Genomic DNA, 144179 nt, shown 5'->3' with positions numbered 1-144179 from the left:
TATTTAGGGGGGTGCCCTGAACCAAGAAGACAGACTCCAGCAACCTACGAAGGACAAAAGACGACGCCCAGCAGGGGAGACTGCAGAGTAGAACTGACTTGGCCACAACCCTACTGGCCCATCTGCAGTTTCCAGCGATCCAGTGCCTAAAGTCGCCTTGTCCTGCAGCCAGCGACCTACAGAATCCCTGGGAGGACTGACTGCCTTCAACAAAGACGGGATCTCCTGTGAACAGCAGCTCTGTTCAAAAGAAACTCCCAAGACAGACTATAAGCCTGCTGAGGACAAAGAAACCAGACGCTTGGAGCCACCACTGCACTAGTCACCTACGGACCATGTTCAAGTGGCCCACCGGTCCTAGCGAGGTCCCCCAGTACACCAGAGTACGAGTCTCTGCACGGAGATTCCACCCAACCATGAGTCGCCCAGTAGGGTGAAATCTGACCTCAAAAGACACCCCTGCATCCATCATTCCTGCGCCCTGGAGAAGAGAACCTGAGGTGCACCTATGTCCTGAGCCCTCCAACTTACCTGCCCAGCCGTAGATTTCTCCCAGAAGTCTTCCTGGACCGAGCCTGCAGCCAAAATCCCAAACCTGCAACTCCAATTGAAAACAGGGCACCTGATGCCAAAACAGCATCCTGCACCCAGCTGCTCCTGCGCCGCTGCGTGTGTACCTTGTGTGCTAACTCAGATCCCACTTTGCCCTGAGCCCTAACACCAGGAGCTTTGCACCTATAACCTTGTGGCCTGTTCGTGAGCAGCCACCAACCAGAGGCCCCCTTTCCCCATTGGATAATATTGGGCCTCAGCACTCTGAAGCCAGCCGCCCTAGTGCCGCTGAGGGTGTTCTGAGAGTGCATCCTCAACCCTGGGGGAACTCTGGTTCTAACCCCAGAACACCAACTCCAAAACCCAAGTACTTACCTGCAAACCGTTAACTTCATTTCCTTCCATAGGATTGCATTGACTGCTTTTCCTTGAAAATTCTTCCAAGTGTGGAGTTGGTTTGTACAAAACACTGAAAAACTGCCAATGTACAAAAACTGATTTACTTACCTTTTCCGTAGGAAATGTCCCAGTGTGATATCTAGGCATATCACACTGAGTAGAAAAAGTATTCTAAAAAGTAAGGTACAAAGTAATCTGTAAATTAACAGAAAAGTAACTTTGAAATATTGACTTACGTGTAATTCCATCAACTGCATTTGAACCCGCATTAAACTGTAAAGCATCGCATAAGATTTTGCAAAGCATTTATTTCACTTACCTGCACCAGGCTTGGCTCTAGAAATAAAATAGCAAAATAATATTTTAGACAAATGAATTTGTCTGAGTTCAGTCTGAGTGTGTGATATAATTTGCTGCATGAGTGTGTTCAACAAATGTTTAACTACTTTCGGAGGGCGTGGCCAAGATGGCTGCCCTGGCGGATGCGCTCTGCTGAGGCTCTGCGAACCGGCTGTCACCTCGCCCATTCACGCTGTGCCCAATGATACCTACACGCAGTAGCTGGCTCCGGACTGTGCGGGGTACCCGGTGCTGACCTTGACTGGGAAATCGAGGGCTTGCGGAGCCAGAAAGCAGCCCTGCAAAGTCGCGGAGCGGTAGGGGGGACAAGATGGCACCCATCCCCCTTGCTTGATCCCAGAGCAACCTTACAGCCCCCGTATTCGGACGCTCTGCGCCCTGAGGCTCCCCAGAGTGAGTGACTAGTGCATGAGTGTGTACAACAAATGCTTAACACTACCCTCTGATAAAGCCTTACTGCTCACCCACACTACCACAAATAGAGAGTAAGGTGCTATCTACTTTGACCTCTGCCTATCTTTAGGGTTCCACTGGGCTCTATGAACACTATACCTCACTTTGGTATAGTATATACAGAGCCAGCTTCCTACAAATAGAACTAACTGGAATTCGTATTGTCAATTTCATCTGGAAAACAATTAGCATTTCTGTCTTGGTTAAATATGACAAACCACAGGCAGCAGGTCCCCTGAGTACACTGGGGCCACCACTGCACATCCCCAGGGCAAACAGTGACAAAAACTTTGTCACCACCATTTTGGCAGCGTTGGCCCAGGCCGCAGCAGAATTGCCACCACCAATTAGAGAACTCTGATCGTGACATACAACTGCAACTCTTCTTCATGAACAAAGCCCAGATGAAGTCTTGTTCTAAGATCATCAATTACTGTACCTCATACTTCTCTCCCTTGGTTTCCGGTGGAATCCTGTCATACACGTGTCGGTGCCGATGGACCCTCTAGCTCCTGACCTCCTTCATGTCCAGTGCCTCTTCCAAAAAACAAACAGGAGAGCTTCTGCTGGTCAATGGTGGTTAAACATGTACTCCAACCTCAACATGTTCTTCTAAATGGACAGGGAGAGGTCTCTCAAGAACATACTGCCAGCGCTGTCACTCCCATACAACTGCTTGAGTATGGGAGTGTTGATGAGGAACAACTTTTGCTATTTGTAGACCGGTTTGCTTCTCCTTCCCACTAGTGTCTACTGGATCCCCCATTTCCTGTATTGCTTTATTACGGTTTGGTAATGACATACGCATGTTACATGTCAACGTCACATAGACTGTCACCCCAAAACATCTCACATCCTGCATCTTTTTCTGCAGCGTCAGCCTGGGCCATGCGTTTCCTTCTAGTGAGGACTATTGGTATCTACCTTCTCTTAAGAGGTGTCAGCCTCAATATCCTTGGCTGTGTCCACTTCACATAAGCCACCACAAACAGCATCTTCTCAGGAAGTACCTAGTCTGCTGATGTGAAGTCAGTTTTCGTAAAGCGCGAGCTTACGGGTCTCAAGGCGCTGGGGGCCGTCGTGGAAATTAAGTGAGCTATTGCCCAGTCACATGGTGCTGAGCTGCCGCCGGAGCCGTGGATCGAACCGTGAACCCTGTGCTCCGAAGTCAGCTGCCCTGGCTGCTGCACCACACCTCTCAACCTGGGGTTACCTTACCATGCTGGGGTCACCTTACCATCCTGGGATCACCTTACCATCCTGGGATCACCTTACCATCCTGGGGTCACCTTACCATCCTGGGGTCACCTTACCTACTGGTGTGAAAGCTGGTAGACAGGCATATGTTCCTGGGTGCTTCCCCAACTTACTCCAACAAGGTCAGGAACCAAGAAGTTATCTTTGATCTGGATTTCATCCCACAATTGAAAAGTGGGAGTGACCTATGACCCTTAGGCATTCAAGGAAGATCTCTGCATTCTCAAGTCTCTAACCTCAGGCTCGCCATTACCCGGCCTCATCCTCTTCACAGACTACAGAAGAAACTGCAAATGATGCAAGATCCAAGTCTTTCGCCTAGCATGCGTTCCGAATTACGATTTGTCCCTCGGGTTTTTGTACCCTCTTCCTTTGACAATACCTTGAGTGCACAGAAGCTAGTGTCCAGTGATGCCAGCACTACACACACAAAACAGATCTCAAGTAAGTGTAGTCTTGGGCTGAGTAACAGTTCTATAGCTTCTTGGACACACCTTACAAGAGTCACACAATGAGCAACACTCAACATACACACTTTCCTTTCATGCACACTGCCAGAGTAGCTATGGGCCCCACTACACCCAACGCTGTCATCACTGGCGTTGCTATCCTCAAGAGGTGCGGGGGCGCCGCCGCTGCTCTGCACATAATCTATAATGTACAGTACTCCTCTGCCTTGCTGCCTTCAATGGAAGGTTGTGCTTCCATAGGACCCACGGTTTGAATAAAGGGCAGGTCTAAAGCTGAAGACAAGTTTCAAAATGCAACTGGGATATACAGAATAAAAGGGACACCACTTTAATTACAAGAGCTGTATTGATGTAGGCTCGTTTTCTGGTGCATGCAACAATATGTGTATGTTTTACACACACTGGTTTACTCTAGGAGGTGGAAAGGATTAACAGTTGCCGGCAGGGAAGGAATTCACAAGACGCAATAGTGCACAAACGTCACTGAGCGGCTCTGGAAATAAATACAGTGCAGTTTAAAGGGGCTGCTCTTCAACACATCCAACCAAAACGAAATATTTTGATTGAGACACGTTGCATAATTTAATGGGGAAAAGTGTCAGATCATATGGACCCTAGGCCCTATTCCATAATTATTTTCTGTACATCAACACAAATCATGTTCATTTAGATTATATTTGATTGCAACATTTACACAGTGCGTAATTCTCCAGTCCCACATTGTAAGATGCCAAACTTTGGGATCCTAAGGGAGTCGGGGTGGTAGGATGGAGGTAGAAGAAACCCAATAGAAAGCCCGCTAGATGCCCTAAGCAAACTGGAAAGCTCACTCCCTCCCTGCTGCCTTGGAGGGAATTAGGAATATCACCAAACTGTTACTGCCAAATTAAGAAATTGTGGCAAGGGCTAATCTGCTGTAAGGGTTTCAATCCAGATAAATGTCAAGTAAGAGCTGAGCAAAACTTCTTGTAGCGCACACCTCTCAGGGAGGATTTTGGCACATTCTAGCCTGAACCCCTATTCCCACCACAGGGTTTCCATTCTATGGGTTTGTGTACTGAGTGAGAGGAGACCACCATACCAGGGTCACAGGGACATCCGGTTCCAGCAGATCGGAGATGCTGTGAAGGTGGGTCAAGGGACAAACATCTTAGGACATCTGTGAGCTCTCCATCACCTCTTGGCCTGAGACAAGTGCATTAGTGAAAACTTCACATACAACTGCTGCAAAAAATCGTAAAGTTTCATATTGGCATGAGCTTCTGTTCAGAACTCACCTGCACCTTCCGCCTCCCACCTTCTGAAAGCTGCGAAACAAATGACAGTCTGGGGTTGGGGGGATGCAGTGAGAGCTATTCAAGAGAGAAGGGATTCGTGCATTCAGGTCTTGTGCTTTAGAAACAGATCTGCTTTTGTTAATTTTTCTGCTGCCTTGTGCATGGATGAGATACTCCCACGTGAAATGCCCCCTTCCAGTTGCGAATAATAAGTTCAAATTCATGAAAAATAAACGAAAAGGCCTTGAAAAAAAAGGACAGCTTTAGTTCTGAACTAAAAATCTGTGTGGGTACACGAGACCATGACCCCCTGTCTTCAATAATGTATGCAGCGGTAACCATGGAGATGTCACCATGGAAACATAACAGAGAATACTTTGCAACTACAACAGGTTTACCTCACCAGTGTCAAGGTCTCCCGTCTGAGAATGGTGATGGGTTGCGATAGGATACTGAAAGACACCCAAGGTTTGCCCTTAATAGGAAAGGCGCAATATCTTGACAATGTCTTTGATTGGGGAGGGGGGGGGGAGACCCCAAAATTGAAGAGAGAGAGAGTATGATGTAGAAACTAGGGTTTCTGCAGTGGCAAGCTTACCATCCAAAAAATATGAAAGGTAATAAAATTATAACAAAGGGAACCAACCAACCAGAGGTTTGCACTCCTCACACTTCTGGGGAAGACAGTTGGGCTATTCGCCAGGTGACCCCCAATGTTTTCCGGACATTTAAGATAATTCTGTTTAACAGCGTTTTTGTCCGGTTGTCGATGACCGGTTCTACTCTCAACTCCCAGAGTCGTTGCATGAAAGAGAGATGCTACGCGATTGTGGTAATAGCCTGGGAGTGGGACATACGTGTAGTTCAATTTCTAACACTTTCTAGACTCTTACCCACTCTACCCCTCCTTGCATCGTCTCATACCTCTTTTATTATACCGATTCCCCAAAACAAGCCTCTCTAAACCCTTCCCTCTGACTCTTCCCCTGCACATCCCTTTTACTCATCCCATGCCTCCTCCTACTGATGTGACCTCCCACAAAAAAAAAATAATCCTATATTTATCCTTTATAGGTTTCAGATTAGCGTGCTACTTACAGAAAAAGCGCTTCAACCCCTCATCAGGAGGTAACAAGCGCTATATCAATCAATCAGGGGTTTATAAAGCTTGGTACTCACCCAGGAGGGTCTCAAGGCGCGGGGGGGGGGGGTGAAGCTCCAGATCAGTCGAAGTGCCAGGTCGAGGCTCTTCCTGAAGGTGTGCAGAGTAGGGGAGCATCTGATGTTGACTAGGAGCTCGTTCCAGATCTTTGCTGCAACGTAGAAGGCTCTTCCGCCTGCTCTGGTTCTGCGGATGCGCGGGGTCTCTGCCAGGGTGAGGTCGGCGGAGCGGTGGTTCCTTTTGGGTACGTGGAAGGAGACTCTCTTTCATTGAGGTATTGGAGTCCGATATTGTGGAGGGATTTGTACGTGTGGGCGAGTAGCTTGAAGGTTACTCTCTTCTCGATGGGGAGCTAGTGGAGGTCTTGTAGGTGCTGGGTCATGTGCTCGTGCTGTGGGGTTCAGAGGAAGAGTCTGGCTGCGGTGTTCTGGATGGTTTGGAGCTTGTATAGCAGGGTTTTGTTGATTCTGGTGTACAGGGCGTTACCGTAGCCCAGTCTGCTGGTTATGAGTGCGTGGGTGACGGTATTTCTGCATTCGGAGGGGATCCACTTGAAGGTCTTTCGGAGGGAGTTGAAGCAGGTGGAGGCAACGGCGTTGAACTGGCGGGTCATGAGAGAGGGAGGAGTCTACAATAATCCTTTATGCCAAAAAAGCGCTGCAACACCCCATAGGGGTAACAAGCGCTATATAAATGCAAACCTTTTTCCCCTCTTCTATCCCTCCGCTATCCTTCTGAATGCAAATAACTGACGGTATAACCTATCCACCACTCAAATTACTTTCATATTTCACCATACTAATTCCACACTAATCCTTTATGGGTTCCGGGGAGGCATGCTACTCCCCGAAAAAGCACTTCAACGCCTCATAAGTAGTAAGCACTATATAATTACAATACAATCTTTAATTACTTACTCTCTGTAGGAAGACTAGAAGAAAAATCAATACAGTCAGTGGTTGAGAAGGCAAACCATTCAATGTGGAAGGCATTTAATCAGTCCTTGTACCTTAGAATTTCTCAAAAAATAAGCCCTCTCCTCCAGAGAGAAACCTCAGATTTTTTTTTAACGTAAGGAGAGGACTATGAGGTTGCCACTTAAAGCTACATTTTGCCTGCTTAAGTTACCGCAGTGATCAATAGGTCTGAAAAAGAGGAAGCTGTTTTGAGGGGGCCTTAAAAAGAATACTTCCATGCATCATAAGCGCAGATAGCTACAGGGTTCTTCCTTTGCGGACAGCGTACCAAAGACCGACACAGAACTGAAGTCAGGGGCCTGGTCAACAGCCTCAGACATTTATTTTTGGCATTTGGTAATACCCAACATCAATCAAGATGAGGAGCACATCATAGTCAATCTGCGCAATCTACGGTAACAGGGAGCGATTTACGATATCCCAGTCAACTGCAATCTCTTTGAGGCTCAAAACGTCACTAACACAAGGGGCTTTTAGGGCATGAAATATAACCTAAAGCACAGCATGGCGGTGACCACCTCAAAGTGCTGTCCTTGTTTACCTCTCACTTATGGTTCCACTACCACAGAGCAGAGGTATGTTGCAGTTTGTGTGGGATCACCAAACTTGCAGGCCAGTGGATGGGCACACTGCTAATGTTACATCCGTTACCACATGGCTCGAGCCGTATAATGGAGGCAGGGGCTCAGTAGAATCTTAAAGTCAAGAAATCCTTAAGAAGCTCTGCTTCCCCGTGTCTGAGGGAGCATCGCGGCTGCTGTCATAGTTCTACCTGAATCACCAATGTGCAGCATGGACTTGCTGTTTTTTCACAGTTTTTAATCTTGTTCTTTGTGGCGCTTTGTCAGTTAGCGATGACGGGACCCTGTTGGTTCCTGATGGACTCTGTAGAACTGTGACGTAAGTGTTGTGGTGCACAGAGCTCATGTTTAGAATGCTGAGCTTGCAGTTACATGCAGAGCAATAAAGATGTGTAAGATCAACCTCCATGTGGGGCGTATTCATTTATGAGTACCCAGGCTGCGGAGGATGCTATAACTGGTGACAAGATAGACAGTGCTCTCCCAGAGATTGCAGTGGCACCCAAACCTCTCGTGTGTGCCACATGTGCCTCAGTCGAAGTGAAGATCGACGTTTGGCATATGTCAAAGCGGCACTCCAGTCAGCGTGAAGCTTTTGAAGGTAACAAAAGCCAGGCTGAGAAGTTCACTCATCGTTGGCCTAAAAGCCTGCTAGTAAGGTTGTGAAAGAGGTATTGAGCCACTACATAACACAGCAATATAAATCCTATGGTACGATAATATTAAAGTCAGAGATAAACAGGTACAGAAAAGCGCCTAAGGCAGTGATCACTAAGTGCAAGGAAGTGCTAAAAGCTGAAATGACACAAAGAAACACTAAAGGCAGAAGAAAACAAATACACTGCAAAGAAGCGAGCAGGGCGAAGAACCCTTGCAATAAACAAAGCTGCTACTCGCCGCCAAAGAAGAAGACAGCCCCATCCAGCCAGAGAGCGAGCACGACAACCTGAATGGCAACACCCGGCTAGTACTCGACAAAGGTGCCAGTACAAGCAGGGAAATGATGGAGCGTAGTAATAAACAGTGAAGATGCCCATGTGTGCTGTATCTAAATAAGATAAACTGGAACAGATAAAGGTACCCGGGGAGGCGGGTGGGTGTGTGTAGATCTGCAGCTCTACATGCCAAGAACAGATGCATACTGGTAAGTAGCATATTCCGTTCGAGGCATATGAGCTGCAGATTACACACTTGTGCATAGATTATATAGCAGTACCCACCGTTAGCGGCGACCACTCGTATCTGTTGCAGTAGTTTGAAATAATGTTTTGAGTACAGCCTGGCCCACACTAGCTTGTCGCTTAGTTTGCACATCTACACGATAGTGTTTCGTGAAAGTGTGCGGTGTTGACCATGTAGCTGCTTTGCAGATATCATCTATTGGGATGTTTCCTAGAAAAGCCATTGAAGCCCCTATTTTACGTGTAGAATGGGCTTTAGGGGGAACTGATAGCGTTCGTTTTGCTTTGTGGTAGCAAATCTGAATGCATTTGACAATCCACCTAGCTATCCCCGACTTGGAGATGGGGTTGCCCTTGTGTGGTGGAGAGAAAGAGACAAACAGTTGTTTGGTCTTACGGAAAGGTTGTGTTCTCTCGATGTAGTAGAGAAAGGCTTGTTTGACATCTAGCGTGTGTAGAGCTCTTTCTGCAACAGTTTGTGGTTGCGAGAAGAATACTGGTAGTTCTACAGATTGGTTTAGGTGAAAAGGAGAAATGACTTTAGGGAGGAATTTTGGGTTGGTACGGAGAACAACTTTGTTATGGTGCATTTGTAGAAAAGGTTTTTGAATGGTAAATGCTTGTATTTCACTGACCCTTCTGAGGGAAGTGATGGCTACGAGAAAAGCGGTTTTCCAGGTTAAAAATTGGAGGTCACATTTGTGCAATGGTTCGATGATCGGCCCCATTAGTCTGGTGAGAACGATATTTAGGTTCCACACAGGTGAGGGTGGCACTCTGGGGGGAATTATTCTTTTAAGGCCTTCCATGAAGGCTTTAATGGCAGGTACTCTAAAGAGTGATAGATGTTGCCCGTTTTGTAGGTAAGCTGCTATATCTGCAAGGTGCAGGCGAATGGACGTATAGGCTAGATTACACCTTTGTAGGTGGAGTAAGTAGCCTATGATGTGTTGAATGGAGACGTCTAGGGGATTGATGGTGTTGTTGTGACAATAGACAACAAAACGTTCCCACTTGGCGGCGTAGCACGCTCTAGTGGTGGGTCGCCTAGCTTCCTTGATGACGTTCATACAGTCAGGGGGAAGATTTAGATAACCGAATTCTAGGACTTCAGGAGCCAGATCGCAAGGTTGAGCTGAGCTGGGTCCGGGTGTCTGATCTCTCCATGGTTCTGGGTTAAGAGGTGTGTAGAGAGGTGTAATTTTTGGTGCGGCACTACAGATAGTTACAGCAGTGTGGTGTACCACGGTTGTCTGGCCCAAGTTGGAGCTACTAGGATGTGCCAGCTGAGAGAGCTGTGGAGAGTGTGTGCCGCCTTGTTTTTGAATATAGTACATGGCTGTCATGTTGTCTGTGCGGATTAGGACTGCCTGCCCTGAAATCTGTGTTTGAAAAGATTTTAGGGCTAAGAAGATCGCTAGTAACTCCAGATGGTTGATGTGGAGTAACTTTTGTTGAGGTGTCCATGTGTCCTGCACGGTGAGATGTAATAGATGAGCTCCCCAGTCGGAGAGCGATGTGTCTGTGGTTAATACTATCTGGGGAACCGGGTCCAGGAACGGTCGACCTGTGGAAAGGTTTGTGGTGGTCCACCACTGCAGAGAGCGATGGGTGCGACAGACTACCAACACCAGATCTGTTAATTGACCCTGGGCCTGGTTCCATTGGCGCGCTAAGCACTCTTGGAGAGGACGCATCTGGAGTCTTGCGTGAGGTACTATGAAGATGCAAGAGGCCATCATCCCTATTAGTTGCATAAACACCCGAGCTGGAAGGGAGTGTTGTGCTATGAATTTTGCGCGTAGAGCCTGAAGGCTTGCAATCCTGTCAGGATTGGGGTAGGCGAGCGCTTTTGAGGTGTCTATAGTGGCCCCTAGATATTGTTTTATGTGGGATGGTTGTAGATGGGACTTTGTGGTTTACCGTGAAGCCTAGCTGGTGAAGTAGCTGGATCGTGGTGTGTGTGTGTGTTGTACACACTGATTGTATGAACTGGCTTTCATCAACCAGTCGTCTAGGTATGGGAAGACATGAATGTGCGGTCTTCGCAGATGTGCTGCCACCACTGCTGGGCACTTGGTGAAGACTCGTGGTGCGGTTGTGACTCCTAACGGGAGCACTTTGAATTGGTAGTGTTGGCCGTCCACTACAAATCTGAGGTACTTCCTGTGAGCGTTGTGCACTGGAATGTGGAAATAAGCATCTTTTAGGTCCAAAGTGGTGAGGAAGTCGTTTTGGGAAAGCAGCGGAAGTACCTGCTGAAGCGTCACCATATGAAAATGGTCTGAGTATGTATTTGTTCAGGGGCCGAAGGTCTAGGATGGGCTGTAGAGTCTCGTCACTTTTTGGTACGAGAAAATATAGGGAGTAGACCCCCATATTTTGTTGGTTGGTAGGAACGTGTTCTATTGCCTTTTTGTCTAGGTGGGAGATTACCTCCTGCTTGAGTAGCAGTAGATGTTCTAGTGACATTGGGCGTTGTCTGGGTGGAATGTTTGGGGGGGTAGATATTAGTTCTAGGCAGTAGCCTGACCGAATTATTTGTGTTACCCATTTGTCTGAGGTGATGGTAGTCCAGACCGGAAGGCAATGTTGGGGAGTCTGCCCCTGACCGGAGTGGGATGGTCTGGGGGAAGTGGAGGGAAGTCATTGGGTAGGCTTGGTGGCAGAGCGGGCGGTATTTGTTTTGCCTCTGCCTTTGTTATTGTTGCCCCTGTAGCCGCCTCTTTGGTAACCCCTTGTAAAGGTGGAATGAGTAGGGGATTTGTATGAAGTGGAAGCGGTGTCTGAGGAGTAGCCTCTGGATGTGCTCCGAAAGGAAGAGCGGCGAAAGGAGCGTCTGGGAGGGTGAGATTGTAAGGCTCCCATGGATGTGTTGTGGTGCACAGAGCTCATGTTTAGAATGTTGAGCTCGCAGTTACATGCAGAGCAATAAAGATGTGTTAGATCAACCTCCATGTGTGGCATATTCATTAACGAGTACCCAGGCTGCGGAGGACGCTATAACTGGTGACAAGATAGGGGATACGTAATTCGAAGATAGACAGTGCTCTCCCAGAGTTTGCAGTGGCACCCAAACCTCTTGTGTGTGCCACATGTGCCTCAGTCTAAGTGAAGATCGACGTTTGGCATATGTCAAAGTGGCACTCCAGTCAGCGTGAAGCTTTTGAAGGTAACAAAAGCCAGGCTGAGAAGTTTACTCATCGTTGGCCAAAAAACCTGCTAGTAAGGTTGTGAAAGAGGTATTGAGCCACTACGTAACACAGCGATATAAATCCTATGGTACGATAATATTAAAGTCAGAGATAACCAGGTACAGAAAAGCTCCTAAGGCAGTGATCACTAAGTGCAAGGAAGTGCTAAAAGCTGAAATGATTTCTAACACAAAGAAACACTAAAGTCAGAAGAAAACAAATACACTGCAAATAAGCGAGCAGGGCGAAGAACCCTTGCAATAAACAAAGCTGCTACTCGCCGCCAAAGAAGAAGACAGCCCCATCCAGCCAGAGAGCGAGCACGACAACCTGAATGGAAACACCCGGCTAGTACTTGACAAAGGTGCCAGTACATGCGGGCAGCAGACACTGCCGAAGTGAGTTTCGCTCCAGACAGTAGAAAGTGCCACAGGTTATAATGCCACCACATTCCTAAAACCACTGCTTCCCTTTGACACAGCCAAAAAACAAACACATTGGCGGCAGATGGACTGCCTGGAAGAAAACCTTCAATGATTTTATCAATGCACTGGAAGAAACAGATAACAAAGACTGTCAAATACCACAAAAAATTTGCCAGTGAAGGAGTACAAGTAGAATTAAAGAAACGGCAGTAAACTGAGGAAGTCACATACTGTCAAATCAAAGAAGCATGAAATCTCAAGTTCAGTCCAATGTCGATTACGAAAGATATATTTTCAGTCAGGAGCGACACAGTGAAACAAATGACACATTTGTTGAGAGACTGGATATGCTTATGAAACACGGAGTTCAATTAATTTAATGATGAAGAAGCTATATGTCCGAGTTATCAACAGATGTCTGTCAGATTAATTCAGATGACTAATGCGAAAAGATACCCTTAGTCTAGAGTGAGTTCTCATGGCTGCCAGAGAAAGGTGCTGATCGATAAGTTGCTGACATGGTGGCCGGAAGTGACAAGAGTGAGTCAATCATGAACACGAAACGTACGCAGAAACACAGCTGTAGGACACAACTTAATGTTTCCAAAGAAATGAGATGTAGATTTCCGTTTCCACATGTGTCCTGCCATTGGACAAGTATGCAAAGGCAGTGGGAAGGAGCACCATCGTGTAAAGGTTTGCAAGGCAAAGAAAAAGCTAAGTGCGTCACGACGAGAAAGCTAAATGGACAACCGAATAATCCAGAAGAGACATTCTACACACACCCACAAGGCCAACATGAGCCGAGGCAAATCCACACTAAACAAAGTCAAATGACCTCTAAATCTTCGTCCAAGAGCTCTTTCAGCTTCATTTTCAAGTGACAGCGAGGAAGACAGATGTGCGATGTCAACGGTTACTACAGACAAACATGCACATGTTGAACTAGTCACATGCAAAGTAGAATACGAGTCAAAGAAAAGTCAACAAGTAAAATCACAAAAGTCATTCAAGCATCGTCCGAAAATTACACTAAATGTAAACGGTTGCTCTATAACTTTTAATATTGATAGTGGTGCGTCCAACATTAGGCCTGAGGAGTAATACAATGAACGGTCTCCATTGCCCTGTCTCACACCGCCAAAGACTAAAGCGTATACCTGGGCTGCATAGATGCCATTAAAAAGAGTCGAAGTTAATTTGTAGCAACCATGAAACACAAAAAGACAAAATTAGAAGCACCCATTCATGTACTTCAAGGTACTGCATCAAGTGCCTATTTACTCAGTTTCAATACTGCTATTGATATGGGACAGATATCTGAACTGCAACATGAATGCTAATCTCACTATAGTAAATCAGTTCCCGTTGTCGTTTCATGGATTAGGAAAAGTTAAGACCATGAAAGTGAAAATCCATTTCAATGAGGACGTTTGTCCTGTTGCTCAAAGACAGACAAATTGCATTTAATCTACAAGAAGCTGTTGAGAAAGAACTGGAGACATTACTAAAGAGCAAAATCATTAAGCGAACTACTGGTCCAACTCTGAGGGTTTTGCCCATAGTGGTAGCGCCCAAAAATGACACTGAAGGCGCTGTATGCATCTGTGCTGATAGGAGTCAAGCTTACAAGGCAATTGAAAAAGAACATCGTACAAGTTACTTACCTTCGGTAACGATGTATCTGGTAGAGACGATTCTAGACGCAGATTCCTTAACATAGAATTATCCCCAGGCGTGACACTGGAACCGGAATTTTTTTTTTTACCTTCCACAGCTTCTCTGCGCGCCGGGGGCTGTACCACGCGACCGCACCCTGATGTCATCCGCTGACGTGACGCCAGCGAGGTCACATAAGTCCCACCCTGATGTCAGTTTTCTTCGGAGAACTTTTCCGAGCCACAACGCGGAGCCATCACAAACAAAACTGTAAGAGTATGGGAACAGTGTGCAAAAAAGAGTGAATGGTGAGGAACAGCACCATTAGGGACAGTACCAAGCACTGGGTTACAGAAAGTCATGGAAAGGAAATAACAGAGCACCGCTCTGAGAAGCAATCCTGCACAGTGAAGGCAATATCCCCCCTAGAGACAGAAAACATATGAAAAATTATGAGCAGACGACAGGAGTCTGCAACCCCAATCTATAACAGTGAAGGGCAACAAGTCCAGAACAGAAGAGTAACAACTAATTATCCCAAGACCACACAATCAAGGAGTGTCGTATCCCCCGTGAAGAACGAAAGGCCGAGGCACAGCCAAGAGACCCCAACCTAGAGGACTGCAGAGGAGTCAGAAAACCCAAGCAATAAAAAAGGTGGAAGACTATAAGGAGGCCCCACACTGGAAAACCAGGGTGAAGTGATGCAGAATTACACATGAACCTACCGTCCAATCACCAGAAAGGAAGGAGTGGAAGAAATAAACCGAACGAAGCATCCTGCCAGGGAGGAAGTGAAAGGGCACCCGCAAAAGACAAGGCCACCTGGAGGTGGGCGAGTGCCGAAGACCAGCTGAAAGGTCCTCGCAGAACGGGGAGGAAGGGTGGGTCGTGAAGGAATTTGCGGCTAGAATCGTCTCTACCAGATACATCATTACCGAAGGTAAGTAACTTGTACATCTGATGGAGACTACTAGCCGCAGATTCCTTAACGTAGAATATACCCTAGCCATACCCAGAGGAGAGGAGGGTCTGCGAGAGAACCTCACCAGCTTGGAAGAACACAGGGCCCCAACAGGGGATGTGTCATGGGGACAGGAAGGACAGCCCAGCCCCACCAAGCAGAAGTAAGCAAGAACAAGGAGAAGGGAAGGCCAGGGTACCACACGCCTACCCGAGGGGCAAAGGGCGTCCGCCAGAAAACCAGGAAGGACAGACGGCACCAAGCAAGTACCAAAGGAAGATAGGACCCACCCGCAAAATACAAGGAGAAGAGGTGGAACGGAGGCATATCCCGCCTCAGGAGAACACACACACCGAAGGGGACGGCGGAAGAGGTAGCAGCCCCGAGGCAGGGGACAAGGCAGGAACGGCCCCCACATGCAATAAACGCAGACGGAAGAAGGGACAGGAGCGGGCGGCTGGAAATACCAAGAAGCAGTGTGCCCAAAACAAGCCGAGCGCAAGACGAAGACAGAGGCAAGGGAACCCCAGAAAAAGCTCCAGAGAAGGACCGTCCCTACGGCACAGCCCAGCCCACGAAGAGAAGTGGGACCAACTAGAAGATAAACCAGAAGAGGAGAAGAACCAGAACACAGGAAAACACTAGGAAACAAAACCTATCTCCTGGAACACAAGACAGAGGACCAGGCCAAAACGTCGGAAAATAAGGTAGAAACACCAAGACACGACGCCGTAGACGGCACGACAAAAGTCAGGCTGTCAACCAGCAGCTGAAGAGGAAAGGCACAACGCACAGAAGCAGACATCCCTCAGGAACAAGACAAAATGTACGACAGGCAATCCCTGCAGAAGAAGGGTAGAAACACCACCGGATACTGAGCAGGACAGAACCCGAAACCGCCAAGCTGCGCCAAGGCGGAGGAGAACCAGACCACACCAAGCGGCATACAGTGACGCCAGGAAATGCGAGGAACCCGAGAGGGTATCCACAGCCGCCCAGCGGAGGATAGAGCTATACAATAGCCAACAAGTACCCCACCTAGGGTATGACACGTCCCAAAACCAACCAGAGAGCACCTCTTAGGGAAACCTGCAACAGAGGCCAAGAACAGAAAAGACCTGTAGGTTACACCACAGGTGGCTTACCAATCAGCCAAAAATACACAGATGGTCCAACCTGAGGACCTATACGAGTTCTCTAACAGTCAAAAACCACACAAAAGTTTAAGGGCTGTACCAGCAGCCAAAAGTACAGAGGGGCCAACGTAAGGACCCCGAAGTCATTCCAAGCCACACACAGCACACTGGCAGGCCAACCAAAACATTAGGCCCACTGAGAAAGGTGGGAGAAATTCCTCCCAGAAGACACCTGAGGACCGAGAAGCTGAAGCTTACGACCTCCGACGAGGCAGCCGCCTGCACAGAGGACCGAGAGGGACTCAGGGAGTTGCCCAGAGTCCCGGCCTCCAACCATTGCGCTGCCAGGGCCAGAGAGGAAAGCCGTCAGTGCCGGAAGGGCATCAGCTCGGCCTCTGGTAAGACAGCTGCCTGCCCAGAGGACCGAGGGTGACTCTGGGACGAGCCGTACATCCCGGCGACCTCCTGCGACACCACAGGGAACCCCGCAGGGTTTTGCGTCGAGGCGGGGGCGCCGTGGATGGAAGAGGGGAACCCCGGAGGGCCGCATCTAGACGACACCACACCTCCAAAACCGGAAGCCAAACTAGTCTGTGCCGGAGGCGAAGCCGCTGGAGAGTCCGCAGACGGCCCGCGTTTGGCGAGGGATCCGCGGACATCCCAGGGAGAGGAGGGGAGCCCAAAGAAGCCTGCAGAGCCGTAGCGTAGGCCTTCATTTGGGCCCGTGTCACCCTGATGCCAGGAACCGGCAGGTAAGGTGGCGACAGACGAGGGCGCACGTCCCGAGAGGAACCCGCACCCTCTGCCGATTGAGGACAGGGCCTCGGCGGCAAGCTGCCGGACTTACTGACGGGCGAGCAACGCCCATGGGGCCTCGGCGAAAGATTACACCGCAGCCGAATTCTCTCGCCTTGATCTGAACAAAGGATATCATCATTTGGAACTCAAACAAAATTGCAGGTGCATTACCATCTTTTCTACCCATATTGTTTTTTTTAGATATAACAATTAAGTTTTGGTATGTCATCAACTGCAGAACCTTTTCAAGACGTACCCACACTTCTGTTTGCGGATGACACCCTTTTGTTGTTAAAATCACCAATGGGTATACAGCGCATACTTGATGGCGTCGCAAACTTTTGTAAATTGCAGGGTTTGGAAATCAATCTAACCAAGACTAAATTTATGATTTTCAACCCACCCCGGATGACACGCCCTAATCCCGCCTTAAATGGCATACCCCTTGAAAGGGTGAGGACTTTTGATTATTTGGGTGTCACTCTCTGAGAACTGGGGGTTTCAGCTGGCCAAGGCAAGCCTTAAGCTCACACAGACCGTGGGTGGTATTTTGAAAATGCACAGAGCCTCAGTATTTAAGCCAGCAGCCCCGGTTGTGGAAATCTATAAAGTTCAAGCGAGGGGGACCACCCTTTATGGGGCAGAACTGTGGGGTTATTGCTCAACTCCTGATCTAATGAAGGTTGAGAATAATTTTATGAGGCAGCTTTTAGGTCTCCCCCGCAGCACGCCTCTAATTCCTCTTCGCTTGGATTTCAGTACGAGGCCTATTGAGGAAGAGATAGAACTTGGACCTTTTACATTTTGGCGGCGGGTCTGGGTGACCCCGGAGTTGTCTTCTTACAAAGCTGAGCTCAAGGAGATTTTGACACTCACTGTCTCCAAGAAAATATCCTGGCTTTGTCATATCAGGGATCTTGTGCTGAGGATGGGCAGGTCTGATCTTTGGCAATCTCCTGAGGTCTCCTGCCCAACCCTAGCCAGGATGGAACTGGTGAGACTTTATAGGTACGCTAACATCATGGCCATTCAGGGAAGCTCACGGGGAGTTGGCCGGATGACTGTTGAGTCCCTCCAGATAAAAGATGTATACAGAGGGGAACCCTTCTTGGATCTGATCCATTGCCCTATGGCCCGAAAACTGTATGTGCATTTTAGATTAGGGAATCTCCCATTAGCCACACATACAAGCAAATGGGCTAAAGAGTCCAAGGCTGAGTGTCCCATCTGTAATTACAAGCGTGAGTCTGAGGTACACGTTTTGTTTTTCTGCCCTGCATACCAACTCCCCCGCAAATGCTGGTTAATCCAAATTTGCAGAAATTTGGGTTTTGTGAGACATGCCATGGCATACCGAGTCTTAAAATATGACACGCACTCCCCAATCGTGTTCGCGGTGTCTCGTTTTTTTAACCATATGTGGCACATACGTCGGGGACTGATTAAGACTCAATCTGGACAGATAAAGTTGTGGGAAGTTTCAAGGTTTTTTCTATGGTTATACGATAGTGGCTCCATGCCTGGCCAATACCCCCCGGTATTTGTCATTTTTTTGGCATGCTTTTAATTATTTTCAGTTGATATTAGCAGTGTATGAAGACAGCTGTGTGTTTAATTGTGCTATTTGGTAACAGTGGGAGAACTTTGCTATTGAAAGGTATTTGTAACAAGTGGATTTACAACTGAAAGCGTCTACTCTTTTAAGTGTATTTTATCCTTTTGTGATTTTATATTTCTGTACATTTATGGTTCCAGCGGCTGAAATAAAGTTAAACCGAACTTTTCAAGATGTCATTCGATGCATCATACAACCTCTCATTAATGCATTCAATTACAGTGATGACATTAATTTTCAAAGTTACACAAAAGGAACATGATCATTACTGCAACAGGCAAGATAGAGGCCCTTTGATACTAAAAGACATTATCGCACACCAGTCCTGGAAACAGCACACTCTACCTTTCACTTGACAATGATTATCAGAAGTTCATAAATATGAAAGATGAACTGTCTGTTACTAAAGAAGGTATGGTCTTACGAGGTTCGAGAATTGTCATACTGGAGAGTCTGCAACAATTGAAGTGGCCTAAGAAAGACATTGTGGAATTGTTGCCAATAAAAGAGCTCTCCGAGACATAATTTGGTTTCCTCATCTTGACGAGAGTTGAAGGCCTGTAATTTGTGCAATCGCTTATCTCCCAAACTCCCTCAACATACCTTGAACATGACTGATTTACCAAAACACGTATGGGAGAGAATCGCTGTTGATTTCTTTGGTCCTTGACAATGGACATCACCTGATGGTGGTCAAAGAATACTTCAGTTTTCCATTAGTAAATTTCTCATCAATCACTCAAGAAAGAGTTACAAGAGATCAGCAGTTCCCAAACAGTGGTCCGCAGATTCCAGGGGGTCTGCAGGCAGCAGGTCCGCAGATTCCAGGGGGTCTGCAGGCAGCAGTTTTAAAAACACTGCAAAGTTCACTGTATAATCAGCAGGTTTTGGGCAACAATAAAAGTGTCAAGATAACTCCAGTGATTAATGTACCTGCTGGAGAAAGATGGGAATTTTGTCCAGTGGCAGCTTTGGCTCATCTACGGTAGCGCAGATGGCAAATATGCCTGCTGCAAAGACCATGTACCATGCATTTAAAAAAACTATATTTTATGTGCATAGCTCACTGGGTTATTGCTTTTGTCACAGATTATTTTGTTACTGTGCAGTTCATAAATTACAATCATAATCTAGCACAGTGAGCTGCGAACTGCCATCAAAGAACTGCATGCAAACTGCATGGTACAAGTTAGTAAATTATGTTTTTTCCCAGTCTTTCATTATACTGATACTGCTAAAAAGGTTTGTTTGGGTATAAATACATTCTTATAATTAAAGTAAACGTTAACCATTGTGTTATGTTCTGCATCCTGAGTTTGTGCTTCTCCAGACCAAACGTTCTCAAAAAATGCCTACCAGTATTGGTGGCATATAAATCCTACACCTTGTAGTCCCCTTTGCCCTATGTAACATGTTCTATACACTGATTTACACGTATATGCTGCATTATCTCTGTGTGGGATGTAAAGTGCTCCGACACCCTAAACTGGTATGAGGTGCTATAAAACAAAATACATGTGACAGAGGGGCTATGAAGAGATGCGAGGCACCGGTGGAGGGTGATAGGGTGGGAATCATTGAAGGGCCTCAACAAAGATTGTCATATCCTGGTGCATAGTAAGGCCATCATTTACTTTGCTTTGAAAGCAAATACAATTCAATACATAATGACAAATGTGTTGTAGAATGCACCTTTTTCTTTCAAATTTTCTTAGGGGGAAGCACCCCGCAAAACCCACTTTGTAGTAGTCAGGCTCACTCACTGCACTTGGTATGCATGGTACGGGGGTTGGTCTGAGAACATTTGCCAGGGCTGCTTTGGGTTGCCAGTCCGGCCCAGACGGGAGCAGGAGCCGGAGCCTCATAATGCCAAATAAAACCAAACATTGAATAGTTAGTCGCTGAGATGCAGCACCAATCTTTCCATGAAAATGTTTCGATTTTGCACATTTTTTTTCTGTATAAAGTACTAAAATCTTTAGTAATTGGAGTGTTTGTTTGGTGTGCATACGTTTTCCGAATTACTGTTTTAAGGTTGGAAATTGAAATTGTACAAACTGCATGGGGTGGTCCGCAGCTTCCAGTAGTGCCTCTATGGGGGTCCTTAGGAGTCCAAAAAAGGTTCGGGAACCACTGGGTTGGATAGCATTTTTACAATATGGGGTGTTCCTTCAATTCTGAAGTGTGACAATGGCCCACCTTTCAACAGTCGAGAATTCAGAGACTTTCTTAATCATCTCAATGTGAAGCATCAGAAAAGCAAACCTCTTTGGCCACAAGCACATGTTGTTGTCGAACGCTTTATGAGCACACTCAAAAAGACTGTCCAGTGTGCTAAATTGGAGAAGCTTGATCTGAAGTCAGCTCTCCATGCTGCCCCCTCGAGCTTACCGGTTGACTCCTCATTCAATGACAGGTGAAAGTCCTGCCACCCTGATGTTCGGGTGGACCATGATGACCAAGTTATCAAAATGGACCAACAGAAAATCTACAACAGATGGTGAACTTCGTCAAACAGAAGTGTGTCGTAAACAAAAGATGAAAGTATATAACAAGTATCAAATGTGCCAAGAACATCACTTTCAATTAAGGAAATCAAGTATTGATGCGACAACTGAGAAAACGCCAATCTGATGCTCCGTTTGAAGCTGAACCCTTCAAACCTGTAACTAGTAAAGGACACAGGGTGACTGCTCACCGTCCTGGGAAGTCCATTAAGCGAGATTCTATGCACTTCCAGCCTCTGCCTCATCATTCTCCAAATCCTGATATCAGACACGAGGCTGCAGAGGCCCCAGACAGCATCTGTCCCTACATCACCAGTGCCAGTCATGGAGGCATCTCTCCTCACAGCCACAGAGGACACAATCTGAACGTTTGTTCAGAGCTTCATGATGACTTATAGGGTTTGTAACGTATAAATACATCTGTAAAAAAAAAAAGAGGGGGGGAGAGATAGTGTCTTGTGAGTTGGTAAGGACGGGACCCTTTTGGTTCCCAATGGACTCCGCTGAACTGTGACGCAAGTATTGGGGTGTGGTGCATAGAGTTCATGTTAAAATGTTGAGTTCACAGTTACACGCAGAGCAATAAAGATGTGTAAGACCAAGTTACGTGTGTCGCGTATTCATTTACGAGTACTCAGGCTGGGGAGGATGCTACACTCATAAGTTTCCTGCCCCTATGCAACACTTCACCACCTGCTCTCCAGCTTCCCCGAAACTTTGTCGAGGAATGGGATGGTTAGTTATGGCTTGTGCTCTTCTGGGGGTGTATATCGGTTCATCAGCTCTGAGCTACAGCCTGCAGCTACCTTGCCTTGCTTATTTTATTTATTGAATGTTCACTAGGTACTAAGCCAATTCAGAGGTTAGTTCACAGATGTCCTCAAGACGGTGAGTTCTGACATAGTGACTTTAGCTTGGACACAGTACGTTTTTACTGATTCCTTGAAGCCGATAAGATTGTGTTTGCTTCTTTTCTGGATGAAGAGTACATTCAAATCCTGGGACCAACTACCGTAGCAGTAGCATCCATCTGACAAGTCCGTATGAAAACAGAAATAATAAACATCATCAAATTCAATCTTTGAATGGATTTGGAGATCACGGAATGTGAAAGCCTGGTAGGATGGAAGCTATTGCCAGTCAGAAGAATGTGCCTCAGTGTCCACCTGTTGCTTCTAGGACAAGTAGGCCGTGTTGGCTTATCTACAGTGGAAGAGCAGCAGGCTTTGGACGAGGCACTGCCCAACTAAGAGCAGAAGTAGGGGAAGAAATTGGCACTTACACATGGTCTTTCTTCCAAATGAGCAGGCTGGTCATCCAGAGCCTGGTCAGAAAGGATTGATGGCTTCACTACCATTCTTATGTTCAAGGTTAAAACAACCACATCAGACTTTACTAGTATTTCTTACAATGACTTTGGATCTGCAGTAACTTCCTTACAATCTGTATGCGCTAACAAAGGTAATGAATTGGATGACAGATCTATACGAACGGTACTTTGATAAACGATCAATGGTTTGGTACATGTAGGTTTTTAGAAAAGCAGATGGCTTCTGATCAAAGAAGCATGATGAGGTTCAAATTTGGAAATTAAACTACTGTGGTCCAAATGTGGGGTGCTTATATTGAACAGTAGAGGAGACATATACAAAGCTCTTCTTGAAGTCCCTCAAACATGACATAAGCAGCAGAAGACCATATCAAAACCACTAAAAGCAATCATCAGCGTAGTCATTAGGTCTTACCTACAAGAGCGCTAATGACTTTGTCAATGTCTTTTAGAGATTTTGTGCAGCAGCAACACTGCTGTAATGCATGGCTCAAATAAAAAAATAAAAAACGGTATGATGTTGTCAGCGCACAGGAGGGAGGGAATGCAGAGGGTGGGGCAACACGGTCAATGGAAGGTGTGTGTTCTTTTCTAATATTGCCTGTTCAGTAAACTTGGGATACCACGAGGGCACTTCCATATTATAATGATTGAAATGGCAGTCAGTTGCTTTGCTTTCAAACTTTAACCTGAAAGAAGCAATATCACTAAGCAATACTCCGTGAAACGAATGGTCGCTGGTGAAAGATTCCACAGAAGTAAGTCGAAGTTTACTCTTCTATGCTTTGTAACAGCCCAATCCAAGAAAAGAAAAAAACATTCCGCTGTGGCAATGGTCACGAATAAAGATGCGCAAAGCAGCCCTTCGGAGGTCAGTCTCTTTATCTCTTCACTTTATGAAATGACTCAAGAGACCAAGGAATATTGTGCGACCCTCTCCAATTTGTTACCACTAATCTTTACAGCTCGAGACGAGTCGAGGGGAGATTCTTCGGTACGCAAGCACCACCACCAGTGCCCCTTGTGCAAAATAAATTGACATCACCATTTTCATCTCTAGAACATGCTGAAGTTAATTTTGCAAACTACTGCTCTTTAGGATTTCAATTCTGTGGAAAGCCTGAGAGACCCTGATGAGGTGGTTTACAACAGTGTCTCCAGCAATCTGTATAACAGTCAGGACATCTGCTTGGTAGGTATTGTCTGCCCAGCCAATCACTTGAAATTCCGGTCACCCATCATCTACCCTTACTAAATTCTCTTGTAAATAAAGCAGAGACCCTTTTTAAGCTCAACAGGCAGTCTCAATAAGGATAAAATTAACCAAAAACCCTAATAAAGCGTAAAAACGACTACATTTTTCACAATGAAAGATCCTCACTTAGATTCCAATGGAGTGACCTCATTGCAGGTAAATAACGTTGCAGTGTATTGTTAGCATCAATGACAACCCTTCTCATTTGATTTACACATTTTTATTTTTTCCATACGGTCTGGATACAGCTTGGATGACAGCTTCACATTTATAAAATAATCTACTTTTAACATATTTTCTGAAGAAACATTAATGGTTTGATCTAAAGTTTTGACAGGATCCAAACAGCAAACAAGTTTGTGAAAGGACCACTCGTGGCAGGCAAGTGCTGTTTTAGTTGAGTAATTGAATGTAAGTCTGCTCTGATAAAGTGTACTCCAAGAAAGGAATCATATGAACTATGAAACAGTAGTATTAACATTAACCGATTAAACGGCATATATATATATCTCCCGTAAGAGAGGATTTATGTATGCAAGAATTCAATAGGCTGACAGCAACAAAATAAAGCTTAAAAGCTTAGATTTTATTTTTCTAACATTACACAAACTGAAGACAAGACACATTAAATAAAATAATTAAAATAAAACCCGTTATCCAGTTGAAAGACAATTATTAGTGACATGCAGTAGTTGTTGCTTATAAATATCTACAGTAGGAACTGGTGCTAGACTTTAAATCCTGCACTTTCCTTCAATGAAATTCTTCACAATGAAATTACCAAATGTGCATGCAGAACGGTCCAGAACTCAGCATGCTTGTGCAAACACACACATAAGACACTGTCATACAATAACATTAAGCGATACGGATTTCGACAAAATAAGTTAATGCACAGTAAATTAACTACAACTAAATTAGTGCAGAGTCCTGCATTTAGACAAGTTCCTGCATTTTCATCATGCTAAGCTCCGTAGGATCAGCCTCAAGTCTAGTCTTGAGCAGTGTCTCTGCTTATTTACAAAACTGAGGCCGGCAACAAAATAGGATTCGAGGACCTTAGTCATCTTTTGACAAAACATTTACATAAACCACCCATTGAAATTATGTCCTATGAACGTTTTCAGTTCTAGTAAATTAAAGAATCTGTAGTTTACTCATCTTTAAAAACAGCACACAAAGTATTCTGGTTTCTAAAAAGGGTACTGCCGGTTATCAGACAAACCCATTTTCAAGAAATCTAGCATTTATTTACAACACAATACATTTCTATGAAAAATGTGCTTCCAAATGAACATTAGTAACAAAAACACCAAAAACATTGAAACTCAAAAAATAGCTTCATAAGAAGCTACCTAATTCTGCAATTATTACAATGTTGAGTCAAAACACAATATTTTCTTCAGTGTTTGATAGCAGTAGTCACGGAAACTTGAAAAAACCATTGAACTGCTGCATCTCTGACCTACCACACACCTACAAATGCCATCATCTAGCTGTCAATGTAGGATTTCATAATACAGGAAGGACCACTAGACAACACAATGGCTCAATGTCTTTTAAAACTGTTGTATTTTCAATCCCCCCCTTGCCACTTGCGACAACTATTACTGACTTGCCATTTCAGAAAGAGTGACACTGTAATTTGAAACATCGAAATTTAACACTTCCAACCAGATGACTGGCACGCCTGAAAAATCAAACAATACCTCTTTTCATATAAAGAAAGACATGCGGCTGAATTTGTGTGGCAGGTTGAATTAATCACAAAGGGAGATCTACAAGGAATTCAACCTTTGCTCACCATTTTGCATGAGCTGAAAACATGCAATAAGGCAAAAATATTTGTGTACAATTTTGCATACGAACACTGCAAAAATGATGGTGATCGTATTAACTCAAAGCAACATCACTTATATACTTTGCAAAGATAAAAGTCTTGGTTGATCAAGTTGTATTCTATGAACGCACTAATAAGAAGTGTTTGTATTCTTACAGTTTGTTGCCTCATATGCCCCTCTGTTTACTTAGCTTCAAAAATCAGAAAAAGGAGGAAGAGAAAGGGGAAACTTTGCAAACCTCTATTCCCGGTTTCCAATAATGTGCTTGCATGTTTTCACTTACAATTCAAACTAGAAAGTTTCAGGAGAAAACTGAAAACAAATAGAAACACGTCCTCACTAAGAAGCTGTGTTCCAAGTCTGTTACCCCATCAGTAAAAGATGTGACACCAGTAGAAAGAAAAACCGGTCTAAGTCAGGTGACTGAGAGCAGCGATGAAAATGTAAGATCACCTGAACTGTGTTCAAGACAGATTTTCCATTTGTCTACATGTGTTTAAATAAAACCTTACCTACAAATTGCATTGAGAAGAAAGTATACTATTAAAATTGCTCATTTACTTAGCTAACCTGTTACTTCCACGACTTTGGTGCTTAAGGACATGGAAAATATGCCATGGTAATTTAAGAATTTAATGTCTTCTAGATTGATTATAAATGGTATAGCTCTAACTAGAAGGTGTATCGTTTTTTGCACACCAGCAATTCATTGATTAATCTGCCTCTTTAGCAACATTCTAACAACTTGCAATCTGTCCTTAAAAAGAAGAGCTCAGAGAGACATTCGATGTGGACCAATGCAACGCTGGCCAACTGATGACTACAGCATTGCAAACAAATTTAGATACCATGCGCACAAAGACTGTGGGAAATGAGTATTAGCAAAGATATTACATAGGAATGATATCACCAAATTACCAATCCAATTCTCAATTAATCATACTGATCACGCAAAATAGACAAAGGAAAATGTTCATGGAAGGAAAACAAGATCAAATTCGCAAGTGTGTGCACAGCTGAGGAATAGCTCGCCAGGTACTGTGGAATACTACAGAACAGTGTGTGTCATGGTCTGCCCGAGTCAGTTCACAGTAGTTTAAACACAAACTTTACACAGGTTGGTACCCATGCACTGTTTTAATCAGTCTTAAGAAATAACATGGTTAAAATGACGCTTATTAGCAACGGCTAGCTGCTCAAGTAAAGAGTAGATTACCACCAAAATGAATAGAGGTAAGTGAGCATTTTCGGGTTTTATCTGTGCTGAGGATTTCACATCTTTCTCCAGAAAAAAAATATTATCTGAACAGCTCCAACATCATTGTCAACAAGATCTTATTAACAGATCTCCAAGTGCCTACAACAAACCTGATGGACTCATTAATGGCCAACAAAAGTGCTGTAAATTGAACCCACTGATACAAAACGTATAAACTCTAGAAAGGCTTTTGATGTGCTAGCCTGTGCCCCCAAACAACGTTGATATTTCTCAATTGAAATGTTCTTGTAAAGTGATCAAAACTAGGTTACTTTCTTTGCAACAGCCATATGAACTCTGTAATTTATACATTTAAGACTTCAAAAAAAGTATCAGGACAGGAATTAAATTATCATTCCAGTTATGTATAAATTTACAGTTGCATGTAAGAACATCCAATGGTTACAATTTTGACAGAAAAAAAGTGACACGTTCACGCTGCATTACGGTTTAGTTTGTTCACAACTTTCATAAAATATGTCTCTGCAGAAAAAAAGCATCAGTTTCTTTACAAGAGACTGCTTGCAGAGACTGACCTCATGGACAGGCTTTACTTTTGAGGATGAACTACACACCATTGATGATCAGGTCAACTGTTGCCATTCACGGCACAGAGACAACTTTTTGCAATTAAGACACACTATGACCATGGAGTTAAAGGAACTTCAACGAGACACTGGTGACCTCTATTGGAACCCTGGCAGAGAAATAGAAAACATATATCCTGGTACAAAACAAAACAATACATTTGTGAGTAGTTTGGTTGTTCTACATGTTAGAAACGGTCCGCAAAGACAAAGCAAAATAAGAATGACACACAACCTAGGGGGCAAAGGTCTGAATATGAAATGTCATTTTCTCAGCAATCGTAGATATTGCTTATATGATGGTTTTATCCAGATCCACTTTGACCGGCAGTGGTCCTGCCTCTTCAGTCTCTATTGTGGGGCAGACGGTGACGGCAATAACAGGCTCTAAAGAAAATGGGGCAGACTTCTCCATATCAAGATACTCTTTGTCCCCATTAATGCTCATAGACTAAAAGAAAGGAGACAAAAATGAATCATTTTTGATTAGTAAATCCAGTTCAAAGACAACCACCATTATAATGAGGTAGAGAATCATACTAAAAATTAGCTTTCATACATGCAACTGGCTTCGACTTAAATACTGCAAGTGAATACAAATAATGAAGATCTGTGTATATCAGTTTTTTTTTTTTTTTTTAACTTTGAGGGTTTCAATGGAGCTAGCTTGTGAAAAGAACAAAGGTTTCTGGTGGGAAAAAAATAACTAAGGTGAACAGACATGATGGGGAGGTAAAGTGGTAGCCTGATAAGATCACAAGACCCCAATTTAGCATACAGCATCACACAGTCCAATGACACTTAAGTTTTAGGCCTACTGTCCTAGCAACTTTAGAACAGGGAGGAAAGAAGCGAAAAAAAATACTGGAGTAAGAAAACTTGCAGGACAGCTCCTCCAAGCCTCGCACCAGCCAGAGTCGCTATTTACTAAGTAGCATTTGCTAACTCTGGGTAATAGTAACATGCCTATGAGGTTTTTAGGTCTACTTAGTTAGCACTTTGAAAGGTCTGATTGAGTTCATTAACACAATATAAAAGTGATTAGCCAATAGCCTCCAATATGGCTCCATGTAGAGAGGATTACTATGTTTTCGGAGCTTGAAATAGACTTCTTTGATTTTTGGGCCCATATGGACCAGCTTTGTTTGCGTTTTACTGACTTGACGTTTTGTAGAGGCAACAACAGCAATTAGACCGCTTTAAAGATACAGTGGTAGTGTGCGTTAGAAGAATAGGTTGAAGTTCATGATACATTCTTCCCATCATCTCGGAACCCACCCAAACTCTGAAGTGAATTAACTGGTCTTTACATTCACAGACCTTTGGACTGGATGACATATCTCCCACACTTGAGTGAAAACCCCAAATGCAGGTAGTGGATGAGCATGAGAGGGCATCTTTAAGCAACCCTGGAGGTGAAGGAGCTGAGCTCATAAGAATGAGAGGATGTGGCGCAGTTGCCAGAGCTGGGGATCTGGGTTCGAGTCTTGGCATTGGCTTAACATTCTGTGATTCTTGGCAAATCACATAATCTCCCCGTGCCCATGGACAGCGCCTGGATACTCATGGGTGATAAGCCACGCTACATAAATCTAGAAATGTAATTTAATGTTAGCAGCGTGACCCGTAGTTCTTAGTAACCAAAAGAAAATATGAATCATTAGCGCCCGATACCAGAAGCCTGCTCTTACTATATAATGAGTGTATTTTGAGAGAAAACGTCAGAGATTAACCTTGAACAAGGCCACGCTGCAGGTTTAAAGCCTGGAATTAATTATGTCCCAACAGAAAATGGTGCGGTTTCAGTGGTATGAAAATCCCAATGGCAGATAACCTAGATGAAGTCTCCAGGAATCAAGGGAGCATTGGATTGGGCAGTATACTTGCATTGTTTGGCCTAGAGACATTTGTTCCAGGAGAATCATGCACAGACTATTAGAGTGATCTGGGATAGACACCTGCAAACAAAGAGGGACATGTGCATGGTGCAATTTACTGATTATATATACACACATACACATATATACACACACAAACACACACACACATGTATATATACACATACATTTCACTGAAAAAAACATAGGTTTCAGGGGCGTTCTAGTTAGCTGGACATTTCACTCGTACAAAACCCGTGAAATTCCCCTATTATAGTTAGTTCAGCTATGGTCAGTGACATCACTCATGACATCACTCATGACATCCAGTGAATGTGTGTTTTTCAGAAAAATAAATATGTTTTATATATGTATATCTCAAGCTCGATGGAAGAATAAATGGGTAAATGTGTGTAAATGGATGATTTGTTTTGTAAAATTGATTGTATTACGGACTGATTAAGTATCTTAGTGAATACATGGGTTAGCGAGTAATGTTTAAATATGTAAATATCTGTATCAGTCTCTCACTTTGTGTATAATTGGCTGCATGGGTTGGTGAGTAGCTACATGAGTGTCTATATGGGTTATTAGTTGGTTTTTTGAGTATTAGTATGAGTGTCTGTATGGTTCGGTGGGGGGTATTACTTAGCGCATAGATCCATGAATTAGTGACTCACTGTTTGTATGTGTTTTGAAGAGAGCATGTGTGCAGGACTGTATGGGTGGATGAGTGTGTGTATGGGTGTGTTAGTGAGTGAATGACTGTCTCAACAGAGTCTTTATGAGTAACTACATATATTTAAACTAGTATACGTTAGTATTGGTGTATATAAGTGAGTATATGTGAGAGTGAGAGATTGGAAGAGTTCCTGTATAAATAAGTTTGTGTTTCTATAAGTGATTGTTTAAGAGAGTAAGTATGTGTACGTTTCTGTAGAAGTTAGTGCAGTGGTATGTGTACAAGAACAATTGTTACTTACCTGTAAACAGGTGGTTCTCCAGTATTGGTGTCTTTCATAGATTCACATGCTTGAATACTCCCCGTCGTCGGAGTGGGAGTCCCACGGTAAATAAAATAGCAATATATATATATAGCAAAATATATACATAAGTAATCACATAATTAGCGTATATAGGTGTAAAAACACACAGTGTACCTATAAGAGAAAAACTCCATAGGAATAAAATGGAGAGAGACAAAAGACTTTTGTAGTCTATCTCTGTCATTATGTAAGTCCGAACTCCAGCCAATCAGGCGTCAGCCCCTCTCTAGAACCTTCTCCTCAGAGCTTCTCACCTCAGATTTTCGTAGCACAAGAGTGACTGAAGAGTGCTTGAGGAGAAGAGAGCCTCTGAAGGGAGGAGGGAGGGTCGCATGTGAATCTATGAAAGACACCAATACTGGAGAACCACCTGTTTACAGGTAAGTAACAATTGTTCTTCTCCAGTATTAGGGTGTCTTTCATAGATTCACATGCTTGAATATATAATAGCTAGCAGTAACAATCACCATTGTTTCCATGCCAAAATAGATTCAAAATATAAAGATAATCAATCTTCTTATGCATAAAAACAGTATCGAACAACTGTAACATTGTAAATGCATAATATATAAATGGAAACAATATGGAGGTGGGAGGAAGAGGCTCACCTTACTTAAAAAGATTGCGCAGCACTGCCTGTCCCACTGCAGCATCCTCCTCGCTTAAAGTTGCCAAGCAGTAGTGCTTAGTAAACGTGTGTCTGGTCGACCACGTAGCTGCTCTGCAGATGTGTTGCAAAGATACTCCAGCAAATAAGGCAGTAGATGATGAGACTGCCCTAGTGGAGTGTGCCCTCACTGGAGACTGCAGAGGCTTATTTGCCCTTTGGTGACAGAAGACAATAGCTGCCGAGATCCAGCGTGCAATCGTTGGTTTAGTAACCTGACGTCCTTTATGACAGCGTCCATATGCTATAAAAAGTTGATCGGATTTCCGGAACGAAGCTGTCTTACTGATGTAGAACTTTAGACACCGCTTCACGTCCAAAGAATGTAATCTTTGTTCTGCAGGTGTCTGAGGATTGGCAAAAAAGGTCTTTAATATTACTGGCTCATTAATATGAAAGTCAGTAGGCACCTTGGGTAGAAATGATGGATTGGTGCGTAACACTACAGCATCCGGTTTGAACTGCAGGAACGGAGGTTTGATGGTAAAAGCATGGATGTCACTGACACGACGTGAAGACGTTAGTACCAGAAGTAGGGCTACTTTCCAAGTGAGATATTTTAGGTCGGCCTTGTGAATGGGCTCGAACGGAGGTCTCATCAATTGCGCTAACACAACGTTGAGGTGCCACAAAGGAGGAGGACGCCGAACTGGCGGAAATTTTCGGAATAAGCCTTTAAAGAATTGGCGGATTATTCTTGAGGAACAAAGGGAACTTGATCCATCTTGCCGGAAACGGGAAATAGCTGCTAGAAAAACCCGTAGGGTTGCATGAGACAGTCCAGAACTGGCTAGGTGCAGGAAGAATGGTAGCAATTGCTCTGCCGTGGAATGTATCGGATGGACTCCGTTAGCAGCACACCAGTGGCAGAATCTTTTCCATTTGAACTTGTACGTCCTGATTGTAGAGGGTGCTCTTGCCTGGGCCAAAATATCCCTACAATCCTGCGGGATGTCTAGGTGGGCGAACTCATGGTGTTCAGGTTCCAGGCCGATAAGCTCAGTGAGGAGGGATTTGGATGACAAATTCTCCCTTCGCTCATTGTGAGCAGATCCGTCCGATGTTGCAGGAGGATTGGTTGGCATTGGGACAGCAGGAGCAGTTCTGAGAACCACGCTTGCCGTGGCCAGCGCGGGGCTATTAGGATCAGGTGGCAAGGTGGTCTCCTCATCTTCCAAAGAACCCGAGGTATGAGGGGTATTGGAGGAAAGGCGTACGCAAATAGATTGCACCAGTTTATCAAAAGGGCATTCCCTTGTGATTCCTTGTGGGGATGCCAGATTGCGTAATTTCGGCATTTCCGGTTCTCCGGCGTAGCAAAGAGATCCAGTTGCGGACGACCCCATAGTTGGAATATCCTCTCTAGAGTGGGTTGGTGTAACTCCCACTCGTGGGTCGACGAGGAGGACCTGCTCAGGGAATCCGCTAGGACATTGGATACTCCTGGCAGTTGTACTGCCGTAATCATGATCTGATGACTGAGAGACCAGTCCCAAATTCTTTGAGCTAACCTGGAGAGACTTGGGGATTTTGTTCCGCCCTGTTTGTTCACATAGTGCATACAGGTTGTGTTGTCTGTCTGTATTAGCACTGACTCTCCTTGGAGCAAAGGTAGAAATGATTTTAGAGCCAGAAAAATCGCCATCAGCTCCAACTTGTTGATGTGCCAAGATCTTTGATGTGTTGACCATCTTCCCTTCACAGAGAGATCCTCCAAATGTGCGCCCCATCCCTCCAATGAGGCGTCTGTCGTGAGTGTCCTGTCCGGTGGCAGCGACAGAAAGGACATGCCTTCCGTCAAGTTGGCTGGAATTGTCCACCATGCGAGTGCTGACTTCATTTGATCTGTGACACATCATGTCGTGGAAAGATCCCGTTACCTGACGCCACTGAGCATCCAGAGCTTCCTGGATAGGACGTGTCCTCAGCCGGCAATGAGGGATCAAGGCAATGGATGATGACGCCATTCCCAGAAACGATTTTAACAGTCTCACAGAAACTGACTCTTTTGATCTGATCAGAGACACCAGTCGCAGCATCTTTTGTAGACGCTCCTGGGAGAGAAACGCCTTTGCTGACACAGTTTCCAGAGTTGCTCCCAGAAAATCTCTTTGTTGGTACGGATGAAGTTGGGATTTTTCTGCATTTACGGACAGGCCTAAAGAGCGAAACACGTTCTGGCACAGAAGAGTGTGTTGTCGCAGGTGAGTGCTTGACTGAGATTTCAGGAGAAAATCGTCCAGGTATGGAAATATTTGCACTCCCTGGAGTCGCAAAAACGCTATTACTGGAGCTAGTACCTTCGTGAACACTCGAGGGGCCGAGCGCAGGCCAAATGGTAACACTTTGAATTGGTAATCGTGTTGACCCACTCGAAAACGCAGGAACTTCCGATGCCGCTGTAATATAGGGATATGAAAATAGGCATCCTGGAGATCTATCGTCGCCAGAAAATCTTCCTGCAAGAGTAAGCGCAAGATGTCTACTAGCGTCATCATACGGAAGGATTGGCTCTTTATATATTTGTTTAGTGCCCTTAGATCGAGGATGGGCCTCCACTCTCCGTTTTTCTTTGTGATCAGAAAGAACCGGGAATAAAAACCTTTTCCCTTCTGAGACACTGGCACCAATTCTATAGCTCCTTTTTGCCTTAAAAGTCGAACTTGATGCAACAGTTCTTTCATGTGAGCTGGTGGCGGTCCGGAGGGTGGTGTGGGAGGAGGGAATTTGGTGAATTCTAAGGCGTGTCCCTTTTTTACAATGTCCAAAACCCAACGGTCCCTTGAGATGGAGGACCATTGGGAAAAGAACAGAGAGATTCGACCTCCAACCTTGTCCGTCTGGTAAGAGTCACTGTCTCTTTGACGCGGTTCCTCTGTATGAGGATTTTCCTCTATATGACTTGGAGGTTTGCTGTCGTGATGCTTGCTGTTGCTGGCCATAAGAGTAACGGTTAGATCCTTGATTGTAAGGTTTGTATTGTTTATTGTCCCTTCGAAAACTTGAGGAGGTGCCGCGTCCACCACAAAAATTACTCCTCTGAAATTGAAGGTTTCCTAACGATCTGGCTGTCTCAGTATCCTTCTTTATGGACTGTAGAGCTTCATCGACGTGGCTTCCAAATAACGCCTCGCCGTCATATGCCATGTTAAGGATCATGGACTGTACCTCCTGACGAAAGGATGTCGATCTTAACCATCCTTGCCTACGCAGAACAGCCGCTCCGGCAAGCTGACGGAATCCCATGCAGGCGATGTCTACTGCACAATCGATTATTTCCGCCGATGCCGCTTCTCCCTCTTGGAGCAACTTCATTGCCTCCACCTTAGATGGCTCTGGCAACTCCTGAACCACATCCGAAATATCAGCCCATACTGGTCTGTCATATCGTCCCAAGATGGCCAAGGCATTAGCTGCTCTAACCACAGTAGAGGCCATAGAAGAGAATTTACGCCCAATGGCATCCATCCGACGTCCGTCACGATCCGGAGGTGAGGTGATAGAAGATGCAGGATTTTTCGCCTTACGTTGCGCTGCCTGCGTAACGACTGACTCAGGTTTAGCCTGACCCGTGAGGCATGCTGGGGTTCCTATTGGTGCCTTATATTTCTTTTCTAATCGAGGCACCTGTGCTGGCAAGGTATTCGGTGTCTGCATTAATTTCTTGCCTTCTTCCCAAATAAACTCAACTATGGGAATAGCATGAGTCTGTTTGTAAGGTTGATTCTTGAAATCATAAAGGAAGCAATCTTCCTCCCTGCGCTCCGTTGTTAGTTTAAAACGGTGTGATGCCCTTTCCATCAGTTGGTGAAAATTGGCTATGTCCACTGGAGGTGAATCCCCTGTTACTATCTGTGAGGGGGATGGTGTTTGTGCCTGGTAATTGTCCCACTCCGCCATATCATCGTCATTGTCATCCACATCCCCATCATCATCTGGGATTTCACCCTCTTTTGTGTCCTGAGGGCCTTCTTCTACAGGCTCATAGTGAGGCAACAACCTTTCCGGAACCTGTCTTGGAGGTACAGGCGGCATCTGAGGAGCAGGATTTACAATAGGTACCGGTGGAATAATTGCCGGAATCACCGGGGCTGACGGAACCTCTGAACGTTGAGGGGATAGAGGGAACCGTTGGTTGTAGTCGTCCAACATGCGTTGGAGATTAGTAATGAGCGACAAAGGAAGAGTCGCCGTTTTATGCTTCGGAGGGGCCTGGTGTATGTCCAAGAAACTCCAGTTAAAGATGAAACCGACGCTGAAGTTAGCTGAGGTAGTTGTTCCCTTCCTGTTTTCTGGGTAGACGCAACACTGCTTATTCGTACCCTTACAAATGTCCCTGCCGTCGACTGCTGCATGGTATGTTCTGCAGACGCCTTTGGAGATGCCCTCGTCGACGGAGCCGTCGTCGACGGAATGATGGTCGACGGAATTATCGTCGACAGAGTCTGTGGCAACAAAATCGATGTTGACGGATCCGCCGTCGACGAAGCCGCCGTCGACTTGGCCATCGTCGACGGAGCCACCGTCGACGGGGCCGCTGCCGACGGAGCCGTCGTCGAGGTTTTCGTCGACAAGGCTTTCGTCGACGGAACCACCGTCGACAGTGTCGTCGACGGGATCTTCTTTTTCTTCGTCGACGGAGTGGGCGTCGACGAGCTCGACGACGTCTTCGTCGACGACACAATCTTAGTCGACGGAACCTTTACCTTTTTCGTCGACGTTGAAGTAATGGGCAAAATAGAAGTCACCGCCCTCGAAGAACTGATGGTAATCGTCGACGAGGATAACGTCGACAGAGCGCTCGTCGACGACGAAGCAGCTGACGTCGTCGGAGTCACCGTCGACGAGGTAGAAACAGCAGATCTCGTCGTCGGGAGTATCGTCGACGAGGCGGACAATCTTTTCCCTGAGGAATGGGAAGTAGACGCCTCAGCAGCCTGAGAACAGTGTCCCTTAGGCGACAAAGCAGTAGGTGAGACAGCAGAAGTGGCAGCTGTCAGAGTCAAAGATAGTTTCTTTTTCTTCAGGAAAGGAGATGGTAACTCCTGCACACTACTGCGCTTAGAGGCTGGTTGAGAACGACCAGAAAAGAGACTTTCAACATCAGAGAGTGGGTTATCCTTATCCTTCAGTCTCTGTAGCCATAATAACAGGCGGCCTTCTCTGTCCTTTAGAGTTTTTGTAGAAAAGGTTCTACAAAATTTACATTTTGCCACTTCATGGTCTGGATATAAACAGTAAATACACTTACTGTGTGGGTCCTCAGAAAATAAACGCAGCTTTCCACACGAAGAACATGGTCTAAACAAAGATTTCTTACTAGAAGACATCCTCACTGACAAAAACTGAGCAGAGCTCAGGGAGACTCCCTGTCACACGACGTGCGGTAGAAAATCTGAGGTGAGAAGCTCCGAGGAGAAGGTTCTAGAGAGGGGCTGACGCCTGATTGGCTGGAGTTCGGACTTACATAATGACAGAGATAGACTACAAAAGTCTTTTGTCTCTCTCCATTGTATTCCTATGGAGTTTTTCTCTTATAGGTACACTATGTGTGTTTTTACACCTATATATGCTAATTATGTGATTACTTATGTATATATTTTGCTATATATATATATTGCTATTTTATTTACCGTGGGACTCCCACTCCGACGACGGGGAGTATTCAAGCATGTGAATCTATGAAAGACACCCTAATACTGGAGAACGGTATATGCAAGTAAATGGATGTTTGATTCTTTATTGAGTGACTATGTGTGTGAGTAACTATGAATGAGTGGCAGTGTCTAACAGGATGTATAGGTATACGAGTACATATGAGTGACTATATAGGACTGTTGGTGAATGAATGAATGTGGATGTAGATCTTAGAATTACTGAATAGGTTGTTGTAACTGGTATTGGTATGTCCATTTTTTTGAAAATGTTAGTTTATTTTTGAATGTGTGTATCAAAGGTTATATTAGGGTGAGAGGAGGTCTGCCACTATCACAAGGATGAGGTCATCAGTGCTGTCATTTGAGATGTCATAAGTGATGTCACTGACCATGTAATGAGTGATGTAATATGTGACGTCATCAGCAGTGCACTGCGGGCGCGCGAGTTATAGTTAGCTGAACTAACTAACGGGGGAACTTCAAGGGTTTTGTACGAGTCGAATGTCCAGCTAACTATAACGTGCCTGAAACCTATGGTTTTTTCAGTGAATTTCAAATGTTTTTTAAATGCTAATTTCTAACTTTAACGTAACTGAAACCTATGGTTTTTTCGGTGAATTTCAAAGCTTTTTTAAATGCTAGTTTCTAACTATGCCTACAGAGGTAGGACATGTGAAGAAAGAAGAAAAAAGACAGAAAGAAGAAAAAAATGCAGAAAGAAGCAACAGAAGTCCTCAAAGAAGAAGAAAGACGTGCAGAAAGAACAAACAGAGGAGCAGAAAGAGGCCATTGTTGTAAAATCATCCTTTACCCTCAACTTTTTCCGATGGGTTCTGGTGGTAACGGACTGACTAACTAACCAGCCCTAGAGCCAGTGTTAAGCTAAAAGACACTTAGAATACAGTTAAAACACCTACATACACTAGGGAACACTATGCGTTGGGGTACCCCTGTTATTAGCATGACCTCCTCTGAAAGCCCCAAGTATATAATAGGGCAGGGGGATTAAAACTACCTCTTAAAACGTGCCACAGGGCGCGTTTGCACACTGGTGAAGGTAGGGGGGGAGCTGAGCTGACGTGTGCAAACACGCCCTGTGGCCATTTTAATTTGGAGGATAAAGTCCCCTTGAATCCTGAGTGTCCTTTGGGTACAACTAGCCCATCAGGTATCTCTAATTAGCACCACAGAGCTGCGTTGCATAAAAAACACATGGGCACAGCCTGGACCACCTCTCTTCAACGCAGCGCAGTGGCACTTACTGGAAGCACCTGGTGGGCTAGTTGCCCCCCAGGGTCCCTTAGGATTGAAGAAGAACTATTTCCCCAACCTAAAACGCTCCCCAGGGCGAGTTTGCACACGTCACCTCAGGCCCCGTCCCCTCCCTTCACCATTGTGTAAATGCGCCCTGTGGCCGTTCTAACTTGAGAGATTAAGTCCCTTTTAATCTTAAGGGTCCCTAGGGTCAACCTAGCCCACTAAGTACCTCTAGTAAGCGCCACAGAGCTGTGTTCCAGAAAGGTGTAAAAAGGGGCGTAGCGTCTGAACACCTGTCTGCAACGCAGCTCCCAGGGCGCGTTTACACAGTGGTGAAGGAAGGGGGCGTGGCCTGAGGTGACATGTGTGCAAACACAACCTGTGGCGCGGTTTAAGTTGGGAAATTAATTCCTCCTCAAACCCGAGGGTCCCTGGAGGCCAACTAGCCCACCAGGTACCTCCAGTATGCGCCAGAGAGCTGCGTTGCAGACAGGTGTTCAGAGGCCACGCCCCTTTTTACAACACTCTGCAACGCAGCTTCGTGGCGCTTACTGGAGGTACCTGGTGGGCCAGTTGGCCTCCAGGGACCCTCAGGATTGAGAAGGAATTAAACGGCAGGATGCGCTCAGGGTGCGTGGATCCTGCCGATAAAAAAAATAATTAAAACTAAGTGCGGGCTCCCACGCATCTTTGTAATTAGCCACCGGAGGGGGGGGGGGGGGGGGGCAGCAGGCAAATCCTGGGGGCAATAGATATTATGTATGGGGTTCACCTCTAAACCTTTGATTCATGGTTCGGGCGTTGCATGTGGGGGCTCACACAGAGCTTCAAATTATAAAATTGCAGTAAAGATAGTGCACCATCTATGGTATAAATGAACTCTAACTCCCATAATGCCACAGACATCGTGACCATCGAGGGGCGTGTCATTGCCAGTAACAGCGCTATGGGAGAGAGGCACGCATTCTTTCGTCAAAACCTCTGATGAAGAAGAAAATTTAAACGCGATATAGTAGAAGTGAAGATGGAGTATTGTCTGTGGGAGTTCAGAGGCAAGGGGAGTGGGAAGATGTGTGGAGAAAAATGTGAATGGGGCATCCTCATAAGGAAATCCTTACTCTGTACAATGCTTAAGACTTGGACGGACAAGGGAGGGTGATAGGTGCTGGTGAAATTATGGATCCTAGAGTTGGGGTTGGAGCAATCTATGGCCCCACCACCAGTAAATCCCATTCTGTTGCTCAACTCTCTAAACTCTGGTCCACCGTTGACAGGACTCATACACATTCCTCTCCTGACCACACGGGGGCCAGTTCTGGATCGATTACTTCACAATTCATGGCCAGCTTCTACCTCACATCACCTCTTGCGACATTCTAGAGGCAGGTGTTGCAGACCACAGCCCGGTGCTGCTTGGGCTTGACATCAGACATAATGCACCTCCCTCCCATCGATGGCGCATACAAGCTTTGATTGATCGGCAACGTGAGGGAAAAACCCAATTGAGCAATCGCATACAGTCCTACATCTCGATCAACGAGGGCACTGTGCCCTCCTTCAGAATGCTGTGGGCAACCAGCAAGGTAACACTCCAAGGCTCAATGATATCGGACACTGCGGTCGCCAACCATAAGGAACGTGCAGCCAGGGCCTACTGGAAAGAGGTATACACCCTTACAGTGCAATAAACAACCTTAACCTCCCCCTCCCAGTCTCAGTCTCTTTAAACAGCTGAAACCTGCTAAAATCTGAATGAACTCCTAATTCACGAAAGATCCTGAGAAAGCGCTGGTCAAACTGCAGTGGTAATAATATGGCCATGGAAAACAAGGCAGGTAGGCTTCTAGCTGCCCTACTGAACCAGAAGCAATCCCAACAAGTCAAAGGCAATACAGAATCAACAGGGTCACTCCTTATACATCCATGTGACACTGCTCCTGGTTGTTTTCCTTCTCAGCCTCCCTCCATGCTGCAGAACAAGGAGCCACACTATAACAGTTGACCGCCTTCCCAGCCCCCCTACACATGCCTCTGTTCTCGGATGAGGGTAGTGAATTATTGTCAGGAGCCTTCACTGAAGATAAAGCAGCCAAAGGTCTAGCAGTCCTTCCAATGTGTAAATCCCCTGGGGAAGATGGGTTCCTGGGTGAAGATTAAAAAAGAAGTAAAGACCTAATGGTTCCCCACCCGACAAGGGCATTCCAGGAGGCTAAAAAGGTAGGAACGCTGGAGGCTTTCTAATAAAGCTACTATCACCCTCTTTCACAAGGCAAGTAAGGACGCCTTGAACTGCGTCAGCTCTACCCAGTATCGCTGCTCAACGTCCACACGAAGATTCTGGCCATGGTGTTGGCCACATGCTTGAGCAAGGTAATACCCCTCCTGATCCATGACCCCCAGGTGGGTTTCATCATGGGCCGCAGCTTCTGAGACCACTTCCGATTGCTGTATCACCTGCTTTGGCAGACGATGGACGAACCATCTGAATTCCTAGCGTACTCCCTGACCGCCGAGAAGGCGTCTGATCGCGTAGCCTGGCGATATCTTTTCCATGTCATGTCCCAGGGATAGGTGTTCCAGGAAACGCCCGTCCTTAAGTAGTGAGGATAATCAGCATGTTCAGATGTCCTATATGAATGGGAAGGAGTAGTTTCTTTTCTGTAACTCCAGTTCTGTAGTAGGGGTATCTCTGTTATAGTCATAATCTAGTGAATAGTCCCGCCCATGTGCGTGGACCCCGGAGCAATACAAAATAATCTCTAAAGGTGACAAATCATGCAGACCTGCATACACCTTTAAGAGAGAATTTAATTTAAAGACAGATAATGCAGCCTATACCCACAGGCTACACTGTCCAGTACTTCAACTAGAATTCCACCAACATCCACAAACAGCACTGCCTGTCCAGCTTTTCTCCACATAGGAAAAAACCCTGCCTCTACCAGCAAAAGCCTCTGGAATGATAGAGAGGAAGGAGTGGACAGACAAGCCCCATAGGCTGCCATTATGTGGCTTAGAACAGGATACTGTGCCTTTAAGAAAACTTTCCAGATTTCCAGAACTTTCCCCAGTATCCCAGAATGCCCAGCAGGTCCCATTTACTTTCAGTTCTTTTTGAAGGCGTAGCACGCCAGACCTGTAGCATTCTACATATGAATAAGTATCTCTCCACCGGGGAGGAGGGCGGGCGCTTATGACTATAACAGAGATACCCCTACTACAGAACTGGAGTTACCGAAAAGAAACTACTCCTTCTGTAGTAGGGGATCTCTGTGTATAGTCATAATCTAGTGAATAGAATGGCAAGCCCATCCCCACACAACAACAGCGGTGGAGAACAACAAGACAAAACCACTACTGTGCGAACAAATTTCGCAGCGCAGCCTGCCCAACCTGAGCATCTGCCCTGGCATCCGAGTCCAGACAGTAATGCGCAGCAAAGGTATGGACCGACTTCCAAGTGGCCGCCTTGCAGATTTCCGCAATAGGAAAGCCGTCGTGGCAGCTTTGCCCCTGGTGGAATGAGCCTTAGGTTTACCCCCTAGGGTCTTATTAGCCTTTTGATAACACAATTGTATGCAGGACACAATCCACCGAGAAATGGACTGCTTAGAGGTCGCAAGACCAGTCCTGCCTGATCCATAATTAACAAACAATTGGTCAGACCTACGAATATCCTTGGTCTTATCCAGATAAAATTTCAACACCCTCCGAACATCCAGGGAATGGAGAGACCTTTCCGCTGGCGAAGAGGGATTCTGAAAGAACGTAGGTAAAGTTATGGTCTGGTTGACATGAAAGTCAGAGATAACCTTAGGAAGAAATTTAGGGTGAGTACGCATCACAACCTTAGCAGCATGAAATACAGTATAAGGTTCTTGACAACATAATGCCTGAAGTTCACTCACCCTGCGGGCCGATGTAATGGCCACTAGGAACGCCGCCTTCCAGGATAGGTGCTGCAATGAAGCCTTGTGAATGGGTTCAAAAGGCTCCTTCATCAGTCTGGACAGCACCACATTCAAGTCCCAGGAAGGCGAGGGAAGTCTGACGGGAGGAAACACTTTCTTCAAGCCTTCCAAAAAATCCTTGACCACAGGGATCTGAAAGAAGGAAGTCTGTGAAGGGCATTTCCTGTAAGCAGTCAAAGCAGCCAGATGAACCTTAATAGAATGGAAATTAAGGCCAGACTGCGCCAGATGTAAAAGGTACGGAAGGAGGACATCTTCCTTACATGTCGTCGGATCAAAGTTCTTGGACTTACACCAGATACAGAACCTCTTCCACTTGTAAGCATAGGATGTCCTAGTGGAAGGTCGTTTAGACTCCTTCAGTATGTCCATACAATTGTCTGGTAGATTCAGATGGCCATATTGCACTATTTCAGGAGCCATGCCGCCAAACTCAAAGACGAGAGGTTGGGGTGCACCATCCGCCCCCCGAACTTCGTGAGAAGGTCCGGCCTGCACGGCAACCGCATGTGAGGAAGGAGAGACCGGTGAAGTAGGTCCGTGAACCACCACTGCCTGGGCCACTCCGGGGCGATCAGGATCATCCGCGCCCTGGACTGGGACAGCTTGATGAGCACTGCCGGAATCAGGGGAATGGGTGGAAAAGCGTACAGAAAGCTGTTCGACCAATAGCGCATTCCCCAGCATCCCCCACTGGTAGTACCTGGATGCGAAGTCTCGGCATTTGCTGTTTTCGGCGGTGGCGAACAGATCTACGTCTGGAGTCCCCCACCTTGCGAAGACTTCTCCTAGTACTTCGTCGTTTATGACCCATTCGTGGTTTTCCTGAATCAGCCTGCTCAAGGCGTCCGCCTGAGCATTCTGCACCCCTGGCAGATGCGTGGCCGTAATCCTCAGTCCTCGGGCCAGCAGCCAGTGCCAGATCGCCTGCGCCTCCTGCGACAGAGTGAGCGATCTCGACCCCCTCTGCTTGTTGAGGTAATACATCGTGGTTGTATTGTCAGTCTGTATCAGCAGCGAGTTGGTCTGGAAGGACGGAAGGAAGGCCTTCAGTGCCAGGAAGACAGATCTGAGTTCCAGGAAATTGATGTGGTACGTCGATTCCAAAGGAGACCACTTTCCTTGAATCTGCAAGTCCCCGGAATGCGCTCCCCAGCCCTGGAGAGACGCATCCGTCACGACACTCGTCGTGGGAATGTCCTTGTGAAAGGGAACCCCCTTGAGGAGGTTTTCCGCCGAACACCACCACTTCAGAGACTGAAGAGCATGCAGCGACAGTCGTATCTTGTCGTCCCAAGAGCCTGTCCTCTGATCCCACTGATCCTCCAAGCACTCCTGCAGTGGTCTCATGTGTAGCCGTGCGTGAGGCGTGAGGAAGATACAGGAGGCCATCGATCCCAGTAGAGAAGACACCTTCCTCACTGTCGTCGATGGAGCAGTCCTGAGCCTTCCGAAGGAGTGATAACCGTCTCTCCTCCGAAGGAGACACGCTTGCTGACCGCGTATCGATGGAGGCTCCCAGGTACTGTATGCACTGGACCGGAGTCGGGACCGATTTGGACATGTTGACGTGTAACCCCAGCTTGTGCAAGAGAGCGCACGTCCATCGGAAGTGATCTTGCGCTTCCGAGAAGGATGAAGCCTTGATCAGCCAATCGTCCAGATACGGGTAGACAAACACCTTGTTCCTTCGCAGATGTGCCGCCACCACCGCCATGCACTTCGAGAAGGTCCTGGGCGCAGACTTTAGCCCAAATGGCAGTACTGTGTATTGATAGTGATTGGCGCCGACTTGGAATCGCAGGAACTTCCTGTGGTTCCGTGCTATGGGCACATGGAAGTACGCATCCTGTAGATCTATGGCACAGAGCCAGTCTCCCCGTTGCAGCTGAGGGTAAATCTGGTGCAACGATAGCATGCGAAACTTCTCTCTGCGAATCCATTTGTTTGCCTGTCGCAAATCCAGAATGGGCCTGAACTCGTTCTTGTCCTTCTTGCGAACGAGGAAGAACCGAGAGTACAGACCTCTTCCCCTTTGAGACAGAGGTACCTCTTCTACCGCCTTTTTTCTCAACAAGATGTTTGCCTCCGCCTGGAGCTCTCTCAGCTGGAACTGAGAGCTGACTGGCGGAATCGCTGGAGGCGGGCTGATAAACCGAAGACTGTATCCATTGCAAACAATATTCAGCACCCACTTGTCCAGAGTAATTTTTCTCCACTCTGCCGGAAAAAGTTGACTGCTTCCCCCCACTGGAGTGGGTAACGGTTGAGGGGGAAGTAGCCGCTCAGGGCCGAGACCCGGCCGGGCCCTTGGTAGTGGTAGTCGCCTGCTGGCCTCCTCTACCCCTCTGGCGTTTCTGGAAGGCCTTCCGGAACTGCTGCTGTTGGTGCTGCTGTCCCGAACCCTGCCCACGCCCTCTGCCCGAAGACCCGAACCGCCTCTGGAACGGGCGCTTCTTCTTCTCGGCCTTCTCCAACCCGACGGCCGTCAGGGTTTCCGCCTCCGCCTTCATGCGGGCCATCTCATCATCCGCATGTTTTCAGAACAGGGTTTCCCCCGAGAAGGGCAGGTTGGCCACTCTGTGCTGCGCCTCTGGTTTGAGGGACGTCAGGCGCAGCCACGAATGCCGCCTCTGGTGGACGCCATGACAGTAGGCGTGGGCGGCCAACAAGGAGACATCCGCCGCCGCGCCGATCACCTGATTAGAAACCAGCATGCCTTCGCGCACTGTTTCCAAGAAGTCCTCTTTCCTGTCCCGGGGCAGCAGGTCCGCATACTGCTGCAGGGACTCCCACAGGGCCCGGTCGTAACGGCCCAACAAAGCCCCTGCACTCGCTGCCTTCATGGTGGTGGCGGCGGTCCCACACACCTTCCTGCCCGCAGAATCCAGCCAGCGGCTTTCTTTGTCAGGCGGGACCGTCGATGAAGGGGCGGTCGCATGTTGTTTCCTCGCCGCCGTCACGATGACCAAATCCGGCTTCGGGTCCACCCTCAAAAAGGTAGGGTCCGACTCCGGGGCCCTATACTTTTTCATGAGCCTGGAGGGGGCGGCCTTCGTCACCGCGGGAGTGAGGAACAGCTCCAACGCGGGTTCCACCAGTCCTGGTACAAGGGGCAGTAGAGGGCGAGACAGATGTTTCTTATGAAGTGTCTTGAATATCACGGACGTCGTGGGTGTTGGAACCGTCACCGTGATACCCAACTTTGCTGCCCCTCTCAACAGCACCTCTAGGAAAGAGACCAAATAGTCCACCGGAGACACCCTAGTCCCCGGCGAGTCCGACAGCGTCGGGGAAAAGTCTCTGGTCGAGGATCGCGTGTGCGACCTGGACCTGTGCCTCCTACGGCGTCGTCCTGAGTCCGACGATGACCGTCCATGGCTCCGTGATCTTCTCCTCCTGAGAGAGCGGGAGCGTGACCTCTTCGGCCTCGGTCTGCCCGCCGGTCTAGCCGGTCCCGGCGACCGCGGGCGTCGCGGCTTCGGAGTCCCCTGCGGCGGAGTCGGGTACCTCGGAAGGGAAACCGACCGCGGGGGAACCGCCGGCAGCCCCAATGGAGTGCGTGGTAACGACCGAGGTGGGGGCGGCGGAGGCAGTGGCTGCGGATGTGGAGGCGGTGGTGGCGGTGGAGGTGGTGGTGGCGGTGGTGTTGGCGGTGGAGGCGGAGGCGGAGGAGGCGGTGACGTAGGCATCCGAGGAGGCGTATACACCACAGAGTACACCGATCCCGATGACTCTCTCTTCCTCGACGGCGACCTGCGCCTCGACGGCGATCTGCGCCTCGATGGCGATCTTCTTGACATCGAGCGTCTCTTCGACGGCGACGTCGACCGTCTCCTCTTCACCGACGGCGATCTCCCCTCGACGGCGAGCGCCGACGCCGGGTCCGATCTCGACGCCGACGGCGTCGTCGCCGAAGATGCCGATGTAGTCGACGGCGGCCTGTTCAGGTCCCTCGACGTCGACCGTCGACGCCGCTTCTATCCAGAGCCCTGGGGAGACGGTGAACAGATGGTAGTCATCCTCCTCGACGTCGACGGGGAGTGGGGACACTTACTGGTCTTCCTGCCCCTGGGGAGCCCCCCAGAGGCCTCAGTATGGGCCAAATCAGCCCCTCCAGACCCACCTGGTGCCTTCAGCCTTCTCTCCTCCAGGACTTGAAGCCTGATCTTCATTCTGTCCCTCAGGGTCCTGGCTGAGAACGAGTGGCAGATATCACAGTCTTCAGGCACGTGGGACTGGGGAAGGCAACCTATACACACCTCGTGTGGATCTGTTTTAGCCTTTTTTCTACCACATTCCGGGCACTTGTCGAACAAGCCAGGCATGTTGACAGTACCAGCCACTAAGCACTTGAAAAAGTGACAAAAATTGACAAAAACTACAATAAACCCTTGAAAAGGGGAGAGCTCAATGCTCAAGGGTCCTGCTAGCAGGAGCCGGAAAAAAGAACTGAAAGTAAATGGGACCTGCTGGGCATTCTGGGATACTGGGGAAAGTTCTGGAAATCTGGAAAGTTTTCTTAAAGGCACAGTATCCTGTTCTAAGCCACATAATGGCAGCCTATGGGGCTTGTCTGTCCACTCCTTCCTCTCTATCATTCCAGAGGCTTTTGCTGGTAGAGGCAGGGTTTTTTTCCTATGTGGAGAAAAGCTGGACAGGCAGTGCTGTTTGTGGATGTTGGTGGAATTCTAGTTGAAGTACTGGACAGTGTAGCCTGTGGGTATAGGCTGCATTATCTGTCTTTAAATTAAATTCTCTCTTGAAGATATATGCAGGTCTGCATGATTTGTCACCTTTAGAGATTATTTTTTATTGCTCCGGGGTCCACGCACATGGGCGGGACTATTCACTAGATTATGACTATACACAGAGATCCCCTACTACAGAAACCCCTAACCATTGATTCGTGGTTCACAGGGAGAGTCAAGGACAGATCAGAGTTGTTATCGATTATAAATTCCTAAAAGAAGTCCACGATTCTGGAATAGTGCTTCAGGTTTCTTCATTTTGTTTGCCTGGGTTCTTGATTCAATGAGATTCTTATAGTACGAATCACAAGCTTTGTTTAAACAGCCAACACGTGTTTCGCCCTCTTCTTGGTACACAGGCCTGGGGCTTTCTCAAGGCTGTAACAATGAAGGTGGGGTATTACGGCCTGTTTCGCTATGTTTTAAGTAGTGCTGTAATATGCATGGATATCACGTGACTAGCTGGTGGAGTGTAGGGCGCAGACTTAACATATCATTAAAATATCTGATGCGGTCCAGAGGGTAACAGTCCGGTGCAGCCAGTGTGATGTGAGTTCCCGCAGCTTTTTAAAAAACCTGCTGTAGCAGACGGACGACGTATCTGAATTCTTAACGCTCTTCCTGGATGCCAAGAAGGCGTCTGCCCGCGTCAACTTGCAATATCTTATCCATGCCATATCCCACATGGGCCTGGGAGCGAACTTTATTCTCAAGGTATGCTTTATCTATGGCAGAGGTCTCTTGCTGTAGAGTCCTGTCAGGTCCATTCCCAGTAGAACAGGGAATCCGTCGGGGATGCCTCTAGCCCCTCCTATTCGTCATTGCTCTGGACCCATCAGCGGCTGCGATCCGGCGATTGCCGACAGTGTCATGTTTACCTATTGCTGTTGGAGAAGTCAAGGCACTTCTTTATGCAGATGATTACTGCTCCTTCTGTCCCATCCTCGAACTTCTACAGCAGCCCAAATGTCGCTCATCAATAACTTATCCCACTTTCGGGCTACAAAATTAACTGGACAAAAAGAGAGGCCCTCGCTATGTCACGCTCGACCACCAAAGGGTGCAGTCATAACTATACCATACGCTGGGTACCGGACAGGACTTACCTACCTGGGTGTCAAGACTAACCGGGGCCTCGTTCGTATGATAGAAGATAACTTGCTCCCATTGATGGATTGCACAAAATGGGATTTTCAGAGGTGGTCCCTCCTGCATTTCTCCCATCGGGAAAGAACATCAAGATGGCAGTGGCCCCTCGCTTCAACTACTTATTCGGTATGTTACCCTTACCAGCACCGCAGACCTAACTTGTGAACATCGATAGAGATATCCATGCCTATATATGGAAGGGATGTAAGCTCAGGCTCTGGGCGACCCATCTCTAGGCGGGTTCGAAGTGGGTGGGTTGCTATTGCCCCTCATGAATTCTTATCATTTGGCATTCCAACTCTCCCAAGTAGCAGCACACTTGGTCCCGCCACGGTACGCCCCTTTATGGACAAGGCAAGAAAATCATCTTATTGGTATAATACACCCCCCCCCCCAGCCCCCCTCCGCTGTATCTCTCTCTCATACAAAGCAATGACCACTAATCCAGTCCTGGCGACGATGGCAGTGGCCTGGAAGGAGGTGCACAGATTAATGGGAGTGCACCTGTTGCTACACCTGAAGGAGCTATTATGGCACAACTCCACCCTGCGCATTGGGGGGAAACCAATATTACAGTGAGTCCAAGAACGTGAAAGGACTTAGCTCTGTGGATGAAATGTATGATGGCAATTTACTCAAGACTTTTCCTGTACTCCAAATGGAATTCAGACTAATGTTTCAACTTTGAGAACTGAATCACGACAAGAGCGCATTTATGAAAGGTTCATATTCCTCAAGGATTAGCTGTTTGACTAAGTGCTGAAGCATGCAGTTGTGATTACTGGCTGGGTTAGTGTGTGGCTGAAATGAGAAACTCTAGTAATAAGGCGTGTGATAAACACAAACAGCAGCAATAACAAGAAAGAAAAGTAGAAGACCTATAGTGATCTGCATATTTAGCGTACAGCAGAATGATAATCGGGCTTGATGGGCCTAGTAGACAAGATGCACGTTTAAAATACTTTACAGAACTAGACTGGTATAGAGTGCAATACCTGCATCTTTACATGTTGATCAGGAGCGGTCACCAAGCTTGCACAACCTAGCCATAACATTACCATAATCGAGAGAAAAAGACAGGCTGCCAAAATCCAACGTGGCAGTCCAGATCGCCTGTAATAGGGCACAAAAACAAAACTTACAACTGGTGAAGTCAAACAAAAATTAACATTAATTGCATTATAGTTTTGTACATGGCAAGATATGCATTTTATTATGTTTTATGGTGGGCCAACCTGGACACTTCAAGCATTAGAACACGGAACAGGGTTGGTTAAGGCCTTCTAGACTATGATATTCAGTTCTGACTTCAAAAACACAAAACGTTTTGCAACATTATTGATGTACACAGTAATTAGGGTTGTGCAAATTTGTGGTTTACCAAACATGGTATGCATCAGCAAGAAGGCTATCTGGCTCGGTTAATAAGGAATGAACAACCCATTTGTCTTAAAAAACAAAGAAACAACTTGACTGTACCCTAGGTGCAATAAAAACTCAACACCAACACCATTCCATCTTACTACGACAACTTGACTAATCTTTCAGGAATGGTCTGTGTTAGGAGAAACAATACATAAAATGCCAGTCTGCTAATGTTTGAAATTAATGAGGGATAAATACTTGCTTCAAACTCCATGCTGGTCCTTCCAAGTTAATTCTACATCACATTATATTTGTGATTAACCTACTGGAAAGGGTATTATGAAACCTATAAAACGCTGCTATCGCTCGGATTACCTAGACCGTAAAACAGTAGACTGGCTGCACCCATCTTAAAGACCAGGATCTTAAAAAGCAGTAACGATTATAACTAAAATATCAGCTTTAACCACATATTTAGAAATGCAAGCATTTTATCCTCAATCATCAACTTGACAGTTAATTAAAAAACTGCACATTTTGCTATCAAATAAATGGTCTTCCTTTTGGAAATATTCCACTAACCGTAAGCTTATCATTTTAATAAAAAAAGGAACAACTTTGTCCAGAGGTATCTGCTCATTAAAAAAAAAAAAAAAAAATTGAAAAAGAAATACCCGATTAGCTCCCAAACATCAACGTCCTGCTGAACAATAGAATATACAAACAGGCAACACATGGACAGAACAAACTTTTTAAGTCCATGTATCACCAGTTCATACATGGATAACCACAATATGCCAGGAATGTACCATGATTATGCTTGGCCTAGCAACATTATGAGGGAGCATCGTCAGATCATTGATTCACACCATAGGCCAAGAGTTCAGGGCCAGCATTATACAAGGGGTGGGCATCTTCATGCTGCATAAGTCAACAATATGCCAGGGATTAACACCATTATGCAAGGGTTGCATTATACAAAAAAAGCAGGCAACCCCATGCATGGGGTTCCCACAGTATGCTATGAGCTACTATGATTGTGTTAGATCCAGCAGTAGGCCATGCCACAGATTCTGACAACATGCCAAGAATGACCCCCATTATGTCAACATTATACTCGGGTGGTCACTGTCATGACACAGATGCGCACATATGCCAAGAATTCACAACGTTTTGTCAAGATTGGTATTATGCCAGGAGCAGGCACCATAATGCAATGGTTGCAAGCAATTTGCCAAGAATTACCTTCACAAAGCCAGCTGCACAAGAGTGGTAACTTCATGTTCATGGATGCCCATACCAGGAATTAGTGTTCATTATAGAGCCAGTACTACAGCAGGGTTGGGCACCATTATGCCAGCGATGCCAACTATAAGAATAACCACAATAATTCCAGGTCTGGTATTACACCAAGAATAGGCATCATTATACCACAGATGGCCACGATATGTCAAGAATTACCACTGTTGTGCTAGGTCCAAACGTATACATCGAGGGGGTGTGTGCATACACCAACAGAGGGTCTGCAAATAAGATTTAAAAATAAACGCACCCCACTGAACTTGGGAGCATAGTCTCCAGCCGTCCATTGAAGAGTCACAAATCTGCCACGTTCCGATTGGCTGGCTGTAAGGGACACATTTCTGTTGGTGCATTCATTACCCCACATGGTGCACTGAGCACCATGTTGGAAAATCTATATTTTTAAAAAGAGGGGCAAAACTAACCAGAGTGAACCTAAACTAACCCCCCCCAGCCACGGTGAGGGGACCCTCAAAGAAAACACTACGCCACTAAAACAAATGATTGAAAAATTATTATATAAGCATTTGAGAATCCTATGTTGCATTCACAAATTAATAATCCTTTCAGGGTTCAGAGGACACACTTGGGCCTCAGAATCTACAAATCCAATGTACGACTCATGAATTCTGTATTTAAAAAGAAAAAGAAATAAAAAAGGAAAAGGTTATTCAGTCTGCTACCACTGCGCAGTAGGATGGCAGCAGTCATGTGGACAAGACTCCACTGCGCACACCTGATGTTCATGCACAAATGCGGTTGGCTGTTCACCGCTATTTGGGGACAGGACCTACTCTGTGGCAAACGCCCAAATGCCCAAGGCCCTGTACTATGATTTTTGGCAGGTGCAGCCCATGCAAGTAAGAGGGTTGGGGGAGGGGGGGGGGGGGGGGGGTGCCTTGACAGACGACTAGAGCAACTTAAAGTAAAACAAGCATTTGCAATGCATTAGGTTTCGCATTTAAGAGTTTGAGCTATTGCCATTGTAAATGACAATGCCTTGAATTTATGTGTTTTTAAAACAGATAAATAAAAGGCATTGTCATTTACAATGCCAAGAGTGTAAACTCTCGCAAATACGAGACCTATTGCATTACAAATGAATGCTATACATTTTTTTTTTAAAAGCGTTAGGAGAGAGCTTGTCCTGCCTGCAACAGCAGACAGGACAAAGCTATTTGAGAAAATAGTGCTCGGAGGCTTTAATTAAAGTCTACCGAGCAACAACACACGTAACAGGGGGTGTCGCCATGGGAGGTTACAAAATGAGACAAGGCGGTACTAAGGAGGGACTATCACACCTTTTGACCAACGAACAGCCACAGTTTACCATGTACAATGACAAGCTAGTGAAAAATGTGGGTGGAGCTTTAAGTCCCTACCTCAATCCAGCATTCATTACAAAGTAGCGCATGCGCTTCCCAGGCTAGACCTAAAATCAAAAATCACTTACCTTGCGCTTGCAGAGTCGGCGATGTGGCGAGCGCAATGTAAGTGGTTTTAGTTTTTTTAATGTAAGTTTCCCTCGTCATCGTCTGTTGACTTCCACCCTCCCTGCTCTTACCTGCAAGGGCCATGCCAGATTGCTGGCTGCCACTTAAGAGCTGGGCGGAGGCGCTTGCATAATCAGGGGCCAGGCCCTGCACTCAACATCTCTATACATAGGGGTTAAGCCACCTGTACAGGGATTTTTTTAATGTGGTATACGATCAAAAGAATAACAAAATGTACTGAAGAAAGCAAAGTTTCAAGTCAAGTTATAGGTAACTTTGGTTAGAAAAACCTCAAATGATAATTAAAAACTCAGAAAAAAAGATTTAAAGTGCGGCAATAATTATGAATTACAACCGAAAACAACTGAAATCAACAAGGTATGGTTAGAAGCACATGCCTAAGACCATACTTTGCACACCAAATGCAATGTTTGTCCTAACAATATTTACAGTAAAAACATAACACCTTAAAGTAAAATGTAATTTAACAAAACATAATGAAACCAGTTAATGACACTCTACTCATAGTCGTCAAAGTGTTATGGGTAAAGTGATATGCAATAGCTGTAAGATGATTTAAAATATTTGTAACTGAAATCAGTTTCATGAAGGGTGGTTAGCATTTCATTGGGTGTGCGAGTTATAGTTTGCTTGGAAGGAAGATTAACTATCTGTTATTTTATGGTTTAAGCGGTATCTAGGTGAGATTATAAAGCAAGTGGTTTAGAAAAAAAAAATGACAACTTTTGGGAAAATCAATATTTATGCAAATACTTATGAATCCATTAAAGAGGACAAACAAAATGTATTTAAGACCACCAGTGTAATGTTTTTACTGATTGTGCATAGAAATACAGACAGAAATGGAAGCTAAGCTGCTGGCCAAGGCGATCGCCAATCGCTTGGTTTCCCATATTACGGATTTGGTCCATCCGGATGAGGCTGGCTTCATGTCTAGCCGGGCTACAGGCACAATATCCGGCGTGCACATGATGCTATAGCTGCCGTCGACCGACTTGAGGGACCGTCCGCACTCCTCCTTGCGGACATTGACAAGGACTTCAACTCCCTCAGTTGAACCTACCTTTTCGCTCTGCTTGGCCGCCAAAATATAGGCCCTCACCTACTGATCCTAATAAGTCTGCTATATAAATGATGGACATGTGGGCGGAGCCAGGATCCAACATGGCTACTCGGAGCTTCTGCTCCGTTGAAGCCCTGCTTTTAACAACCAAGCGAGGCGCTTAGTCCCCACTTAAAAAACTTTTTAGACCATCTCCTGACATCAGATCTGGAGCGTCTGCCGCTGTGGCCGCAGTTACAACCGGGCGCTGCAATGCACGATATCGGCAGTGATCTTGCCCAGCGTTATGGCCTCAAGGTGGCGCCTGGGAAGGAACAGACCCGCTTTGAGAATTAATCGGAGCGGATGCATGGGAACCGATGCCTAATTGGCGGCGTGACCAGGGGCTCCACTGCCCGCTTCCCCGATGGACACCCGCAGCTATATTTCGATCAGTTACTCGGTGAACTCAGCCCTGTTCATTTGACCTGCCCACATCTTCTTCCTGACTTGTGGCGATCCTCCATTTGCCAGAGTCGGCTTGTGTGATAAACATCTCTCGGCCGCAGCGGGCGCGCCGGATATTTTGCCCGGAGTGGCTCCTGTTGCTGAAGATTGAGGTGATTGGCGCCCCCCCTTCCCCCACGCGCGAGTCAAAATGGCAGCTCCCACCATAATGGGCAATGTGTTCCTACTCGCTTTCTGGGTCTACGATACGACTGGAGCGCCTAGGGTCTCCGAGGGAGATCTTGTGTCCCTGTTTAGAACTAATCGGAGTCTGACCTTTCCCTCCCCACAAAGCTCTATTGTACTCGGCACTCTCTCGGTTAGGAAAAGGGTCCCAGGATGCCTGACCCCAACATGGCTGACAATGATGACTTCTACCTCCTTGCTTATCTTTTTTACTTTCTCAACCCCTCCAGGACTATGCCTGACCTCAAGAGGACTTCTACAATTCTTTCGGTCCATGGCTCCCCCCCCCCCCCCACCCCCCCACCCGCTCTAATCTGACAATCCCTGTTTACACATGACATCTTTCCTGACAGCGGAGTCTGTGCATTATGTCCGATGCCCGGTGGAGCTGCTCTGTTCAGCTAATGAGGAGATTGGACTGGGCTCATCCCCTGACCGTCACCTGCCCAGCCGGACCTTGGGCACAGATTCTTCCAGTCTCCCCCTCGTCGTATTTCTGCCGTTCTGCTTTTGCCTAGTCACCTTTCTTTCCACCTGTCTGACAGATACCCGTTGGAGTTTCCTCGAGAGCTATAGGGGAGACCGGCCTTGGACTACCTCCTTGGCCATCACCTAACCATTCGGTATTTGGGCTGAACTTACCTCTATCTCTTATTCCGTCTTCCCCCTCGTCCTCTCCCTTCTCACTCCCCTTCTCCCTTCTCCCTCTGCCCTCTCTACTGTCTCTCCTTCTCTCACGTTAATGTGTCTCATTTATTTGATGTAACGTTTAGTTATTATTGTTGTAACTTTGCTGACCTTATGTAAAGCACTCTGATACCTACGGGTCTAGCCAGCGCTATATAAAACTGTTTAAATAAATAAATATAAAAATATAACAGCTTCAGTGCGGGTAGCTGACTCCGTCTCAGGACACTTTACTATTAGACGGGGAACACGCCAAGGATGCTCCCTCTCCCCGTACCTTTTTGCACTGGCCATGGAGCCGCTGGCGGCCTGGGTAAGAATGGATGCGCAGGTCAGTGGCTTTGAGAGGGCGCTGGGGGTTTCAGATCGCATAGCACTGTATACAGATGACTTTTTGTTCTTCCTTATGCGTCCCGATAGAACTGGCCCACGCCTCCTCAGAATCCTGCAAATATTTGGTGAAACTTCCAGCCTCTACATGAACCGAGGCAAATCCTGCCTGTGGCCGCTGCGGGGAGAAGATCAGCTAGGTGAATGGTTGCGGGAGATAGAGGTGGTCCCGGATGGCTTCAAATACTTTTCTCTCGGCGTCTCAGACTCTCGCTTGGGACAGAAACATGGCCCGCAGTGGACGCAGGTAAGAGATCAGGTCCGACTGTGGCCCCACCTGCCGCTGTCCCAGTTTGGCAGATCTGCCATTTTTAAAATGGTCTCCTTGCCCAGTCTCCTGTATCAGCTCCAGAACCATCCATACCTTATACGACATGGTTTCGCCAGTTAAATGCTATTGTGGCCCAGCTCCAGGCGGGATCGGGGGAGGGGGGGGGGGGAGGAAAGAGTAGCATTGAGGACCTGCTTTCAGTCCACATACTGTTGTGGTGTCGCCACCTCAGATGTTCAAGCATATTACGCGGCTGCACACCACCTCGTCCTTAATGATTGGTGGTACAGGGATAGGCAGGACCCAGCATATGCAGTCGAGAGTTGGCTGCTGGGCGATGATACGCTACATACGGTTTTATATTCAGCATCAACACTTCGGGAGTTGCTGCCTGCAACCAGCACGGTCTTTACAATTTGGAAAAGTACACTTCATGCAACAGGATAGTGGGGGAGGCTTACGAGAGAAACTACTCCGTGGCGAATCAGGCAGCTGCCACAGCAGGCACAGTTGTCTGGCTTTCGGGGTAGTGAATCTATCAGACTAGACACAGTGGGAACAGTTGTGCATGGTCAGAACTAAAGTCCTTCCAAGAACTCAAGATGGAATACGCTATGCCCCACTCACAACTCTATAGATATCTCCAATTTTGACATGCCTTCTCTCCTTGTGTGGTACAACAAACAGACATAACCCCATAGAGGCAAACGTTTTTATGGGTGAGTTGGGAGACCATAAAATAACTAAAATCTACCGCACACTCAATAATACACCTACAACATTGCATAAAACTAGAGAGGTGTGGCAGCAGGACCTAGGCCCCCTGGATGAGGATGATTGGGAGGAGGAATTGGAGTCCCAGCGCAGCGTGGCGATTGCGGCTTGCCTGCGACTCATCCAATTCAAATATTTACATCAGGCCTACTAGACAGACTGCGGCTGCCAGCCTGATCACTTCACCACACTGCTTGCGATGTGGTACAGAGGAAGGTACCTCTCTACAGACGGTGTGGGATGCTAGGACACTGCTGATATTTTGGAGAGGGGGGGGTGGGGGACTACATGTTTGTCATAGGTTGTGGGTGGGATATCCCGCTTTCTCAAAGAATAGTTATACTACATATCACTGAGAGCCTTGGTGGAAATAGATATAAACGTCACCTGTTATTCCTTGGCCTTACTTTGGCAAAGAGATATCACTAGGGCATGGAAGGATGAATCCCTGCAGTCCGTGGTGGGGTGGATGAAGGGATTGGACTTTGCCATGAGCCTGGAGATCCCGGTTTTCAAGGCGAGGGGGTACCCCCAGAAACATTTTAATATTTGGAAAGGGTGGGCGGAGTATAGAGGGTTGTATTTGGAGCCTGCTCCCCCATCTCTGCTTTTGAAGATCAACTGAAATGAATGTAATCGCTCGAGACTCAAACGCTACAGATGTTTGCCCTTATTGTAAACTGCTTGGACCCTCGTATATAAGATTTATTTGTTTCTCCTGCAGATACAATGTGGCACTATTGTTGATCTTTATAAAAAGTTGTTTAGCAAGATGTTTACTTTATAAAAGATACTACAATATTATTGGAAATGTTGATATCACTACCTGTGATAATGTATTTGTATCACTGGTATCCCTCGAGGCACCAGACCTGTACCGGCTGTCAACAATAAAATTATGTTATGAAAAAAAAAAAAAAAAAAAAAAAAAAGACAGAAAAATAATTCTTGCCTGTTTGAATGTTATTTTAAAAACAGTAAAAATACAGAGCACTTTTGTGAGCACCTCTCAATGCTGTCAGAGATGATTGCCAGACCAACGTTGGAAATGCTGATAGGGACTTAAAAATATAAAAAGATAACAGTTCATAAATTGCACATGGCAGTCCTACAATGCTAATGTGTTTAGGGGAGTACACGGTTACATACGTGTACTTCTATAATTTAAATAAATGAAGAAATAGGCTAGTTTCAACCTGATTTCTTCTTAGAAGAAACGAATATGGATAATACAAACGAAACTAAGAAAATAAATATGAATAGTCTCAAACAAACATTACAAATATAATTACCAAAAAATGGGAGCCCTAGAACTATTTTAAAACCTTCAAATGTACTTAAGGGTTTCAAGTCTTGAGGGGATCGAGCGAAGATAACAACCCCCTCAAGAGTCAGTCCCTCCTTGCTGTTATAGGCATACATACTTAGACATGCATCCCAAAAAGTCATGCTCTTGTTGGGAACTTTCTAAATGCTGTGGCTTGTGTTTCGATTTGGTGTCTTTTGATGACGTTCTGTCCAGCTTTTGGGGTACACCTGAAAGAAATTGAAAAACACGAAGTTCAATACTAAGAACAAATGAAAAAAATTACTGGCCATCAAGAAAGTTAATAGCATTAATAATCCTGCTGTAGATCACACTAAGGGAAGGGGAAGCTCATTTCCCCAGGCTTGAATAGATACTAGGCCAATGTGGTCTGATTTTACTTTGAAACTCTGAAAGGTAATAGGAGTGACAGATTTATGTATGGGGAACAGAATGACTGATGTATTTCACAGAGGGGTTCTGAGTGACATCAAATAGACAATAAGGGCGAAGCTCGAGCTGTTTATGTGGTCATTCAAAACCCAAAGGTGAAAACATGCCTGTAATTTCATCCCAAAGCATATACCTTGGCTTTCAAAAGCTACACTGGTGTAGAAGATTAATGGGGGAGCTATACTGAACTTTACCTGCCTTGTGATATGTGATACCTGCCAAGCCACCCCAACCCCCTACCCAAAAAGCCATTCCTCTCTTTCTTATCCCAAAAAAGATAAAAATATACCTAATCTCATGCCACTCATGCCCACCACAATTTGCGAATTCTCCTCCGCGCTCACTGAAAAAAAAAATTCCGTTCTCCCACCAAAAACCATATGTGCCTTCTCTCTCTGTCCCTGCCTTAAAGATACTCTCCACAGAGACAGAGAGCGGATGCCACACTGTCAGAGCTCTGTGAGAGCCACTCATCAGTGCAGCACGTTTTTCTCCTGTATGCATGGGTTAGAAGAGACTTGTGCAGAGAGAGAACTTGCACATGTATACTCCTGTAAAAGGCCTGGAAGATGTAGAAGAAGGTTGAGGAGAACTCTTGCCTCCATTCTGCCCCCTAGTTTGAGTCTCCACAGACACTGTCGAGGTGGGGGAACAAAGGGAAAGCAAGTGCTTTCACTGGTGACATAAGAACAGTTAACACTATTATTCCACCAAAGCAGTGATAACCGCATCTTGAACCAGTCATTCATTCGATCAGCTGTCACAAAACACCATCTATAACACCAGATTTAGTTCTGCAAGAACTGGGCAACATAGCATTCTTCAAAATTTACAATAATGGTCATAAACATTTGTAAAGCTCAGGGCTATAGCAATAAGGCAAATGTATACCTGTAGTAGAACAAGCTTTATGTCAGTAAGTAGTATATCAGTTGATCGCAACAGGTCTGCCCGACACTAGAATATTCTGGATGTGCAATAATGGGATTTACTCAGTGTGCAAGTTACGGGCTCCCTGGAGGCAGTGTACATTCTTCTTTGGTTGGCAGCGTGGAAGACTTAACCAGTTCTACTTTTACAAAATGCTGTCTTGGAGATAAATGAATGTCCTTTTATATGACCAGCTTTTGTGGATTTCTGGAACAGGAGTCCATAGTGGAACTAGTTTGCACTGGACAAGTGAAATGGTGAACCACGCCGGGCACAGCTAAAACAAATGGCCACATTTGCTAGCTGACCGCTAGCAACACTCCATTGGACATTACAGACACCACATTATACAATCACTCAGATCCTGAAACAGCCATAGATACTACCGACAATATGATGGGAGAATATAGCTGCAAACGTGCCAAATTCAAGGATGGCATGCTGAAGTGCAAATATTCCCCTGGCCTCTGGAAAGCAGGTTCAGGCTGTACAGGAGGTTAATGTGTGCCTACAGTGACATTTGGAGGTGATACAGAAAAGATTAATGACCTACCTGTAGCAGGCAGCCATTATTTTAAGGTCCTCTCATCAGGGAGGTAGAGGAAAACACGAATACATTTCCATTTTGAAAAGCCGATTTTTAAACACAAAAAACAGGTTTTTAACTGCCCTACACTGGCAATGTTGCCCAGTTTTATTGCTTTTCTTTAAAATGTAGAGAGAATTAATGAATATTTTCCAGTATAGCTTGCACTAGGCTGTCAAACTCTTCGCTTTTAAAATTGGATTTTCAAAACTGAAGAGAGTGTACGTATAAACCTCCACTGTTGATGGCAATCTAACCAATAAGAATCATCCCTGCACTTGCCATTTTGTTTGTCAGGCCTTAAGAGAGAAGAGATATTGATGTTGGGTAGGGCAGCAGGTTCTAGTCAAGAAGAGCATTCAGCATACCCTTAGAGAATGCAGCTTTCCTCTATGTGAATACTCTTCTACAGCAGATGAAAATTGGTGCGAGACCAAGGTTTCTTCCATGGTACCAGGCTGTGGACTGAGATGTCAATGCCAACTCCAGAAGACTTACCAACTGATATTTTAAATCTTGAACGGTCCCCAGGATTTATCGGTTCTACTCTGGAATGGATTACATCCAGACAAAACTTATCAGACTGTTCTGAAGACAGTTTTGTAAACACTCAAGGAAACATTTATGCATTCTAGAAAAAATATTTCGTTCAAATATTAAATCAGAGCACTATGTACCTGGATGTGGCTTCAAGGTGTTGAACCTGGAAGGAAGCCAAGCCTTCTCTGTGACATCTGCTTTAGGTGCCTGGACTTCGGCAACTGGATACTCAATTTCCGGCTGGGACTAGGAAATAATATTAAAATATTCCAATGGGTATCTTGCAACAAACTAAATTCACACTTATACCATCTTGGTACTTTTAAATGATGAAATAGTGAATAAACTTTTCAAATGTTTAGGCTGGTTTTGTAAAAAGGCTTCACACAAAGTTACACAAAAACAGTAAGTTAACTTTTAAAGGCCTATTTCCTTGCACACCATAAACAAATGTTAGTCCTTCTTTCAAGCTGATATCAAACCTACTACAAATTAACTTATGTTGAACAAAAGTGTGCCTAACGAAATATATATTTCAAATGCTTGAATAATTGAGGTAGCTCTTCTCCTGGTAATAGTGGGCTTCTTAGCTGCCACAAAGTCTCCATTAGTTTGGGATTGAAACAGTCACAAAAACAATATCTTGCAAACTAATGATGTGGTGGACAGTGGCGATCTTCAACATTTTGAACAGGTCCAGCACCGAAGCTGGGATTGCACATAGCCTGGTGCGCACTCATTCAAAACCTGCCACCTATGGGCTGACTACAGCATAGTTAAAGAGGGCGAGGGTGGGCTGTTCCAACATAATGACACTGTAAATTAATACTACTTCTCAATATGAAAATCCAAATAATTAATACAAGTAGCAGGTCTCTGAGTGACCACTGCAGGGCTTCCAGGATACGGATGTGGAATATCATATGAGAATGAGATCGGAGCTCGCATATTCACTTGCACATTCACCAGTCCATTCCTCTCAGCGAGTTAAGCGCCAGAACCATAAATCTGTCTGTAACCTTCATGTCACTTATGACTTAATTATACTATTCTGTGAGCGATAAAAATGGATACAAGTCTGCTTTGCAGAATCTGTTTCTGCGATGACTGGAAGATTACACCCACTGCCTTCTGTAAGAGAAGAAACCTGATCTGCTAATCCCATGCAGGACCTGTTGTGTGAGGAAGCAAAGCTTGTACTGCTGTACATGTCCTGTGATGTGTGCGTTTGTGTTGCTGCAACCCTAGCTGTGCCGTCTGCCAAAAGGAGGCAAGCCAGCACTGCTCCTGCCCAAGGTGCACCTTTTCTATGAAGAAAGTTTTTCCACTGGTGTTGCCTCCCTCCATCTTATGAAAATACAAAGCACACATTTAATGCATCGTACAGCATGCACCTGAACCAGGTACTTAACGTAAAACTTACTTACATTCGGTAACATGATATCTGGCAGAGACACAATCTAGCCGCAGATTTATTAACTTTTTTATTCTCCCCAGGCGCCAGTCTGGATCTGGACATTTTTCAGCAGTACCTCTGCATGCCGGGGAACGGCATCATGGCTCCACAGTGACGTTGACTCCAGTCATGACGCCAGTGAGCCATACAAGTCCCTCTCAGGCAGCCGGATGTCGGTTTCTTTGGTGAAACCTTCCACGGCAGAACGCAAAGCCATCAAAGAAACTGGTTGTGGAAAGTGTGCCAAAAACCTTTCAAACATCAATTACGTAGAAATATAAAATGGTATGTTAATACTAGCCAACGAAACACAGAGCTACATGAAACCCTGCCCCCTGGTGAATAACCCCTATGTAAGGGAAGAAAACCATACACTCTAAAGGTCAGTCATCAATATTAACAAATGACATGACAATCGGAAAACAAAGCCTACAAACCAAAAAAAAAAAAACACAAAATGTTTGTTGAATCACACCACTGTGTGACATATTGATAGTGCCAATTCAAGGTATGATGATACCAAACAACGACTTTCAAAGAAAAGAACAAATAAACCAATGCTGCCCACTGGTGTCTAATCCAGTGTGAACGAGAAAACGAAAACACACACACCCACACCCAAACACCCACCCACACACTCATCCACCCACCCACCCACCCTACTGACTACACACATTTGGAAAATGGATGGTATGGCAACTTCTAAACAAAAGCTATGTGGCCAGGTCAAGCAGTCTGTTAAATCCTAACCTAAGTTGAGATAGTGATCGCTGGTATATAAAACCAGAACTGAAAAAAGGGTATAACCCTTACCTCAAATGTCATTCACAGAGTGGAGAGGATGGGCAGAGAGTAATGAATCTGCAGCTAGACTGTGTCTCTACCAGATATCACGTTACTGAAGGCAAGTGACTTTCACATCGGATAGAAACATCTAGCCACAGATTCCTAAACTTCTGAATTAAATACCATAGCTATACCCCACTGGAGGAGGGTGTGCAAACTAATCAGACCAAAGGCACGTAGAAATAGCAAAACAAGAGCTTTGCTCTTAAAAGAATACATGATCACCGTCAAGGAACATATAAACAAATAACCTTACAGGCCCGAGAGAATTGGCCCTTGAAGGAAAAAGGGGGAAAGAAACCCTAAAGAACCATCTGTCAAATAACAGACGACATTATCCCCTATTACACAAAGGGGAAAGAAAACTCAATGACCAAAAAAGGTAGAATGCACGATAAAAGCCATGTAATCTGCAATGTTCATGACAATAAAGAAAATCATAAAAAGAAATGTCCTGATAAAATCCCAAAGAAGGATTTTCAGAACCCATTTCCCCAAAGGATAGATGAACAACCATCCCTCCATGGTATAAATAATTTAGTTTGGACAAAGTGAGCATTCATATTAATAAAATTCGCCAATTGTATAACATTTTGCCACAAAGATGCAAATATGAACATAATATATATTTACAAACATAAATGTGTCTCCAGATACTCCGACCGGCCTGGCAATTAACAGAATTTTGCCGGCCAATAACTACTGCCAGACCGTAAGGAGGTATAAAGCTTGCCCTCGCACAGCTTTCAGTGCCATAGTCTGAAAGACTGAACACAACTTCCATTGTTTCAACATTTACTACTATATTTTTTTGACATACTGTGTCCCTCTGTCGTTACACTGTACTTTGTTTAACATAACTTCCTTGTGAATTTTCGTGCTCTCTATGATTCATTTGTGTTTTTAACTTGTGGTTGGTACATTATTAGCCTTCCAGTTCTAGTTTGATTGTAAAGCGCTCCGATATCCCTTGGGATCTTGTTCGCGCTATATAAAACTTCATAAATAAAATAAATAAACTTCGGGCCATAGGTAAGAACGAAAAACCAAGGAAAGCGAGAAAAAGAGAATCAACCGCATCTTTAATTAAACCCTTTTTATTTTCGAAGAACAAATATGTATAACACATATGATAGACATGTATACTTAATAACAAACTGGAACCAAGAAACCGTTCCATAAAGCGCTTCGCAATAATTTTGAAAATGTTACGCACCTATGAGCGCACTGGTCAACAACAAGCACATACGTCCACACCTGTGATAAAAAGACCCATATCATCCCAACAATTAAGTGAAACACAGCAGCACACTAAATCATCTATACCCGTATACAAAAAGCCACTTTGAAATGAGGTGTTTGGCAAAAATCCCCAACCCAGTGAAAAAAAGGGTGGTAGACCCCCACAAATACAACACCGTAGGTGACTTGCAGTAAGAAAAAGCTGTTCGTTCTAAAGAACGGACATCACAAGAAACAGCAGTCATGATTCCTCACAAATTAAGGAATGCAGAAACCAATAAGTACATCCTTTCCAAAAGACAGGGAATGCTGATGAAACAGAACCACGTATATGAAGAATATCATAGTAAGAAAAGCTTACTATAGAGTAAAAAATTCTCCTATCATAAAAGTGTCTCCAAAGACTTTTATAGATGAATTGGCGGCCTTTTTGGCGATCAAAACGGCCCAACACCTTAGGACATTGTTTGAAGTCAAGGACAACAAGCCATCCAGATTACATTGGTAATGGGGCAAGTTGGCCCAACTCAAGCATCATAAACCTTTGGCTGCAAATTTACAGCAGCACAATATGGTGCAGGGATAGGAAGTGCCTGCAGTTGAGGTAATATGTATGCCTTCACTAGACACTGTTTCTTTCACCTATAGGAAGAACTCTCAAGCAAATAGCAATCAAATAATGCAAACATATACTCTAAGCCAGAGCACCGCTTCAACTTGCTGAAGCACCCGATTACTCCAAGAGTAGACCAAAGAGTCACTATACACCAGTCTACATTTGACAACCATATGCCTCTAAAAGAACACTGAAGAGGAAAGCCATGCAACTTGCATACTGAACTGCTTCGATGAAGCATGTAACAGATACACTTCCATGCAGGAAGATACCTCTCTTTAAGATAGCCTCTTGCACAGATAGCTCATCTTCAGATGCCAGGAAACAAAGGGAACCTCCCCCAAGTCATTTAAATCAATACACAAATAAAAAAAGAAAATGGTACTGAGATTATAACCACCACTCCTCACCGGAGTACACATAGTAGTACTGAAACCAAAACTGGATATATACAACATCCTAACAAGGATTCTCCTTTACCAACAAAAACATATATCCCAAGCCCAGGGACAAGCAAAGCACACAGTCACAGAAAATATAGGACTACGACTGTAATTCTCAATCTTTCATGGAAGCGTTTTAGCACCGCATCTGCCGGATCGCCAAAATCACTGGTAACATTAAATGGTATATCGGTTAAAGACGACTGGACAGCTTCTGAGAAACCTGAAAATGCCAACCAAGCCCAATGCCTTAGAGCCACTGCAGATGCCGTGGTCCGACCCACAGAATCCGTTGTAACCGTGCCACACCTTATGGTAGGCCTAGCAGCCTGCTGGCCATCTCTAATCAACTTACCTACCTCAGCACAGAGATTGTCGGGAAGAGATGGGAACATGTTCTGTAAAGAATCCCATAAAGCATAGAAAAAGCATACCAGCACTCAAGACGTGTTGGTGGCTCTTAATGCTGATAGCTGCAGCAAATATATGCTAACCACAAGCATCTTCACCCACAAGAGTCTTAAAAGTAGAATCTATATCTGGAGAAGACGTTGCAGCCCGAGTCACCAGGCCACTAGTGGACGGAGGTCTATGCAAATGAACTGGGTCCCCAGGTGCAGGTAAATGCCTACGTGCAACATCACTGTCCACTGAGACCACCGATTCAGGCTTGGCCCAAGCACAAAAAAAATGATAAATAGGGACTCACGATACGGAACAGGCTCTTCTCCAGTCTGTCCCTGCCAAAGGAATTTGAACATAGGGTCTGTAGAACTCTGCACCGTGGAAAGTGACAAGTCTAAAACTGCAGCCACTTTCCTCAACATGTCTGCAAAGGAGGAACTTGCCTCCATTGCAAGACTAGGGGGAGAAAGCAACCCAGAGGCTGGTGAAGAATCCAGCCCACTAGTCTCACCAAGAGGTGTAAACCAGCTCTCCTCCACCTGAAACACACTGGTGTCAGAAAAGGGCTGAAAAGTCCTGCCACCGTCAATACAGGTGCCCATCTCAATGCCTCTTCCTGAAAAGGGGACACAAATTGTACAATCCCCTCAGGTTGCACAGCCGCCACAACGTCGACTGAGGGAGGAGAGGAGACTTCGACCGGTGTCGGAGTTGGTTGATCAAAGACCAGTGTCATAGGCAAAGATCCTGAAGGACTGTGAGCCTGCACCAAAGCGATGCCAGCTGACGTTAAGCGGCACCGATTTAGCGACTCCAATGGCTCACCATCACCAAGGACAAATCCTCCAATGGCGCCCCACTCACATCCGTGGGGCCTAGAGGTGCTTCAGAGGGAGATGGGGTCCGAAAGATTAGGTGTAATGACTCATAATATTCCGCACCAGGTGTCAAAGTCGGTCGAGAAAAAACATCCAGAGGAACCGCTTCTCCAGATCCACGTTACAATGCGGAAAAGGAGAAACTGAGAACTGCGTGCCAGTCGACTTCACTGCGGAGCCGTATGACACTGAAAAATGTCCGGATCCAGACTGGCGCCTGGGGAGAATTCAAAAGTTAAGGAATTTGCAGCTAGAGGTCTTTATCAGATAATATTTGATTTGTGATACAGAGTCCTGTAGTTCTGAGGAAGGCTCCTGATATCATAGAGCAATATACGAGTGCTGAAACATGTCAACTGAAAGAAGAAAAAAGGAAGAAAAAAAAATGCTCCATTGACAAATCATCCAGTTTTTCATCTTGTTGTATGGAGGAACCAGTAAAAAAACATTTTAAGTAACCTACACGCCATTTTCATAGAGGTCAGACAGTTTAACAACAACATATATGTTGACATAATGGACCTTAGCCAAACAAGGAACCCCATAACTAGGATACTGTACAACCATTCAACAGCACTACTCATGGATGTTTGGATGCCAGGGCTAGTAGCGGAACCCACTTTTGAAGCATACCACACAAGGCAAGCAAGCGTTGATAATCCTATGCGAGTACATGAATGTATGGTATTTCCTTAAGAGGTTTGACTGTTTCTGTAGGTTTATGTCTACCGAGTACAGCATTCCTTTAACTACTTAACAAAAGGAGTTAGCCCAACGGCTAGGGCGGTCGACCTCGATTCTGGGGAACTGGGTTTGAGTCTCGGCAATGACGCTGAACATCCTGTGATTCTGGGCAAATCACTTAATCTCCCCATGCCTAACAAAAATGAATGTGCCCTCATGTAATGCAACTGGTGCGATGTAAAGCGCTCGGATACCCGATTCGGGTCAAGTTTGCGCTATATAAAACTGCAAAATAAAAATAAATAAAAAATCTCAACCCCTCTCTAGAATCCAATTGTGGCAACTGTCTATTGTGTGCGAGTGGATCATTTAATAGTAGTCCTACAAAAGAGACATGTTCTTTACTTATTCTTTGTGTTGGGGGAACATTGCACCGCTTCGTATAAAATAGACCACTAAACAAAATCTTTTGCATTGCAATACTTGTTTTAATGCATACTGTGAATAAACAACCTTGCCCTCACAAAATATGAGCGTAGAATCTACTTTTGGATATATTGTAAAATGATATATGTTTTTCACACAAACCTGGCAACAGTAAAACTTTAAAACAGGTGACAAGTGCCATGTATCACACCTTTTGCCAATTCAGGAATTCTAGCCAATAGCACTGTGTGCTGCGGTTGTGAGCGCATGAATGGAGTGTTAAATTCAAAACGGATAGCTCCACAAGGCAACATGCTGTTGGCTGAAAATCCTGGAATGGCTGATGGTATCATATCATAGTGCCCCTTGGCAGACCTGTGAAATAAAATTTAGTTCCTGAACTTCTGCCTGTTTTCTTGTTGGCAATTAATGGTTAAACAGTCCAGCAGGTGAGAGGATAGAGGCAGCTTCTGAAACACAAATACCAGCATGTCACTGCTAATGAGCAACATTAACACTACTCAGAAAAACAAATGGAATGTTAAAAGCAGTGATCTACCACAACAATGCAAGCATCAATAGCTGAGCATGTCTGAAGAGACACAGAGAAATTAAAAACAATGTGCAGACACCCCTCTGAGCCCATCCTATGCCCAGATAATGGTATGAGTTAGGTTACGAGCATGCAACACCACTGTAGACGTGCCCTGTTTTTCACGGGTGCAGCAAATGCTGCAGATGCTGCCAAGCAAGAGTGGCCATTGGTGGTGGGTGTATGTGACATCAGATTATGATGACCTACTGTTACAGCTCTCTCACCACAGGCGGCAGGTTTTCTCTAGGGTGGCAGGCCCCACTGTGAACAGGGCAGAAAGAGCAGCGGCCACGCCAATATCGAAAATGGGCCCAGAACGGCTGCTACAGGGTATTGTCGATCTCAAATTCAGGCACACTCAAAACGTGCCATGGCTGCAACACCAGGGGCAACACCAGAGATCTCACGGGGCATGCTCCGAAGTGAAGTGGTTCCACCAAGGACTTTAGGGACTCTCTTCCAGACTAGGACACGCAAGTCATACAGACAGTTTCGAGTGGACGTGCCACATCACCATTTCTATCCACATCAACTGACAACATCTCCTACTGGGTTGGCTTGCTCCTTCACTCTCGTTCAGGCAGCACTCCTACGGCTTCAAGGATCAGACTCCAAGTGATATTGCCTCACCTTCAGGAAGCTGGCTGTCAGACACCTGCTCTGTTTCCAAAGTAATTCCCTGGGTACTCTGTGAAGCACCCCCTCCTTTGTCAGAGTGAATTTTGAATTGGAACAACAACTGGCACTCTCATGCACTGATGACAGACCGGGGATGTGGATTCTCTGCCAACCCGCTCATAACTGGTTTAAGATGGTTCGCTTTTCAGGTGCCCTTCTCAGCTTATCTTCAAGACTCTGCTTTTGGCTCAAGTGATGTTCATCACAGCACAGTCACGCACAGAAATGAAAAGAGGTAAGAGCAGACTGCAGACGAATATCAGCCACAACTGACTTTGATCCGAAAGAGACAAAGTGCTGCTCTCCTTCTAAAAGGCCCTTCAGAATTTGACAACAGTACCTGGAGCCTCACCATTCAACCCTGCCGTCCACCAAATGGAAGTTACCAGAAGACTAATTAGTGGCACTTTCTAACAGAAAGGCCCCAATTGGATTTCAAAGGGAAAGCATGTCTCCTTGCTCTCTACTTCAATGAGTGGGTTCCCTTCTTCCAGTCTCAGCAACATTAGCAATACTTCCAAAAATGGAATGCACAGCTTATGTCACTCTAGTTCACTCACACACACATGCAGTGTATAACATGCCTCTTATACACACACAGATTCATACAGGGGCTCAAAATCTCTGCACTTGGATTCTGAATTCACTATTAGCAGATTAAACTAGAAGGCTCTCACTCACGCAAGTAAAACAGTCTGATCCCACTAGGATCGTTATAAAACACGGGATGCTGCCAAAACCATACTATATGCATGAACTTGTGACAGACAGACTTCTTTCACAGGAGGGCTCACTTGGTGCACCCATCTAGGTTCAACCCAGGATTAGTCTCAAATACAAGGCATACCTAGGACTCGGTGTACATTCTAGGGTAGTGCAAGGATGCAGTAAAAAAAAAAAAAAGTGGACACCAGATACTTCAAAGTTTGGCATGCAGGGAAGGGGCTTGATTGTAAACTATGAAATGGTCACTACCGTCCCAATAGATGGGAAGCTGGAAATTATCTCAGCAATGGAAAGGTTTTGCAAGGCTAACCTGACACAAACCAACAACCAACAATTGTGAATGTGCCCAGGAGCCTTTTCTTGGGGAAAATCTGTAAGCTATCTATAAATAGGAGTAAGTATCTAGAAATAAATAAATAGGAATAAGTATCTAGAAATAGGAATAAGTATCTAAAAATAGGAACATTTGGGAATCGCTAGACTTCGCTTCACCAGCGTTCAAGCCCCCCTCAAAAAACAGACCCTTTCACCCTACTCAACTGGGATTCGAAAGCCCCTCAAGCAAACAGTCATTTTCGGACTATCATGCTCCTCATTAACTCAACAGTCATACACCAGATATATTGATTTGGTTAATCTATTGGCACTACTATTCTTTTGTTTTCTTTCCTCTTATTATTATTCTTTTTCGTAAATAACCCATTATTCTTTTAAATAATTGTATGAAGGTAGGAGTTATATGGTATAACCAATTGTAACTTGCATAACAGAATTCAAAATAGCAATATTGCTTGGTCTATCGGGACAATTTAACATAACTATCTCATATGTTAACAAGGATCTTCAGAAAAGCAATGCAAGGTTAAATCACTCGTCTATCAATATATATCATGTGTAAGACTTTACAACGATGTATCATCCTTCGACTTCTACTGATGAACGCATAGCGTTATTGCGTCTTTCTTTTCCTCTGTATTGTGAAAATCCAATAAAAACGACTTGGAAAAAAAAAATCTGTAAGCTTGTAACTTGGGTCTCTGAGAAGCAGCTATAGATCTAGATGAAAGAGCTCAGATCACCTTTTATGAGTTGGACAGTGTATCTGTGGCAAATGCTATTGGCTGGAATTGAGCCATGCCTGCTTGTTCTTCTCTGTACACGGCTGGCCATCTCGATGTGTAGCAAATATCACACTACAGATCGACTAGTTATTTTCTGCCATTACGATGTGGTAACGAGGTATAAGCTAGTGGGAGCAGGTGACTGCAGTTGAAAAGGGTGTGCATGAACCACAACCACCTAAATCACCACATTCATGGCATTTAATGACTTCATCATCCTTCCAGACATTGGATATGGCAGAACCAGGGATTCAAGCATCCCAACAGTGGTGAACATAGTTTCACTTATCAAGAAGACGACCATAGAGCAATGTCAGTTTAAGGTGAGCTGTATAGAAATGCACTTATTTTACACATTTCTTAAAAGGGACCCATTTTTGGTGATTCCAATACATTACCAAGAGACCAAAGGGGTGGGGGGGGGGGGGGGGGGGGGAGGGGAGAATACTGCACAACTGCCAGTGCTGCCTAGTGAAATACAACTGTGGTGCTGAGGTTGCTTTCTTGAGTTCTATAAAATGCCTGCAAAGTATTTACTGTACTGTTTTCAACTCTTTCTTACAGAACTTAGTAGCACTTTATTTGTGCACCATTACCTTCTGCAATCCACATGTGGCTATCATTAACCCAGTTAACTTAAGCTACTTTATGCGTGCTGAGGTATACCAAAGCGGATTTGGGGGAAAAATTATAATATGGCTTAAATGGACAGCAGTTACAATGAGCTTCCTTATAGTGACAGTCACAGTGAAATGTACCGTCATCTTTTGAATGTTTCATAACACCTTGAAAGCATGCAGAAAAGCCATTGGTATTGGGGTAAACCAATAGCAAGTTTGGTCACTGAAAAACTTACTACTGAAATTCGTATGCAATATTTCCAACAAGTCAAGATAGCATCTTTGGTTTCACCACATGTTATTCGAGCTTGAAAAATCTGGTATTCATGAAATGTTCTGAAGTGCCTTTAGGAAAGGGCACGCTCAACATAAGAGGCCACATTCCAAACCAATACTGCGAATATCTTTGAACTGGGAAATGGTTTCACTATAGGATTTAAATCTAATAAAAAAATAAGCCTTAACAAATGACAGACAAAAACATAATATGGAGGCAATTATAGGTCAGAGAGTCTATTCAACCTGGATACAAATCTCAGAAGCACTGCCTAACGAAGGGTTAGCAGAACATTCTGATGACCGTCAATGGGGTCTGCCACAAATGCAGTACTGAAGGACTTGAAAGTAAGATTTGCAAATGAGAAGTGAGTCTGATACAGCCACATCATTAAAACATACTACGTTTTGGGGGTGGGAGTATTTTTGCTGGCAAAAACTAAGAAGTGACGTTATAGTTAGATGAAAAGTAAAGTTTTAAACTGTAAAAGCCACTGAAATTAACCAGTTATAGTTAACATTTAGTAACGATATCCAGGGCCACTGGAATTATGCAGCAGAGGAGGGACAAATTGTGCAGTAGGGTTGAGTAAATAATTCAACAAGACAAATTATACGGCTTAATGCTTCACATTTTCTGATACTATTACTTCATTATTTTCACACTTCTTAACACACTCTGGGCATTAGCTGTAACTCATTAGTATCAGTTTAACTTCCAAATGTAGCACTAAACAACAGAAATTTGACCATTCCACCATTGCAAATGGCATTCCACTGCACGGCAACACATGTTGCTGTGTTTTTATTAACTTTTGAACCGTTTGAGCTAGAAACACATTTTTTTGGTTCAAATCAGCAGATTATGTGGCAGATGAGGATTATGTGGCAAATCTATAAGTATGCGAAAACACGCAGTGTTGTCATAATGTCATTTCAAAGGTCATCACTGATGTTATCTCTGATGTTATCTCTGATGTTATCTCTGATGTTATCTCTGATGTTATCTCTGATCTAGATGACCTCTTCAACAATACAAGAGTTGATGGCTTAAATCTGTACAAATCTTTTGCATTTCCTGGAGCAACTTGGGCCTTGGTGGTACTTATCTTTTTGCCTATTGTAGATGCTTCTTGGATAGTTTACTTTCTGGCCGCCTATCCTTCGATGATGGCACTCCTAAGACGTGTGACCTTTAAGAGCAGGGTCAGAGGGTCTTGGGAGTTTGACTTACAAAAATAATATATATACAATGAAGGTCAAAATTGAAGCTGAGAAAACTTTCAATATTTGATAGTTAATGAACACAATATTTAAAAAATTGCTTGGTGTATACTGGTTTGTGTCTTTTTGTGTACTGTTTTGAGGTTGAAATCATAGAAATTGCTTATGCCGGGGCTCCCCACCTTTCAATAATAACTCAGTGGGGTTCCCAGATTCAAATGATGATTCAGTGAGGTTCCACAGAAGTCAAAAGAACCGCTGATCTACACTATACAGAATTGCACTGTGTCAGTGTTTATGGCCAAGTTGCATCCAGAGTACAAAGGTATTTCTTACACACACATAGCTATTAGAGGTCTGTTTCTACTCAAAAGTGCTCCTGAAAGCCAATGCACGAGGAGCATGGCATACATTCAAACATAAATTCAAACTGAAAATAGGGAAAAAAAGCATACTGCAGTTTGAAAAAATCCAACCCTCCCCTACCTCCCCTTGTAAAAGGGCAATCAAGGAGGAAGTGGTCAGTGACCCACTAAACAATTAGGAGATAAGCCCAGCATAAATAAACACATTTGATTGTTAAAGGGCAATACGATAGCGAGAAAAACAAAATTTGGAAAAACCGAAAGATCACCTGGTTCAGTCTGACCGTACAACAGCAGAAGGGTCGAGGAAGCAGAGAAATGCTATCTGAAATGCTGGCCATGCACATTACAAGGAACGATTGCTGGTAACTAATGAAGTGGCCACTCTTGCGAAAACAACCAGAAAATGTTTTTAATGATGCCTCTACTATCAAAATTTAGAGAAAAGGACTGATAAAGGCCCTATTTGCAGAGATCGAGCTTATTTGGACCAGATAAACTCAGCACCATCTCTCGAAACATCTCCAACCTGCGGGATTATAGGCCCGCACATGACGATGCGCAGTAAAACAAGTGGTGGTGTGCTGCCTGACACTGCTAAGGATGTTTCAACATCAGATAATGGATGGTCTATGACAGTAAAATAAGTTCCTATCACAGAACATATGCGGTTTTTCAGGTGATGAGGACCAGGTCTCTTCACTATCTGAAGCTTCCGATTTGACACAAAATGAAGCTTCTGCCGCCAATATAAGACAAAGAAAAAAGTGCGTGGCTTAAGTTCTTTGCGGAGAGGACTGCATCAATGGGATCATTCTGCCAATGACTGGAGTGGACAAATTGCTATTCAAGTGCAGCCATTGTTCAGAAATATTTAATTAAGTTTGAAGCCAGAGAAAAGCGACTTTGCAGGAACACTAAGCTATTAAATTGCCCACCATCAAAAACGACATAGTAGTTAAAACACTGGCACCACTTAAAATGGGGAATATAAAAACAAATGGACTTTGTGTCTACTATTGTACAGAACAAGGATTGGACAACAGAAAGAATACTGCACATGAAATAAAACATCTTTATTCGGCAGGGAAACCCGACAGAATAGCAATTAAAATACATACAAGGGAGAATAAAATAGCAACCAACATGTACCACTTTAGGGCTTGAGTAAAAGCAGGGAATACATAAATAAATAGACTAAAAGAGTGTAAGAACTTAGTCAAAGTGCATGGTGCTTCTTGAACATACAGCTGCTTTAAGAAACATTTGCGCAACAACAGGTTTCATTGTCAGTTAAATTTTACAGACTCCTAAAAGCTTGCTGGTATTTACAATATTTTCTGAGCCTTAAAAAAGGTACCAAATACATTCTCGTAAATTATTAGTACCCACAGAATTGGGTAAAATTCATCAATGTTTGCTTTGATACATTGTTGCACGGACAAACTTGTGAGTTCAAATTGAGCTGGAAACAGAAGAACTATTTCAGGGTCCCTGCTCTAAATTGAAATCGAAGCGAGTGCACCCAGCTCCCAGTTGGATTCCCCAGGTGATCAGTTGACAGCGCCAAAATTAGCAACTAAGTAATCCCCAATGTTGGATTTCCGTGATTCCTCATGTAACCTAATACCCTGCAATTTTCTTTTTTTTTTTCTGCGTTGTATTTTTTTTTATTGAATATTCGAACAAGCAAACATGAGGAACACGGTAGGCTTTTACATACACTAGGATGTGGTACATTCACATGTGCAGCTCCACCCGGATACAAAATGGGGTGAGATCTCATAGGGCTGACATTTAGTTCCTACAAATAACAATCGTACACAGCAAGTTTTTATGCTGGGAGGGGGGACCCAGCAATTTTCTAACAGCAGGGCCTGTGCTTGCTTTCTGCTGGCTAGCGCACATATAGCTGATTCAGACAGCAAACCTTATCCCAATGACTTTATTACGGATTGCCAGGGAACAGAGAGCCCTTTGTCACAGACCAGGCAGTCAAAAAGCCTCTTTCTAGTGAGTGAGGCTTCCACATTGCGCATAACAGATAGCCACAGCAGCGCAGGGCGAATACGTATTTGGTCACATAAATATTTAATTGCCAACTCCTTATGGCCAATATGTTGGAAGGGCGATGCAGGCACCAAATATTTGCCTGCAAAAACGATTTTCTTCCAATTGAAGTGGCTGTGAGCCACCAATATTCCGGTCCGATAGGTAGTCATAGATGCACACTGGGCTGAAACTTTTTTGTAACAATGGAGCAAGGCCCCTGCCTCCTGGTAGTGAGGGTCAGCTAAGGAGGTAGGCTACAGCCTTCGACAATTTCAATCTGTTTTGAACAATTTGGGGCATCCATGAACTGGAAGCATTAAATAAAATCCCTAAATATGCAAAAGTGCTGGAGTGCAGTAACGTATTTGACCCGACAGTGATGGATGACGATCGTATGTGCTTCGTGCCACAGGACATAGTAAATGATTTTCAGAAACTGGACCTTAGATCTAATTTCTCCATAAAATCCACAAAAGAATTGACTAGAATAGCTAAGGCTTTCGAGTTGCGGGCCATTATTACGTCGTCGTCCGCGTATTAAAGTACAGGAATGGGTGCGCCGTTTACAATAGGGACATCGGTGGTAGCGTTTATAAGGTCCAGACTTTATCTATAAAATAAATAACAAAGGGGCAAGCACACACCCTTGACGCGCACTGGTTCAACATTTTTTAAAAATCAGCTAACTCCCCACCGGTCCCAAACCAAACACATTCTTTTGTCTCATGTAGAGATATTAAAGTGCGCACCAGTGTGGGGTACATCCCCATTTCAATTAATATTTGCCATAACTTAGCTCTGTTTACACAGTCAAAGGCCGTCGACAGGTCCATAAAAGCAAGAAACAAGTTACATTGCTTCACCACGGTGTATCTGCCTATAATAAGTTGTAACTTCAAACATTATCCCACTGTAGCTATTCAGTTTCGAAAACCCAGTGGAAATTAATGTAATATATTGTTTTCGTTAGTATTCTATTGTAAAGACTTCTTTCAAAATATTTTGCAGGGATGTCTATCAGGAATATAGGGCGATAGTTTTTCAGCTCAGAGAAACTCCCATTTTTAAAAATGGGCACTATATTTGAAAGAATCCATGATTTTGGAATTGTATAATGGCTCATGGAATTAAAGAAAATTTGTCAATAATGGTGCCCATAAGGTCGCCTCACACTTAATCAGATTAATGGGAACGCCAGGGGCCTTTCCGCCCTTACTCTCCTGAATGGCAGCTGTGACTTTTGATAAGAATACAAAAGGTAAAGTGGAAGTGTCAATTTTGACAACATTAATGCTTGTCTGGTTACTGGCAGTATAGATGGTTTTGAAGTGCGCAGCCCAAACCACACCCCTTATATGGCAGCTATTTGTGGAGCCAGTTTGATCTATTGTCCGCATACATGATCCTGTTCTCCCAAAAACATTACTACTCTTTGTCAAAGCAGTGTATGTAAGGGTGGGCCACTGGTCAATTCTAGCTTCCTTTCTGCTCCTTCTGGTAACAGACTTGTAATCCCTGCACAGAAGGGCCACAAGGTCTTTATCTCGAGGACGGGTAATGAGTGCCTAATGAAGGAGGCGATTAGCCAGTGAACATGCTTGATCAAACCGCGGGGCAGCCTGCGACGCTGATTTGACTGGCTTCAGTAGGGTCACCCTAATTATAGCACAAAGAGGCACAAAACTGTCCACGACCCCCTCTCTACCCGTTGCCTGTTAAACTCCCCATCACCAAATTCATATTTGCACAGACTATTTCTCGGAAAGTTTTAATCTGTTCGGATAGCTTTAAAGCAAGTCTAAGTTTGACTGGGGTTGGCTCCACACTATTCACACTGGGTAAAGTTCAGGTGGGTTCCCTGGCAGGTGTTAATAGAGCTATCTCAATTGGATTATGGTCACTAAAATTAGTTCAGATGACGACACCATGTAATAGACGGTTAACCAGATTTGGGGAAATAAAGACAGTCTATTATAGATAAGCCATTGCTCACCCTAAAAGTGGGTGGCCATTGCATGCCTAACCCTGACCCCTCTATTACATCACACAGATCTGTCGAGTTGAACAGGGCCTCCAGTTCATTCCCTCTTTTGTCGGATCTCGACAAGGGGGCTGTATCGATTTTTGCTGTTACTAGGTAAGCTAGGTAAGGTTAATGACCCTTTTGTGACTTAATCTCTACTATAGTAGATCTGAAATGAAATAATGTTACAAATGAACTTTTCCAGGTTTATCAGTCATTATGACAAAAATGCACAAGGTGGAGTGGACAAATTTCTATGCACGTGCATCCATCATTCAGAAATATTTAATTAGGTTTGAAGCCAGAGAAAAGCGACTTTGCAGAAATACTAAGCTAATAAATTGCCCACCGTCAAAAACGAAATAGTAGTTAATACACTGGCAAACACTTAAAATGTGGAATCTAAAAAACATGGTCTTTGAGTCTACTATTGCACAGAACAAGGATTGGACAACAGAGAGAATACTACACTTGATAAGCATTGCAGACACTAACAAATCGACTTTTCAGATGGTAAAGACTTTCAGTGAAACCAAAAACATATATATCTGTGTAAGAATTCCGGAGAGAATAAAAGTAAGGTATGAGATACAGTCAACTGCCCCCCCCCCCCCCCATCTGATAAGAGCCACAATTTTATCACTGCCATTCACCCACCTGAAAAACAAAACGCCTCCATAGACTTTAATAAGTGGGTTGACTATTTTTCAAACCCTTGTCACACCCCCCCCCCCCCCCCCCCCAAAATTTGTTCCTGCTCCATTCATATTAATGGGACCCTTCCCACCTCACTTCACCCATGTTTTTGAGTCAAGAGGCCGACAGTTTTGATGAGAAAACACTTGAGGATTTCCCCAGGATCACCCTCACACGAGCTGGATAAAGAAAGCCTCGGGGGTAACTACCAGTACAAGGCCTAAAGGGTAGGCAAGCCAACGCAGCCTTACAGGGACAGGGTGATTTTTATAACTGTTTAAATGTAAGCCCAACAGGCTGCACTTTTTCTCATTGCTTACACGTTAGGCAGCAGCTTCAATTGTAAGAGGTGCAATGAAGAACTGAGGATTTTTCTTATGACTTTGTAAGCAGTCTAAGACTCAGAACAATTTGCATTTGATAGGCTATGGAGTATGCCCTGCAACGTATGGACATGTTAGACTCACACTCAGTTCACCTTCATATACATATTTGATGATAAATCTCAGTACGCAGCAGGGAATTATTCTAACATTTATGACTAGCAACGAAGATCCTACAACATAGAGGCATTATATACCATGCTGCCCATGAAGCAAATGGGGAGGGGGGGGGGGATAGCATGGAGGAAGGCTTATATTTATTCTTGTGATAATTGGATGTATACGGATGAAACTATATAAAAGTCCTGTCCTTAGATACAAATACAGTGATAATGCTTCCAGCTATATGGCATCAGGTTATAGATTCAACATAATTTCCATGTCTTAGAATGAAGTCCTCATACAAAGGCAAGATGCTTAAGGCCTAAATGCCCCTAGCAAGGGACCTCAGGTGCTAAGCCATCAATCCGAGGGAGTTCACATTATCAAACACTGACTAATTTGCTGGACAAGAGATTTGTACGGCATATTAGTCCATTCGGACAATGAGAAGATGGAAGCCATGTAGATGTACCACAAGAAGGTGTACCAGGAAAAGATATGCTACATAGGCCTTGTCCAGTAGGGAGCTATGAGGATCTTTATGAACCTCGTTTCCTTGAAATCTTGCAGGCAGTTGTGCTCAGGGGGGAAATCGGAGAAAAGGCATCCAATGACATCTTGCACTAACTTACTGACATGTTCGCCAGTGGTCAGCTTTAGAAACCTTTAGGGCAAGAATCATTTTTTAATACCTTCAGCAGATAAAAGGAATTGAACTATTCTGGTGCGAAAGAAATGCTGAACCAATTCTAAATGCTATTCCCAGTTATTCTCCCCAGACATTTTCAAACTTGGGATATTGGCTTCCTCGTTCCACTCTACAACAGGTGCGCACGGACAGATGCTGTTCTTGGCTTCTAATAACACAGATGCTTGGCAGAACTGAATCAAATGTAGTACTTCATTATCATAATAATTTTTGTATGCAGTACATGGTAGCAATGTTTTGTTGATATGCAGCACTGTAAAGAACTGGTGTTACCATCATCTCCTGTAATGGCAGTCTGACTATCAACCTCAGAAGGACACACTGGTTTTGAATCGGAATGCAGTACTAATGCGAAAACTAACTCCAACCTCACTATGCTACATTATTCAATAAAGGCAGCTTTATGTGAATGTATTATTTTCAATCCAAGTTTTTCTAAATCTAAGTTAGTGATTCAGGTCTATAAGTAAATAAAATAAAGATATCCACATATTCTAATTATCATACCTGAAATACAACCACTTTGCCATCATCAGCTTGCAAGTAGAAGGTCCATGTGGAAGAGATAAAGCTCTGGGCAGAGCTAACTATATCACTGAAAAAACTGGAGACCACATCGAAGACAGACGAAGACGAGGGAGGCCTGATTTCAAAGGTCTGAAAACAAAAATAGAAAAAGGGCTTAATATTTCAAGGAGATTAATTATTTAAGGCCACATTTCTGCAATTTCAAGTGGATCTTGAACTAGTAACTTACCGAGAAATATCAGTCATGTTTATGATCAGTACTCGTTGCATATATTTAACTAGAATGTAGGAAATGGTCAAAATCATGTATCAAGGACATAGAAAGCAGGAAATAGGCAACTACTGACAAATCATACCTTCAAGACGAGACAGAAACCTCACTTCACAGCCAGAAAAGGCCATTAACGGATAAAAACATCAACACATTCACTAAAAACTATGAAGAAAAATGTAGAACTACAATTTGCATATAGTCAGAAGTGGCACAAGGATATTGAAAGGGTAACTCCGATTGTAGAATGATGGCCATCTACACTTCACAGTTACTAAAAGGATGCAAGAGTGGGATGATCTGGAGGAGGAGTTGGTATATTTATTCTTGTTCTAACTCAAAGGCTGTTATTCAGAAATTGGTCAAACTCAGAAGGATAGAGACAAGAAAAGGCAGTCAACCCACAAGCTTCATTATAAGAGAACAAGCCATTACATTAGCCGGTACCAAGAATTCTTCCAACGAATAGTAAACCTTTTTTTTCTTCAAACCAGATTTCATTGGGTTTTCAAACACTCACAGCATCCATGAATTTGATCAACATCATGCATGTACAGTTAGACATATCCTCTGGTACACTTTAATCTTATTACTAAAAAAACTCCCTCCCCCTTTCAGTGGCAGTCAGTTCCAAATAAACGTTTTGTCAAGCATTGCGCGCGCACTATGGACCTTGCGTTGATTCTAGATGTTAAGGCGCACATGTTGCTATAATGGCATCTCTAGTCAACCTGCCCCTGGTCCGCCAGTTCACTTCCACGAATAGTAAGTATTTAGGTATTCACAAAGTGTTCTAGATCAGAATGGTTGTACACATACCTCCAGAAAACATCATATTACACAGCAATAGAAACGAAGAGCAGCTTTAAGGCAACATATTGGACAACTTGGGTCCTTTATCAAGTCTTTTTAAACAAGCGGGATTCCAAGTATTTTTGGAGCAACAGAAGGGTGTTTGATATCGGTATGGCTTCAGGATGGGCGCTCCACATTTTGGGGTCAGACTAGAGAACGCATCATTTACTATTTTTGCCTTTATAAAAAGGTGAGATTTTGAATTATGCTGGACTTACTGCTCAGCATGAATATTCTTCTGCAATGCAAGCTTGTTCTGGAGGTAGGCAGGCTTAGTAGGTTTATCACCTTGAAGGTGATACACAAACCTTCAAACAAAATTATTGCTTTCTGGGGCGTGAATGTATACTCCATCACAAATTGAATACTCTGGCAACAACCCCCAATTTTGATGCTTCACAAAGGATCCCTCTGGGTGGAGCAGCGTAGTTGTAGGTAATCGTGGCAGGAAGATAGTTTCTCAATCTAGATGCCATGGCATCAGGGCTGGACTAAGAGGCAGAAATCCTCAGGTGGAACTTTGTTGTTTTCCTCCGAATATGAAGTTTGTAAACAGCCACTTTGCATATCACAGGTCTAAATTCCTAAATGCGGACATGAATCCACGGTATTCTTGAAGGAACACCATTTCCAAGTCCAGGGCCCGTTGTAATACGTATTTACAAAAAACACAGTATTAAATTAACTGACCCACATTAAGTTACACCAGAGGACACATTCACTCTTTGAAATCAGATTTACTCCTGGAAGTAAAAAAGTCTTACTTCCTACAGCATTGGTGGCATCGCTTCAAGGATTTAGAACTCCTGAACAGATATCACTTAGCGAGTACTTTTTCAACAGCTAATATGGCTAGAAAAAGGAAAAAAGAAAAAAAAAAGGAGGAAAAGGTATGGAGAAGCTAAGGAAGAATAAAAAATAAAAAAAACTCTTGCCACACCAGCCCCGACTCTGCCACATGCTACCAGATCAATTTAGACTATATTATCGACTTCAATATTGCCACATATTACTGAAAGCCCAAAACAGATTTTTAGGAGTATATCTGATCAAAGCTGCACATAGTGAGTACTTCACATAAATGCCCTGTGCCCATTACAATTTGCCACTGCTCCAGTTTCCCACCATGAGCCAGGCAAAATAACAACTGGTAGATGACACAAGGGTTTGGAAAGGACAGTGCACCTTAACTCGGTCATTCTCCTACTTCAGTCACACAGGAGATTAAATACCATCTAGAAAACAACAAGGAAGTATAAATACAGATGCATTTAATAAAATGAAAAGTAAATTTGTTTCGGAGCACCAATGAGCCTTTTTCCTCATAGATGAAGCATAGAGAGAAACGTTGGAACAAGGACTTAGTTCCAGCCAACACTGCCTGCTCTGTAAAACTCAATGGGCAAAGCCGAATAAAGGAAACATGCTAGCAATGAAAACAACCTGTAGTGTTCGCCTCTAGTGACCCGAGTTAATCTGTGTACTGCAGCCATGATGCTGCCATATGAAAATTAGTGTAGGCCCTTCCCTAAAAGGCCTCAAGTATTTTTACTGCACCCAATACATGCTTAATCTTCTCAGCCAACGAGGTGCGGCTTAATTAAGAGTTGAGAGACCAACTGCAACTCACAATGGCATTTTTAAAGATACAACGGAGGCTTAACTAACATTATCTTGTAGAGACTATCTAGCTGCAGATTCCTTACCTATGAATTTCCCAGGCGTCAGGCTGGATACAAAAACCTTTGCTGAGCAATACCCTTTGCGGGCGCAGTCGGGTGACTCCATTCAGCTCCACGCATCAGCGTCTGTTATGACGTTGCGGTGCCTATATAGGCATCACCCAGGAGCGTGGACTTCAGTACTTTTTTCAACGCCAGAAGTGCAGAGCCACGAAGTAACGGGCGTAGTTGTGTGCAAAACTAGGGTCCTGAAAGTGGGAGCAACCCTACCCCTACAATATTAGTCTGCAAAGCGGGGAGGCATGGGTGGGGCTGTAAGGAATATGCAGCTAGAGTCTCTACCAGATAATGCATTACCAAAAGGTAAATAACTTGTTCATCTGATGGACTTTTAGCTGCAGATTCGATACCTTTGAATTGGATACCCAAGCCATACCCTCGCGGCGGCGGGCTGCGGACCAATATCTTATATTAGGACGTCGTGCAGGACAAGCGGGCAAAGTGCCCATGCCTGCGGACCTCACCATCCAGGCAGTAGTGTCTTGTGAACGTATGCAAAGATGCCCACGTTGCTGCCTGACATGTCTTGCACTGGGACACTGAGCCAAGGTTGTACTCTCAGCGTTTCCTCTGGTGCAATGGGCCCTTAATCCCTCAGGGGGCTCCTTCTTTGCCAGGGCATAACATATCATAATGCAGAGAACGAGCCAGCGAGAAAAAGTCCTTTTTTTGCACCGCTTTGCCCTTCTTCGCTCCCACATTCCCCACAAAGAGTTGGTTGTCCACCCGGAACTCTTGTGCGGTCAAGGTAGAACGACCAAACTCTTTTTGGGTCCAGCCAGTGGAGTCGCTCCTCTTCCTTAGAGGGATGCAGGGGGGCAAAGAAACTGGGCAACGTGATGGACTGACCCAGGTGGAAAGGGGTCACAACTTATGGCAAAAAGGATGCTTGGGTGCGACGCATAACTTTGTCCGGAAAGGACATAGGATAAGGAGGCGAGCAAGATAATCGCCACTAAGAAGGCTGTTTAGATAGTCAACAGCCGGAGGGGACAATTGCGTAAAGGCTCAAAGAGAGCACACATCAGGTAGGTGAGGACCAAATTAAAGTTCCCACTGTGGCATAACAAAGGGCGGAGGCAGACACAAATGAGCCAGCCCTTTAAAAAATTTATGAACGATCGGAAATTTGAAGAGAGAGGGCCGGTCTGGCAGCCGCAAACAAATCAGACAGAGCAGAAAAGTACCCCTTGAGAGTTCCCAAAGAAGAGCCCTGTTGGGTAAGGCTCAGAATAAACAAAAGGACAGTGGAAAGAGAAGCAGAAGGAGGGTTGATAGACCTTTCTGTACAGTACAATACAAATTGTTGCCAACAGCAAGCGTATACCGTCTTATTGGAGGGCCGCCTGACCGCCAAAATAACGTTACAGACTTCAGAAGGAAGGTCAAAGGCTATCAACTGCCGCAGTTTGATCTCCACGCATGGAGTCGCAGAGTTGACAGGTTCGGGTAAAGGACCCCCCCTGTTGATCCTCCCGAAGGGTAAGCCTGATCGGAGGATCGATGCTCATTCTTAGAAGCTCTGGATACCAGACTCTTCTTGCCCAGTCCAAAGCTACAAGAATGACTTGGACCCGGTTGTTCCTGATCTTCTTCAGAACCCTGGGCAGGAGTGGTATGGGCAGAAATGCTTACAGCATGCCTGTGCTTCACTCGTGACGAAAAGCATCACAGAGTGATAGCTGCCTTGGAAACTCCAGTGCGCAGTACTACCGACACTAATCGTTCTCTTCGGAGGCGAACATATCTAACCAAGGTTTTCCCCACTGCTGAAAGAGACCTTGCGACATCTCAAACTGGAGATGCCATTCATGATTCGTTGGGTATCGACGGCTGAGTTTGTCCGCCCTGGCGTTCAGAGAACCTGCCAGGTGTTGAAGCATCAGTGTCATGCCCTGCTGTTACAGCCATGTCCAAAGACACAGGGCCTCGCGACAAAGGGTCCACGACGCCACTCTGCCCTGCAGTACCACATGGCAGTGGTATTGTCCATGAATACCTGTACTAGCTTCCCCTTGACAGAGAGAAGAAATGCCTTTAAAGCCAACAAATCACTCGAAGCTCCAATAAACTGATTTGGAGCCCCGATTCCGCCAACTACCAGTGTCACCCGATCTCCACCTCTCCCACATGGCCGCCCCATCCCAGAAGTGACGCATCTGTCACTATTGTGAGCTCTGGTTGGGGAAGGGAAAGGGGCCTACCGTTGACCAAATCGCAGTTTTTCAACCACCACTGCAGATCTCTTGCAGTTCCTTCCAAGATCTGGACCATGTCGGTGAGATTTTCTCAATGCTGCGGTCACTGGAACGTCAGATCCCACTGCAGAGCTCGCATACGCCACCTGGCATGTTTTACTAAAAGTATGCAGGAGGCCATGAGGCCCAACTGCTTCAGTCAGTCTCACCGAAATCCAGGATAGAGGCTGAAGCATCAAAATCATAACCTGAATCTCCTGGACTCACTCCTCGGGAGGATAGGGAAACTGCAACGTGTCCAGAACTACTCCAATGAAAGGGAGCATCTGAGAAGGAGTCCGGTGTGACTTCGGCACGTTTATAGAGAACCCTAACAAATGCAGGAGGTTCGTCAAAGTCTGAAGTTGGGAGACGACAGTCTGGGGTGAGGACACCTTCAAAAGCCAGTCATTGAGGTAGGCGAGGATGGACGCTCCTAACCAGTGCAGATGAGCTGCGACCACCACCATCACCTTGGTGAATACCTGATGGGCACTGGTAAGGACGAAGGGGAGCACTGTAAACTTTAAGTGCTTGCGACCTATCTTGAACCACAAGTAACGCCTGTCGCCTGGCAGTATGTGAATATAGAAATACGCATGCTGCAGGTCCAACACTATAATCCAGTCCTGGTCTAGGCCAGACAAGACCAGAGCTAGAATGAGCATCTTGAACTTCTCCTTGAAGAAGAGACTGACAGTCCGAAGATCTAAAATGGGCCTAAACCCTTTGTTCTTCTTTGGAATCAGAAAGTAGCAGGTTAACAACCACTGTCTACTTCTGAAACCCGGACCCTTTCTAGAACTCCTTTGGCCAAGAATGCTGTAACCTCCTCTTGGAGCAATTTCAGATGATCCTCACTCAGCCGTTCCCGATTAAGCAGAATGGGAGGTGGAATGGAAAGGAAGAATATAGCCCCCCTGGACTATCTGCAAGACCCACTTGTCCGAAGTTATGGATCTCCAGTGGGGGAGATGATGATAGATTCTTCAACCAACTGGAGTAGTGTGGTCTTGCAGATTCAGCCTAGGATTGCTTGGAGGCTGGGCTGCTGGGGGCAGTGTAGCAGACTACTTCTGGCCTCCCTTCCTGGATCAGAATGCACCACGTCCACATCCTCACATGGCTTGGGCAGTTTGTGCAGGACGGTGGCTGGGATAGGGCTGACTCAGCTGTAAACCCCTCCCGTTGCCACCAAAGTGGCGAAAGTAAGACTGGCCACAAGGAGTAGAGACTCAAGGATCTGGCTGTAGCTGGAGAGTTCATGAACCTGACCAGGGCCAAATCTGCCTTTTCCCCAAAAAGACGAGTTCCATCAAAGGGCATGTCCATCAGATTGGTTTTGACATCGCCTGAGAAGCCAGTTGTTCTTAACCAGGCGTGGTGCCTAAGGCCACTGCCATTGAAATCGATCTGCCCAGCATATCAGTCGTATCTGTGCCACACCATATGGTGAATTTTGCTGCATCTCTCCCATCCTTGACTGCTTGGGAGAGCAGAGCCCGGGCATCCTAAGGGACTTGTGGCAGCACTGGCGCAACCGTCTCCCACAGGGAGTGGGAGAAACCCAATAAGCATGCGGTATTTCCCGATCGAAATGCCAGGCTGGAGGAAGAAAACAACTTCTTCCCAAATTAGTCCAACCTTTTGGATTCCCTAACCAGAGGGGTGGAAGGGAACGTGCCCTGGGAAGGAGAGGCCTGCAAAACCAAACTTTCAGGGGTGGGCTGTTGGTTGAGGAACTTAGGAACGCCTGGTGTAGGGTGATGTCAGCGTAAAATTGTCCTATTCACAGGAGACCTTGTGCTAGGCATGGACCACAGGCCTAGTAGGACGTCTGTAAGTGCTTCATTAAAGGGCAAAAGGGGTTCGGAAGTGGATACCTCAGGTTGAAGCACTTCAGTCAGATTAGTCCTGACCTGCACTGAGGGCAGTTCTAGTCCAAGGACCTCAGCTGCCCTTTTAACCACCATGGCATAGGATGCCCCCTCCTCCATATGGAGGAGAGCGCATGCCAGTATCTGGAGAAGTGTCCAGTCCACTGGTTTCCGCAAGTTCGCCCATACCAGTCCAAAGGCTCCGCAAAGTTTTCCTGGTGTTCCAGAGGGTTCATAGACCCCTCCAATTACTCTCCTGAGCCTAGTACATCTTCAAAGTGCTCAGGCGACAAAATAGAACCCCTGGGTTCAATCGACGTCGAGCAACGTCGGAAGCGGCGTTGAGTGACGTTGTTCTGGCCTCGTGTTGTCAAGGATGAATCGGGCTGGAGCCGCCGGTGGGCACCAGCGGCACCGACTTAGGATCCAACGCCGGAGAAGGTCACGATGGCACGACCATCATCGACCCGGATCAGATCCATGAGGCCACACCGGCGCCATGGCAGACTGCGTCGAAACCGATGGGCCCCTTCCGACTCTGCGGGCTCACCAGCAGGGTCGGCCTGCTCAAATACGCAGCGCATGGCCTCGTAAAATCATTTTATTTGAGTGGGGTAGCTATGGCTCCCGGAAAGGGAGGGAGGCGGGAAGTCGATCCGGCTCAGTGGAACCTTGCCTAGAGGTTTGATGCTCCTTACCTCACTCGTCGACGGACAACAGCCATGGTGAAGATGAAGTCCTCTTGGACTTCTTCTTATGCCTCTTCTCCGAGTGTCCTGAAGACCTCGAGTGGGAGGAAGAGGACTTAAGGCTCCAGGAGTGGTCCCGGGACCTCCTCTTCTTCAATTTGGACCGGGACCTCCGTGGAGTCTTGCTCCACAGTGTCAACAGCCGGGCTGCAAGGAGCTTCATCGCCCTCTCTCTGAAGACCTTCAGAGCTATAGCTCGGCAGTCCGAGCATGACTGAGTCGTGGTCGTGCTCTAGACAACAAACAAACGAGATGGGGATCGGTTAACAACATCATCTTTCGGTGGCAGGCACCGCATGGCATGAAGCTGGTCTTCCTCTAAGACATCGCTTGCACAGGAAGTTCGAATTCGACAAAAGTGTAGAAGAAAGCCTGTCAAAAAGCGACAGAGGGGTAGCTCTTCCTGGATAGGCGCTTATCTGGTGTGGAAAGAAAAGAACTGACGTTAGTGAGATTCTGGGTGGCGCCTATATAGGCATGGCGATGTCATATCAGACGCCGTCATGCTGAGCTGAATTGAGTCACCCAACAGCATGAACAAGGGGTATTGCTCAGCAAAAGTTTCCGGATCCAGCCTGACGCCTGGGAAATTCAAAAGGTAAGGAATCTGCATCTAGAAGCCTCTATCATATAAAGCATTTGGTGTAAAATGCTTGCTTGCGCATTAAAATCGCAAACAGTTTAATATTCAAGTTTGCAGCAGGATCTTACAACTGTTCCAGCAAGTGGTGTCATACCAAATGCAGTTTAATAACGGATTCAGAGAGATTTTCAGGAGTGTATTTAGACAAGCAGAACTGGGTGCTTGCAGGTCATGGAAGTTCCAGTCTTATTGGCTAAATGCCAGATATTTGGAGTGGGCATAACATTATGGATGGAGGCGGTCAGTGTTATCATCCTGGGTGAAGCTAAAGAAACTTGGTAAGTTACTCTTGTAATGTTCTCAAGTATACATATTTGCAGAAGCCACCTTGACCTGTATGTTTTCTAAAAAAAAGAAAGAAAAAAAAAAAGATGAAGTCGGACATTAACTGAGTCAGGAGCTAAGAATTCAAAACAATGATATGGAGTGGTGGGGGATCTTGCCCCTCTCCAAGGACAGCTCAGAAAGAGGAATAAAAAGCATATTCACCAAGAAAGGTTTTGCCAAAAGATGCCTTGCCATTTCTTACCTGCAATGCAAGGCACATTTTGGAGAATTTAAATACAATCTGAACAACCTTTCAAAAGTGAAAGATTGAGATTCACTGTTAAAGTTGTCACAAGTGAGATGAGCCTCTGACGAAACGGAGTGCATGGTCCTGAATGGCTGATAGTCCTGGGGCTGAGCTAATGTAAGGGGGAAGTGGTTTGTAGAGTATTCACAGGTGGCTGGTGAGGTGGAAGGGTGTTGTCTTCCTCCTGTACCCTCATACATGTAAAGGTGTTGTACTGTCTATTAACCCACATTTTCTAACTACCCCAAAGATAAAGGCCAAGTGGTGACGGCCTACCTGCAGTCCCAGGGGAGGGTGTACATTTCTATGGTTTACTGTGCATCACAACCTCTAGTCCTAAACTGCTCATAACTGGTAATATTTACACATCTGCAAAGAACTTTAACCAACCTTGTCCTTTCCACCGTGCAAGTAGATGCTGATGCAGTCATTATGTTGTGGGTCTTAAGATAATGCTTTCCTCCTGGGTTTACCACAACGGATTGTGTGACACTGAAGTGGAGAAAATGTTGAAGGGCTAAGGTAGGAACTGCTTCTTCACGCTTTTAAAAGTAGTCAACCAAAACATTTACATTTTCTTTTCGATTTTGACCCACCTTGCTTTTACGAACAACCTGGACTTAAAATGTGTTTTTTTGAAACCTCCTTACTTTTATTATAAAGAGAAAAAAGGACTTGTAGACCGAAAGTTAAGATAATATTTTCACACTAAAAACAAAAGTACAATTTTCTCTCTGCCAGATTAAGTCCAAACGTTACACAAAATGGCTCCATCTCTGAACCCAATTACTTTCCTTAATCTATTCTGCCTGTGCACTCTTAGGTCTAAAGAAAACAGTTTTGATTTAATTAGCAGAATGCTTGAAGTTGAATAATGTTATCAGTCTTGGTTTTGTCCCGGTTCCTTAGTAGGAACTGGCCTCCGGCTATCTGCAATAAGATTTAGATCTCAACTATGGGCCGCTGCTTTAAAGGGCCCGCACTGTTCCACGCAGCCGCGGAATTTCAGAACACTGCCAAAACTGTGTTTGGAAAGGATTGCAATTTACAACGCTATGATCCGTAACAAAAAAAGTCATATTTAAGATTTTTCTATTCCCCTTGCCTTGAAAACGGAAAAACTCTTCTGCTAAAATGATGCAGAGGCAACACAATTGAAACATGAGTTTTACAGACTTGAGTGGTGCATGGGTATCCCAGAGAGTGATGGGAGGAACACCGACTCCCTCCCGGGAGCGCGAGCGAGAGAGAGAGAGAGCTCAAACTTCCATTCTTGGATGTGCCACTGAGAACTCTCTAGTTTGTGTTCATTGCAAAACCCATAAGCATGCACAGAGAGTACACACGACCTAGGTGTGAGACCTGGGACCCCTCGAAGATACTCATCCACCCTAGGAAGGTCGCAATTAAGGCACGACTGCATAAGATTCAACTCAAAATGCTACATCGAATATAATATAACTGGAGCAGGTGTATAAGAGGGGAGAGCCTTGACTCCTGGTCGAGAAGCCAGGTGCGGAGGGAAGTTTCCTCCATGCCCTGGCGTGAGCTGCTTCTGCGTAAAAGTCCTGAATGAACTAGAGGCCAAAGTCGGGGTCCAGATCCTGAGGATGTATCAGGTGGTAGCAGACCTCCCAGAAGTGCTAACTCATTGCTACTCAAACCACAGACTTTTTGCTAACAGAAAACGAGACTCAGAGCCTTCTCGGGCGCGGCACCCAAGATCTGGAACTCTCTCACTCTAGAAATTCGCAGAATCCCCTACACGGCAGCCTTCAACAGGAACTAAAAACAATCCTAATGAACAAGTTCCTGCCATAACTGGATCATGGCTCGTCTGTTTTCGAAATGTCCGTTTTTCTTTTCCCTATCAACTGTTAATGTTTATGATTCTTTGCCTTACCTATTAAGTAACGTTTTGCCTTACCTTATTAAGTTATACTTTGCTTGCATTTATGTACAATTTTATTAGCTCAACATCTTAGCCTCTCTTACTTCAACGTTCCCCTACTTTGCTCCCCCTTCCATTACTGTGAAGCGTTCCGATACCCTACGGGGTAATGTTCGCGCTATACAAAACTTTTCAAATAAATAAATAAATTAGTACCCCCCAACTTGATACTGGGCATACCGCAAAATGCTGATCTCTCCAGAGCCACACTACTTTTTTGAACACTGGGCTTTAGAATTGCAAAAAAAAGAATATAGCTAGGTTGCAGGATAAACAGCAGGCCCGACGAAATTATTATGGCAAACACGCTAGAATATCTGCCTAGCAGCAGAGCAGGTGGTGTATAAAGGGAGAGGGAGTCCTAGGAAGTTATGAGAAGGCCTGGGGCCAATGGAAATCATTTCATGGGATGACAGGAGCAGTGCTTAATTTGGGCCGGTGTCTGCATGTTCCCAGCACCGGCACCTTTTTCTAACCACAAGTACGTATTCATCCACCACATGGTGGAGCTATGTGCATATTTTTGTAATCAGAAATACTTAGTGGCGATTTTATTTTTGTACTTCTGTCACTGGAATCCGGCAATAGTGGCTAAAGCTGGGGTGATGCAGCTGCAGTGGATTCTAGAGAAATAATTCAAGCCATGGCACTTGATTTTATTTTACAAATTAAGCACAGGACAAGAGGAGACCTTGTAACCTAGGACTCCGAATCACCAGCATTAGAACCCCCAATACCCAGGACTTAATACAGATTTCAGAATGCAGATGACCACAGGGGAAGGAAGGCCAGATAGGCAGGATATTGGGATTTAAGAAGGGTTGCGTCAGGGTAGAACTGGTGCACGACTCTACCCTTTTTATAATGACAAGTATACTGTTATGTAACATGCCAAAAAACATAATGCAGGGAGATAATTACTACTCACCTCATTCAGCTTCAGCCGAGGAGCACTTACACTTCACTAAGGAGATAACGGGTTTAGCAAAAACGATAAAGCCACTGAAATAGTTACAATTTACCACAATCCAAAATGCAATTCAGAACACAAAATCTACACATCTACAAGAGACCTTTTAAGTGACCTTCAAAAGTCCCTTTTCAGATAAAATCCAAACAAAAGAAAATTCATCGCTTGCACAATTCGTTAGTGAGAAATGCATCCTCCTGTCAATGTTTGGGGCGAGGATGCAGTTAAAAACACCGTGAACAGCTGCTTGAGTTCTCCTATTCCTGTGCTTGTGAGGTAAAAATTTCCTGCAAATTACCTACCGTTCACTGCACTATTTGCAGTAAATTTCTACTAAGAAAGTGCATAATTATGGTAAGTGTCATCATTTTGAAAATAGCGTGTAACAAGCTGAGCACGTATTTCATCAAATTAGCGCAAGTGGGCAGTGATGGGGCTAAGCATGCGCCATGAGGGGGAGACCATAACATATGGATGCATTGGGACTGCATGTGGACATCGGATAATGAAGGAGAGAGAAGTATGGGCAGAAGAGAGTAAATATAGTGATGGTTGAGTAATGTCATGCAGATGATCAGCACAGGACGTAGACGCCACAATCCAAGAGTTCGTTTGAAAAACACTGAAGACCAATCCACAGATTATGAATTGTAGCCTCCTCTGCTGGCATCAAAAGCAATATCCCCAGAGATCTATCTACATTAACAATGATGCACTGTTGTCTCAAGGAGGTTCAGCTCTGTGGCCACTAGGGGATCGGCAGACATATTAGTCATTGGTGGTTCTAGACGGGTCATATTTTTAACCGCACGTAGGAGGATGATGCGCCCAGCTACCACATGCTGAGCCTTGACATACAGGGGCCCCTGGTCACGGCGCACTCCGGTACGTGGGTGCCAAGAACGCAAATGTCCAATGAAACGGAAAGGTGAGCAGATAGCAAGAAGGATTATTGCCAATTGACTTCCAATTAGCAAAGGTATTGTCCCTTGGAGAGGTCTTTCCAAGATTTCAATCAAGTGTGTGAATTTAAATTCAAAACACAGATTCCCTACTGAACCACTATGGTTTAGGGTAGTAACAGTAGAAGCCTAGAGTGCGCTAGGCCACTCACATGGCTCCTAAAGACCAAATACAAATGTTTTAGATTAGTATTACTGTTGTTTAAAGTTGGACGAGAAGTGGTGCAAATTAAAGTCATTGTGGTACTCGTTTCCTCTTTCTTCTTTTCCTCTCAACTCGAGATAACACACAACTCATTTCAACACTCGCCAATAACGAGCTTACTTTGGTTTTCATTAGAACCTCATGATCAAAACAGGAACCCAAAAAAAGCAAATTTTCCTTTAGCATTGAACTGAAAGGCGTTTCACCAAGAGGGGGGACTCTACTAACCTCTCTCTGACCTTCTGATAATCAACAACAGGTTCCAAATGGCTCACAGAAAACAATGAGCACAGCGCAGCTTGGACTAGTCTGCAGATACTTGTTCAACTAGGAAGTGTGGTGCAAAGGCAATAGGTCTCGTCTATACAAGAGCTATTGGCTCTGTCAATGTATTTTAGCCGTGTTGTACAGCAGCACGGCTGCTGTGTAGCATGACTGAAAGATACAAAACAAAGTGCTATGATGCAGCCAGCATTAGCAGCGCCATATTGCTTTTTTTCCCTGGTGGGAGGGGTAGGTCAACCAACACGACACAAAAAGGACCAGGCAAGCAATACAACACAAACATGTATGGGAGGGACAGGGAAAGCAACATAGTGCAAGAGGGGGCAGGGCAAGCAACACTCCGCAGAAGAGATGGGGCAAGCAGCACCACGCGGGAGGGACAGAAAAAGCAACACAACGCAGGAGAGGGGCAGGGCAAGCAACAATACAGGAGAGGGACAGGGCAAACAATGTGGGAGGGGGCCAGGCAAGCATAGGACCACTCAGCTAAATCAGATATGGTGCAAGAGTTGCCAAAAAGAGCAATACATTCTTGTGTTGTCAGTTACTTTCAATTTCCCATGCTCTGCCCATGCAAAAATGCACCCTATTGAACCAACAAATGCATGATATTTTCTTGAGGGGAGGTGGAAGGTTGAGGAAAATGTGTAAAGATTTAATATTAATCAGACAAAAAGCACACTGCCAAAGGAAAGTAATGTTCCAGGAACAGACATTTCTAGCAAATGCTTTCATTTTGAATGACTAGCAATGGCCATCTCGAGGGGGGTCTGTGGCTAGCATTACCAGATTGACATGAGAAGATCTCCGCGAGCAAGCCTTAGGAATTTAGGCATCATTCATTTTGCTTCAGAAACTCAATATTAATGTTTTACAAACGTATGTAGGAAAATCTATGTCTCAGATGGTAACCTCCAAAATAATAAGGGTGGAGGACATCACAATCCGGTAACTGCTGCCCAAATGTCCGATTCATATTTGTGAACATAGCCTTGGGTCCAGACTTCCTTCCACACCATAATTCTTTTCAAATTCTTTTTTAGAATGAGAGCTTTTTAAGAGCGTCTCCAGTGGCCAGGTTGAACAGGACATCAAGGCAGCTATCAGCTGCCTGGTCGTCCTTTCCTGAAAAATACTGTATGGGCAAGGATGACCGGAACAGCTGCTTCATGAGGATCTGACTGAACTTGCTGAAAGGACAGTATAGCTGCTGCCACCCATCCCGGACCTCCACCCCCTCCGTTATCAGCTGCCCGATTCAATTTTTCTTACTTTTTTTAAATAACCAACTTTATTACAAGTTTACGACATGGATAGGTAGCGGTAAAAACAGGAAAAAGACTGCGCATAGAATAACATCAAGACATGGCAGCATTTAGGCAGGTAAGAACAAACATTACAGCAATAGCCCATGAAAGGAGCACCATTTCCCACACACCCATTCAGGTTTGTGATGACACCCCCATACAACATAAATAGGTTTTTCCTGTTGTGCAAACCAGTCCACCCGCCCCCCCCGCCCCCCCCCCAATTCCTCCGACGCAAACACAGGATCGAGGGGGATGACAGCTGATGATATGTGCAAGCCACATCTTTTTTGGCCACCTTAAAAAAACTTTGCTCAGCCCACATACCCCCAGCTCCTCATTTTGCTCTTTTAAAACGGCACAGCTCCCTCCCACCCTTGGGGAAAGCTGAATATTTATATGGAGGGTGGCACAATATTATTAATTCTGGCCCTTAGCCAAGGCTTACATGTCCTGTTCCGCTTTCAGTCACATATCCCTGTGGCCTGTTTGCAATCCCGTACAATGCACCAGAGCACCTGTAAGGTGTTTTAGACTGAAATCTCCACCACCGACATTGGGCAAGGGGACACAAACAACCTTCCTAGCACTTGGGCAAGGCCAGGTGGGTTTAAATAATAACAAAAATACGGTAATTTCCCGCAAAAATAAGGTAATTTCCCTTAGACAAGACAGGAGGTAAGAAAACAAGACCAACATTCTCAGCCTCTGGGGAAGGCGGAAAGGACAGTGCATAGGGCCTGTGATGATCATTAAACGCCTGGTGCCACTGATGCGGAGTACCACAATACTTACTTATTCGGGGGCCATTAATACTCAAGGATGTTGTCATGACTGAACTGCATACCACCATTGATATTAGTTATATCATGGGGCCATTTACGCTTATGAATTCCTAGGACCATTGACGTACGACACTGCTTAAGTCTATTGGGCATTACTACAAGGTGTGACATGGATATTCATAACGGCCTGGTGCTTATAATGATGCTTCTTTTTTTGTGTTGAAATTTTTTATTGAGTTTTATAGAACAAATACATCAAAGCATAAACAATAAATAAAAAGAAAATAAATCCAGGTTGAGAGAAGCAATGCAGAAGGATACTGATGAATAAATATGATATAAATATGCATTTACATAAATAAATACTAATTGAAGTAATAATTAGGTCAAGGCATAGAATGATACATAATAAAGAAATAACCTATAAGGAAAAGAAAAGGGAAGAAATCTAGACAATAAAAGTGCAGAAAATATAAATAGATAGAACGAAGAGAAAGTAATTTAGATAAAGACAAAAGAACGCCACAACGGATAAAGCAGAGGATAAAGAAGGCAAAGAAAAGAGATAAACAAAGGACAAGAGAAGATAAAAGCTGATTAATGTGCTTGGGTAAAAGTAGAAGCAGGGGAATTAGCAGCATTTGATTTAAGAAATGGAGACCAAATTCGAAGAAAGGTGTCAGCTTGGTCCTGAAGGTTATATATTGTGCGTTCATGTGAGGCAGTCTGGATCATCGCTACCAACCAATCTTCCTGAGAGGGAGGTAAAGATGATTTCCAATGACGCAGGATACATATTTTAGCAGTAGCAATTGAGGTATGAAAAAGGCGGAGTTGTGGTTTCGAAAGCTTTGGGGAGTGACGTAAGTCATGCAGGAGAATGTTAGTTGGTGTGAGTGGCAATTTTAGGGGCATAGTGGAATTTAAAGTAGTACCAATGTAAGCCCAATAAGATTGGATACTAGGACATTCACAAATGATATGAGTAATATCACAACCTGAATTGGTACATCTCCAGCAGTTAGAATGGGAGAGAAGACCAGCTTTGTGTAATTTGACTGGAGACCAATGCCAATCGTGTAGTATTTTGAAAAGACAAAATTTGAGCCTTGATTCCCGGGCTCCCTTGTTCAAATTCTCTAGAATCAAATCCCATTCAGTATCGGAAAAGGAAATTGAGAGGCGAGATTGCCATTTACGCTGAAGATCGTGTGAAAGAGATTTAGAGAAAAGATGAGACGAAAAAATTTTGTATATACCAGAAGTAACACCTTTAAGTTTCCCCCAAACGTGCAAATAGGATAAAATAGGGGAGTCTTGCAGTAGCCACGGCGATGACCCCATATGGGTCTTCAGACATTGCTGGAGCTGAAGGTATTTAGAAGAATGATGTAGGGGAAGATCGAATTCATAATGATGCTTCTTAAAGGCTGGACACATGGTTACTCATCAATACATAGGAGAAGAGAGTATCATTACTGTCTGACAATCATTACATTCACAGGACGCTAATGAATGATCAATACTCCTTATGGACGTTGTCTGGAACCAGTAATGCCATTGGCGCTAGTAGGGTGTGGCACATCTATGGATATGAAAGATCAATACTACATGAGGCATTTACATTTAATGCTGCGGAACCATTAGATTTATGGACAAGGTCACTGCAGGGACCTAAACAGTTACCAGTGCCTGGAGACATCGACAATGTTTAATGCACAGGAATGAGAGTGCTCTTTGGTGACTGGAAACTCCCTTTATTAATGGATGCGTCTACTGAGGTTTTCTGTACTGATCGGACCAGTGAGCCGTACAGGCCTTTTATGAGGACTACAGCTTGGGGCCATTAAAGCAAGGGGTGTTTAAAACTCCTTACAGCCTACCGTAATTTATGCAAATTAATGTCTGCGACAAAACCGAACAGTGCAAGTATTGCTAACAATACCTCTGAGCCAAGCCATCATGTGTGAAAGCTGGAAATAATTTTCAATTTCGTAACAAACTGCAAATATTCCTGTTCAAATGTTACTTGGAATCCTTTGGCTCCTATGAACCTGTTTATTCGCACAGTGTTTCCTGCCCTTACAACTCTTTACTTTGGATATGCACGCTCCCAGTTCGTTTCACTACCCTACCAGTTCGTTTCACTATCCACCCATCATCTGCATGTCTCAGTCAATTCCAGCTTGCTCAGAAACATTTACCCTTCACAGGCTAAGGCTTTTCCACTCTTTAATAGTCCCTGCTCTTGTCTTTCTCTATACAATTCCTTTTCCGATGTCGCCCCCCCCCCCCCATCCACTAGATAAGATTTAACCAGTCTCCTGTCCATAGCAAAAAGCTTCCATCAGCCATTCGGATTTCTTTAACAAGCCTTGGGCGCTGTTATAAGTTACATACAGTGAAAAGCATGTTAGTTGTAAAGATGCACAGTGCAGATACCAATGGTTCACTGAAAGATGTAAAATAAACAAATGATCGACTTGACAATTTTTTCTTGTAACATTCAATAATTAAAGCACAGAAACCACTAATGCATTTGTCTCACTTCTTCCACACAACAGAAGATAAATGTTAAGACCCCCTACCTTATCCTTATGTCTCCCCGCCAAAGGACGCTGGTTTTTGCAGCCAGTTACACAGCCATGCTGTTCTTCGGCTTTATTAAAAACCTGAAAGCATGCTAAAACATTGAAAAGAGGTCAATAAGCGTTGGAACATATGAAAACATTTCAATTTCATTTTTTGATAATAAAAAAACTGCCAAATGAGTCACATTACATATATAAAACAAGCATTGGACTCTATTAACACAGTTTACAGAGGAAGAACATTTCACATGAGTCAGGGGTGAGGACTCCATTAACAGGATTTACAAAACCCGACCTGCAAAGTTAAGCCGTTTGACCCAACAGCGATATCAGGGATCATGCAGGGATTTCTTTGAAGTAGAACCACATTTCCACAAAGATATAGAAACGCATGAGAGATTCACAATTCTACAGAAGAAGTTTCGCATTCAGTGGGGTGATGGTTGTGGTGCTTTTAGAGGGGTGACCTTTTAGGTATCAAGTAAATCATTTTACAATCGTGGAGATTGTATTTTTACTTTTGCTGCAGAGATTTTATTCATAACTTTAAGCAAAAGAAACTCTGGAAGTGCACATTTAATTTAGCATCTGTTCATTCACAAAACGGACTAATTTCATCTACTTATCACTGCAAGCAACCCGTTTGACTCAAGTAATTATGTCCAAAACCTGGGGGCGGACCTTGCGAGCCACGAAGATGGCCGCCTGAGCAACCTACTTCGAACTGCCAACACACTATCCTAAAAGAATCCGTTGGCCTCTGCTGGTGTCGAAAGGGCCGTCGCACGTCCTGTCACACGCGGTGGAGCTGACAGACGTGGCCCGCTGTGGCACCGCGAGACACGTTGGGTCGTGACCTGCGGTGAGTGTGACGTGGCGGACCGCGCGCTGCCACCGCGATTCTCCCAGCCGCGCACGGCGGGGATGCGATAGCAGCCCTACATCTCGAAGTGGGCAGACTTGGGATTGCTGGAGACCGCGGGACGACCCAGAATTGGACGGTCGGTCGTAAGGACCTTGAAAGCAGCAAACATGCCAGAACCGTCAGCGTGCTGCCGGAGGGCCCAGCTGAAACCCCTGTGCCGGATCCCAGCCGGCCTGTAATGCAGCACTACACAACATCGAGCTTCGACTGGTTGACGGGGAAGAATTTGGCAGCACTGGCGTGGGATCTCATGCAGGCCTCGGGGGAGCAACAAAGTCGTGAGAGGAAGACGCAGTTGGTTTGTGTGGGTCGGCGCATTGATCGGAGGTTGCGGCTGGAAACATAGGGAGGTCCTACCACTGAGGTGTTTGTTGGCCCCTATCTGCCTCAGCATTCGAAGGTTATACAGTCTGGCCGCTGTTCTGATCTGAGCACGATGGGAAGAGTAGACAAAACCCAGCCCAAAATCACGTTTGACCACAGGAAGACGAAGGCGCGGGAAAACACTGCAGATGAAGGGGACAATGCGCAAGATCAGACACAGGAGGAGTCGGATGGCGACATTCGCACCATGTTGGCAGCTATGGAAAAAGGCTTGCAGAGCAGCCTCTCAGTGTTGAGTACAAAAATTTACTCACTGTTGCACAGGATGGACAGAATGTCTGAGAGACTGGATAAACACGCGGAAAGACTAGACAGGACGGAATAGAGTTGCTCAAGTGGAGGAAGCGCAGACCACAATGGACACTGACCACAAGCAGATGGCGAGAGTCCTAGAGGTGCTACAAGATAAAGCGGAGGACTTGGAAGCGCGTTCCCGACGCAATAACCTGAGGATCACGGGCCTGCCGGAGTCGACAGACTGGCAACATGGAGAAGTTTGTAGAGAAACTTCTGGTCACCCTCCTTGGCAGCGATACGTTTCCCCCCATGTTTGTGGTAGAAAGAGTACACCGGTCCCTCGCCCTATCCCTGGCGTCCCTCCACGACCGATAATTGCGAGACTGCTGAACTATCTTGACAGAGACACGGCACTGGGAGCAGCCAGAGAAAAACAATCACTACAGTACGAGGGGGCCAACATCTCTTTATACCCGGATTTCACGCCTCGAGTCCAAGAGGCACAAAGACAATTTGCGCCGTTGAAGCGCCAGTTGAGAGACCAACACATAGCCTATACCATGCTCTATCCGGCCCGACTACCGGTGAACCGTCACGGCCACTCCCGAATCTTCACTGATCCAAAAGCATTGCAGAAGGCCCTGAAGGAGTGGGCCAAGGAACGGTGTACTGGTCCAGAGTGCAGCTCCTTGGAGGGTGTAGTTGGAGGGCAATTTGATGAACAGGACTGACCTATTGCCTGCTGGATTTCCAGTCCAGGATTGTTTTGACTAGCAGCCTCCGGCAGATAAAGTACTGTCGCACGAAGGCCCCAAGAGACAGGGATTTAACAAACAGTGTTTCACAGGATTGACCACACTATATACTGTGCAGTTATTCAGAGATAAGAGTGATGTGTTTAAACTGTGCTGGGACTTTTTGTATTCTAATAGGCTTTATGCAGGTTATACGTTATGAGGGATTGATGTGCACTAAAGGACAGATGCATCATAGAGGCAAGTTGGCGGAAGGAGTAAGAATAGAGTCTAGTTCGAACGCATAGCCCTGCTAGGCGAGCAACGTCTGCCCACGTGTGTTTTGCACTTTTTGGGTACTGTTTTGAGGGAAGGGGGATCCAGAATTACTGTTATGTTTAGAATTTCAGTCCATACGGTATACACAGGAGGGGTTTTTGAGTGAACTTCGTTGGGGCACAGTTGGGGATGGCCTGACGTGGGTGGGGGGTGGGTGGAGCATGAGACTCAGACAGCTCCACCTTTCTTGTGTTATATTCTTGACTACACACGAAGAGCACACATCATACTTGTACCACGGGTCGGCCTGGCGCGACAAGACACACCTTACGACGAATACCAGTAAGTCCAGTAGCGACGTGAATGTTGACACTCCGTGCACTCACTTGGAACGTTAGAGGACTTAACGACTACGGGAAGCTCCGCAAAATCCTGACTTACCTGACGAGACACGAAATAGATGTAGCACTACTACAAGAAACTCACCTTCCTCCCAACAGCCCAATGTTGCATAGTAGAGGCCTACACAGTAACATCCGTGCCGCCGGATTCACTAATGCGCCGGGGATGATCACCTGGTTCAACCCTAGGTCAGCCTGGACTCTTGTACCATTTTACAGGGACGGTAGATATGTTATTACTAGGTGTAGGGGAAAGGGCATGGACCTACTCATTGTCAATATCTATGGTCCCAATTTTGACAACCCTGAGTTCTTTACTGCGCTGTCAGACAGAGTAGACTTGGGAGGCGAGGGACTACAGCTTGGGGGGGGTGATCTTAACTTGGTCAGGGACCCGCGGCTTGATAGGTCGGGAGGGCCGGAGAGAGACGCGGCAGCCAGAGCAGTGGAGGGCTCCATGGTTAGGTGTGACTTGTGCGACGTTTGGCGCCAGAGGTACCCAGGCAAAGGAGGCTTTACACACTACTCAGCATACCATGATCTGCACAACGAATAGATTATTGTCTGGCAGCTAGGAAACTCAACGTGAGAGCACATTCCTGCAGGGTACTTCCCTGCACTCTTTCGGATCACTCTCCAATACTGCTGGTGCTTGACAGCCCCAGAAAGGAAATCCTCCCTTCACATGGAGGTTTCCACCTTACTCGACGCATTTTTAAAGAAGAAATGGCTGAAGCAATTGAAACGTTTGAGACTAACGTAGGCTCGGTTGATATCTACCAAGTAGTCTGGGAGACGTTCAAAGTCTATATCCGCGGGGTTACAATGACTATGCATTCTGGCGTTCTCAGGGAGATTCGAAAATGACAGGCGTACTTAAAAAAGAAGCTAATGATCTTAGAAAATCGCCAACAGGCTGAAACGGAGGACACAATCACACAGGAGCTCAAAGATTTGTTGGAGGAATATCATGAGGCGGCTGATGACGAAATAAAACACCTCGGTAAATACGCCACGGCGCGGGTATATGGTGAGAGTGAGCGACCGGGGACAGGATTAGCCCAACTACTCAAGAAGCGATGGGAAAAAACGATGGTGGCAAAGATTAGATAAGCGGAAGGCGACACCCTGACTGAAGAAGCAGAGGTGGCGGATAGATTTAGTCAATTCTGAGCTCTACGCTACCGGAAGCAGCAGCACGGAGGAGGAAATCCTAGATTACCTAACACACATAAAACTGCCATGGCTCACGAACACCCGTCGTGAGTTTCTTATGAGACCTATTGAAAGAGAGGAAATTCTCTTAGGTCTTTCCAACATGAAAGCAGCGGGGGGGGGGGGGGGGGGTGCTCCTGGTGTGGACGGCCTCACAGTTACCTTCTATAAGGCCTTCCTAGATGACCGAACTCTTTGACGATATGTGTGTATCGGGCACTATGCCGCCCTCGATGAGAGAAGCTGTGATTGTTGCTATCCTGAAACTGGGTAAGCACTCGGACAAATGCGCTTCTTATTGCCCGCTCTCACTACTCAACATGGATACAAAAAATTTCACAAACATCGTAGCGAACCTTTGGTCCCTCTAGTCCAAACACTGGTCGCACCGGAACAGGCGGGATTCGTGCCAGGCAGAAACCGGACCTATAACTTACGCACAGTGTTTGGCGCCCTACAACACACCCGATCAGAGACACAGGCAGTAGCAGTCTTTCTCGACATGGAGAAAGCTTTTGCCTCCGTCGAATGGCCCTTCATGAGACAGGTTTTAACTAGGATGGGCCTAGGGCATGTCTTGCTCCAATTATTATGTGTCCTCTATAGTGCTCCCACAGCCAGAATCAAAATAGGTAACCTAGTGACAGAATCTATACCTATCTCCAGAGGCACGCAACAGGGCTGTCCTCTGTCTCCCATTTTCTATGCGCTGGTGGCTGAACCTCTCGCCTGCACGCTCGGAGAATATCACAGACACAAGGGTATTAGGTTCCCGGGCTATCAACTCATAGTCTCCACCTTTGCGGACAACACACTACTCTATGTTAGAAACCCTGAAAGCAACCTCTCACCGGTTCTGAGCGAAGTGGTGCATTTCGGTGCACTGTCTGGTCTGTGAGTCAACTGGCCGAAGTCCATTATATTCCCCACTCACACCGGCCACGATACGATTCGAACCGGATTACCCTTTGCAGTGGTCTACAAAAGCGGTGAGGTACTTAGGCATAAGAGTGTATACTGACTCTAAGGTTGTGTTCAGAGAAAACTATGGAGTAGCTATCAGCAAATTAGAGGATGATGTGGACCGCTGGATTAAAATGACCCCTCTCCTTGCTGGGCAGAATTTCCATTATGAAAATGGTAATAATGCCACGTTTTCTATTTCTATTCTCGAACATCCCCATAGTTCTCGCATGCGCATGCTTTCGTCGACTCACAACTCTGATGGTAAAGTTAGCTTGGGCGGGCAAGCAGGCACGAGTCTAATGGCAGATTCTTACTCTACCGTATCATATGGGCGGGCTAGGCGCGCCTGACTTTGATTTATATTACAGAGCAGCGCAGAGCGCGCACGCTTACTATTGGATACATGGTTCTCCAGACATTCCGCATAGAAACCGTAGTGGCGGCACCACTGCCACTGTTAATGTTCCAAGCGGCTGACCGGAGGACGGGGATTCTGGACTCAACTAACGCGACAACACACTATATATTGCAACTACAGGTGGGAGCTATCCTCTATTCACCATTCGCATTGCTCGATTGGTGTCGCTGGCTACCCCCATGCAGGGATAAAGGGGTCACGCGTGCACTCAATTAGCTCTGAGATTTATTTAACGATGGCATTGCTAAGTATTGGGGTGATCTGAAGGCCGGAGACGCATCGACAACAACACTGCCACAATTCCATTTCCACAGAACACGACACGCACTGCTCAATATTTTGGGAGATGACTTGCTAGAACCCCCAGAGCTGCCAGCCTTGACCTATGTCAAAGTCAAAGTCGCCTTCCAGAACAGTATCTGCAATTTATAAACTATCTATGTCCTATAGGGAAAACTAATACACTAAAGCCTGACTAACTTGGCAACAAGACTTGAATAGGGACATAGACAACACAATGTGGACTTACTGCTGTTCTAGCACCCAACACATCTCACTAAACGGTAGACATAGATTGATCCACTTTAAGTATCTCAGGGTATATTACACCACAGAGAGATTACATAGATACAGCTTACGAGAGGATCCAGCCTGTGAACGATGCACTACACTGCCAGCTGATTTCCTGCATTTGGCCTGGTCTTGCCCAGGGATATCCACTTTTTGGGATTCGGTTTTTAGGGAACTGGGACGGGTAAGTGAACTGACACTCACACCGGAACCTGCCCTTGCCCTGCTTGGCTACTCTAAACAGATACCTAAGGAGGTACGCCGGCTGGTGGACATGGGACTTATTAGCCAGATGCAGGGTAGCGATTTGTTGGTCACGGGGACCGGTTCCCACGATAGCCCAGTGGCCACGGGATATGATACACTGTAGCACACAAACGGAGCATGTTAGTGAATGCCTTCCGCCACGGAGTAGACCTAAAAACTTTAGGGAACTGTACAAAACTTTCCTCGCAACCAAGACGGAGGGAGGGATTGCAGCTACTGACGCCACGCAGGAGCCGACCTGATCTACACCACACATATAGACAATTAGCGACATACTGAGAGAGGCACATAATGGCCGTCTTCTAAATGCTTATATCACATCTTGACTGTAGTTGGAGGAATGCTCTGGGTATAGGTGAGGTGGTTCAGATTGTTCAGATGATATCGCTGGAAAAGGCCCATTTGCTGTCCTAACGGTACTCTGCTGTCATATTCTTGATCAACGTGTGTCATTGCTATTGCCACTGTCATTTTGAGTCTCATGTCTGTTGGTTTTAAAATCTCAATAAAACTCTTAAGAGAAAAAAAAATGTATTCGACTTTTAAAAATGATACAGGGGTAAAAGGCTGCAGATCCAATGTGCAGAGCACTTCCCTCACCTTACAAAGACCTAAGGGAGACTGCATATTGTGGTTGGTCCCCGTTTGCTGCTAGGGAGTAGTGCTCATGCTCTATGTTCCAGGATCTTTTCACCAGCCTGGCTTCGGCTGACCTAGTTCTCAATCTACGCTTGTTTATCACTATAGCTTCAGAGATGGGTAGAGAAACTGCTCAGCTTGAGGAACCAGAACCAAAGACCTCAAAGAAAGTTCGACGATATTAACATTCCCACGCTATGTGCACACCCCAACAAAATACTTCCTGGTCCTTCCTTCTATAACCAAAATATTTTCCTAGTGACTGAAATGCAATGCACGCCCTGTTTGAACCCACTATCGGAGGCTTCTGACAAACCTATTCTCACACAGAATGAGACTATCATGGAAGCAGGTTGGGCTGGGACAGAAACTAGGACTAAGTATCAAAATAAAAGTGGTGCCCATAAGTGATTTAGATAGCTAGCAAAGTGGCCCAATGGTCGCAAACAGGGGCAGTTTAGAACTTGTCACAACACGCTGTACAGGTGTTTTGCAAGATACTGAAGACTGCATGGAATTGAGCTTGCTGCAAGCGATGTTTGTTTTAATATAAAAGGCAGTAAAAATCAGCCCAAAAGACCCACAAGCAGCCACAAACAGGCCCACACCCTGGCCTGTCAGACCAGCCCCTCGAAAACTGCCCATATTGCCCTATAGAGCGGTCAGACCCTACGCCAAAGGAATTTTTTTTAGCCCTGCAAGGAGGAGCAGGTGGAAGGACTCAGCTGGGAATGACTGGATCCACAGAAGTATTCCAGCTTTTCACACTAAACGCAGCTCCTTCCTACTGGACGTCCTGTGCGCAGTCCTATTTCACACATCAAACAGCATAGCAATACCATGGGGCATGATAGGGAATACAGAAATGCATGTAAACTGTAAGACGACATTCTAAAGGTCTGCAAAAAGGAAGACTACAATAATGTTCCACATTCAGCGGCCACCCTTTCACGAGACTGTGAAAGGGCAAATATGCAAATACCAGTGCTTTATCATACAGCAAAAAAAGGCTACATTAAATCACATTAAAAAGCTACTAAAAGTGGTCAAGATGCACCCCTTGACATAGATGAAAATAAATGTTAGACTTCTTGTTGCAAATCTAGCAGGTTCACTCCATATCTATCAGAGCAGTAGTCCCTTAATAGATGGAGAGTATGTAAAAACGTTGCATGGAGAGACTGGCTTGGGGTAACTTATAAGTCTACAGTCTACACAAGGGCACATATAGACCACTTTACAATGTCATAACACTGTGCTTTCTAGAGATAGTCTATGGGTAGAGCTAGAGCAGTCGACCTCGAAGCTGGGGAACCAGGTTAGAGTCTCGTCACAGACGCTCAACATCCTGTGATTCTGGGCTAATCACTTAATCTACCAGTGCCTAACAAAATTAATGTGCCCGTCTAACGCAACTGATGCTCAAGTAAAGAACTCTGATACCTTTGGTCGATACCTTCGGTCGAGTTTGTGCTATATAAAACTATTCCCCCCCATCCCAATTACTTTTTTTTCGGTAAACTGGTGAAAAAGTTAACATAATATTTTTAAAGGTCTGTAGAGTGGAAGTATTTCCAATGTGCAAAATTTCAATAAACAATTTTAGACAAACAGAGCAGGAGATGAAAAGTCAAATGTTTCAGCTTCTTCTACTCAGGAACAAGGCAAACGATGGTCTTGCCAACTGGAGTGCCTTCCCTACACTGGGGAAAAAAAAAAAAAAAAAAAATCGCTTTTTCCCCTCAAGGTAGTAACTTCCCCGTCTCCATGAAAGGGACCTTCATTGATGTTCATAAACACAGATATGAAGTGCTAGCCCATCCACAAATGGAGCAGTTAAACTAGAATAGGCCGCTAAGGCAAACAAATAACGAGCCGGAGATATTTAGCTGAGATCACTGAGCTACTTATGTTGTGTCTTCTTTCCTCCATGATCCAACACTTTTTGCAGGAAGCCCCAACAGCACTTTCATTTAAGAGCCAAACTTCTGGAAGGCTTGGTTCTCTCAGAAAAGCTCAGCAAGTGGATACCATTCCCTGTTCAGAGTATGCAATCATGTGAGCAATTATTCACAAACTGGAATTAAAAGTGTTTCATTTGTAATTACAATCTTGAGTAAATATATTACCCTTCAACTGAAACAAGACAGTGCACCAGAGTTCCTCTCTCCCGATTCCATGACTTCTTGCATTTTCACTCTCAAATGCTTAACTTAATAGAAGGCTATTAGAGCAATGTCTTGTGGAGTTATGGAGCCATCACTGGCAAACTGAGTGCAAAGCTCATTGAATTCCATCCCAAGAGCTCGGCAATCTCTGCAGTTGTGGCAGCAACAGAATAATGTACTAGAGAACCACACTCAATGGCAATAGAAGCATTCTCTTTGATTGTGCCATCTGGAAAGGACAATGGTCAGCTTAAAATCTAGGGGATATGGGCTGAGAAATTGTTGTTTAATCTAATTAATCTTCTCTACCTCAGGGAAAACTCCTTAGCATTTGAGGCCTGCTGACAAACAAAAATGTATTAACTGACCAATCAGGGCGAGACACAGTTGAGAATGTGGCCAATCTATGCATAAACCACACCCACTAGATCATAGCATCAATGCTCACACCAGCAGTGATCGACTGTTAAAGTGTACTAAATACAGAGGCGGACACCTTCAACAGCATCTCTCATGGAAACCACAAAAGAGTGCTCTACTCAGAAGTTCTGCAAAGCAAAATTCAAGAAATTCATTTTCTGCAACCACTCATTTGAGCTGCTCAACTCAATTTTCATGTTCAGTTTCTGCTTAATAGGGGTCTGATCAGTTAGTTGCGGAAATTTCATTAGGCCTTTCTTGCTGTTTCACTAATACCAAGGGTCAGCATGTAAAAGAAGCAACCAAATCCAAATTATCTTCTTCAGGTCACCACTGCAGTGACAGCGGTGGGGGTTTCACAAGCTGTGAATTGTCATTCCATGCCACTGTTATTTCCAGGGGATGATAAAAAAATTAAATGCAAGAACACATTCCAAACAAAGGTTCTGATAAAAAGTCTGAGCAGGCATTGTCACGTAGTGGCCTACCTAGCCCAGTGCTAAGTTGCAGGGAATCATAAAAACCTTCAAATTACACCACACAAAAGCAGCCACACTACATCAAGTTGCTTTTCAATGCATTTATTTTCTCCATAAGCCTCGTCAATAATAACATGATCTTTTGGAAATGCAAAACATAACCTGCCCCCTCACTTCTTGGGATCAGTTCACAATGATCCAGGAGTGTGGTTATCTTCTGGTGGTTAAATTAATAACTGATGTGCAAATTAAATTAAGACAACATATTTTTCACGCAAGAAAACATCAATAACATGACGCAGACAGCCACTGAACACATAAGTTTGGAAAACAGAGCAATGGTTTCAGAAGCAACTAGAAATGTACCTTGCCCGCATTCGTGTCTTGTTGTGTTTAGTTTGGCATTAGCGCCACCAATCACAAAGTGACAGATTGAGAACAGCCGACACCCTCTGTAACAGCCAACGAGAAAAGCTTCCTGCGGAGAAAAAGACGTGCTGTTAAGTCACTGCAGGTGAATGAAACCATGCAATACCCTTGAGATCAAGATAACACCCCCTCAGGGAACGCAATTTATCTGTGGCCAATCTGCTCCTTTCTATACATGTACTGCCGCAATAAGGAAGGAACTTGAAAGTGTAATATTTAAAACATACCTACATTTTCTTCCTTTACTTCTGCCACCTGCGTGGATACTAAATATGGCATACAGTTAATTCATGGTTAATCAGCCGAAACCACTTCGGGAGTAGTCAAGCCTAAAGTGCTGGCAGCTGTGCATGCAAGTGTTCCAGCCCAGAGCAACTCAAAACAAATATGCAATGGCCACAAAACGACAAATGTCACTTTCCATCCGTGTAGCATCAACTGAAGTCTGCTGCTCACACTTTGATGGCTTGGGAGTTCTAGGACTCACCGCAAATCTGGCTTACAACAAAAAACGTCTTCTCCCTTCCGCGTCAGAACCCATCCTTGGTGCGGTCTTGCAAGGACCATCAGGCGATTTACAAACTGTAAGCCTCTGGCCCCAAGCAATGAAAACTTAAATTACCTACTCTAAATCAACCTGGTTTGCTAAAGATACTTTTAGGAATTGTGGCGATTTCCAAGAAAACGTGATGGGAATCCAATTCTCAGAATTTCCAGCGTAGATTAAACAAATTGTAATTTAAATTATTTTCAGTCAAATTTCATTGGGACGTAATATTTTAAATGCACTCAAATGCCTTTTCCCAATCTCGCCCAAAAACCCAGCATGACTGTAGTAGCAGTTCTAGTTTGGAATACATGGACACAAGGGGTCTTAAAGCTGGTTGGGGAGGCTGGCCTGTCAGCAAACAAGCTTTTGCAAAACCAATAGGGTTAGCCTATGCAAGATCTATTGGCTTTGTCAATGTTTTGTACACATGTTGCACAGCAGAGCGGGCTGCTGCGCAACAATGCTTAAAGTGTGTGTGTGGGGGAGAGGGGGAAGCCTGGAAACACAATCACTCTTTAAGAATGCATGTAAAAAAGTGCCTGTGGACAGAGGAAGGACACTGCCCGCAGACAGGAAGCTGTACTCTGCTCCATGGTAGAGACAACGCTGAAGCCCCGGGAGGATGCTGAATGGAGCAGGAGGCGATGACCAATTGAAAGAGCTACAGCACAACCTAAGGTCACAGGGGGATGGGGGCTCTCAGAAGCAGCTCTGTTTACCATTTGCCTTCTAGAACTCCAAATTACATTTTAAGCCTACCTTTGGTATGTTTTTAAATGCCAAGCCTAGCCTAAGGACCTCATGGATGCGTTGCTACAAGATAAAGTTTGTACAATCAGAACCCCAAAGTATGTGCAGGCAGGAATGGCTTGTGTGTTTTCCATTAAAACACCCAGGAAAGGAATACTGCTATGGAAACAAGCATTGGCAAAGCCAATAGGTCTCGCCTTGTTGACCTACTGGTTTCTCAAAGCTTGTTACTGAGAAAAAAAAAGGCACAATGACGATGGCATCCATGGACATGCATCACCACGCATGCAAGAATCTAAGACATGATAGAGGCATCATTTTATTTTATTTACCGATCAAAGGTGGCAGACGGTAGACCAAAGAAATAATTGTATTGTTGCAAAAGCGCTTTTTGCAATGCGATTCAGCCCGATACCAAAGTTAGAAGGACTGCAAGTATCAGGAATCAGTGGAAGGTGAGAATGAAGCAACAGAGAGGACGGGGAGGGAGAATCAAAGGCGGGCAAAATCGCTTTTTGGACTGCGGAGCAGCCTGGCAGCAAATGGCAGTTGACTGGCCCTCCCCAAAATGAAAAAAAAAATCATTATCGGTGAGAAAAAAGTGCACCGTTTAGCACGATGCTTCTGTGGTAAAACAATGCAGACCACAGCTGCGAAGGCAGCTGTCCCTCGAATGTTATTTTCTTGTACAGCTTGTGAGGCACTTACATTTGCTAGCAAAATTGCAAGGCAGCACATGCTCTTCGGAGCCCAATAGCGCTCCGAAGACACGCGCTTGTTGGCGCGTGACTGGCCTGTGTCTGAGTTAAATCAATCTTATTACAACCGTATCACCAAACAGGATGTATTTCTCTTTTGCTCACAACAAGAACATGTTCAGTGTCTGTAGCGGGTTTCCAGGCATCGGTAGCCACCCCTTTGAAACTGCGGGAAGAGAAGAAATGAAAGGGTGCTAAATGTGCATTTTTTCATTTGAATTAGCATTCTACAGCTTTTCGAATTGTATCCTTTTTAAAAAACTTTTTCTAACTTTTTTTTTTAGACCCGCTTCTCCTTTTTAAGCCTGCTTGGCATGGTCCACTCTCACACAAACCTTCCTGACACAAAGAGACGGTGATTGAAATAAGTAACGTGACCGCTGCGATCCGCGGTTCCCCTTGTTTGAAATGGGACAGGAAGGACAGCAGAAGACAATATTGTGAAAAGCCGATGAGCAGAAGAAAAGTGAGAAAGGCAGGCGATTTTGGGGCAGACCAAGGAACGGTAGAGAAATATTGTGACAGGCTGGGGAGCAGAACAAACGATTTGGGCAAGGACAAAAATCATGTGGGGAAAAAAAAAAACAAGCGCGCTCGCGAAAGTGAAAGTGACCGCGCTGTGTTAATTAGTAGCATGTTCCAGGAATGCAGCTGGGACCCTGTGCCGCTGCTCGCTCCGGAGACCCAAAGGCCATGGGAGTGAACGTTTCGAGAAAAGGCGGGACATGCACCCACATTTGCCCATTTGCATGCTTTCATTTTTGAAAGCCACACGCAATGGCCAATAAAATGTGCGGGAGTTAACAAAATCACATGGAAAAGTCTCTATGAAGTCTGGAGTGCTTACAAGAAGCCTCTCTATAGAGCATCGCATGCGCGCTGCGCTAGGCTCGACCTTTCTGAAGAACATCTACAAATTAACAGAAAACCAGCTAAACCGACCTGTAATATAAATGCCACACATTCTCACGTTTGTTTTCAAAATTTAAATATAAGGGGGGGGGGTAGATTTAGCATAGGTAAGAGTAAAATTAAATATGAATTTTAGCGTGAATCTTCAAAGTATACAAGCCTCTTGGCACATCGTCTTCTGTGCACAAGGTCTAGTGACCTCAACTCAACATCATTAATTTATAACATAAAGCTATGCTTTGGGGATCAAACTTGAGTGAATTATGGAGATATCAAACCCCGTCATCAGTGGCTTCTACCAAAGCTTTGCATGAATCTCTGTCCACAACAAGTGGGTGCTTTAAATGAGCCTTAGTTGAAGCAATGAACACCAAGGTCATGTTGCCACGATAGGCTCCCAGGATGGTGTTCATGCACACATCCAGGGTTTTTTACCTGTAGGTTTCCATGTGCCCTCTCTGCATCCCTTAAGGTGGCTGGGTCCCCGAAGTTCTACTGTGCAGGGCACCTCCCAGCGGCTGCTGCTCCCTCCCATCCAGACAGGTACCTTTCACAGCACACAGATAGCGGAAAGGCTGTGATCTGGAAACCCTCCCAGGTGCCTGGAAATATCAGTCAGGCAAAGCAGGGCACTGGGTGTCCCACGCCAGCCGAGTGCTGGCATTGGGACAGACTACCCTTTGTGGGACAAACCTAAAAAGTACTGGACATTAACCCCCAAAATAACATCAATGGGTGAGGGAATCTGGTTTAGTGGCTTCCCCGAGTTTTGCTTATTTCGTGAACTACGTAGGTATGCACAAATTGCTCTAACCAGAAATGTGACTATTTTCACACCGTCTTCATTGTTACTATATACAAGGTTTCTTTTTCGTCTTAGTTTTTTAATTGAAATGTGTATGGTCAAGATAAGGGGCCTTCTGCGAAATTCCTTAAAATGCACATGTAAAGCACTTCTGAACGACCTGAGACAAGCAATATTGCAGGAGTCTCACACCGGTGATTTTTAAGTTGTCAGGTTTGTGCCTTCTTTCCAAATCCCTCCATTAATCGTGGTGGGCAGGGGCATTATAGTTCCATTTCCCAGACCTCCTTTTGCCACTAATGACTGCACTATATCATATGGTTTTATCATCTGATGGGAAGATAGAGCAGACAATACTGCTGACATCATTACTGTAATGCAGTGGTGTGGTTCAGCCATGACAAGCTTTTTATTCAGCAGCACTTCGCATTCTACAATTTGTGGGCCCACAAGCATACCTGGAAACCCAGACAAACATATCCCAGAACGCTACTGCCTGAAATTACAGTGCTGGTTATGTGTCACAAAAGTGACCATACTTCAGAATTTTCTGTGATAAGCCCCACCAAACATACTCCAAGTGGAAATGAGATGCAAAAATCAGTCATGGCTATTTTTGCCCAAAGCACCATAACTTTAAAACTTCTCCAGCCGCAACTGCAGAGGGGAAAATTCAATGAGACAGAGGCTGAACACAAGTGTTTGAAAGCAGAGTTTCGATCAGTAGACATGGACCAAGCGGAATACACACTATGCCACACTAAACACCACTACTCTTCTTTGAACAAGCTCAGCCATCTCCTTGTTGCCCAACAGAGGGCCAGAGTTAGGGGGAAAGGTTTAGGGGGGGAAAGGTTTAGGGAGCCCAGCAGACATATTTAGCCACTTCTACCAAGATATATACGGTGAAGATACTGACCCAAGCGAAGATGCAGAAAGCTACATGAAATAATGCCTACGCCCACCGTCTGAAAGGACAGCAGAGGAAACAGCAAATAATCTGGAGATCACTGTGGCAGAGCTCATACAGGTTTTAGGATGCTAGGAAGGCCCCGAGGCCAGATGCAGAACCAGCAATTCTTTTTAAATGTATTTTTATATTTTTACAAACGGTTCTACGGATTTCTGTCTCTTATAATAATCATCTGCCTCTAATGTACAGGGTGATCATGAGCTTTTAGTAGACTTAGTGGCAGAGGCATTCATATCGGTGACCCCGAATTAAAGAAAGGAAATTACTTTAAACAGCTAATGCTGCCAGATTTCATTAAAGCGGAATGCCAAACTCCAAGAATGTGCTAGGTAAGCGATTGGCACATCTGCTTCCCTTTTTCATAGTCTCAGACCAGCCCAATCTCAATGGGGTGACAATGTGGGGGATAGTACTAAAATGATTCTACATCTGGAGGACAAATACAGAATAAATAATAAAAATACAATCCTCTCAGATGCCAAAAAGGAATTTGACCAAGTCAAATGTTTAAGAACTGCCTCTGCCTGAACTCAGGTAAGTCCGAAATCCTCATTTTTGGCACTTTCTCTCCGCTGTATACGAAAAGAGTCTGGCCATCTAAACTGGGCATTCCCCCAGTCCCTGCCACCCTGGTCAAACACCCGAGTATCATAATTGACACCACACTGTCCTTCAAATCACAAGTCAAAGCCACAACGAATAATGTTTTGCATTATTTAAATCTCTCAGGAACTTTTGTACATTTCTACCAGCAAACACTCACAAATGTATCACTCGCGCCCGAATTACCTCTAGGCTGGATTGTGCAAATGTCCTGCTCCGTGGGGTCGCTCAAGGGCTTGTAAACACACTACAAAGGGTCCAGAGCGCCAAAGCTCGCCTGGTCCTGAAGATCCCAAAATTCAAGTAATTTGAAAGGGTTTCAAAACACTCCACTAGCTTCCGATCAGCCAAAGAAGAAATTTTTAAAGCACTTCTAATCACCTTTGGAGCTGTGAATTTGACAGGCTCGAGCTACATTCAGAACAAGGTGAAAAGATACCAGCCTCAGAAAAATGTATGGTCTGCCCACCAAGATCTTTTAGTCATCCCAAGAATATACAAATCCAGTGCTGGACACAGGGCCTTCTCCTGTCTGGCACCTAAATTGTTGGATTTACTTCCTGACTATTTTAGGAATATATCGACAGAGACTATGTACAAAGCCCATCTAAAAACTCCCTTCTTTGAAGGACTGTGAATGCTCTCACAGTCAGCCTCTTAGACATTACAACTAGTCTTTCTGTTTACTAATAGCCGAAACTAGCGCCGGGACGCTCCTGCTGGAGCAGATGACACGCTGTATAAAACCACTTCATTCATAGGCCTATAGTTACTGTTTGTCTTTCTGATGTAGGTCCTGGCCTGCTAGTGAGAGGACTGGGACGCTACTACCCAGGTTGGCCCACAGGATCACAATCAACCACCGACCCAGTCACCCAGACAACAAGCATTGGCGTAGCCAAAATGTCTCGCTTTTGGGACCTTATAAGTATTTGGTTATGCAGCACAATATCCTTGGTGCAACAACATCAACTGTTGCATGACTAAACACTTATAAGGTTCCAAAGGCGAGACCTATTGGCCATGCCAATGCTTGTTTAGTTTAATTGCCATGTAATAAAAGCGTTGGATAAACTTGAACTGCAATAGTCTGTGCCTGATGTGTAGTGAGTTCTCTCTGAATACGTACAGGCATTGTTAAGTTAGCATAACCACGTTAGATGTTAGAAAGCCATCTTTTTGCTTTTGCACACGGCACTGCGTTTACATGTTATTTCTTAAAACAGACTGTTGACTCGAGACTTGCTTCACACAAGCGCGATCTGTTGCTACTATCCCAAGCTCTGCGCAGCGACCTTGGTCTGTACATGGTGTGACAAACAGTCTGGGGTATTACACAATGCATGTTTTTCACTCTAGGTTGATCGGCCCACTATTTAGCCATAACACACGCGCAGCTGCAAATGCCTGAAAATTAGTGCTTTTAGTATCACAGACATCATGTTTATTATTCAGACCGAAGACGAGCCTTCCTGCGAGAAGACTTCTGATGCTCCTGTGATGTGATTTCACTAAGCTGATCTTTGAGGTATGGGGTCCCCTATTCAAGCCTAAGAGACCTTCTATTAGCATAATAATAATATTAGCTTCTTAGTAAAGGGAAGGTGGTAGTATCCACTGTCATTATAATATGATCACCCCTTTTATATTCTATGGTATTGTAACTATGTTGCTGGTTTTGATATTAATCATTTGTCTGCTTGTATTAGCCAAAGTACTGCATCTTAGGACACGTGGTCTATAAAAATAAACCCCTTTTTATTTACAACGTGTCTCTGTTGATTATTGTTGTGGACTGATGTGAGAATAATATACGAACAGGTATTTCCGATTCCCACCATTCCTGAGTATGTACTGAGTCGCTTGTTCTGGGTTGTCTACACATTGGGACCGCCGAGCTAAATCTCGGATAACGAATGGGACACTTATGCTAGCCGGATACTGGGTTCTGGGTTCTGAGGTGAGTTTCTGGTACACCACAATTCACTGAGGTCCTGGGGTTCTTCGCATAGTTCTGTGTATCAGCAGAATCCCTGCAACATGGCGCACCTAACGTTTGGTCTATGAGTTGAAACGCCTTAGTAGTGCTTACATTTAGTCCACAGCACCCTCATTCTTGTTTCCGGATAACAAGTCTGACGGATTTTAAACCTACCTAGTTCTATTGATATAGGTTCCTTCAAGCTTGATTATTAAAAAGGTTATTGAACCCTTGTGCTACTGAATACTTGAAGTGTAGCTTGTCCTTATGTCGATTAATATTGCGGCGCATAGCCGTGCAGCCCTGAAACGTCACTTGACGCAGTATGGGGTGCCGGACGCGGGCATGGACGTCATCTTTGTGGTGGGAGCCGATGCGGCTCACCCCTTTGAGTTGTTCTACTCATGGGTGACGATTCCGGCAGTCAGTGGTAATGATAATACATTTCATTCTTACACTGCCACTGCCGTGCCTGCCGCCTACGCGCCTTATAGGACACAGGAGATACCAATATCTGCTTGGCAACATCAGATTTGGTTTAATGGCGCCCTCCCCCATGTGGTTATACCGCCGAGAATGGGCCCTTTATCAATTGCGGGGGCCACTTGGCCGGTACTAGCCGGATTTACGCCTCATCCCCGTTACCTCACGGTGACGGTGGATGAATTGCGTGTACTACACACTGCCCTTATAACAGTATATAGGGCGTTAGTGCAGTATGTGTCGCGCACTGTACAGGCGGGGGCGCCTGTTAGTGCGGGACAACCTAGTGATCGTCACGCGGTGGTCATTAGTCCTGTTATGGTCAATTCTGTTGTGGGCAAGCGCCCCCTCACAGGGGATGATTATCCTTTTTGGCTTGCTGAAAAATTTGACCAAATAGAGGCGGTTTATCCGCATACAACTCCTGTGGAAAAACACAGGATCCTCACCATTAGTTTGCCTAAAGACTTAGTTCCCCATATAGATGACTGTGTATCCTGGGGTAAGATTTTTGCTGCGACGTACGCGCAGTGCTTCGGCACTCCGTCTATGTTACAGCTGCCCTCCATCATTAAACAGGTTCAAGAGGACCATGGAGCGGAGTCTGCGATAGAATTGGGGATGCGGCTCCTCGGAGATTTTGGCCTGGTGGCTACCATGATAATGGGAAACCTTAAGGGTGATGCGTTGCACTTTCAGGTTCGTAATGAACTGAAGAAGGTTGCTGAAGAGGACAAGCCGCAGGAATTTGCTAAAATAATCGCAGAAGCATATCGTGATTTGGGTCGTAGCTCTTTAGGAGTTAAGCCTGTGATCAAGAATCCCGATTCTAAGCAGCAGGGTAAGGCAGGAACTTCTGGTAAGGATGAACGTCCCTTTTTTCCAAAACAAAAGTGGCCGTTTAAACAACAGGGCAAGCAGCAGCAGAAACAGGGCTCTCGGCCTGCCTCTCCCGTACAGTCAAGTAGTGAACGCACTTATGATCTGCGAGATCGTGCTACTATTAAGTCTCCTGATAGATTTCAGGTTTCTGAACCGCGTTCTCCTCGTTCTTCACAGGAAACATCGGCTACACAGTCTGGTGGCGGAGGCGGTGGCAAAGGTCGGGGTGCTCCACAACAGCGTGACCAACCCCGACAGACTGAGGGTAAAGGCAAGCAGGACGAGTTTGCTCGACAAAGACCCCCGTTTCAGAAGAAGAAAGTGGCGGCTCTGACGGCAACATATGCCTCAGATAGTGCGGACACAGCTTCAGAACCGGACATGGGCGCTGACGCTACTAGACAGCGCAGCGGAAATTACCATAGTCCGTCAAGCTCTGCGTCCATTTCTGGCGGCGACAGCAACTGATGTATTGGTTACTGTTGAAACAGCTGACACCAGAGTGGCTCCCCCTGATAGACTTTATGAAATAGTCTTGTTAATAGAGGGTGACATACAACGTACTATAAAAGGGATTTTTTGGGATAATCTGACCACCACCTATGATATCCTCCTAGCGGAGGCAGATTGGCCCCCGGCCTTCATTTTGGATGCTCCTAGAGGGGAGGAGAAAATCCTCCCGTCCTTTGCGCACACGGTGCCTAAGGACCAAGCTGAAATGTACGCTGGTGAGTGGGCGCTGGCGCTTGCGCCAGCGGTATATCGTACTCAGGTGGGTTGGGACCGGTTGTCCCCCTGCCATGAGATTCCATTGCGGTCTATGCCCCAGCCTCAGCCCCAATATCCCATGCGTCGTGAGGCTAGACCTCACGTCGCGGCGATCCTTGAACAATTGGAATATCAGGGTGTAATTGAAACATGTGTGTCCCCTATGAATAACCCTTTATTCACTGTGACGAAGCCTGACGGCTCGTACCGTTTAGTTTTGGATTACCGGCACCTAAACTCCCATTGCCGGACCTGTGCGGTACAAAATACACATAGCTCGGCTCTAGTCGACAGTCTCGTGCGTAAACGATTTAAAACGACACTTGACATTTCCAATGGCTTTTTTAGCCATAACCTGTCCACACTGAGTAGCCAGTGGACAGCGTTTACCTCGGGCGGTAAACAAAAACAGTTTACGAGATTAGCCATGGGCTACAAAAATAGCCCAGGCGTCTTTTCCGCTCGCGTGGTCTCTCTCTTAGAAAGAATAGATCCCGAGGCATACTCCTATGTTGACGATATCTACCTAACGGATGATGAGCTGTTGCCGCATCTGTCTCGAGTCGACAATATTGTAGTGAGTTTTGCTGACTATGGCTACAAATTCAATTTTGCGAAGTCTCACATCGCGGAATATACAGTGTTGTTTTTGGGCTACGAGCTCAATAATGAAGGAAAGGGGTTAGCTCCCCACTTTCTGGAGAAGTGCGCATGCTTGAGTGCGCCAACGACACTAAAGAAATTACAATCTCTACTGGGCTTTCTGAATTTCGGCCGTACGTACATTCCTGATTATGCCCAGCGTATCAAGCCGCTTTACGCCTTGGTACAACCCACATTTTCGAAGTCTAGCTGGCAGCTGGAACATTCTAAAATTCTACAGTCTTTACAGGCTGACCTTCTTGCTTCACAATATTTGCTGACACGTGATAACCGCACCAACCTGGTAATAAGAATTGTGCCAGGCGCCGTGGGTTTCACGTATTTGACGTTTAATGAGGGCGATACAGTCCCCATTGCGTACAAATCCCACTTGTACACCTCTGCTGAATTACGTTTTTCCGCGGTCGAAAAAGTTCTGACTGCTGTACAGATGGCGATCCTTAAAGAACGCGCACTGTCACATGGGAAACAGATTCTGGTTGTAACACCCTATCCCGCCTTAGAAGCGGTGACAAAGGCAAGTGTACCAAATTCTAAAGCTTTGCATCCTCGGTGGATACAATGGGCCACAACACTGACGTCGCCAGACGTCACCTACATCTTTGATGCCTCATTACAGACTCAAGAGTTCTTGCAGTATGAATTCGTTCATCCGGCTCCTCTGTCTTTGCGCCCGCTCGAAGAATACCATTGTGTCATATACACTGACGGGTCTGCGCAGCCCGCAATTGGATCAAAGCACGCCTACTCAGCGGCTTGCGCAATTGTCGTAGGTACTTTCGTAAATGGTGAATTCCAATCTGATGCAGTGCATACGCAGTCATTGGGCGATTGTACCGCGCAATTGGCGGAGCTTCAGGCTCTAGTGCTTGCACTGGAGTTTGCCGATCCCAGAGTCACTACACTAATTGTGAGTGATTCTTTCTACTGTGTCCAGTCCTATAATGACAATTTACACTTCTGGTCTCAGAATGACTATCGAGACACGAAAGGTGGCACAATTAAGCATAAAACGCTTTGGGTTCGAGTGGCAGACTTTAAAACACGTCTCCCTCTCGTGAATGTTATTCACACTCTTGGTCACCAGAGACTTGGTGTCCATGCTGTCGGCAACAGCTTAGCTGACGAGGCAGCAAAAACAGCAGTGGCTACATACTTAGTGGCAGCAGTTACCAGATCAAAGAGTAAGATTGATGATGACATCTTGGCAGCTATTGCTGCTACAGAAAAGGGAGGCGATTACCCGAAGGGTTTTCCTTCTCGTTACATTTACCGTTTAAGTCCTGATAATGTCCCATTAGTGAGGATTAACGACGTTGGTGACAGAATTATTCCCAACGCGGACTGCAGACCCGCACTGATTTTGGCTGCTCATGAGGGGTTGGCGTCTGCCCACGCCGGAGTGTCAGCCACAATATCTCTGCTACAACAACGTTACTGGTGGTTTGGTTTATATAAACAAGCGCGAGCTTATGTCCTTGATTGTGACATTTGCCAACAGATTAAACCTTCTACTGTTGCGCGCCCATCACAAACACAGTTGTATATTTCAAATAAACCATTTGGTTGCGTTTATTTGGATCACTGCGGTCCTTTTTCTTCTGATACTGCGTACAAGTACATCTTGGTTGCAGTAGATTCGTGCACACGTTTTCTGTGGGTATGGCCACAAAGGAGTGCTGACTCGCGGACTGTCATCAGGGATTTGCGTGTCTTTGTGGGAACTTTTGCGTGTGGTACCTTCCATTCTGATCAGGGCCCTGCGTTCGCCTCTAAGGCTTACAAGGAGGCTATGAGAAATTTGGGGGTCCTAGTCAAATTTTCGTCCCCCTACCGACCTGAGGGTAATAGTGTGGTGGAGCGAATGAACCGTGACTTAAAGCAATCATTGACAGCCCGTGTTTTAGGCACAGGCCGGAACTGGCTAGCCCATTTGTATAACGTTCAACGTGCACTTAATAATCTCCCTAGAAGGTCTCTGGGTGGGCGGACCCCGTACATGATGCTCTTCGGAATCAGAATGTTTGTACCAGACCTTGATGGTCTAGACATGGCGGCGTCGACCGCACCCTTTGACGTAGATGATCACTGTGCTGTTTTACAGACTCTGCAAGAAGCCAGAGACACTCTATCGAAGGAACACATGCCCTCCACATCTGAAGCTGAAGTTCAGATTCCGGTAGTCGGCTGGCTACCCCGAGTTGGTGATCTGGTCCGTGAGAAGGTGGAGAACAAGAAGGAGTTCGGCCCCTCTTATCGTGCACCAGTTCCAGTGCTTGGAGTGCAGGGTACAAGAACAGTCATTTTACCTCCACTTCCTGGTCGCAAAGAAAACAGGTACATCTCTATTGACAATGTCAAACTTCAGCGAGTGGCCGATACTTCTTAGTGTGACTCCAGCAGTTTCATGCCAGACGATGCAAAGAAATTCGATGTTGACTCTTGCTTCTAACACCTTGCCTGATGTTGCCATCGAGATGCAATCGGTTACTGATCCCTTGTTGATACCATCGGCTGGTGGTTTGCCCGAAGAGACTGAGTATGCTTATCCTACACGTGGTCCCTCGCCTGTTTTACAATCTACAGCACTTGGCCAGTCCCGTTTCTCCTTTGACACTAACTCATTGCCCTCAAGCCCCCCATCGAACATTGCAGTTTTTTTCTGCTGGTTTAAAAGACATTTTTTGATTGCCCCTTGGACATACATTTGGCTGTTGCTTTTCAGTGGTTTTTTGTTCATGTCCATTGGATTCGTAATAGTTTTTTTCCGCCTCGTGGATGGCCACTATCTGAGTGAGAGATCGACAATTAGACTTATCAATGGAACTTTGGCCCCCCACTCCTCGTCCCACATCATGAAGAGGGACCAGACTTTTGTGAATATTACTGCCTGGCCCGTCTTGGATGGAATCGCATGGGATGCTGTTAAATTCCAAATTCATGGGCCTACAGAGGTCATTAATGTACCTAATGTGTTTCGTGTTTCTATGGGTGATGTGGTTAGGCAAAACATACGTTCTGATGATTGGGATGTACACGCCATTGAATCACTGTTTTCTGATTTGAAATACTATGCCGCTTTTGATGCTGAAGATTTATATGAAAATGCGGCGAATTATGCTGAACAGTATTGCTTTCAACATTATGGCAATCACTTCCTGCATAAGGCAAATACTTTTAGGAATTTTGTAAATTATACCCAATGGGAACACTGTCCTACTCCTGAATTCGGTAGTTCACAAACTCTAGTTAATAAGTATTCTTATTTCACCAATTTCAGTGTTTCCAACCCGGCAGCGTTTTATTTTAAGGTGCTGCCTGAGTCTGCCGCAAAGGTTAGACTGACACACACGAAGCTACTTTATTCTAAGTCCTTTATGGACGAGTTGTCAATCAAAGGTTATGATGTGTGGAAGGCTACTATTGATCTAAAGTCGGTTTGGGGTTCCAAGCCGTGGCAGGTACAGGGTACTGAGGCTTTACATCGTGCCTGTCTTATACCAAATCATATTCTATTTTTAAATTCTTCCATCTTCCAAACCACCTGTTTTGGATTGGCTACTTCTAAACAATTAAAGTCACCTTCTGTACCGGATCTGGGTGCTTATCCCGATTGGGATAACCACACAGATCTATCCCTTGCTGCTTTGCAATCCTTAGTTTCAAACACATCTTTCAATATTTCGAAGATTGATAGTGAGGGTTGGTTAATTTGGCAAAGCAGTTCTGATATCTGTCAAAGACGTTTTCTGGGACTGAGACCGGGTTATACTCATGAACGCGTAGACCCTCGATTTGAGTCATCACATACTGTAACTACATACTCTGTGGGGAAGCTATGTCAATCGTGGCTGCGACATTCCACTTTAGCGTCTGTCAAGGATCATTTATCACAATTACATGACAAAATGGATCTGAATGATTTTGTTAAGGGTCCTGTGGGCGGCAGAACAAAAAGGTGGGCGTATGCTATTTACAACGAAGTCTGGAAGTTGTCGCAGATTGAGGCGGCTTCCAGATTGAGAGCGATTGACCAAGCAAACATGGAGAAGGTTTTAGCCGTTATAGATAATAGCATTAGCACTCTCTCTTCTAGGATTTATACATTAGATAATATTGTTTCATCAGTTGTTGATATTGTGCATGATGATATGTCTGTGTTATATCATGGTCAAAACCAATTGCGTTCTGTTATGCAGTTTGCATGGACGTTGCAAACGTTGAAGGCAGGGAAGGTCCCTTGGGACTATCTGAACACTACATCGTTATTCCTTCCCTTTAACCTCACTGATAGGCAGCGATTTATGTCCATGAAGGATGCTACGTATTCATTGTTACATATTGAAAAATTAGAACCGTTGCCCTTCTCAGTAGCGGAGATCAATTCGGCTACGTGGCTAGCACACGGATTGATTACTCTCCCTTTCGCGCTTTTTAAGTTTACGTCTTGTATGAAACATTATGCTTTAGGTAGATATGAACCGCTGGGCACCGCTTTCATACATGAGGTTTGGTCCCTCCCCTTTACGTATAGATGTACTAGGGACGGAACTGAGGTTTATTTGAAAGGTGAGGAATGTACCACGTCACCAGACCATTCCTTAGTATGTAGGCACATTCAATTACACGGCGCATGCAATGTACAAGCCCCGAATTTGGCCTGCGTTCTGCGAGGTGTCCCAGTGCCTGTGATTACCCCCTCTTTTACGCTGCTTGCTAACGGTAGTTATTTGATTTTGAATAATGAAGCTTGCTGTGGGATGTTAGTGGGAATCCCATACATAGTAACTGTCTCGCAGAAAGTTGTCTGCTGCAATAATGTTCTCTTTCCACCCCCGCATGGGCGGCTGGATGTTTCTATCTGGCCTTCGATTCCAACCTTGAAAGCAGAGTTCAACAAGTTGAGCAGAATAAGAGCCTTATTGTCCCAAAAAGAGGTGTCTTTGACTTCCTCTCGTGAAACATTCGACCTTCACGTAGCTAATACGCGCACAGAGGTACAGGCGCTTCTGAATACTGACCTCCCCCTACATTTCGGCTCTTTGATCCAAACTATTTTCAATGCCTCGTCCACGACCGGCCTGGCTCATTTTTTTAAACTTGTGGGCTCGGGTCTCGTGACCTCTTTCCAAACTATTTTTGGTGTGGTTCCGGGCTTTTTTCATTCCCTTTTCTCGAGCATCTTTGGAGGTGTTCCGCTACTTCTGGCGCTAGTGGCAGGTGTGCTGCTTTTCCTTTTCATACTACGAAATGGCTGCTCCATCTGTGCCACTCGTGCACCTGTCCCGCCTGCAGCTTCTTCGGGATAGGATGCTTGACTTTTATGGAACTCTGCCATTGGCGACATTAAGCCTGGCGTATGGATTGTCCTTCCGGTATTGCTACTTCACCTGCGTGCAGCCTGTGCTACACTGCCTGGATTGCCCCTTTGAATGGCCTTTGGATTTGTGCTTGACCAGCCTGGTGTCTCCGGTGCCGGATTTCGATCGACTAATGAGGCCCTTAGTGTCTCACGAGTTGACCTGTTCTGGTGTCCGGATAATGGCTTGTGGAGCAGCACATGGGATCCTGGGTAATTGGGACATCTCTACAGCTGCCTACAACTTCTTGGCTATGAGCTATTTGGAGGAACATTCCGGGTGCCCTCTGATCGTGCTGGAAGCTCCGCTGATTGAAGAACACGTGTGTTCCTTCTCGTTGATGGATTGGATGGCTGAGACTTTCGCTGGCCCTGCAAATGATTTTTTGTTGGAAGCGGTTGCCACATATGCTGCCTATACATTCATGGATTGACTGAACTATCGTCCTTGGCGCCTGTCGCTCCTGGACAGCACCCTGCCGCGGCATATACACTTTTTTATTTTTTCTCCCTGATGGTTGTTTTGAGTTTTTTTTTATTTTAATTGAATATATTTTTTTCCCGGACTCCACAGTTTCCCCTGTTGCTTTTCAATTTTTTTCGTTTCAGACTTTAACTCATTCTGAACCTTTGAATTGGTTACGCCTTGTTCTGCTCTGACGAAACTGAACTCTGCGTTCTCTCTTTTCTTGCCTACTAAATAGTGCTTCGATCAAGGGGGCGTGTAGTGAGTTCTCTCTGAATACGTACAGGCATTGTTAAGTTAGCATAACCACGTTAGATGTTAGAAAGCCATCTTTTTGCTTTTGCACACGGCACTGCGTTTACATGTTATTTCTTAAAACAGACTGTTGACTCGAGACTTGCTTCACACAAGCGCGATCTGTTGCTACTATCCCAAGCTCTGCGCAGCGACCTTGGTCTGTACATGGTGTGACAAACAGTCTGGGGTATTACACAATGCATGTTTTTCACTCTAGGTTGATCGGCCCACTATTTAGCCATAACACACGCGCAGCTGCAAATGCCTGAAAATTAGTGCTTTTAGTATCACAGACATCATGTTTATTATTCAGACCGAAGACGAGCCTTCCTGCGAGAAGACTTCTGATGCTCCTGTGATGTGATTTCACTAAGCTGATCTTTGAGGTATGGGGTCCCCTATTCAAGCCTAAGAGACCTTCTATTAGCATAATAATAATATTAGCTTCTTAGTAAAGGGAAGGTGGTAGTATCCACTGTCATTATAATATGATCACCCCTTTTATATTCTATGGTATTGTAACTATGTTGCTGGTTTTGATATTAATCATTTGTCTGCTTGTATTAGCCAAAGTACTGCATCTTAGGACACGTGGTCTATAAAAATAAACCCCTTTTTATTTACAACGTGTCTCTGTTGATTATTGTTGTGGACTGATGTGAGAATAATATACGAACAGGTATTTCCGATTCCCACCATTCCTGAGTATGTACTGAGTCGCTTGTTCTGGGTTGTCTACACATTGGGACCGCCGAGCTAAATCTCGGATAACGAATGGGACACTTATGCTAGCCGGATACTGGGTTCTGGGTTCTGAGGTGAGTTTCTGGTACACCACAATTCACTGAGGTCCTGGGGTTCTTCGCATAGTTCTGTGTATCAGCAGAATCCCTGCAACAGATGTTTAAAAGAACAGATTGTATTTGCACGTAGCAGTGAGCCCGCTGCTCATCTGACAGCGTCTGACCCAAAACAACCTGCCAAGAACGTCTTATGCCTCGAGAATCAGACACTGCAAGTATGTCCTTATAAGTTCAAGAAAGTATGTGCTCTGAATTTAGAGTGTCAATCATCACGGTTAAATCCTAAAAATTCCTCTGGGTACAACGGGAGCAGTGCCTTCAGTGTACTACAAATCCTGTAATATGGGAAGGTATTCAAAAGGTCTTGCCACACTCTTCTCGCCCCTCCTAAAGTGCTACAGATTCTTAAATGTATTGTCTACAAAGAAATCCGCTTGCCAGGTCTAACTAAATATACACTGCACCAAGTCCAATCCATGCTGGGCCTACTGGCTGCGAGCAACAAGGCTGTTTCAAAGGATACGGTGACGCTGGCTCCTTTTTATGCCAATGAGAGGTAGCTCTCCAAAGGGCCATGAATCTAAAAATGTGTGTATTGCGCAGTACTGTGTAAAATATAGTTCAAAATCGGGTGCGTAAAAACGTGAGAAGTGGATGTGAAAAGAGAAAATCAGCAGTGCTATTTTCTCTTGAAAAACAACTGTGCCTCTTCCACAGCAAAAGTGAGGATATGTCTACATAAACAACAAAATAAAATCCGAACCACCTTACCCATAAAAACAAAAAGATAATACACGTAAGATCAGAAATGAAGGGTGACACACCACTCTCCTGAATAGTAAAACAAACTATAAACACGGGCCGCCATTGTCTCAAATAGTTGGCGTCATTTAAAAATACATTTGCATTTTCCACACCATAACCAAATGAGGTTCAGCCACCTTGGGGGTTTGTCTAGAAACAATGGCCGGCTTCACTGGCACGCCGCATCATTTGATTAGCCATGCAAATTGGACTAATGGCAGGCTGCGACACGCAGGCGGTAATCTGAGAAATGCCAACTTGATGATCATACAAACACAAGCTAGCATTACAGGTGCGGGCCCGAGTGACAAATCTTTCAAATGGGAGCTCGTTTAATGCTATTGAGCTGTGCTTCGATCTGTGTAATTGTTGGTTGTAGTAAGTGGTGCAAGTATTATATTGTAGTTAAAATTAGTTAGGATAACACTTATTTCGCTGCGTCTACATCCGAGTTAAAACAATCCCCCATTTACAACAAGCATTGGCCGAGCGACGCGGGAAGCTTTAGTAATGTAAAAAAAAAAAAAAAAAAAAAAAAAGAAGAACACGCTAGTGATGCGTGCGCACGCAGCAGCACGTAAAAAGTTAGTGATCGTGCTGGAAGTGAGACAGATGGCGGCTGCACATGTGCACGCTCGCATGAACGCAAGCGCTAGGCCACCAGGCAGCACTTTGAAAGCCCCGATACTAAATGTCTCGCAGAGCAGCACATGCGCTGGCTCAGCGAGACCTAAAAATGGGAGTAGGTGGGTGGCTTCCGCCTCCATTTTCTGTTAGGTAGAGAATGACAGATTATGGACGCCTAGACTATCCAGGATTTCTTGTTAAGAAGTCTCTCTTACTGAGGTTGAGTGACCCTAATAGTATCAGCTTATCAGGATGGGATGAGGTTGCCTACGATCATCCATGCCACAAAAATGTGGCTCAGACTTCATCTGATCTATACTATATTTTTGAGGTGATCCGATCGCGGCAAGATTATAGCAATTTCATTTTTGAGCACCATCGCATCTTTGAGGTTTTATGTTGTAGTATCAGAGGGTGTGCGATCATTTTGAACCTTTAACTCTCCTTTTGTGATATAGCAATTAGGAAGTTTAAAATCATTATTTGTTTTCATAGTTATCTGTCCATCAAATTAAAAATCTTTATAATACTCACCTAATATATTAAATCTCACTAATTAAGTTTTAAAATCTGCCCCTCAAACTAAACCAAAAGACAACCTACCTTAATTTAAATTAAAGAATTTTAATATTGCTTCCAGGTGTGTAAATACTTTCTCAATTACTACTCCAATGTTCCATCATTTTTTTTCTTACAATACCTTCAATTCTGAGCAGCTCAAAATAACCAATTATCATCACTCTCTTTGGGGATTGTAGAGCGGTGTACACACCATAAGCGCCTCACCCACACACCAGTTTCTAAGCATCTTCCTCTAACATCTTCATTTCATTCACCCGTTGGATGAACTGGTGGTGTTAACAATTTAGAGAGAGTTTTTACATCGCTTTAACACTGTAAAAACTCTTTTCCAGAAAAATGTCTCTCAGTACTTGACAAGGAGAACCCTTGTAGTCCTAAACCATAAATAGCACTGATTTGTAATGTTTTTCATTCTTTGAAAATGCTTTACAATGAGTGAGATTAAGTATGAACAATTAATTTCTATTTATGTAATGCGGTGAAACTTATTTACAATAGAATGTAAAATAAGGGAACAATAAGAAAAAAGCAATCACCAGGATAATCAATGAGCTCTTCTCTCTAAAGATGCACAACCAATGATGATGCTAACTCGATAAACAGAGTGAAATCTACCTTGCAAAATTCACTACCAGGCCCTTTAGAAAATGGTAAATGGAACCCAAAAGGTTACTCGATCAACGCGGGGTGGGGGCGGGGGGAGATGTCATTACCTTCCTAGGCGGACTCAGAGGTATCGAAAAATAGCGTACAATCAAACTCCATGAGGACCATTCTAAGCTTTGAACAAAAAAAATTAAAATAGGAGAGGCTATGATAAAACAACCAAGAAAAGGCATACTGTCCTATGATCCTTACAAACATTCAGTCAAGTATTTCAGCATACATACTTAAGAATAAGATGAGGCAACTCGCAGGAGAGATTAATGGCATCCACCTGTATTCATCAAAACGTCTAGATGTACAAGAGGAGTGCATCAAGATCCCAAAATTACAAAGCTGTGAAATTATCCCTCCATAAGGATATTGTCCTGGACTATAACACACCTGCATTGATCTTCCCTCTCAAAAAGAAACACATTGTTAATCCCAAGACCTGCGACACATACATGTCAGCCTCCTATGCCTAGGTAAATATATGTACTGTGAGGAAACCTGACAACTCCAGGAATACACATAACCAAAGCTCTTCTACTATAACCAGTTGGGCTTTAGCAAGTGAGGTAATGTAACAGTTTTGAAAATTAAATATTGGGCAGCTGTTTTCACCGCCCAGATACAAAGAAAACTGAATAGATTCCCCATTATCTCTTAGATGGCTAAGAAATGGCATCTTTATTTTAAAAATTAGAAATATGCAGTATTGTATCGGTTGTACTGAACTGCCTCAAGGCAGGAAATACACAACCCTGCCTAATAAACCATGATCAAGCTGATGCTGAGAACGCTCAACCCATCTCCGGCCTCCCTTTTCATGTTGAGGTCATTCTGAAATGCAACTCGAGCCAACTGACTAACCAGATCCAGGAAAATAAGATTCTAGGAATGTTCCAATTTGGTTTCAGGGCAGGCCATCATACGGAATCTGCAACATTAATGGTTTTTATGATATCTGCCACACCTTTGTAGAAGACCAGTCTGGTCTGTTTATCTTACTGGATTTAACTGCACCTTTTAACATAGTTGACCATTGAATTTGCATGTACACTCCAAACACCCTTGAGTTAAGAGGCAATCATCCTGGAATGGTTTATGAAATTTGGTAATTCTTCTACTGACCTCACCCCTGTCTCTTGTAGCGTTGTTATCTGGGATTCAAACTTATCAACCATTTTTCTTTCAATCTGTATGTTGAATCACTAAGGGTGGGAGTGTATTTAATATCTTGCCATCTTGTTTCATCAATATGCTTACAACACCCAGGCATATTTTTAAATTGGACGTGTGTCTAATTCCAAATCTAGATTAAACCGTGAGTCCATTACATACACAAACGAATGTAGCAAAAGCACTAAAAAAAAGGAAAGCATCAAAGATGGATTTCCTTTCCCCAAATCCAAAGTACGACCCAGCAAACAAGCCAGTTTGGCTTGTAACCCCTACAGACAGCTGATATTACTGCTGTAGTGGCTAACACGACAGTCCCCCTTTTTTCCTTAACGGTTGGGCTTTCTAATGTCAGTCTCAAATAATGATTGTACTATGGTTTAGAGCCTCCACGTTTCACTAACCCGTTTAGGTTTGTGAGCAACTGTTGTATACTTGCCCTGACTGCTCAATGCCGTGAACCCAGTCACACGCTCAAGTGTGCTCTATTACGATTTAATGTTGCCACTATTTTAATCTGAAACTTCTAATTGACTGACAGCAACAGTGTATAATAATGTCCTCTCTTTATTATGAGTAAGCCTTCGTTGCACTCATCTCTTGTAAGCTGTCTAGTCTCTAATGCACTGATTTCCTCATTTCTCCTGCTTGCTGCAACAAATTTGCACATACACGTCTGCTAGGTAATGTTTTGTTCATGGTTGTACGGCACTCTGAAATCAGTTCTATGTGGTGCATGCTTTACAAAAGACAAATTAAAATTAGTTGAAGTCATTACTCCTAAACCAGCCGATAACGGGCTATCAGCTGAATCATCTGGTAACACAAGATGTTAAGTGGTTCCTACAGGGGCCTCTCTGTCACTGCTACTGTTAAGCATCTACATGCAGTGTTAAAGTGGTCACAACAGAAAATAAGAGCCAACTGTGTATGTATGCAGGAAATGCGCAGATGCACCTTTGTTTAGACTAGGAACCTTTATCAGCATTTAAGTTGCAAAATGCAAGACAAGCAGTGGAAACCAACTAGATCCATCCAGACGTTTACAGCCCAAAAATCTAGGGTCCTTATCCTTACAAAGGACTTTAATACAATGACCAGTACCCTGAGGATTCCGAAGACATGTCAAAAGACAAATTTTCTTGATTTAGGGGAGGCCATGAGATTCCGATTTTTTCAACAATTTGCCATCAGCGTAACCTCGCTGGAATACTTTATGTAAGATTTAAGGATTGACTGGAATAGAAGGAAATTTATCCAACCTGTAACTACGCTTATGTATGTTTGGTAGACTAGACCGTCCTGCTAACAGCACAGAAGGCTGTGCATATCTTAAAGTCTGAAATTCACATCCTCCCACACAACACCTGAGGAAGTCAACAGGGATTTATTATGTTGACCGATAAGGAAATGGAGTAAGGTGAACTGAGGAGTAACATAACTCTCTCAACAAAACTGTGTTACTAATATTTGCCAACAGAGACACGAATACTGAATTTTTTTGTGTTGTGTTGTGTCATGGTTGCATCCTGATGCCCTAGTTCTGTCAGCTCTATACAAATAGTTTGAATTAAAATACTTTCTGATTTCTTTACCAAACAGCAGATATCAGTAATTCAAAACTAATCCTACCCTTTCCATGGGAGGCTGTAGTTTTCTTAGCAACTGCCCCACAACATGTTGCAGAGGTTTACGTGCACAGTTTTACATAGTCTAGACAAAACGTCATGCTCCTCGTTATATGAAACTATTGTTTGATTAAATTTATACATAGCTCATTCAAACAATACAAACATACAAAGTTTTTTGAATGCATCACAATGAACTCATAACATACAACAGATCACAAATCTAACATCAGTTGTATCCATTGTTACATTCAAAAACTCTAAAATAGAATGAACGTTAACACATTCATTAGATTGCATAAATCCATCATAGTACAATCTTCATAATCAGCCGTCAACTTAATCTACCATGACAACCTCAAAAGTATTGGATTTATGTGTACATCTGTGTCTATCACAAGAGCAATATCCTTTAACTAAAGGTTCCAGACATCCATACATCGTTCTAAGACTTATCTAGTTCTGGTAATATAATCAGCTTAATTTATCAATTTTAGATAACGGTGGAAACGTTGCATTCCAATCACTAATACGTTCTAGCCTTATCCTCTTTAAAACCTTGTCCAGAGACAAAAGCCTTGCGACTCAACAGCTAACATGCCTAGTAACGTCTATGAACGGAAACACTGAGATAGCACATATAAGTGTCCTACTTTATGGGTAAGACTCATGTAAACAGAGGTGTGGATTAGTGCCTTCAAATTAGGTCCACAATCTTTTACAAAGGGTTTGTAAATCAATAAAAACATCAGTGGCTCTAGAAAGTGATCCAATACCCGGAAAATAAGTAGTTTACATTTGATGCTAATACTTTCCATCTTCGTTGAAATATTCTGAAAATGCAAGCAGTCTAAAATTAACTGCCCAAAACTTCCCTCCAAGTAAAAACTTAAAAAAATAAAAAAAACACCCACCAACATCTTTTGGTATAGAAATACAAAATTCAAATACGCACTTCCATATGGGTACCTGCTACCTTTCAAAGGCAAATTATCATTCCAAGAGCCAGGATGCAACCCATGCCATGGTGGAAAAGACATTTGTTATGTATGTTCTCTAAAGGCTGTAATCAAATGACAACTTATTGCCTATTGAATCACACTTTGCCTCCTCCTGACAAAGCAGTTATGATACCCTTTCTTTCTTCAAACGTTGGTGTCCAGGAGAGTTTATTATTAATCAGAATTCCTAAAAATGAACACATAGTTGCCACCACAATTTCACTTAAGTACAAAAACCATTTGTTGCTCATCGACCGTCCTTTATCAACATACATAATCTTGGTGTTGGTCACGTTTTTTTGAGAGATCATTAGCTCATCAATTCCCCTTTGTAGACCCACTGGGGTCACGTTTAATAAAACCATTAAATTGGAAAAATACAACAAAGAAAAGTGCTCCTTCTAATTAGGCCCACGTCTCCCACTGGCCCCACTATTAAAATAAGGAACATATGATATTGAAACGTAGCGAAGCTCACACATACATGCCAAAACGGACACATTTCTTGAGGCCAAGATATGTTATGCAAGCCCGTGTTCTAGTATAAAAGTCACCAATAATATGCACCAGTCATTGCCAAGCTCTCCAATTTCATAATTCTTCCTCTGTAATCTGGCCCAATCCACCTTGTTGAATGCCCTGTCGAACTCTACAGATGCACAATATAGTGGAACACTCCATCAGTGGAGCATGTTTGGAGATGTAAGGGCCTTTACCTGTTGCACTGTCAACAGCCCAATGTGAAAGCCTATGTGCACTTTGGAAATAATGCCACGACTCTCAATCCAGTTTGTCAAAAAAAGTGTATTGTGTCTAAATAGCCCTGCAGACGGCCAAGCACATACAATGAGCATTAGCTTAGCAAGCAGTAGGCATTACCTTTTTTTAAGGACTGAATTATCATCAACCCTTTCCATACAGGTAGAATATCCCCTGTATCTATATTGACACAACAAACAACCATCAACGTATGAAGCCATCAGCTAAGCAATTAATGGATAACAGAGGTTCAAATCAGGTAGTATACATTGATTTCATTTGGCATATGCTGTTTGGAGAACCCTTCCGTAAAGAGCCTTGAGAGGAAAGTCCATGATACAGGCAAACGTCTGTCCAATCATACTGCATAACTTTCCCCATTCATAGTTCCCGCTACAAGTTTCCAAAAATGTTTATCATTTACATTGTTAACAGTAATTTGACAATTGGAATTCTGTGAATATATTTTTTTGCCACGGAGGTCAACTTGCTAAAGTTTTCCCGATCAGTCCAGTGGGGAGATGTGTGCCTTCCCTTGAAGATGGTGAAATGCTCTGCTAAAGCGCTGCAAACAGCCTTTAGAGCCAAACCACTACACAGGACTGTCCAGGCTGCCAATATATGAGACCATTAGATGGCCAATTAGTCAGTCAGTCAAATAACTTTATTTGATTTGTTCGAATCATAAAAGTTTGCATACATACATAAAATATTTAGGTATTCATAAAAACTTATGCAAGAATTTGACACAGAATACATATAAATACTTCATGGTTTAAAACTTTAAAACAGTGTACACTTTGCCTAGCTTAAAAAGTAAAAAACATATCCTCCTACATGGCTATTGCTCCCCCTGCACTAATTCTTTATTAACAAAATTAATTCATCATGTCAGTTTTCAACGCATTAATACAAAATAAATTATACTATAAAATCATTTAAAACTTAATTTCCTATTAGATTTCATAGCGTTTCCTAATTGATAAAGCAGTTCAAACGAAGTTAAGCACAGTGATACAAATAGCAGCAGTAGATAAAGATCGCAAATAGTTAAAGCCCTCCAGGTAAGTACAGGGTTGAATATCGCTCAAGACAGGCTTGCTGAAGCGTGCCCTTGGATCTTTATAGAGTGTGCAAAACAGCAAAAAGTGCATGGTGCTTTGTTGGGCCAAATTATTGCACGGACAGGGAGTTAGTCTCTCACACCAACTTGCCTGTTTGGGAAAAGACAAAAGAAAGTGCAAAGACGAAATATAGTCATAAGGAAACGTGATTGTACAAGGATAGTAAAAGACAAATAAAATTGCTGATGGTTTAGGCGCCCATCTACACAGTTTGTGTTCCACGATCCTGATTAGACATACTTGATTCAGCATAATATGCATTTTTTATGATCAATTTCATGTTAGATTGAATACAATTGGGATTATCATAACAGTGCCCTAAACCAATCTTATTAAAATTATCTTTAACGTAATGAAGCCAGGGGATAGCCAGAGTCTTTTCAAGGTTCATACAGTCTCTGAGAATACTCCCTGAAAATGTTAAGTCCTCTGAAGTCCAAACTTTTCCCCAGAGAATCAGTGTGGAAATGTTTATTCTATCAGTCCAGTGGGGAGATGTGTGCCTTCCCTTGAAGATGGTGGAATACTCTGCTAACGCGCTGCAAACAGCCTCTAGAGCCAAACCACTAGACAGGACTGTCCAGGCTGCCAATACATGAGACAGTTAGATGGCCAATTACTTATAAGCTGCAAAGGGTTTAAAAAAAAGAAAACCACTCTAACAAACACCATGGTCTCTCAGATATCCTCAAATTAAGACCTGCACTATCCTTCCTACTAAATACAACATTAACAGGTAATTGAATCCTTAAGTAGTCACAGCAAAACAATGATCATGACAGACCTGGTGTGGAGGGATGAGAGTTTCTCCCGCAGGTCCTCATAGCTATTTCACGTTTCAAGAGCATTTAAATGTAGGTCCTTTGTAACTTTTGCTACCCACAGGTCTTGAATTGCAGGTAATCTGTGTTTATGACAATTCAGAGTCCGTGAATAACTACTGGTGAAATATGATGTGAACATATTTTATCCTGCCATCCATGATTTCATAAAATTATGAGAAGCGCCTCAAGATTCAGGCTTCGTCATCTGAACAGGCATGTGGAGGGCTTGAAACTAGAACGTTCGCATTAAGATGGAGGAGATAAGCGAGGCAGTAGGGCAAACTAAGGTGCAGGGTCTGACTGGATGATGGCGTAACCTTTGCACGAGTGGTGGTGGATGTATAGAGTTGTTGCACATATATAATTTAGCACACAGAAAAGGCGCAGTGATGCACAGACAGAAAGGCAGGAAGTCCGATTTACAAGGGTTGAAGTGCCAGTATATTAATGTCCAAGCTGCAGGGTTAGCCCACAGGCAGGTGCAGTGACTAAAACGTGAAATGTCTGATTTACATAGGACAGGGTGGCAGGACCCGAGAGCATCTGCATGCACACAGGAACAGGTCAGTGAAATGTCATATTAAAACAGGAGAGGGTGGCAGTACACGAGAACAGCTGCATGCACAGCAATAGTCATGCAATGGTGCATAGGCATGGCTAGGCGTGCACTGGTGCGCAAGCCTGGCTGGGCATGCACTAGTGCAGAAGCATAGCTGGGCACGCACGGGTACACAGGCAGGGATGATGGGCACGCATGGGTGCACAGGCAGGGATGATGGGCACGCATGGGTGCAGAAGCATGGATAGGCACGCACGGGTGCACAGGCATGACCATGCAATGATAAAGTGGCATTAACGGGCACGCACTAGTGGACAGGCATAGCCATGGACGGCATGCAATGATGTAGTGGCATGGACGGGCGTGCATGGACAGGCATGCAGTGGCATGGATGGGCACGCACTAGAGCACAGGTATAGCCGTGGACGGGCATGCAATGACGAAGTGGCATAGACGGGCAGGCACTGGTGCACAGGCATAGCCATGGACGGGCATGCACTGATGCAGTGACATGGGCTGGCACGTGTTGGTGCACAGGCATGACCATGGAACGGCATGCAATGATGCAGTGGCATGGATGGGCAAGCCCTGGGGCATAAATGATGCCGTGGCATTAACAGGCTGGTGCACAGAACGGCATGCAATGATGCAGTGGCATGGATGGGCAAGCACTGGTGCACAAGGATGGCCAGGAACGGGCATGCAATGATACAGTGGCAAGGACGGGCACGCACTGGTACAAAAGGAGCTACACTGGCAGGCTCAGAGCGTGTAGTGTACAGGCAAGCTGCACCTGTGCGGCAGGTACTGCCAGACCCCTGGAATTAACACAGCACGCGGTTGCCACATCCCCCCCCCGTGTCACAACGGACTTCCCACCCCTACCAACCCCCGGCGGGGCACTCACCTGCGCGGGGCTGCTCCGCCCGTACCGCAGGCGGCACTTGTTCTTGCAAGGGCCTGTGTCGCCGAACTCGTCGTCCAGCGGGTCGGGGGTTGCCCCCGGGGGGTCGGAGGCGGCGGCAGCGAAGGCCGCCAGGGACGTTAGCGTGACGCAGAAGAGCAGCAGCGGCCCGCGGAGGCGCGCGGCTACGGCCATGGCAGCTCAAGCGCCTTCCCAGCCACCAGCCCGCTAACAGACGGCCGCGCGCGCCGAGCGTCACCCGCTCAGTGACGTCACCGGCGGCAGGTTAGGCCGCAGAGGACTCTGGGAGGAGGCGGAGTATAAAAAGCCATCGGGACCGTTAACTCTGACTGACTTTCTCCATAACTAGTCTTGTGTGAATTGTGTGTCTAATGGGTACGCACCACAGCGAAAGGTTTGGTGCGTAACGTGATTCAAATATTTTGGTTTCTAATCAAAGGATTATAGAAGGGTTAATGGCACCGTTACACAGAAATTTAGGTAGGTGTTACTTCTTTAAGATACTTTATTTTTTTTAACTTTCAGGTAGTGCTTTAAGTGAAAGTATTGCAGTGCGGGTACTCACTATTTAGAGCGTCTGTTTGCTTCTATGAAATGCCGGTACTACACATTGAATGTATTGCCGTAGTACCGAGAAGTACAGGTACTCTCCATTTCAAAGACATGCAGATACTCAGTACCGGCCAGGTCATGCCCATGTAACCCGTTTAAAGCACTGCTTTAAGGACTTGTTCAGAATATAGAGTACAAATGTGATATAGAGTTGTAAAGTTTGAAGGATTTCAAGCAAACCTCAGATTGAGTAAATATGCTGCTTCTATGTTGTGAGGCTGAGTTGGTTGTCTGCTTTCAAGCGTTTGAATTTGTCCTATTGTTATTAGCCAGTAATGGACTTGCTAGGATTAAATCATTCCACAGAGCATACAATGACCAAGCCTCTTAACATGGAAGTTATCAAAGACAGAGCTCCTTCAAGAAGGGCCCAGAAAGTTCTTTCTGGATTATAGGGTTTTGAACATTGTATCAATGGCCATATACTGGGTCCCAAAAGAGTGGACTTGGTCTTTGTAAGAAGAATTTCAGATTTGGGAGGAATGAGATTAAAGCTTTTCGTACTCTTATTGTCTATTGAATGTGATTTTGTCGATGAGATTCATACCGGACTTCTCTATCTAAGGATGAGTTTGGTTTCATCAGCTTCCATGAAGAGATTCTTGCCACCCACGTCAAGTAGGGAAGTTGTAGATCTTCGATATTGAAAAAATCGACCTCTGCATTTACGGTTTCACAGACTAAGCACTGCTAATCAAATTGTGCCACCGGTCTATCTCTTTAGTGGTTTTGGTAAAGATGTAATCTGTTGCATCCTATCAACTGTCCTAGCTTCTGGTTGCTATCTCCACTGGATTCTGGATTCCAGGGGCAGAGAGCAGGCAGTTGCCGAAGGAGGACAGCAAGGGTTGTTTTCACTGGACTAAATAAACTAGTCCCATCTTTCTTCATGTGTCGTGGTGATTTAAAAGTGGAGACAAGTATGGGATGGCTTATTCCTGAGGCACTAAACATGGCGTGAAATCTTGGAGCCAATTTGTACGCTTGTGGATTGGCGAAACAACCCCTGGTTCTCTGTTTGCCTGTGGAACAAAATCTTAGACTGCTTTGCAGTAAATTGAACATTATAGATATTCCGCGTATTGGTAGTGAACACAAGTGTAGATTTTACGCTATATTGTGGTGTTTGGGAGTGAGTACAGCGTTTGGCTCACAAGTGCCGAAAGGACATGTGGAAGGAGCGTTTCACTACGCTCGCACTACTTGTTATTTTTATCCTGTAAGAGCAGCAACGTGAGCCGGCACCACTGTGATGTTGCTTGCTGTGCGGTTCCTGGAGGCATTGCATTGTGGCTGTTCAAGCAAGTGAGTAACATCAATGTGAGCACCAGTGATGTGCGTGCAGCATTTGGGGCTCTGTCGCAGCATACTACGTGAATGCATGATGGTTACAAGGGTGATCAACACTAGCATCGGGCTTTGTTGATCTTCCCAGGCTTCTGTCGACGGTGTCACGTGAGCGCGTCAGGTTACTGAGGAGACTTGCACGATGTGCACCTGTCAGCTGCGGTCTGTATGCACATTTAAATCTGTGCATCTAGAAGTGTCTTGCAGGATCCAGTGAGAGAACATTGTATGAATTAAGCAAGTGAACATTACAAGCGTGTGGAAGAACCAAGGTTAGCGTTAGTGCAGCTGAACAAGGACAACTGTGTTTACTTTGTTTATTTTAGTTTGTTGTGTTTAACACTGTTCATGTTGTGTGCATATTGTGACATACGGTTAAATCGAGTTTGTGAATTTTATGCAGGATAACGTCATCCAATTCAGGATAACGTTCCTGATTTGTGTTCTTGAAGTGAACACTTTATACTCTTGGGTTGAAATTGTGGCGTTATATATCTTTTTTCACAGGACTACACATAACACACAGTGAAATCATGGATGCCACATCAGTAATAACCCCACCCAAATTTCTACAAAATCCAGGTGTTCCTGCCATGGTGTGGGAAGACTGGCGCAAATATTTTGGAAAATAAATGTAGACTGGTTATGTTGTTTACCACTGCAGGGAAAAGAAATGGACAATGAGAGTGAGGATGGTGAGGTCATGTAGAGGGGCCATAGTGAAGAAGAATGGAAGCAAGCAACTTTGGAAGATGACATAATGAAACAGTTGATGACATGACTGTCCGGTAACACTGGTCAGGCGATTGGTGTGAGGAAGGAATGCACAGAATTTAGGATGGTTTAGTCAGAATTGTCAGTAGGGGATGGAATTGTCAGAAGAGTTGGTAGGTTGGTGGTGCCATTATGGTTGCATGCCAGATTGCTGGAGTTATTGCACAAAGGGCACAGTGGGATGTCTGGAATGAAGAGGAGAGCTTGTAATGACATTTGATTGCTGGTCATGGATAGGGAGATTGAGAGATGTGTTCAGAATTGTGTGGCATGCATGTGTTGTGACAAAGAACATAAATCAAAGGAGTCTTCTATATCATCCACCAAACTACCATAAAAACTTTGGCAAAGACTGGGTATGGATGTTTGTGGACCGTCAGGGGGTAGATAACAAGTACGTTATTGTTTTGGTAGCTTGAGTGTGTTGTTACTGATAATTGGCCACAATTCACAGCTTTTGAACTTGAAAGGTATGTGGAAAAGATTGAGGTATCGCACCATACCCCTGCAGATTATAAACCCAGAGAAAACAGTCCCGTTGAGAGATTTAATCGTGTTAAAAGAATGTGTGCAACTGGCTGATGAGTGTGTTAAGGAGTGTAAAAATGCAGTTAAGGAAATGCTGTGGAGTTACTGCAACATGCCCCACACAGCCACAAAGGAGTCCCCCTTTGTCTTTTGAAGAGGAGGCAAGCTGATACCAAAGTGGCACCTGCATGGATGTGCATATTCAGCACTAATCGTGTAGACATAAAGGAGATGGAACGTAGAGTTCGAAGACATCAGGAAAAGTATATGCGTAGGTACAATAATAAGTTGAGGAGCAGTGCACGCACATTTATTAATGGTGATTGGGTGAGGACTTTTCTCACTGGTGGTCAAAGGGCAAGATTGTCCAAATGGCTCAAGCAAGTCAAGAAAGTGGTTGGTAATAATGTGTGGTAGGATGATGGGAAAGGGTGGAATATCCTGAGAGTGACCTTGTGTAATGATTTAGAATCTAACATTTGGGTGAATGGAAATGCACCAACGACTCCAAGAATTGATCCAGTTTCTGAGCGTAAATTCAGTAAAGTGGAACGGATCAAGACTAAACCATTTTGGCAAAAAAACTTTGTACGTGCATGATAGTGTAGACGTTATGTCTCTTGGACATTGCTATTTAGAGTTGTTACATGTTTTTCTCTCATCACAATATGTATTAATAAGTATCCAATTTCTACATCATCGTAGTGCACAAATTTATAAGATAACGTGTTCACTAGGTTTTTGTGTGCCATGAACCTGGTATTACATGCTGCCTTGTATGCATCTGTGAATTGTATACAAATGTTGCAAAGTTTTTTGTATTATTAGGAAATGGAGATATGTTGTATCCTAGCAACTGGTTGCTATCTCCACTGTATTCTAGATTGTGGATTCCAGGGGCAGAGAGCAGGCAGTTGCTGAAGGAGGAGGGCAGTAGGGGTTGTTTGTACTGGACTTAATAAACCAGTCTCATCTTTCTTCATGCGTTGTGGTGATTTAAAATAAATCTCAAATAAAGAGACACCCTTCATTTTTTTTTTATTCTCCCTGACTCTTCTAGTGACGCTTTCACAATACCTTTACAAGGGTTTTTTTAAAGTATTTTTTTTTGTATTGTAAAAACATGCATATAACGAATACTGTTTTTCAAAAATACTGTTTTATCCTTTCTTGCTTTGTAATCAAGACACAGCCTTCCCTGCAAATTATTTTGCCAGCTGCCCCTCTACCATGGAACCCAGCATGTTCTGCTTCTCATCTCCGCTGCTTGACCCTATTTAGTCTTTCCTGACCTTGGGATATCTTTATGCCATCATGTCTTGAAGAACTGTAGTTTAACATTTTTCAGGTTGTTCCTTCTGAGCTACACCACACTCCAAGGACAAAGCGTGAGTTCATCTTACACAGGCTTGAAGGACTCCTGTGTCAAAGGCCTGGTATAGTGAGGTCCTGAGCGCATGTACACAAACAGTATAACTTCATCTTCTAGTAAAACACTGAAACTTCAACAAACAGTGAGCCATTGTCCTTGCTACATGTCTGATCATTATTCAATACCAGAGATTGATAAGGATGGCAGTAACAGATGTCCCTTTCAGAACAATATAGAGTTGAGACCAACTAGAGTTGTATTTGCAACCGGAGAGTATTTCACCACTTACTAATGCTTAGCAAGCAGAAAAGTTGTCCTGACTTCCAGAAGATTAGGTTGCTTTTGTAATACAGAGTACTACCAGCAACAGCATCTTCAACATTTGGTAATCTAATGACCCTGCATTTTGTCAGAGACTTTATTGTGTGTAATTTTCTTGAGATCTTTTTACTGATTGCTGAATTTTTGTTTTTCTGCCCTTTGTTCCTTTGATACTCGCACCACACCTCTTACAAATGGTTCCCTAATATGTATGTTGTCAGCAGATTCTGGCAAACTCATCTGTGGTGTTGACACATTATCTGCTAGCTGTCCTCTTTAACTGAATGTAGTCTCTTGCTCTAATTTGAAGGGGAGCTGCTCCCATGTTTCAGCGTCAGGATTGAGAAATGTCTGTCGTTACTTCTACATCTTTGGATGCATATTAATTGAGTCTTCGAGTTTGATCAACTTTGGAAACTTAGTGTGTTCATGTACTTCCCACCTCCCAGGAATGTTTCTTTCCAGATTTAAATAATTCCGAATTAGTCCATGACAGAGAGCAAGTCCACCTTTTTTTATGCTTCCAACACTAGGGTGCGCATGTCTCTAGCTCCGATACTATACAGCACTTCTTGGCCTGGGCAGAATTTACTGAATGATGTTATAGCCATATGTATGAAATGTTTTAGCAGTCACAAACCCTCAAATTTGCTAAATCGGAGGGCTTGTCCTCGATAAAGCATTTTTTGGATTTAGCAAACCAATTTAATGGTTTTGGAAGTGTTTCCTAATCAGTAAACGCATTTAGACACTGTTTACAAATTGCATTTTGGAAGAGGAGTGTGATCGGTGTGCCTTCCAAATTTTGATTCATACTCTGATGTGTCAGTGGTTTGCAAATCTAATTTCGGTTGCAAATTATTAAACTGTTACTAACTTCCAAGTCGGGGTCCTCTTTGGAACCCTCCCTCTTTATGAATTGTGGTGCAAGTTTCAGGGGTAGTTGGTAGTGGTCCAGGGAACCACTGCCATTTCTCGCTGAAACTTAAAAAAATAATATATATATATATATATATATATATATATATATATATATATATATATATATAATGTTTTAAAGCAGACACTTTTTCTTTAAAAACCGGGCTTCTTTAAATTGTGTTTTCTCTTTGGTGGTCTGCTGACCCTTGCAGGCCACCATCCCTGTGATTGTGACCGACCAATCGCAGTTAGTACAATTTTCCACCTGCCTAGTGAATATTAGACAGGGCGGTCTGCAACCCTCTATAATTCCTTATTTTGTGAGCCACCCTATTAGTACATAAGTCAGTTTGCAAAATCCGAATCAATTTGCAAAAAGTTTGTGCACATTTTGTTACTGCTTTTTGTGACTTAATTCTTTGTGCATCTGGCCCTTTGACATCTATAATAAGTAGTGAAATTGTAATTTCTGAGAACAAGATTGGAAATGTCAAAATTAAATTACCATAATTTTTTCTTGCTTTATTTAATACAAAGTGTTTTCTTACTGACGTCTGTGATTTCTGTTGTACATTTGCTGGTAGTTCTTTGGCCCTATGGCATAATGAAGTCTTGCACTATTAAATCTGTTAAAATATCCATCTTTTTATGTTACAATTCTCAAACCTTAAATATCTGCTGAAATATCACTCAACTTGGCTTATTTTGCTGCTGACTGTTCTCTATTGGCAACATTGGTCATTGACACAAACAATGTTACTTTCTGCCATGTGAGATCTGTGCACTTGCAAACTAAATAATTTACACTCTGTCATTCAGCATCTAAGCGATCAGTATCACAAGAATGGATTGGTAATTATTTGAAATGGTGCAAAGAGAATGAAGCTTTTTAGAGATATTAGGCAGATTAAAAAAATTCAATTTTGCACCTACTCCATTGCATGGTTGCAGATGTATAGATTTTTAAAACTCTTCTAGTGTTCCAGTAGTCCACCTGGAAATATTTTATGCATTTCCAAAAAGATAAATACGAAGGCAGTGCCACATAAACAATTGCATGTAGTGTACAGTTAAAAAGCAAAAATGTCTTGGTGTTCGTTTAAGTGCGTGGTCTTTTTTGTTTTTTGTTACTCCATAGGGAACTGTGAAGAAATACCGTTGGCCAACAACCCCCATCAATATTTGGGGTGTTCCTTTTCCATTCCTTCCCCTGAAAAGGAACTACCCCTTCCTTGACAGAGGTAACTTTACAACTCTTTCCAGAATGGGAATAACTTTTTGGGAAATATGGGTTTTCCCGGTATTTACATGCCATATCTGCCTGGAACACCAACTCCCTTCCCCCGGTGGGAAGATTGCTCATGCATCCTATTACACCAGTCTGGGTTAATATGTGTGAGCAATTCCTTTCATGAGGTCGAGTTCAAGTTTTGTGATTTTGCAAAAGTAAATTTCACATATATGTTAAGGCATTTGCCCGTGTAAAATAACTTCATTTACTGATGGCTCTGTGTATGAATCCCTTACCTTAACCCGTTGTTTTCCATTTTCTTTAGAACCCGAATTACCACTTAGATCATACTTGGAAGTGAAGAGTGACAGTAAGTAGTGCCAAGCTCTTTCACCAGTTATTAAGAGGAATGCCTCTGTTGTACAGCTTTTGTGTAACACGCACCCAAAGGTATGACATTTGTAGGTAGAAAGAACATCTAAAAGATGTAAACAGAATTTGGCAATCCAGATTATGAATGGAGGGGCAAGTGTAAAGGTGGGGACGGAGGCTTTCTATAAAATTAAGTTGATCCAGAGCATATCTTCAAACTAGTGAACATTCATTTGCATTCTCTGATCTTGGGCTTGTAGTTGGTTTTGCAGACTTGTTTTCTTGGCAAAAAGAGTTGTTTGGTATGTTTTTAGCACCTTCAAATCACAAAACTAGAATTTATCTACTCTTTGTATTAAAAGTCTGGTGAAGCATATATTCAGTTCAATGTCTGTTTCTTCTAGTCAAATATATCACTGTGACATGGCCTTGGAAGCTAGAAGAAGTTTACACACATTTCAACTTCTGTCTTCTGTTAACTACTCAAACTGCACCAGAATAAAAGGAAAATAAATGTGTTCCTTAACAGAAGGAGACAGTTTAATTTTTTTTCCTCTGTGGCAGCCATAACTATTCCAATAAAATATTACAGGCTCTATTTAAAGAGATTTCTGACTGCAGTGTAACATCAGCTTGCAGAAGTAGTGCCTTTGAAAACATTTTGGGACAAGCTTGAGGGTCCTGGTTTTGCAGAACTGAAGAATCTATGTTGTATGTTTATCTTTCGTCTGCATTCTGTTGGTAAGCTGCTTTGTAATATTTCCTATGGTGGCGTCAAAAATCTAAATGTGAGATTTACTCATGAGGTTAGGTTTCGCTGTGTTATGGGAGGTATGACTAGGGTTTTAGGCAATGTTGTCCTTGTTAATAAAAAGATTGTTAAATACCTATTGTTTCACCACATTGTAGACTGATGTAAGACAAGTGTACAACTTTAGTATGTGACTGCCCACTTGACTAAATTGATAGGGGAGACTTTTAGCCATTTTTGTTTAAGCATACTGGCACTTTAAAACTAGAACTGGAAAAGTGACACTAGATGATCCATTATTTAGACTAGTCCTCAACTGAACAACTAGCACTGGCTGAACTTCACCCACATGGCATGGGGCCAGCTGACCACTTTGCGGGGTTACATGCGATAGAGGAGACCAATACCTCACTGTGCTGATAGCTGAGTTACACTGCACCAGGTGTTGTGTGTTACAGGTGTGGGAGCTCAGTTGTTGTTTGAATGACGTCATCTGTGGGATCACGATGATTGCAAGTCAAGATTCAGTTGCCATCAGTGAACGTGGGTACCTGAAAACCAACCTGTTCCTTCCCTTCCTCCAGTACTGGCAGCCTGTCTGAGATTTTAAGGCACAGCCACATTGATCTCCTGCCACCCAGGAGCTCTGCTTGAGAACAAAGGGCTGATCAAAACTGTTTTCGAGTTCTGGGTAGCACGCCACTCCCGATCTGGCCCGAAACTTATTTTACTGCCTGGGATGTCTGCAATTTGTCCTCTTTAAATCAGACATCACTGTGGCTGCACACTCTTCTTTTGCTTGGAGCTTGTTGCAAATTGATAGATCCTGCATAGTTGGTCTATCTTTTCATCCCTATAAGAAGCATGCCTTCGATTGGTTAGTTTTTCCTCCTCCCCTTCAGTGTGGGTTTTTGAGCATTACATAATTAGATACAGGTCTTTGTTTACCACGAGGGCCACTGACCCTTAGCAAGACCCAGCTGACTGTAGCCAAGTGGAGGATGACTTTACCTGAAGGTCTTGGCCTTGAGTCTCAAAGCCTTTGCATCCTTGATGTTCTCATCATAGAAGCTTTTAGGGAATCCATGATGAGCCAAGACCACTGAAGGACAGCACTCGTTAGTGAGGCCCTTCAAGACTCA

General features: G+C 44.6%; 1 protein-coding gene across 1 annotated transcript; it reads right to left on the bottom strand.

Annotated features, from left to right (window-relative positions):
• Window positions 1–24117: 24117 nt before the first annotated feature.
• On the bottom strand, window positions 24118–135069 carry TMEM59L (transmembrane protein 59 like). Its single transcript, XM_085639804.1, has 8 exons — window positions 134791–135069; window positions 107033–107144; window positions 96562–96656; window positions 78540–78689; window positions 59604–59712; window positions 57076–57187; window positions 48609–48726; window positions 24118–27689 (listed from the first exon to the last, which is right to left on the bottom strand). Exons 1-8 carry the CDS (start codon window positions 134980–134982, stop codon window positions 27531–27533), a joined length of 1047 nt encoding a protein of 348 aa, XP_085495930.1. The 5' UTR covers window positions 134983–135069; the 3' UTR covers window positions 24118–27530.
• Window positions 135070–144179: the final 9110 nt, after the last annotated feature.

This window comes from Triturus cristatus, chromosome 12 (genome assembly GCF_964204655.1).
Source record: "Triturus cristatus chromosome 12, aTriCri1.1, whole genome shotgun sequence".
Lineage (NCBI taxonomy): Eukaryota > Metazoa > Chordata > Amphibia > Caudata > Salamandridae > Triturus > Triturus cristatus.
Note: the sequence above shows the minus strand (reverse complement) of the source record. Positions and strands in the feature narration are given on the sequence as shown.

Excerpts from the sequence above, each read along its gene's own strand:
- TMEM59L (XM_085639804.1), bottom strand. The coding sequence starts at position 134,982 with ATGGCCGTAGCCGCGCGCCTCCGCGGGCCGCTGCTGCTCTTCTGCGTC. Across the intron at positions 78,690-96,561 it reads CGGGGAGACATAAGGATAAG|ACCTTTGAAATCAGGCCTCC; the intron begins GTAGGGGGTCTT and ends TTTTGTTTTCAG. Across the intron at positions 27,690-48,608 it reads ATCAACATGTAAAGATGCAG|TCTATGAGCATTAATGGGGA; the intron begins GTATTGCACTCT and ends CCTTTCTTTTAG.